The sequence below is a fragment of the Scyliorhinus canicula genome, chromosome 3 (assembly GCF_902713615.1).
Source record: "Scyliorhinus canicula chromosome 3, sScyCan1.1, whole genome shotgun sequence".
Taxonomy (NCBI): domain Eukaryota; kingdom Metazoa; phylum Chordata; class Chondrichthyes; order Carcharhiniformes; family Scyliorhinidae; genus Scyliorhinus; species Scyliorhinus canicula.
This window is the reverse complement of record NC_052148.1, coordinates 227,340,372-227,484,550: the sequence shown is the minus strand read 5'-3', so window position 1 is coordinate 227,484,550 and position 144,179 is coordinate 227,340,372. Positions and strand designations below refer to the sequence as shown.

The following is a 144,179-nucleotide window of genomic DNA, read 5'->3' as shown; positions in this document are numbered from 1 at the left end:
AGTTCCCTTTCTCTAGGATACTTGCGTCCAGTAGGTCTTCCAGTAGTGTCTGTCGTGGCGGTTGTGGGTACGTCCTTGTCTCCTTTCGTAGGAAGTTTTTGAGCTGCAGGTACCATAGCTCGTTCCCCCCAGCTAGCTGAAATTTCTCTGTCAGTTCGTCCAGTGTTGCGATCCTGTCCCTGACTGTCAGTGTCCCCCCGTCCTGTCTCCACCTTTTGAAGGTGGCGTCAGTCAGTGCTGGTTTGAACCTATGGTTGTTGCAGATGGGAGCCTTGTCCGACATTTTGTTCAGGCCAAATTGCTGCCGCAGTTGGTTCCAGGATTGGAGGGTGGCTGTCACCACTGGGCTGCTGGAGTGTTTTTTGGGTGGGGATGGGAGTGCTGCCGTGGCGAGGGCCCGGAGGGAGGTCCCCATGCAGGAGGCCTCCTCCGCACGCACCCACTCGGCTTCTGGCTCTTACATGAAAAGTTAAGCTGGACCTACGGTGAGGTCATGTGAGGGCAATCACATGAAAGATGGCTCCCGCTAGGGTCTTTGTTTTTTGATCCATTTTGCCCGTTTTCCAGGGTATTTTACTGTCCAAACCCAGTTGGCTGATCTAGGGAACATTTACTCGACGGAGTTATGTCACAAGTTGAGACGACAAAGGCTACTGGGAAGAAAACCCAGTCTGACAAAGGAATCTGAAGGAGAGAAGATGGCAGAGATGGCCACGCCATTACAGTAGACACGCTAGCTGTGATGATGGCGTAGGAACTAGAAAGATTTGAGAAGCAGATGAACAGGCAGTTTGAGCAGCAAGGTAAAGGGATGGAAAACTCCTTTAGAGGAGGCTATGGGCCCAATCTGAGAGCAGCTGGGTAAGACCTTGAAGGCTGCAAAAGAGCAAGGCAAGATGTTGAAGGGCGTGGAGGCTTTGTTGCAGCATGACGGGCAGTTTGTCTTGTTGGAAGCGGAGTTGCTGCTCATGGGGGAGAGTAACAAGAGTCTGAGGGCAAACGAAAATCTGGAGAAAAGGTTAAGGCGGCTGAATCTCAGGATGAGAGTAGAGAGCTCGAAGCCAACCGAGTACTTCTTGGAGATGTTTTCTTGGCTGGGAGGATGGGGTGAGGGGTGGGGGGGGGGGTGATGTTCGCCCCTCCGGAGTTGAATGGAGCCTATTGGGCCCTCCAGCAGAAGCCACAGCCAAATGAGCCACAGTGGGAAGTGAGTATCCGCTTTCATAGTTTCCAGAGGAAGGAGCAGGTCCTGGAGTGGGCACATGAGAACCGCAACTTTGACTGGGACAGGCAGGCATTGTGAATCTATCAGGACATTGGGACCAAGCTGGCAAAGAGACGTGCAACCTTTAATAAGGCTTTTATCGGATATTGGGTTCTGTGGGAAGGTGTCTAGAACCATAAAGGAATATGCGATTTCAACAAGAATGGGACGATCTTGCCCTCTACTCTGTGGGAGGCGTTGAATGCAGTGATTAATGGGGTGATCATATTTTACAAGGCACACGTGGATGAGGAGGCGTAGAAGGAGCAACAGAAACGGAAGTTAGTGGATGAAATCCTGGGGACTGCGGGTATGCGTGCGGCCCAACTCCAGAACTATTGGCACGCAGGAAAAAGCTGCAAATGCAGTTTGACCTGCTGTCTAAGGACAGGACAGTGCGCCAGCTGAGGCATTTGCAGGTGATAGTGTACAAGTATGAGGGGAAGGCCAGCTGTCTCTTGGCTCACAAACTAAGGCAACAGGAGGCTGCTTAGGGGGATCATTCAGGTTAGGGATTCAAAGGGTAGGCTGGTCTCTGCCCCAGATAAGGTGAATGGGGTATTTTGAGCATTCTATGAGAGGCTTTATAGGTCGGAGCCACCAGGGGACAGGCAGGGAATGACAGAGTCTTCAAAGCAGTGTTTTTCAAAGTGCAGGTTGTGACCCACAAGTGGGTCACGGGCGGGTGTCAGAAGGATCATGGAGTTAAGGGTCGCAATGTTTCAGCAGCAGATTTCCGGGTCCTTCTTGTTTCCTGTCATAGCATCATGCTGCTCTCCTGCTTAGGGTTCAAGAGATAATATAAGGTAAAATTTTGATTGAACGCTTTTGTTTTGTAAATACCTCCACAGTTTTCCTCATGATCAAGCAAGAATTTTAACTGCTGTGTTTTCATGCAGCAGAGCGAGTTGTCATTATCCTCCATCCCATGGACCAGACCTGCTGTTACTGCCAATCCAGGGCCCACACCTCGTAGTGCGGCAGGTATGTATCACGGGAGGGGGGGGGGGGGGGGTGGTTTGCAGGCAGGGGGGAGACTGCGGTGGGGGGGGAAGGTGGGGGTGGGATGCGGTGTCCGTGGCGAATTCCCCGCCCCCACCCCCAGAGACAATCAGAGCATCCCGTGCACAGTGACCCTGCCGCACACGTCGTGTGGCCTCCTGTGCCTGCCTGGTCCCCATGTCCTACCCACACTCTCCCTCCCCCACATCCACCTTGTCGGTCAAGGGCTGATGTTCATCCTCCTCCTCCAGCACATCACCCCTCTTCTGCGTGTTATTGTGGAGGACGCAGTAGGCTACCACGATGCAGGTGACTCTCTCAGCATCATACTGGAACGCCCCTCCAGAAGTGGCCCAAGTCATAATATACACATCAGTACATAATGGTGCAGACACACACTGATTGACACACTGCAAGACCAATCAACACACACAACACAGCAGCCAATCACCAGTTAGAGCACACTCACTATATAGACAGACGGCACTAGTTTTCCCGCTCATTCGGGATGCAGCCTCTGAGAAGGACAGAGCTCACAGCTTGTAGCACAGATCTTTGCCATGTGCTGATAGTATAGACTGTTTAGGATAGGCATAGGTCTTCAGTTTAATCTAATATAGTGTCGACCCACAGTGAAAGTATGTTCAACAGTTCCTAGCTTAATAAAATAGTGTTGTACTATTTCAAGTGTTGGTAGCCTGTATGTGTTACTGCTAAGGTAAACACAGTCTCCACAGATCCAGAGTACCCAACACATCCAGATATCAGTCCATTTTGGATGACCAGCCACCAGCTTGGGAAAGGACTACAATTAGCTCTGCCTTTGTTGAGCATTTAAATGCTTTACATAGCAGTAGAAAAGCTTTTTTCGATGCAGAGCTTTAAAGCATAATGTACGGCCATCAAATACCGTTTTTCAGCAAGGAGACATAGTATACTATAAGAGAGACAATTTTAATGAATGGAAAGGCCCAGGGAAGATCATAGGCATGGATGGCAATACAACTATTATGCAACATGGCAATCAGTATGTTCGGATACATGCATCAAGGATAGTGGGTACAGGTTACAAATTTCAAATTTAGACAGAGCAGACAGACATGATGAAGAACCAGTGTCATCTGGTATCAGTTACAGAACTATGAGGACCAGTTAACTGATCTAGACAGGGTTTCTGTAGAGGAACACAATACTTCTGATAAATTAGAACAGGCCATTTTACCGAAAGGACAATTGCCAAAAGTGACATACTTGCCTGAAGGGTCTAGTCAATGGACGGATGCAACTGTTATTAGTAGAGCACGGAAGGCGACTGGAAAGTAAAAACACTGGTTGAATGTACAGCATACAAGGTAGGGTGTCAAGACAATGGATTGGGTACACAAAGTTCAAAAATGGAGGGCACAGAAACGCATTGTCAGTTCAGATAGTACATCGGATAGTTAACAGGTTCACAGGAAAAGGTCGAAAACTACTGAAAGGTCATCCCACAGAAGAAGGGAAAGATAAAGCAGTAGCAGTACAGAACGAGATACCAGGTGGGAGAGGGGACGTAGTTTATAAAGGTCTCGGAACATGGGTAAGACTACGAATGCTACTAGGAGTAGAAGCCCACATAGAACATAGAACAGTACAGCACAAAACAGGCCCTTCGGCCCTCGATGTTATGCCGCGCATTGTCCGAACCAAGATCAAGCTATCCCACGCCCTGTCATTCTGGTGTGCTCCATGTGCCTATCCAATAACCGCTTGAACGTTCCTAAAGTGTCCGACTCCACTACCACAGCAAGCAGTCCATTCCACACCCTAACCACTCTCTGAGTAAAGAACCTACCTCGGACATCCCTCCTATATCTCCCACCCTGAACCTTATAGTTTTGCCCCCTTGAAACAGCTACATCCACCCGAGGAAATAGTCTCTGAACGTCCACTCTATCTATCCCCCTCATCATCTTATAAACATCTATTAAGTCGCCTCTCATCCTCCTCCGCTCCAAAGAGAAAAGCTCTAGCTCCCTCAACCTTTCCTCATAAGACCTATCCTCCAAACCAGGCAGCATCACATGCACATAAGTGATGGAACCATCAATTCACCAGACACGTGTTTCCAATATGAATCTAGGCTTTAATCGACTTACTTCAGAGCCAGCCTGTTACTCGTTGATGAACTCTTAGTGAACTCAGGCTGACTCTGGACAAGGGTATTTATACAGCAGCACTAGAGGGAGGAGGCGTGGGCGGAGCCAAGGGTGGAGCCCAGTACAAGTTCCTGAGTACTCCCAGCGCTACTCCCCCTAGTGGTTGGATAACGCTACTGTGCTTACAAAGACAGTGTGAATTATCATATCATATATATTACATTCACCACATTCAGCCCCTGCAAAAAAAATCAAGTCCGGCGGGGGTGGTGGCCTACAACGTCAGTCTCTCCGGTGGTCGAATTGTCCACTGTGATCTGCGGAGCACCGGGGTTGCAGCCTCTTGCGGTGGCTGGATGGGTGTTGTGTGCTGGGGTACGATGGCGGACTCCAGGGAGGGTTGTATCCGAGCTTCATACTCTCCTGGTTCGACCGGGGACTGGGGGCGCAGGGGACTGGCCGGCGCGGGGGCGCGGAACTGGTGAAGCGAGCTTGTGGGCTCGGGCGCGCAAGGGGGCGGCAGCATAGGGTGTAGGGTGAGAGGTCCTTCTATGGGGGTAGAGGGGGCGCTGGATCCGGCGGGTGCCAGATCCCGGAGGGATACCGTGTCCTGACGGCCGTCAGGGAACTCGACGAATGCGTACTGGGGGTTGGAGTGGAGCAGGCGCACCTTTTCAACAAGGTCGGTTTTGTGCGCCCTGACATGTTTCCTCAGAAGTACCCGGCGTCCTCAGCCATGCCGGAAGTGAGACCCCCGTGGTAGTGCCCCTGGAAAAAATGAAGAGCCTCTCATGAGGGGTTTGATTGGTCGCCGCGCACAAAAGGGACCTAATAGCGTGGAGCGCGTCTGGGAGGACTTCCTGCCACTGGGAGACTTGGAGCTTTCTAGACCGGAGGGTCAGTAGGACGGTCTTCCAGACCGTCGCGTTCTCCCTCTCCACCTGACCGTTCCCCCTGGGGTTGTAGCTGGTAGTCCTGCTCGAGGCAATGCCCTTGTCGAGCAGGTACTGATGCAGCTCGTCGCTCATGAAGGATGAACCCGGACTTCCAGTTGCGGCTATGCGGAGCTACGCTGCACGTTCGGCAGCTCCCGCTTTAATAGGACTTGTGGGCTCTTTTAAGGGCCCCAAACGGCGCTGATTCGACCATTCCCGGTGGATAAAGGGGTCTGGAGCAAAAACCCCCGGGATTTATGGTTCGGACTCGCAGTGGGGCGAGGAGAAAAACGGCAGCAGCTCCCCTGGAAAAGCGGGGGAAGGTGGACAAAATGGCGGCCGGTGGAGCCCCTGAGGAGTTGAGGCAGCGGGCTGAGGAGCAGCAGGCGGCCCTTCTGCGCTATTTCACGGAGCTGAAAGGGGAGTTGTTGGAATCCCTGAAGGTGACGACGAGTAAGCTGCTAGAGACGCAGACAACCCAGGGTGCAGCAATACTTGAGTTGCAGCAGCAGGCCTCTGAGCGCGAGGAGGAAGTTTCGGTCCTCGTGGGGAAGGTGGAGATACACGAGGCACTTCATAAAAAGTAGCAAGATCGTGTCGAGGAGATGGAGCTTCGGTCACGGAGGAAGAACCTGCGGATCCTGGGCCCTGAGGAGGGGCTGGAGGGGTCGGACCTGCTGGCCTATGTGGCCGTGATGTTGAACTCGCTGGTGGGGGCAGGATCCTTCAATCTGCCCCTGGAGCTGGAGGGGGCCCATAGAGTGCTGGCCAGGCGGCCTAAGGCGAATGAACCCCCGCGGGCGGTGCTGGTGTGGTTCCATCGGTTCAGTGACCGGGAGTGTGTTCTCCGATGGGCCAAGAAGGTGAAGAGTAGTAAGTGGGAGAATTCGGTAGTGCGTATCTACCAGGACTGGAGTGCAGAGGTGGCCAAGCGGAGAGCCGGGTTTAACCGGACGAAGGCGGTGCTCCATGGAAAGCAGGTGAAGTTCGGCATGTTGCCGCCTGTGCGCTTGTGGGTCACCTACAAGGACCGGCATCACTACTTTGAGTCCCCGGAGGAAGCGTGGGCCTTTGTGCAGGCTGAAAAGCTGGACTCGAACTAGAGATTGGGGGCTGTGGGAGTTTTTCTATTCTATTCATGTATCATTGTTTATGCTGTAGCGGGTTATTCTGTTTGTTTTTGTTTTTTCTCTCGCTTTCGGACGATGTGGGTTATGGTTCTGTGTTCTAAGGGGGGGGGGTACTGGGGTTTGTGGTTGATCTGTGTCTTTGTTTATACGGAGTTGGTGATTGGGCTGGGACTGCGGTATGGGAGCTGTGTTGGTGGGCTGGGGCAGTGTGAAAGCGCGGGCTTTTCTCTGGTTTCCCGCGCTGCGGGACGAGGGGGTGTAGCTGGTGGCGAGGGGCGTGGTTATTAGACCGGGTTTCCCGTGCTGAAGCGGTGCCCAGGAGCTGATGCAGGGGAGGAGGGGGGACCTCATATCGGGAGGGGTCGGAGTTAGAGCGGGAGCTGCTGGCGTCAGCAGAAGTCAGCTGGCTCACGGGAGCACAGTGGAGGGAGAGTCACGGCTAGGAGGGGTCCTAGCCTGGGGGGGATACCGGGTTGCTGCTGGATTGGCCAGGGAGGAGTTCGGGGGGGGTCGGGGTGAGGTTCTATCGCCGTGGGAAACGGGGCGAATGGGTGACGGCCAGGGGCGAGCAGTCGATGGGTTATGGCTAGTCGACGGGGGAGGGGGGCAGGGTGCCCCCTGATCCGGCTGATTACGTGGAACGTGAGGGGGTTGAATGGGCCGGTTAAGCGGGCCCGGGTGTTCTCACATCTGAAGGGGCTGAAGGCGGACGTGGCCATGCTCCAGGAGACACACCTGAAGGTGGCGGACCAGGTCCGTCTGAGGAAGGGGTGGGTGGGGCAGGTTTTCCACTCAGGGCTCAACTTGAAGAACTGGGGGGTGGCAATCCTGGTGGGGAAGAGGGTGGCGTTTGAGGCGTCTGAGGTTGTGGCTGATAGTGGCGGCAGATATGTGATGGTGAGCAGTAAGCTGCAGGGGGAGAGGGTGGTGTTGGTTAATGTGTACGCCCCAAATTGGGATGATGTTGGTTTCATGAGGCGTATGTTGGGCCGCATTCCTGGCCTGGAGGTGGGGGGCTTGATCATGGAGGAGGACTTCAATACGGTGCTGGATCCCCTACTGGATCGTTCTAGTTCAAGGACAGGCAGGAGGCCAGCGGCGGCCAAGGTATTGAGGGGATTTATGGACCAGATGGGAGGAGTGGATCCCTGGAGGTTCGGGAGGCCGAGGGCTCGGGAGTACTCCTTTTTCTCCCATGTGCACAGGGTTTATTCCCGCACTGATTTCTTTGTTTTGAGCAGGGGACTGGTCCCGAGAGTGGAGGAGGCCGAATATTCGGCCATCGCGATTTCGGACCATGCTCCACATTGGGTGGATCTGGAGATGGGGGAGGCGCGGGACCAGTGCCCGCTTTGGCGTCTGGATGTGGGGTTGTTGGCTGATGAGGAGGTGTGTAGGAGGGTTCGTGGATGTCTCAAGAGGTACCTCGAGGTCAATGATACTGGGGAGGTCCAGGTGGGGATGGTGTGGGAGGCTCTGAAGGCAGTGATTAGGGGGGAGCTGATCTCCATCCGAGCCCATAGGGAGAGGGGGGAGAGGAGCGAGAGGGAGAGACTGGTGGAGGAGCTGTTGAGTGTAGATAGGAGGTACGCGGAGGCCCCAGAGGAGGGATTGCTGGGGGAACGGCGTAGCTTGCAGGCCAAGTTTGATTTATTGACCACCAGAAAGGCGGAGACACAGTGGAGGAAGGCGCAGGGAGCGGTCTATGAGTATGGAGAGAAGGCGAGCAGGATGCTGGAGCACCAGCTGCGTAAGCGGGACGCGGCTAGAGAGATTGGTGGAGTGAAGGATAGAGATGGGAATATGGTGCGGCATGGGGCAGAGGTCAATGAGGTCTTTAGGGACTTATATAGGGAACAGTACCGGTCGGAGCCGCCGGCGGTGGGAGGGGGAATGGAAAATTTTTTGGACAGGCTCCGATTTCCAAGGGTGCAGGAGGAGCAGGTGGAGGGACTGGGGACGTCGATCGAGTTGGAGGAGCTGGTCAGTGGGATTGGCCACATGCAGTCGGGGAAGGCGCCGGGACCGGATGGGTTCCCAGTTGAATTTTATAAGAAATATGCGGACCTGCTGGGCCCCCTGTTGGTCAGGACCTTTAACGAGGCATGGGAGGGGGGTGTTCTGCCCACGACGATGTCTCGGGCACTAATCTCCCTGATCCTGAAGCGTGATAAGGACCCCTTGCAGTGCGGTTCATACAGGCCTATTTCACTGCTGAATGTAAACGCCAAGTTGCTGGCGAAGATCTTGGCCACTAGAATAGAGGACTGTGTGCCGGGGGTGATACATGAAGATCAGACGGGTTTTGTGAAGGGGAGGCAGCTGAACACTAACGTGTGAAGGCTGCTAAATGTGATAATGATGCCGGCAGCAGAAGGAGAGGCGGAGATTGTGGTGGCATTGGATGCGGAGAAGGCCTTTGACAGGGTTGAGTGGGGGTACTTGTGGGAGGTGTTGGAGAGGTTCGGGTTTGGGGTGGGGTTTATTAAATGGGTGAGGTTGCTGTACGAGGCCCCGATGGCGAGTGTAGCGACAAATGGGAGGAGGTCCGAGTACTTCAGGCTCCACCGTGGGACGAGGCAGGGGTGCCCCCTGTCCCCCTTGCTTTTTGTGCTGGCAATAGAGCCTCTTGCCATGGCTCTCAGGGAGTCGAGGAGGTGGAGTGGTTTGGTGCGAGGTGAGGAGGAGCACCGAGTGTCGCTGTATGCGGACGACTTGCTGTTGTGTAGCAGACCCGGTGAGGGGAATGCCGGAGGTGATGGAGATTCTTGCTGAGTTCGGGAGTTTCTCAGGATATAAATTGAACCTGGGCAAGAGTGAGGAGTTTTAGGAACCTGGGGGTTCAGCTGGCTAGGAGCTGGGGGACTCTGCACAAGCTCAATTTTACTAGGTTGGTGGAGCAGATGGAGGAGGAATTTAAAAGGTGGGATATGCTGCCGTTGTCGTTGGCGGGTAGAGTACAGTCCGTTAAAATGACGGTGCTCCCGAGGTTTTTGTTTTTGTTTCAGTGCCTCCCCATTTTCGTTCCGAGGGCCTTTTTTAGGAGGGTGAACAGCAGCATTCTGGGATTTGTTTGGGCGCATGGGACTCCGAGGGTAAGGAGGGTCTTTTTGGAGCGGGGCAGGGATAGAGGGGGGCTGGCGCTGCCCAACCTCTCTGGGTACTATTGGGCGGCTAATGTCTCGATGGTACGCAAGTGGGTAATGGAGGGGGAGGGGGCAGCATGGAAAAGGATGGAGATGGCGTCCTGCGGAGGCACGAGCCTGAAGGCACTGGTAACGGCTCCGTTGCCGCTCCCTCCAACAAAGTACACCACGAGCTTGGTGGTGGCGGCCACCCTAAAAATTTGGGGGCAGTGGAGGCGACACAGGGGGGAAGTGGGGGGCTCGGTGGAGGCCCCGCTGCGGGGGAACCACCGGTTTGTCCCAGGGAACATGGATGGCGGGTTCTTGGGGTGGCACAGGACGGGCATTAGGAAGTTGGGAGACCTGTTTATTGAGGGAGGTTCGCGAGCCTTGGTGAACTGGAGGAGAAGTTTGAGCTCCCCCCGGGGAATATGTTCAGGTACCTTCAGGTCAAGGCGTTTGCTAGGCAACCCTTTGGGTTCCCTTTGCTGCCCCCGCGGAGGGTAAGGGATAGGGTGCTTTCGGGGGTATGGGTCGGGGATGGGAAGGTGTCTGACATCTACCAGGTAATGCAGGAGGTGGGGGAGGCGTCGGTAGAGGAGCTGAAGGCTAAGTGGGAGGTAGAGCTGGGGGAGCAGATTGAGGAGGGGACATGGGCGGACGCCCTGGAGAGGGTGAACCCCTCCTCTTCATGTGCGAGGCTTAGTCTCATCCAGTTCAAGGTGCTACACCGGGCCCACATGTCCGGGTCTAGGATGAGTAGATTCTTTGGGGGCGAAGACAGGTGCGTCAGGTGTTCGGGGAGTCCAGCGAACCATGCCCATATGTTCTGGACATGCCCGGCACTGGAGGAGTTCTGGAAGGGGGTGGCGGGGACGGTGTCGAGGGTGGTGGGATCCAGGGTCAAGCCAGGCTGGGGACTCGCGATCTTTGGGGTTGGGGTGGAGCCGGAAGTGACGGAGGCGAAAGAGGCCGATGTCTTGGCCTTTGCGTCCCTAGTAGCCCGGCGGAGGATCTTGCTGCAGTGGAAAGATGCGAGACCTCCGATTAATGTGGAGACCTGGATTAATGACATGGCGGGATTCATTAGGTTGGAGAGGGTCAAGTTCACCCTGAGGGGGTCGGTACAAGAGTTCTTTAGGAGGTGGCAGCCTTTCCTCGACTTTCTGGCTCAACGATAAGGTACTAGGTTAGCAGCAGCAGCAACCGGGGGGGAGGGGGGGAAAAGGCGGCGGGGGGGGGTTTAGGGGGATAGTGTTTAAGTTAATTTGCTTATTGTTAATTTATTCTGTTGTTTATTGGGGTGGGGGGGGGAGGTTTGTTATATGCGTTGTTACGGGTGCCGGGGGGTGTTTATTGTTATTATTGTTTTGTTGATATATATTTTTCAAAAAATTCCAATAAAAATTATTTTTTTTTAAATGAAGGACGAACCCCGGTCGCTGTGTACGTAGCTGGGGAAACCAAACAGGGTGAAGATGCTATGCAGGGCCCTAATGACTGTGTGGGAGGTCATGTCGGGGCACGGGATAGCAAATGGGAAACGGGAGAACTCGTCTACGACGTTTAAAAAGTAAACGTTCTTGTTAGTTGAGGGGAGTGGCCCTTTGAAATCAATCGCGAGGCGTTCAAAGGGCCTAGAAGCCTTGACCAGGTGGGCCCTGTCTGGTCTATAGAAGTGCGGTTTGCACTCCGCACAGATCGGACAGTCCCTGGTGACCGCTTTTACCTCCTCGTTGGAGAAAGACAGGTTTCGGGCCCTGATGTAGTGGGCGAGCTGGGTGACCCCCCGGGTGGCAGAGGTCATTGTGGATGATTTTTAATCGGTTGATCTGCGCGCTGGCGCATGTCCTGCGGGATAGGGCATCCGGAGGCTCGTTGAGCTTCCCGGGTCGATATTTGATATCATAATTGTAGGTGGAGAGGTCGATCCTCCACCTCAGAATTTTGTCGTTTTTAATTTTGCCCCTTTGTGAGTTGTCAAACATGAAGGCAACCGATCTTCGGTCGGTGATGAGGGTGAACCTCCTACCTGTGAGGTAGTGCCTCCAGTAACGAATAGCCTCCACGATGGCTTGTGCTTCTTTCTCGACTGAGGAGTGTCGGAGTTCTGAAGCGGAGAGGGTACGGGAGAAAAATGCGACTGGTCTCCCTGCCTGGTTTAACGTGGCTGCAAGAGCTACCTCTGAGGCGTCGCTCTCTACCTGAAATGGAGTGGATTCATCCACCGCCCGCATGACCTCTTTGGCGATGTCCTCCTTGATGCCGTCGAAGGCCTGGCGTGCCTCGGCTGACAGGGGAAATCGTGAGGCCCTAAAGAGTGGGTGGGCTTTGTCCGCATATTGAGGGACCCACTGAGCGTAGTAGGAGAAGAAGCCCAAGCACCGTTTGAGGGCCTTGGGGCAAAGAGGGAGGGGGAGTTCTAAGAGGAGGCGCATACGGTCCGGGTCTGGGCCCAGGACTCCGTTTTCCACGACATAACCGAGGATGGCTAGTCTGGTTGTGCGGAAAACGCATTTCTCCTTGTTGTACGTGAGATTCAGTTTCTGTGCCGTCTGGAGAAAACGGTGGAGGTTGGCGTCGTGGTCCTGCTGGTCATAGCCGCAGATGGTGACATTGTCCAAGTACGGAAACGTGGCCCGCAGCCCGTACTGGTCCACCATTCGGTCCATTGCTCGTTGGAACACCGAGACCCCATTAGTGACGCCGAAAGGGACCCGGAGGAAATGGAAGAGGCAGCCATCGGCCTTGAATGCCGTGTAGTGGCGGTGCTCCGGGCGGATTGGGAGCTGGTGGTATGCAGACTTCAGATCCACCGTGGAAAAGAGCCGGTACTGGGCGATCTGGTTTACCATGTCTGCAATCATAGAACATAGAACAGTACAGCACAGAACAGGCCCTTCGGCCCTCGATGTTGTGCCGAGCAATGATCACCCTACTCAAACCCACGTATCCACCATATACCCGTAACCCAACAACCGTGGGAGGAAACCGGAGCACCCGGAGGAAACCCACGCACACACGGGGAGGACGTGCAGACTCCGCACAGACAGTGACCCAGCCGGGAATTGAACCTGGGACCCTGGAGCTGTGAGGATCCCCAATCCTGGGGAGGGGATACGCGTCGAGGAGCGTAAATCTATTTATGGTCTGACTGCAGTCGACCACCATACGGAATTTTTCCCCGGTCTTAACGACCACCACCTGAGCTCTCCAGGGACTATTGCTGGCCTCTATAACCCCCTCACTGAGTAGCCTTCGGATCTCTGCTCTGATAAATACCCTATCATGCAGGCTATACCGCCTGCTACGAGTGGCTACGGGTTTACAGTCCTTTGTGAGATTGGCGAAGAGAGGAGGGGGGGTAATTCGCAGCGTAGCAAGGCTGCAGATTGTGAGTGGGGGCAGGGGCCCTCCGAAACTGAGGGTGAGGCTCTTGAGGTTACATTGGAAGTCTAGGCCTAATAAGAGTGGCGCGCAGAGTTCGGGCAAAATGTAGTGGAGTGTCGCGGCGGTGCGCCCCTGGATCTGGACCGAGTGGGAGCCTGAAGCGAGCGAGATAGTTTGCTGCACGGGGAAAACAGGAAGCGAACAGCGTCTTACCAGGTCTGGATGTATGAAGCTCTCAGTGCTCTCGGAGTCGAAGAGGCATGGCGTTCTGTACCCGTTGATATGGACCTCTGCCATCGAGTTTCGTAGATTCTTTGGTCCAGGGTGACCGCGCTGAGTTGCGGGTAGTCGGCGGCTCGATCAGCTGTGCTGGAGTGGCCCCGTGATGACTGCCCTCTGAGTTCATAGTCGTATTCTTCCGCTGAGTTGTCTGAGCGCGGAGTTGCCGATCGGCCCGTGGATCGCACGTGGCGGGCGGCGAGGAAGATGGCGTCCAAGATGGCGGCGCCCATGAGTCGCACGTGGCCGGCCGCGTGGTGGAGGTTTTCCAAGATGGCGGCCCCCATGGGTCACACGTGGCTCGAGGGGGCAGAGTCGAGGCATAGGCCACAGCGTTTCGAGCCCCGCGGGCCTGCGAGTCAGGGGAGTGATTACTTTGAGTCGTTGGGGAGTTGGAAGCTGGTATTTAGCGAGGCAGACTCTTGCGTAACGGCCTTTTCGCCCGCAGATGCTGCAGGTCGCGTTGCGGGCCGGGCAGTGCTGCCGCGGGTGCTGGTTCTGGCCGCAGAAATGGCAGGCTGGAGCAGCATAGTGGCTGGCTGGGGCGGCATCGTGGCTGGGCAGCCGCGTGGCACAGGCCTGGGGGAGTCGCTGGTCGGGGGCCCATGATTGGGTCGCGGAGTCCGCGGGGAACGAGTTAAGGCTGCGGAAGGAGACCTCCATCGTGGTAGCAGCTGCCACAGTCGTTTCTAAGTCCTGGGCCCCCTTTTCCAGCAATCGTTGGCGCACATAGTTAGACCTGAGGCCCGCTACAAAAACATCGCGTACAGCAAGTTCCCTGTGTTCAGCAGCGGTAACCGCTTGATAATTACAGTCATTGGACAAATTATTCAGTTCCCTTAGAAATTCGGCGAGTAATTCTGTAGGCCGCTGGCGGTGAGTCGTGAACACATGGCGAGCGTAAACTTCATTAATAGGCCTTACATAAATTTTATCGAGAACCGCTAGCGCTGCAGTATATGAACTGGCCGAGTTTAGTTGCGTAGAGATTCTGTGGCTCACCCTCGCGTGCAGTAGAACTTCTGATCCTCTGTCGTTTCGGCTGTGCTCGCTTCTGCTAGGTACGCCTTGAAGCACCGGATCCAGTGGGAGAAGATTTCTTTAGCCTCTGCATCCTGTGGGTCGAGTTCCAGGCGTCTAGGCTTGAGGGCCGATTCCATGATCGATCTTTACTGTTCTTAAGTCGATTAAATTGATGGAACCATCAATTCACCAGACACGTGTTTACGATATGAATCTAGGCTTTAATCGACTTACTTCCGAGCCAGCCTGTTACCCGTTGATGAACACTTAGTGAACTCAGGCTGACTCTGGACAAGGGTATTTATACAGCAGCACTAGGGGGAGGAGTCGTGGGCGGGGCCAAGGGTGGAGCCCAGTACAAGTTCCTAAGTACTCCCAGAGCTACTCCCCCTAGTGGTTGGATAACGCTACTGCGCTTACAAAGACAGTGTGAATTATCATATCATATATATTACATTCACCACAGTGAGATTTTGGTGGTTTCCAATAAATTAGATGAAAAGGTTATCAAAGATGCCAAACAGCAAGAACTGTATAGTTGGAGTGAATTTGTGGCATAAACGGAAGTACCGGATAGGGGACAAAGAGCACTATCCCACAGATATATTTGCACGGAAAAAGTTCTTCAGGATGGAACTTATAAGGCAACGGCCGGGCTTGTGGCAAGGGGATTTGAAGAAAACGTAGAAGATCAGGATTTAAGGGTAGATTCACCTAAGGTAGGAAAGGTTATTTTAAAGATCTTCTTGGCTCTATGAAATGCAAAACTATAGATATAAAAGCTGCCCTCTTTGCAGGGGCATCAGCTTCACAGAGACATCTTATCTCCGTCCTCCTAAAGAGGTATTCTGGAAGTTGAACAAATGTGTATATGGATTAAATGATGCGTCTAGAGTCTGGGATTTTTCGGTAAGGTCAGTTTTGTTAAAGTTAGGCTGTTGCCAGTTGAAAGCAGATCTGGCAATGTTTTACTGGCACTAGAAAGGAAATCTTTCTGGTATCTTCATGATGCATGTCGATGATTTTTTGTGGGGTGGGACTAGTGATTTAGAAGCTATTGTAATCTCTGGGTTGAGGAAAGAATTCAGGGTTGGAAGTCAGGCTTCTGGTGCATTTAAATATATTGGACTGGAAATCGGACAGACAAAGTTAGGGACAACTTTAAGTCAGCAATCTTATTTGGAAAGCACAGCCCAATAGCAATTAGTCGTGGCCGGGTTTCACAAAAAGACGCAGTGGTTTCAAAGATGGAAAAAGAGCAACTGCAAAGTTTAATTGGGCAACTGAATTGGTTAGGTGGACAGACTGGACCGGATGTTAGTTTAATGTCTTAAGAGTTGGGTACAAAAATGAATGATCCTAAAGTGGAAGACATAATAAGAGCAAATAAAGCGTTGGTCAAACTAAAAATGCAGGAGTGTGTTTTGAGGTTCCCGGTTTTAGGTGATCTTAGGCACTTGAAACTCAGTTTATAGTGATGCGTCCTATGCAAATTTATGTGATGGGGTTTCAAGCGCAGGTGGTTTTATAATTTTCCTTTTGGGGAACAATGGTAAGTGTTGCCCTCTTGTGTGGGAAACAAAGAAAATAAGGAGAGTGGTCAAAAGCACTTTGACTGCTGAGACGTTAAGTCTTGTAGAGACTGTGGATATGGCCTTTTATATATCTAAGATATTGACAGACATTTTGGGATTAGGGGAGTTGGGTAACATACCCATTCAGTGGCACATTGACAATAAATCCCTTTGGGAAAATGTGCACTCTACAAAATGAGTCAATAAGAAAAGGTTAAGGATAGACATTGCAGGTTTGAAGCAGATGTTCGACAAAGGGGAGATAGCAAAGTTAAATGGGTTGACAGTAGCAATCAATTGTCTGATTGCTTTAAAAAAAAGAGGGGCTAGTTCACAGAAACTTTTCGATAATGTTAATGTTTCTGTGACTGTTTGTATTTTTTCCTTAAGAAAAAAATGGAATGAAAAAAGGGGAGGAAACTGCATGTATTTTTGAGTTTCTTGGAGTTCGTTTTCACCAAATTAATTTTTTATCCTAGGAAGGGGAGACTGTTAAGAAATGGGTTAAGAAACATTCCAATTAGATGTCGCGTTGATGCTAAGTATCCAATAATTGATATGTAAAGAGGCTGCAGGTGGTCTTTGAGGCATGTGATGTGGTGATAGCGTTTTGGTACAGAGTATGTTCAAGGAAAAATAAAGGTGTTTGGGAAAAGGAGCGGAACTCTTGACTCTTTGCTCAATAACAGCCAAAGGCTAATACTGCACAGCAAGATGGCTGCCTTGCAGGCCGTGTTAATGGCATTCCTTGCCTGGACACCACCACAGTCCTGTGGGGGGTGGGGGGGGGGGGGGGGTCATCCCGGCCACATGACCCGTTCGCCCATCACCCCCCCACCACAGCCAGTGTCCAGCCCGGCAGCCCACGGTCGCACCTCCCATGTCCTACCTCCTCTCTCTCCCTCATCAGCCACGACGCCGGTTCCACAATCTTTAAAGCACACATGAACCACGCCGTCGGGAATTCAACCCATCGGAGGCAGAGAATTGCAGTGGCCCCGGAGAATACTAGGTCGGGCCCATTGATGATATGCCAACGGTGTTTACTGTACATGCATTCCAAGGCGCAAGTGAATTGCGATTTGACATGAAGTCGATGCCCGCCGCGTTTTAGGCGTCAAAACGACGCTCTACCCAATCACATTTCCCGATTTCCACATTGGTCTACAGAGAATCCCGCCCAGGATGTTCCAATTGACGTCGCGCCGCTTCGTTGTTAAAAAGCCGCCACCAGCAGAGACACAGGTCAATGCGGGAAGCTGGCCGGCAGCCGCACAGCGCCGAGATTCCAGGACCGGGATATCGAGGCGCTCCTGGACGCCATGGAGCAGAGGAGGAAGGCCCTGTACCCCAGACACGGCTGCAGGGTCGCAGCCAACACCGGCCGGTGGGTGGCAGAAGCTGTCAGCACCGTAGCCATAACAGCCAGGACAGGCAGCGAGTGCCACAAGAAAGTCAATGACCTAGTCAGGGCAGCCAGGGTGAGTACCCCCCCCTCACTGTGCCCATGGCATCAACTCCCCCAAACCCCCACACATGTGACACCATCCCCGCCCCCCCCCCCCCCCCCGCATGATTGGCAGTACAGCCCTAGCTGAGATCCACATGGCTGCACCCACCCATGAAAGCTGCATTAGCAGGATGGCCTGTGAACCTATGCCAACATACACCCAACCGCTGGGCTGCAAGTGTGTGTCCGCCTAACACTGTTGACCCCCCCCCCCCCCCCCGTCCCCAAGCACGCCAATAACAACCGGAAGTGTGCCAGGATCGGAGGGGGTCCACCTGAATTGCGCCCCCTCACCGTTCATGAACAGAAGGCCCTGGTCCTCGCAGGCGGACCTGAGGACCGGGAGATTGCGGATGCAGAGATCGGGGGCGCACCACCAAATGAGACCCTCTACTGCCTTCTCCGCCCTTCCTCCCCCTTCTCCTCCCACCCCTCTCCCCCTCCTCCTCCCATCCCCCCAACCCCCCTCCTCCCACCCACCCCTCCTCCCATCCCCCCCTACTCCCACCACCCCCTCAGCCCCGTCTCCGTGTCAAACCATGCATGCTGTATTATGTATTGCAGGACCACACAGCGATCCGCCCGTCCCTGCGGATGCAGACCGTCCCCAGGCCGTGCGAAGGCGATCACAAGCCAGGGACCCACCGGGCCATCAGGCGTTCGCCGCCCCCATCCAGTGCCGGGGCGACCACAAGCCAGGGATCGACCCGGGCCATCAGGCGTACGCCGCCCCCGTCCAGTGCCAGTGCGGCAACGCTGTAGGGACTCATCCAGCGATGGGGAGGGCAGCCACACCAACAGCCCCCCATCCCAGTCGACTCAAGACACCATGACATGGGGACCCACACCGATGACAACGGCACATAGGACACACAAACGCCAGACACCGAGACACAGGGGATGGACGGATAAGACACCCAGACACATGGGTTGGAAGGACAGGACACCCAGACACAAGACACGGACGGACAGGACACCCAGACACAGGGGACAGATGGACAGGACACCCAGACACAAGAGACAGATGGACAGTACACCCAGACACAGGGGGCGGATGGACAGGACACCCAAACACGGGGGACGGACGGACAGGGCACACACCCCAGGGAACTCCGGACTTTGGGTCCAATGAGGAACAACGACGAAAACAACAAAAACAGAAACAACAAGCACGACAAGAAGAACAAGAATGACAACAACAAGAACGACAAAGTACTTGTGCACCGATGCCTGGGAGATGCCGGACAGGTCCCCACTCTGCAACTGGAACGACCCCGTCGCGTAGAAGTTCAGGGCCCCCGTCACCTTGACGGCCACAGGGAGAGGGTGTCCACCCCCAGTCCCACGCGGTGCTAGGAGTGCCATCACGTGGCAGATATGGGCGCCGGTTTCCCGGCTCATCCAGAGTCTCCTCCTGCATGCCCTGTCCGTGAGGTCTGGGTAGGATATGCGGCGCCGGTACACACGGGGCCTCATCAGGTGCCTCCGTTGCCGTGGCACCGCCTCCTCCTCCTCCTTCTCGTCCTGTTGGGCGGGCGGCTCTCCAGCCTGGTCAGCTGCCACCTGCCCTTCTGTGGCACGCTCCCCTTCGGCAGCCTCTGCCGCGTCCCTGGCACGTCCCTGCTCCAACTCCCATAGGGCTTCGTGCAGGGCAGCGGCCTCCGCCACAGCGGCCAACATCGCTGGGTGATGGCCAAACATAATGGTCTGCAGTGGGTGGGGGTAGACGACATATCATCATTGTACATAACCCCCTCCGCAGCCAGGTGCCATGGGCTGTATGGTTGCCACTGGCACCTAGCCATGCAAACCCCTCCCCCCAACCCCGGCACTCTCCCTCCTACCCCTGAGTCCCCTTCCCCAGCACTCCCACCCCGCAGACCCTCCTTCCCCGGCAATACCCCGCCCCCCCAGCACTCTCAGCCATCCCCTACCAGCAGACCCCCTTCCCAGCACACCCCACCCCACCCCGCCCAGAACCCCTCCCCGGCACTCTGCCCCCCCACCACCGCCACCAACCCGACACCACCCCGCACCTTCGGCCCTGGGGGGCATCCGCCCCGACAACTGCAACCCCCCCAGCCACAGCCGTGCCGTCTCTACATCTGTGGCAGCCCCCCACGACGGACCCTACCTCCTCCTTCATCGGTGTCAGCCAGCACGTCTGGTTAACGCCATTTAAAAGGATGTTTGATTTTGGCCCACAAGGGCCGGAGTTTCGCAGCAGGCCCAGGGACCAGCACGTGACACCAATTCTGTGAGCCGCGGGGCGCAATTCCCATTGGCAAGGTTTTTCCCGGGTCAGAGTATCAAAGTCCTGGCGTCGGAGCGGCGGGGCGGGAATCGCGCGCCCTCTGGCGATTCTCCGACCCGGCGAAGGATGGGAGAATCCCGGCCACCATGACCTTCCCAGGGTTGGGTTGGGAAACAAATGCTGGCCTTTCTAGAAATTTCCACATCACACAAAGGAATCATGACCCCCTGACACCAGCAAAAAGAAATCAGTGTTATGGGCCATGGTTTAGAGAACCCCAAAGTGTATCATGGAGATCACCTGAGCCACGACTTTTACTAGATTGTGATATGGGAGCACACGGCCCACTTTTCAGGTATGGTGCAGCAGAAATTGTAAAGTAATTTTGAAAGCAAAACAATGTTTATTCTATGAACTCAGTTAATCTTTTTAAAACATACAGTGAACATCTTGGCAACCATCAATTCAAATACAACCCCCAAAGAATACAACACTAAGTAATCCTTAAACTTTCCGTTTAACATCCATACGACAGAAATCCTTTTTACAGAAGCACATCAGGTTTAAATTCTCTACTGAGAGCAGTTATCACTCTGAATTCACCAAATGATCTTGAGACAGTCTTTAGTTTGCAGAGAGATCAAAATTACACCTTCTTCGGCTAGCTTCAGCTCCAACACTAAAAAGAAACCAAAAAACAGACACACCCAAGCTTTTCCTCAAAGCAAAACTAAAAAGCAGAGCCAGAGCTCAGCTCCACCAACACTCTGACAGCATTGCAGCCACTTGAGCAGACAAACATTTCTTAAAGGAACATTCCCATGACAGCAGCAATAAAGCAATATTGTAACATCTAATGTCTAATTATTGAAGTTTGCATATCAATATATAATAATGCATTATATAAATACAAAAATCTATGTTGTAAAAATTTTATTTTATATTGTGAAGAAACTCAAGCTTGCCTTGGAGGTCAAGAACTACAATTCCCGATTAACCGGTGGCCTCCTGTACGTTCTCCAGCCAGGAACTGGTTGCACATGAGCGGTTTGGTTATTTCACATTCTTCAATCCAAGACAGGCACATGTGCCTGGAAAAAAAGGTTCTGAGAACCCAGGTCAGGTGGCCAGGTGCAGAGCACTATGGTAAAGGAAAGGGAGGGGGACAACAAAAGGTTCCAAGCAGGGAGAGAGACATAGCAAAGGTCCCAAGAAGTGGCTCAGAGGCAGGGACAAGAGACAAGTCCCACCTGAGTTAAGGAGAAACAGTCTCTAATTACGAAAAGATTAAGAGAAGCAGACTTTAGTGAAACGGGCTTAGGAAAACCCCTAATAATTGAAGAGGGCTCAAGAGGGGCCCTGAAGATCCAAGTAAGCAGCCAAATATCAGGAACTCCATGCTGTCGGCTTTGGGTCTAAGGTGATTCTTTGGAGTAAATGGGCGGGATACTCCCAGCCCCGCGCCGGGCCGGAGAATCCCCGCAACTGCGCCATGGCGCTCTCACGCTGGCACGCGATTCCCCACAGAGCGGAGAATCGGCGCAATTGTGGCGGGCGCATTTGGCACGGCGCCGGTCGCAGGGCGTTCTACGCGGCCGGGCCGCCGCTCTAAAAAGGCAGAGTCCCGCCGGCGCCCTCCACTCCTGGTCGCAGCTGACAGGAAATCTGCACGCAGGGTCGGGCTGCTGCCTGTGGGGGGTGGGGGGCCTCCGATGGGGCCTGGCCTGCAATCGGGAGTCCACCGATCGGCGGGCTGGCCTCTCGCTCCCCGGGCCTATTTTGTTACACGCCGGCTCCATAACCCCCGCGCCATGTTGCGTCAGGGCCGGTGCGTTGACAGAGGCCACCGCGCATGCGTGGGTTGGCGCCAGCGCCACTGCGCATGACCTCGTTGACGCCGGCGCCACTGCGCATGCGCGGATCCCACACAGTTCGCACCGGGATGGGAGGCTGGAGCGGCGTGGAACCGCTCCAGCGCTATGCTGGCCGCCTATAGGGGCCAGAATCAGTACTCCCAATGGCCCGTTCACTCCGTCGTGAAACACGAAGGCATTTCTGACAGCGTGGACACTCTGCCGCCGAATGGGAGAATCCTGCCCATAGTGTTCTGCTTAGCACGAATGAAAATCTTAAGTTATGCTTGTAACTTGGTGCTTGAGAGTACTTGGGAAAATGAATCTCAGAAGGCGGGATTGAAACGGTGTAATGTGGGCCATTTTTGAAGGCATTCAAGTTGGAGTGGCTTGTGGGGAAAATTTCTTGTGGAGAAAAGATGTGCAATGTCGCCCATTGTTGGAAGGCATTCAAGTTGGAGCGGCTTGTGGGGAAAATCTCATGGGGGAAAGGTCTTTGAAGGTGAAGATAGGAAACCCGAGTGAGAGAGACAAAGTTTCAATGAGATTGTTTGACTCACAGTGTGACTAACATCTGAGTGCTTTGGTGAGAAATCCATTTTAGACCCATAGATAGAACATAGAACAGTACAGGCCCTTCGGCCCTCGATGTTGTGCCGAGCAATGTTCACCCTACTTAAACCCACGTAACCCGTATACCCGTAACCCAACAATCCCCCCATTAACCTTACACTACGGGCAATTTAGCATGGCCAATCCACCTAACCCGCACATCTTTGGACTGTGGGAGGAAACCGGAGCACCCGGAGGAAACCCACGCACACACGGGGAGGACGTGCAGACTCCACACAGACAGTGACCCAGCCGGGAATCGAACCTGGGACCCTGGAGCTGTGAAGCATTGATGCTAACCACCATGCTACTGTGAGGCCCCAAATCTGTCATTTACCAGGCAATGTGGTCTGTTCGAACACAGTTGGCTTGTTAATTTCCTTGTACCTCATATTTACCCTGAATGTTAGAATACAAGATTACTTTATCTTTCAGACCTTGTATAGTAAAGTTGTTGTTTGTTTAAAACCGGTGGAGTCTGTGGCATTATTCAATTAGTACACTGGAACACTTTATCAGAAAACGTGGAGGAACTTAAATAATTTGAATTTCTCTATTTCTCACCTTCTCTGCTCTAAAGAACAATTCCAGCTTCTCCATATTATTGAAGTCTCTCATTCCTGGTAACATCCTGACGAACCTGTCCTATCCCAGGCTTTGCTAACTGTCTGCCTATCGAAAATTCATTTCGGAAACGATTAAAACCTGCAACAAGAGGGGTGTAGGCTCTTTTTTTGAATTGTATACTAAAAATTAGCCAAATTGCCTTTCCTATATTTGTCTTCTCACCACAGAACGTTTCCTGGGTTTGGACAAAACACGCTTCCAACTAAACTTCAGCACTAGCACGCGTACTGACTCCTCCCGGCAGACCGGGGTACCGTTGGTACCCTGGCGCGCGAGTCACCGCTGAGCGACTGTTCCCAACTCCTCCCGGCAAATGCGCAGGCGCATCAGTGCCGAGCCAGTATTCCCGACTCCTCCCATCAGTGCCGAGCCAGTATTCCCGACCCCTCCCGGCAGCGCAGGCGCGTCAGTGCTGAGCCAGTGTTCCCAACTCCTCCCGGCAGCGCAGGCGCGTCAGTGCCGAGCCAGTGTTCCCCACTCCTCTCGGCAAATGCGCAGGCGCATCTGTGCTGAGCCAGTGTTCACAACTCCTCCCGGCAAATGCGCAGGCGCGTCAGTGCCAGCCAGTGTTCCCAACTCCTCCCGGCACTGTGGTGCCGGTTGATGCGCAGGCGTACCGGTGCACTGTGGTGCCGGTTCGAGATTGGTGCGCAGGCGCGCTTACACTGCCGAGTGTCAAGATGGAGATTGTGACGGGAAAACCAACCCAGAAAAGGTAAATAAGACAAAAGGGTTCCAGGTCTGAATCCCCAGAGAAGTATGCAGAGTGAACTGTTTCCAGGAAACCTTAAGATGATTAAGTATTACTGTGTTTAAATGTCATTTTTGTTTGGCATCAGGGGGATGGGGGTGTGGGTGGGGATGGGGGATGGGGGTGTGGGTGGGGATGGGGATGGGGGTGTGGGTGGGGATGGGGATGGGGGTGTGGGTGGGGATGGGGATGGGGGTGTGGGTGGGGATGGGGGTGTGGGTGGGGATGGGGGTGTGGATGGGGATGGGGGTGTGGGTGGGGGTGTGGATGGGGATGGGGGTGGGGATGTGGGGGTGTGGGTGGGGATGGGGGAGGGGGGATGGGGGTGTGGGTGGGGATGGGGGTGTGGGTGGGGATGGGGGATGGGGGTGTGGGTGGGGATGGGGGATGGGGGTGTGGGTGGGGATGGGGGATGGGGGTGTGGGTGGGGATGGGGGATGGGGGTGGGGATGGGGGGTGGGGATGGGGGATGGGGGTGGGTATGGGGGATGGGGGTGGGGATGTGGGGATGGGGTTGGGGATGTGGGGATGGGGGTGGGGATGTGGGGATGGGGGTGGGGATGTGGGGATGGGGGTGGGGATGTGGGGATGGGGGTGGGGATGTGGGGATGGGGGATGGGGGTGTGGATGGGGGGTGGGGATGGGGGATGGGGGGTGGGGATGGGGGATGGGGGATGGGGGTGGGGATGGGGGTGGGGGTGGGGGATGGGGGTGTGGGTGGGGGTGGGGGATGGGGGTGTGGGTTGGGATGGGGGTGTGGGTTGGAGAGGGGGATGGGGGTGTGGGTTGGAGAGGGGGATGGGGTTGGGATGGGGGTGTGGGTTGGAGAGGGGGATGGGGTTGGAGAGGGGGATGGGGTTGGGTTGGGGGGGTGTGGGTTGGAGTGGGGGATGGGGGTGTGGGTTGGAGTGGGGGATGGGGGTGTGGGTTTGAGTGGGGGGTGGGAGTGAGGGTATGGGTTGGAGTGGGGGGTGTGGGTTGGAGTGGGGGGTGTGGGTTGGAGTGGGGGATGGATGGGGGTGTGGGTTGGAGTGAGGGATGGAGCAGGACCAGGAGGAAGGGAGAGGGGGTCGGCTTGGCTTGTGGTGGGGAAGAGGGTTTTATCAGCGAAAAACTATTGGAGTACAGATGCCCCAACACTGCTACTCTGACCGGAAGGAAGGCGCAAAGTACAGAAATGTTGCCTTAGAAGAACTTGCATTTATATAGCACCTTACATGTTTCAAGAATAACAGTGCCTCATGGGCAGTATAATTACTTTCGAAAACAAACTGCTGGAAAAACTCAGCAGATCTGGCAGCATCTGTGACGAGAAACAGAGTTAACTTTTTAGGACTTGGTACTTGGTGGCTGTGCCTGAGCAACCAAGGCCCTATGCTCTGTAATCCCAACCCTAAACCCCTCTGCCTTGTTATGTCTCTTTCCTTAAGACACTCCTTAAAACCTACAAATTTGGCTAAGCTTTTGATCATTGTACTAACATGTACTAACATAAGGGGCTGTTTAGCTCACAGGGCTAATCGCTGGCTTTGAAAGCAGACCAAGGCAAGCCAGCAGCACGGTTCGATTCCCGTAGCAGCCTCCCCGAACAGGCGCCGGAATGTGGCGACTAGGGGCTTTTCACAGTAACTTCATTTGAAGCCTACTCGTGACAATAAGCGATTTTCATTTTCATTTCATGTCCTTGTTGTCATTTTGCTTTAAGATACTTTGTGACGTTTGTTGAAACATTTTGTTGCTTTAAAGGTGATATATAAGTACAAGTTTTGTTATTATACTACCTCTCATAGGAACCATAGGCCCATCGAGCATGCATGTCATTTAATACTATCATGACTGATTGGACACTTCAAAGTCTTTACACCCACTATCTCCATTACCCTTTACATTATTGAGAAATCTATCAATCTCTGCTTTGAACATATAAAATGACAACTTTCAGGAGTAACAAATTCCAAAGACTCAGAGCCCTCTGTGTAAAGAAATTTCTGCTCATCTCAGTTCTAAGTGGCATCTCCCACATTTTACAAATTGTGCCCCCTCATTCTAGACTCCCTAAACAAGGGACATATCTAAAACTACCTTGTCTGTTTTTTAGGTATTTTGTAGGTTTCAATGAGATCACCTCTCATTTTTTGACACTCTGGAGAATACAGACCCAATTTTCCCAATCGTTCTTCATAGAATAGTCTTGCCATCCCCAGAACATGTCTGGTGAACATTTGCTGCAATCCCTCTGCGGTAATCTACTTTCTGGGTCTTCTGATAATGGCCATGAGCTGTGGAGGCTTTGGTTTCAGCCCTTTTTGCCTGGTTAATGGCCCTTTTATTGACGATTGTGAAAAATAAGTGGTGGGAGTTGAATTCCCCTCCGAAGTGGAATGTCGTTGGGTTACCGCGCCTGTCAGAGATCGAATAAGGCAGTGGCTCCAGAGGTGGAGGATCTGCATGGCACAGTAACAGAAAGCATGGTGGAGTCACCATCCACCCCACTGCCTGTGGAGTAGTTGATGTTGATTAAGGGGGAGCTTTGGCAACATTGGCTAAAGGTGGAAGAGCACTGGTCCAAGGCGATTACGGGAGCAGCGAGCAGTTGCCCCTCTTTGCCGGACTTTAGAGTGGGTTGAAAAGCGCCTGGAATCGCAAGGTGCGACGATCCATGAGGTTGAAAGGATGGTAACGGATCACAGTGATCGGATTGTGGAGTTGGAGACCGTGGTGGCGATATTGGGAATGGCTTGTAAGGAATTGAAGCCAAAGGTGGGCAATCATGAGAATCGTTCCAGATGGCAGAGTTTACGAATCGTAGGCCTACCGGACGGAAGGGGCGGAGGGAACGAGTGCCACAGTCTACGTTTCAAATATGTTTGCGAAGCTGGTTGATGAGTGGTCTGCGAGAGAACCGCAGAGGTGGGCCGGACACACTGATCGCTAAGGCAGAGGCCGGGAGCTGGGGAGCCACCGCAGGCGGTGATAGTCCAAATGCATAAGTTCCAGGAGAAGATTCTGAGATTGGCGAGGACAATGAGAGACTACAAGTGGTAGGATCAGCTGATCTGAATATATCAGGATATTGGGGCCAACATGGCCAAGCGGTGGGCGGGTTTTAACCGGGTCAAAGCTTTTTCAGAACAAGGTCCAGTTTGGGGTGTTGTATCCATCCAAACTCTGGGTGACTTTTAAGGGGAAGGAACGCTATTTTACCACACCTGAGGAGGCAAATTACTTTATTAAGGAGCATGGTTTGGAGGGATAATGGTGGGAATGTTCTTGTTTTTTTGATATGTTTGTACAGTGTTTGTTGTTTTGCACATGTTGGCCTTGTTTGGTATTTTATTATGGTCGATGGGGAGGTGGTTTTGAGTTCTGAGTGTCTTTCTCCTGTTGGTGGGGAAGGGTGAGGGTTCAGGGAGAGGGCCTCGACAGGGTCTTTCCAAAGGATAGTGGTGGGAAGGCATTTTGGGGAAGGGGCAGTTTGGGCGATATCGATGGAAGCCTTTGGGTTGATCTCTGGGTGGGAATTGCTATGGTAGCCGGGATACTGGTGAACAGAAGCAGTGAGGGAGCAGACTGCAAGTAGCCAGATAGTGGGAGGATGCGATTAAGTAGTCTGGAGGGGGGGGGGGGGGGAGGGGGGGGATTGACTGTTCTAAATTATCCCTTCTAGGATGTAGGAAGTGTTTCCCACTTTGACTACATAGGAGTAACTTTATTCTAGTCCCCTCAGGATAGTTAAAATTGTTTAATACTGTTATCCGTGTTCTTGTGTAACTCTCAACCGTCTCCAAACTGAGAATTATCTACTTTCTCTTCAGCATTTCCCTCTGCTACACCCTGGTCCCCTTTTCCATCATTTGTGGGGTCTGTTCTCCTTCCGCAAGCACTGTTCCACGGGTGTTGTAGTAGCTACAACATCTGCCATTTGTCCCTTTTGCACACATTAAACTATAATAACAGAATTGTTTTCGAGACAAAATAAGTGGGGGGGAAAATTAACACGTGCTATTCGTTAGTGATTGTATAATAGCCAATATTATTGAGCAGTTCCATAATTGGTATAATTCACTATTTACCTGGATGATGTTGAACTTATATTTATCTTGTTCAATCACACTATGTATTCTTCACTAATAAAATCTTTCTTTGTCCAGTGTTAAAATTGCAGCTGGAGCTGTTGTCTGTGTTGAAAGTGAAATAAAGGGTGATGTAACAATAGGTAAGTAATGTTCCAATATATGATTCGTGATTTTAGGGATAATTTAATGCTTGCTTCTGGTAATTTCAGTCTTAATAAGTCAGAAGCTGTCAATGAATGGGACATATTGGCACAAAAGGCCAATCTTTTTTTAGAGATCATTGGACCAAAAAAAGAACCCAGTATGAAATAAAACTATCAGCGTATTGAACTAATATATCAGTAACAGTATATAAATATGAATGCATAGTGCTTAATTCCTGTGCACATTAACTAATTTGCTATGATGCTATGGACTAGATCCTGTTCTAAAAATAAGTGAGGCTAATACCATCCACCATCATGAAAGTGAAAGACAGACAGCAACTTCCAGTGACTGCACGTACAGATAAATGTGAACGTCAGAATGTGTTGTCCGTGTTGCCTTGCTCCTCCAGAGGCTGTGTGATAACCATATTTATTGCTGCAAAAGAACAAAAAATTGAATCATCAAATAGTTTCAAATTTGCAAAGTGGGAAATTATTGCTTGAAATAATTAAATTAACGGATAATTTTAATTAAATGATTTTGAATTAGAGGTCTGGTTTGTCCTCAACTGGAGTTTTCTGTCTAATTCTGGGCACCACACTTTAGGAAGGATGTGAAGATTTTAAAGAGGATGCAGAGAAGATTTACGAGAAACATTCCAGGGATGAGGGATTTCCAGGGATGAGGGATTTTGCTTATGTGGGTAGATTGTAAAAGCTGGAGTTGTTCTCCTTGGAGAAAAGGTGTTCAAAATCATAAGGGTTCTAGGCAAAATAAAAACTGTTTCCATTGGCTGGAATTGCCAGAGGACATTAATGTAAGATAATTAACAAAATAAATAACGGCAATATTTGGTAAATTTTCAGGACTATGGGGAAAGGGCTGGGAAAGTGGGGCTAGTTGAACTGCTTTTGTTGAGAGCCAGCATGGACACACTAAGCCAAATGGCCTCCTTCTGTGCTGTGAGAATTCTATCATTCTGACTCATTATAAGTTAGCATTTATAATATGAATTAATCAAATCACTCTCAGTTGTATTCTATAGATTTATATGTTTGAAGCAAGACTAAACAAAATTCAAAATCACTTTTCATATATAACTTATTTACATTTGTGTACTAAAATCTAGTTTATCATTTTTCACATTATCAATGATTTAGATGTGGGAACCAAATGTAGCATTTCACAGTTTGCTGATGACACAAAATTTGGTGGGAATGTGAGTTGTAAGTAGGATGCAAAGAGGTTCCAGGAACATTTAGACACACTAAGTGAATGGCCAAGAAGGAATATAACGTTGAAAAATGTCCAAGGAGGACTGGGCGTTCTTGATCTTAAGTCAGTGAAAGCTAACATACAGGTTCAGCAAGCAATTCAGAAGGCAAATGGTTTGTTGGCCTTTATTGCGAAGGGGATTTGAGTCCAGGAATAAGGAAGTCTTGCTACAGTTGTATAGAGCTTTGGTCAGACCACACCTGGAATGCAGTTTTGGACTCCTTACCTAAGGAAGGATATACTGGCCACAAAGGGAGTCCAATGATGGTTCACCAGACCAATCTCTGGGATCTCGGATGGCGGATTTGTCCTATGAGGACAGATTGAGGAGACTGGGCCTTTATTCTCTAGCATTTAAAAAAATGAGCCATGACCTCATTGAGATGTACAAAATTCGTATGGGGTAGATATTGGAAGAATGCATTCCATGGTTGAGGGGGGGGGATCCAGAACTAGGGGGATAGCGTCTCAGAATAAGAGGTAGGCCATTTAGGATTGAGTTGAGAAACAATTTCTTCAGTCGGAGGGTGGTAAGTGTTTGGAATTCTCTACCCCAGAGGGCTATGGAGGCTCAGTCATTGAGAGGGTTCAAAGCGGAGGTGGGATAGATTTCTAGATACTGGTGACATTAAGGGAATAGCGTGCGAAGATGACATTGAGTTAGATTGTCAGCCATGATCTAGTTAAATAACAGCAGGCCCGAGAGGCCGATTGGCCTACTCCAGCCCCAATGTTCCTATGGTCCTAAAGGCTTCAAGCACTCACAAATATCTGGGCTAGTCCATCATATTTCTGCCCCCAGTTGAAGGTGTAGCCACCATTGGTGCAATGATTAAAATTGGTGATACTCAAGAAGCCGGAATTAGAGGAGTGCAGATATTTCAGGGTGTGAGGTGAGAATAGGTTGCATAGATAGAGAGGGTTGAGGTCTTGGAAGGAGGTGACCAAAGAGATGATGGGTGAATGGAACTTGGTGTGGATAAGAACAACGGAAGCAGAATTTTGGATGACTTGTGTATGCAGAGGAAAATGGGGAAAGCCAGTAAGAGTTTCTTGGAATAATCAAGTCTAGCCATAGCAAAGGCACAGATGAGGTTTCCAGCAGCAGAGGCAGGGCAGAATGGGGCAATGTTAGGGAGGTGTTGCATGGCTCTGTAGACTGATGTAAAACTTCAGGTCAGATATGTCACCAGTTGTGAACAATTTGGTTTAGCCTTTGACATTTGCTTGGGAGAGGGATGGAGTTGGTGCCTACGGTTTTGCCTAAGGCTACAAACAGAGTTTGTAGCGGGGACCAAATGCAATGAGTTTGATCACTGCATTATATAATTGAAAGAAATTTCTGCTCAGTCAGTACTGGATGTTGGGCAAGCCGTTTGATAATTTAGAGACAGTGGAAGAGTCGAGAGAGATAGCGGTGATCTGGAGCTGAGTATCATCAAAGTAAACAGACGGTGTTTTTGGATAACATCGCCAAGGGCAACATGTAGATCAGAAGTAGGAGGATGTCAAGGATAGAACCTTGAGGACAACAGAGATATTGGTGCAAAGTGGGAAGAGAAGCTATTTCAGGTGATTCTTTAGCTGAGATTAGAAAGATTAGAGTGAAATGAGGCAAGGACAATCCACCCAGCTGATGTAGGTGGCAAGGCTTTGGAGGAGAATGGCATGGTCAACTGTGCCAGAAGCTGCAACCAGGATGTGGCAGAATAGTTTACCTCTGTCACAGTTGCAAAGTATGTTATTTGTGACTTTGACAGCCATTTCAGTACAATGGCAGGGATAGAAATTTGACTGGCTAGATGGCTTCAGACGGAGTTCAAAGTAGGCTAAACATGAATTTGGGAGGCATGCTCAACTACTCTGGAAAACAAAGGGAAGTCATTTTCAAGAGCTGGTTTTTAGGGATTTTTTTGAGGAAGGGTTTGTGTCAGCAGATTTGAAAGAGAGGGCGAGAACAGTTAACTGTCAGCTAACCAGGAATCTCAGAAGGGTAGTTGGATAGTAGTCAGCAGTTTCGTGGGAAAAGGGTCGAGGGACACAAGGTGTTTTGATGGGCAAGTTGAACTTGGGGAAACTGGAGAATAAATAGAGAACAATGAAAGTTCAGTGCTCGGACATAAGGAGGTTACAAAAGGACATTAATAGGTTAGGTGAGTGGGCAAAGATTTGGCAAATGGAGTATAATGTGGAAAATGTGAAATTGTCCATTTTGACAGAAAGAATAATAGAGAAGTGTATTATCTAAATAAGAGAGATTGCAGAGATCTGAGATGCAGAAGGAGCTGAATATCATAGTTCATGAATTGCAAAAGGTTAGTAAGCAGGTATCATAGAATCCCTACAGTACAGAAGGAGGCCTTTTGGTCCATCGAGTCTGTACCGACCCTCTGAAAGAGAATTCTACATAGGCCCACTCCCCCATCCCATCCCTGTAACCCCACCTAACCTGTACATTTTGGACACTAAGGGGCAATTTAGCATAGCCAACCCACTTAACCTGCCCATCTTTAGACTGTGGAGGAAACCGCAACACCCTGAGGAAACACACAAAACACAAGGAGAATGTGCAAACTCCACACAGTCACCCAAGGCCAGTATAGAACCTGAGTCCCTGGAACTGTGAGGCAGCATTGCTAACCACTGTGCCACAAGTACAGCAAATAACTAGGAAAACCAATAGGATGTTACAATTTCCCAGGGGAATTTAATCCAAAAGTAGGAAGGTTATGCTTCAGTTATACAGGGCATTGGTGAGGCCACATCTGGAGTACCGTGTACGGTATCGGTTTCCTTGTTTAAGGCAAGGTACACATGCATTGGAAGCAGTTCAGAGAAGGTTTACTGGACTAATACCTGGAACAGGTAAGTTGTCTCATGAGGAAAGGCTGAACAGACTAGGTTTGTATCCGCTGGAATGTAGAAGAGTAAGAAGTGACATGATTTAAATATGAAAGATCCTGAGGGGTCTTGACAAGAATGCAAAAAGATTGTCGGATTCTCCTCTTGTCGGAGAATCTAGAACTAGGTGATAATTGCTTATAAGGCAGAGATGAGGAGAAATGTTTTCTGAGGGTCATGAGTCTTTAGAAATATTTTCCTTAAAAGTGGATGGAAGCAGAGACTTTGGATACTTTTAAGGCAGAGGTAGATAGATTCTTGAAGAGAAGGAGGGTGAAAAGTTATCGGGGTAAGTGAAAATGTGGTGTTGAGGTTAAAATCAGATCAACCAAGATCTTATTGAATGTTGGAACAGGCAGGAGATGGGCTGAGTGGCCTACTACTCCGAATTTGTATGCTGGTGCGTTCACAGAGGGTCACTAGTCTGTGGAATTCTCTTCCCAGAAATTAGAGAGACTGGATCATTGAATTTATTCAAGACAAAATTAGACAGACTTTTGATAGACAAGGAACACGAGCATCATTGTGGTGGGAGGGTGGAGCACAGATGGTAAAGTGGAGTTGAGATCACAACCAGATCAGCCATTGAATGGCGGAGCAGGTTCAAAGGGCTGAATGGTATTAAATCCTGCTCTTAAATCCTATATTCCTAGAACAGAAACTAAAACACAAAAGGTGTACGTATAGTTGTTGGGCTGCTAACTCCCGTACCAGCCTCCCCGGACAGGCGCCGGAATGTGGCGACTAGGGGCTTTTCACAGTAACTTCATTGAAGCCTACTCGTGACAATAAGCGATTTTCATTTCATTTTCATTTCAACTGAAAGAAAAAACTAAAATAAGACAAAAAACAAAATGTAGCACAGATTATGGTCTGAAATTGTTGAACTCAATTTTGAGTCCGGACAGTTTTAAAGTATCTGATGATCAGGAGCAGTTCCCCAAGCTTAATTTGAGCTTAACTCGAACAGTGCAGTAGACCAAGCACAGAAGTGGCAGCGTGAGAGCCACAGGGAGCGCAGTGGGCTGGCAGGCTCTCATATTAATCCAGACCTCTGTATTACTAATGCTATAACCACTATGCTACCATTTCTGACTGCACCTACATTGGCATCTGGTTTTCCAAAGTCTCGATTTTAAAATATTCACCCTTGTCTTCAAACCCCTCTGTGGCTATGGCCTCGCCCTTCCCTATGTAGCCTCCAGCCCTACAACTCTCCATAAGTCCTGTGTTCCTCCACCTCTGGCCTCTTGTACATCCTCTATTTCTTTTGTCTCAAAATTGGCTGCCATACCTTCTAGTCGTCCAGGTGCTAAGCTCCGGAATTCCCTTCTTAAACCTCTCTGCACTCTGTGTCCTCTATTTAATATGCTGCCTTCAGTTTCCAGCTTTGTTCAAGCTTTTGATTCTTCTCAGTTGCACCTTACTTGCTTAGTGTCAATTTATGTCTGATTCCACTCCTGTACTTTGGGAAGTTTTACTTCATTTAGGGCAGTATAAGATTGCAACTTGTTATATATAACAGGAAGAAATGTTTGACATTTATGAGGAGATCATTCTGGATCAATATGGTCCCAGTCCAACAAGGAAGGAAACCAAGTTGGACCTAGTACCTGGAAATAAAGTAGGGCAGGGGGATTGTAGTCCATTAGATCATCACTGAGCTAACTGACTGCAACATTATTCTATTTAAAGGAATTATGGAAAACAACCAGAAACTATCAAAGCTAAAATGTACAACTGGCCTTTGCAGAATAAAATAGTAATGGAGCAATGGAGAGCATTCAGAGAAGAGGGAGTTTGGACACAAACTTGACGTAATCCATTCAGCAGAAAGGTAGAGCATTCAAAACTAATGTGTCCTTGGTGACAAAGAAAAGAAATGCTGTAATAAAGCAGAAAAGGAAGTTTCTGACAAATAGAAAGATTCAGTTGATTATCAGGAATATTATAGAGAGTATAAGAAATAATTGTGAAAGCTTAATATGTGAAGCAAGGAAAGGTATGTGACTGTTAACGGGTAACATTAATTTGAACCCTAAAACAATTTGTAAACCTGTTGGACCAGATTTTGCTGTGCTCATAATCCATAGATAGGCTCCATAGAATCCCTACAGTGCAGAAGGAGGCCATTCAGCCCTTTGAATCTGCACCAACCCTCTGAAAGAGCACCCCACAGGCCAACTCTCCCCTTCTCTCCCCAAAACCCCACCTAACCTGCACATCTTTGGACTGTGGGAGGAAACCGGAGCACCCGGAGGAAACCAAAGCAGACACTGGAGAACGTACACACTCCAAACAGTCACCCAAGGCTGGAATTGATTATGGATCTGCAGCGCTGTGAGCCAGCAGTGCTAATCACTACCGTGCCATAATGGTGAGGCTATCGGTGTTCTCCGTTATCACTATGTAAAACTGGCAGCAACTTCTGGTGCACCTAAAGTTAGAAATCTGGACGTTGTTGGTGTTGCTCTACTCTTCATGGTCTTCAAAGTTATTTTCTTCGCCAATGTAATTGGCTTGTCAATAAGATCACTGTCATGGTGCGAACTTAAGCTAATTACCGATCACAAGTCATGTTCAGTCAGGCGTAACCGAGTTTTTTTTATTGCATAGTTATTACTAGGAACAACCTCTTTGGCCCTGAAAAATTAGTTTTAGTGTGGAAATGGGTATAACTTCTCAGTTCTGATATCATTGCAGTTTTTTTTTGCCCCTTGCCTCTATCCTTTTTAAGAAGCTGAAGACCAGATTAACCTCAGTGCTTTGTTTTGTGGCTTTATAATTGTTCATTAGTACTTGGAATGAATTGTACATCTACATTCCTGATGTATTGTGTATCTGTATTTCTATATACCCCTCCTCCTCTCCCTCATTTGGACACATTTTCCATGCGTTGTATAACTTAAAGGATAGTCAGCTAAATAAATCTGCATATCACTGCAGTATGTGTCTTTAGGTGCATTGGTGGGAGCCACCTTTAGAAAATGAGGGAGACATGAATTTGGTCACTGGCTATACAAATTAAATGTTATGGCACTATTTTCCTTTACCAAATCTATCTATTGAAGTTAATTTGCCAATTGCATGCCCATTTTGCAAGATAATTAATGTTGTCTTTGATTACAAGGATGCCACTCTCACCTCCCGTCTAGAAGTCCATTGTTGTTATGGTGCATATCCCAAGCCATTTCATTGTTTATTTAAAAAACCAAACAGTAGACCAAATAGATCTTTCAGATCAAACTAATGTATGTGCAAATTCAGGGAAACAAACAACTTCTAACAGAAAGCAAAAAAGTGCGAGTGCTGGAAATTAGAAATTAACCAAAAACGCTTCATCACTTCATCCCACCTGCTGAGACACCAACGAGGCCACAAATAACCACAGTGATTGGATTTTGCTGTTACTCACATTCAGGACTGAACTATGTTCATTTGGGTCTCTTTCTGCTGATCACAATTCCAGCTCATTTACAGGGGCTAATAGTCTGGCTAAAGGTCAAATAAATTAGATTTGTGTGAAATACACAGTGTGTTGAATTTTTTTCCAGCAGCATCCAAACATTAATTCCTTGTTCTGCTCAAAGACCTCCTGAATTGTTCCATCAAACAACTTACTATAATATCAACAACTTACATAGCATCTATAGTGTAATAAAACATCCCCAGGTGCTTCACAGGAACATTGTGAAACAAAATATGATACAGAGCCACACAAGGAGATATTGGGTCAGGTGACCAAAAGGTTTGTCAAAGCAGTTTCCAGGGGGACCTTAAAGGGAGCAAGCAAGACTGAGAACTAGAGAGATATAGGGAAGAAATTCCAGAGCTTCGGACCAAGATGACTGAAGGCACCTCCACCAATGACAAAGTATTTAAAATCTGGGATTCTCAAAAGGTAAGAACTGGATGAGAGCAGATATCATGCAGGGTTATGGGGCTGAGGAGATTACAGAGGTTTGGAGGAGCAAGGCCATGGATGGAGTTGAAAGCAAGGATGGGAGTTTTAAATCAAGATGTTTCTTGACCAGCAACAGTATAAGTCCACAAACAAGGGGTGATAAGGGAACGGGATTTGATGAGAGTTAAGGCATAGGTAACAGAATTTTGGTTGTCTTCAAGTTACAGAGAGTACAATGTGGGAGGTCAGCCAGAAATGCACTGGAATATTCACGTTTGAAGGTGGAAAAGTATGAATGAGGGTTTCAGCAGCAAATGAGTTGAGATCGGCGATGTACACAGTGGTAGAAATAGGCGGCTGTCGTGATAGTGTGAATTTGTGATTGAAGCTCACTTCCAGGTCAAACATGATGACAAGATTATGTACAGACTAGTTTAATCTCGGGCTGTTCTCATGGAGAGAGATGAAGTCAGTAGTTAGGGACCGAATTTGGAACAAGAACCAAAAACATCAGGCATCAGTTTTCCCAATATTTAATTGGAAGAAATTTCTGCTCATCCAGTTCTGGATGTTGGATGAAAAGTCTGCTAATTTAGCAACAATGGAGGAGTCGCGAAAGGTATTGATGAGGTAGAGTAGAGTGTTGTGAAAATTAATGTGCTTTCAGATAATGATTAGATCAAGTAAATTAGAGCAGCACTTCAAATCTTCTGCTATGGTTCTGTTAACTGCTTCAATACTTTAACCTTTGAGCATAAATTAATTGGTAAATCCAGTTTATTTTTTCATAGAATGGCATACTTAGCTGCAGCAGTTAATGCAGAGTGATTTAGTTTTTAGCAATTCTATGTTCTCATACACCACATTATTGTGACTAATGTATTTGCATCTGTATACTGTTGCTGTGCTGAGTACGGGTGAAAACTGTTAATGCAGTTCTTTTTTTATATTTAGGACCGAGAACAGTAGTGCACCCAAAAGCTCGCATTATTGCAGAAGCAGGACCAATCATCATTGGTGAAGGAAACTTGATTGAAGAACAAGCCCTCATTACAAACAGGTAGGCAGATGAATAAATGTGTAATGAGTATTCCTAAATAAAGATATTTGAGGTGTAACAGAAAATAATTATGATAATTTTGTTCTTTTAGTACTTTTTTCTAATAAATATTTTTATTCTCCTCTTTCACATTTTCTCCCAAAGTTACACCCACCAACAATAATCAGCAGCCAATCCCCATAACAATAACAACGATCCCATCCTACCACCAACCCCCAAACATTAGCCCGCTTGTTTACATAAACAAATGACAAAAAGGAATCAGGGATTATCCATAGTCACCCTGAATACACTAAGCCCCCCAAACTAATGTTCGATGTTATCCAGTTCTTGAAAGTGCATAATGAATGATGCACATGACTTGTAGAACCCCTCCGTACTTCCCCTCAGTTCAAACTTAACCTTCTCCAGACTCAAGAATTCCAACAGGTCCCCCCGTCACGCCAGGGCACAGGGTGGAGAGGCTGCTCTCCATCCCAACAGGATCCGCCTTTGGGCGATCAACAAGACGAAGGCTACGATATCTGCCTCTGCATCCGTTTCCAACCCTGGCTGGTCAGACACCCCGAATATGGCCTCCCGGGGACCCGGGTCCAGTTTCACATGCACCACCTTGGAAATGACCCTAAAAACCTCTTTCCAGTACTCCTCTAGCTTTGGACAGGACCAAAACATATGAACGTGATTAGCGCCCCCCCCCCCCCCTCGCAACGCTCACACACATCTTCTACTCCTTCAAAGAATCGACTCATCCTCACCCTCGTGAGGTATGCTCAGTATACCACCTTCAGCTGTATCAGCCCCAACCTCGCATATGAGATGGAGGCATTTACTCTCCGGAGCACCTCACACCAGGCCCCCTCCTCTATGACCTAGATTAGAACATAGAACAGTACAGCACAGAACAGGCCCTTCGGCCCTCGATGTTGTGCCGAGCATTGTCCGAAACCAAGATCAAACTATCCCACTAACTGTCATTCTGGTGTGCTCCATGTGCCTATCCAATAACCGCTTGAAAGTTCCTAAAGTGTCCGACTCCGCTATCACAGCAGGCAGTCCATTCCCCACCCTAACCACTCTGAGTAAAGAACCTACCTCGGACATCTCTCCTATATCTCCCACCCTGAACCTTATAGTTATGCCGCCTTATAACAGCTACATCCACCCGAGGAAATAGTCTCTGAACGTCCACGCAATCTATCCCCCTCATCATCTTATAAACCTCTATTAAGTCACCTCTCATCCTCATCCGCTCCAAAGAGAAAAGCTCCCTCAACCTTTCCTCATAAGACCTATCCTGCAAACCAGACAGCATCCTGGTAAATCTCCTTTGCACCCTTTCCAATGCTTCCACATCCTTCCTGTAGTGAGGTGACCAGAACTGCACACAATACTCCAAATGTGGTCTCACCGGGGTCGTGTACAGTTGCAGCATAACCCAACAATAACCCAAACAAACAAACAATCCCCCCCTTACAAAAATAAGAGAAACAACAAAAAAAACGCATAAATAAACAGATTATAGCTATATCACAAATTCCCCCATGCTACCTGCCCCCTATTAAACGATAATACAATAGAAAACACAAAATACCCCCCCCCCCCCCCCCCCCCCCCGGGCTGCTGCTGCTGCTGACCATCTCCTAAAGCTCCACTAGAAAGTCTAGGAACAGTTGCCTCCACTTGAAGAACCCTTGCACAGATCCTCTTAAGGCAAATTTTAACTTCTCTAATTAATAAACCCTGCCATGTCACTGATCCAGGCTTCCACACATGGGGGGCTCGCATCCTTCCACTGCAACAGAATCCTCCGCCGGGCTACCAGGGACACAAAGGCCAGAATGCTGGCCTCTTTCACCTCCTGCACTCCCGGCTCGTCCGATACCCCAAATATTGCGAGCCCCCAGCTCGGCTTAACCCGGGTGTTCACCACCTTCGACACCGTCCTCGCAACGCCCCTCCAGAATTCATCCAGTGCTGGGCACGCCCAGAACATGTAGGAGTGATTTGCCGGGCACCCCGAACACCTCACACACCTGTCCTCTAACCCAAAAAACCGACTCAGCCTTGCCCCAGTCATGTGCGCCCTGTGCAGAACCTTAAATTGTATCAGGCTTCTGCTCTGGGTTTATATTCTCTTTCAAGTAGTTATTTAGTTTTTATGACCTTATTGTAAATTAACTTATTTCACTTCGATTGTAAAAAGTATCTTTGATCTAAACATTCTAATACAACTAAGTATTCATTTTGGGCATGGCCTCACCTCTCCGATCTGATTACATTGTCCTTTGTGACGTTCAAAGTTCCTTTGTGATATTCAAAATGCTTTGGTTTCAAGAAGTGTTACTTTTAATTCCTGTCATTTCAATAGTTTTATTTTCCAATTGTCCCCTGCTCATGACTGCCTTTGATTTTGACTTTAAATTATGTTTCTCATAACAGGTTGTCTCCAATTTTCTTTAATTTACTTAGTGTTAGTAGAATTACACACCTAGAATTGACACCAAATTCAACTGAACATTATCCTTTCCTTTCCAGTTGTTTACTAAGAGAGTTAATTTCAATGAAGGTGTGAACCATTGCTTTTAGCTGTATCCTAAAATACACTTGGTTATGACTTGAAAGACCTGCCTGTTTTAAACATTCGTCATTTAATTCAATTGAAACTCTCATCCATGCTTTTCCTGATGCTTCCTAGGATAGTTACTTTCAATGAACGTGTGAACCGTTGTTTTTAGTCTAATACAAGAATCCTGTGTTTGTTTGCTAAGCCTGCTTGAGAGAAATAATCTGCATTTTATAATCCTGCTCTTTACAGCTGCTATTAACCCTTCGTGGGATCTTTCCCTGTATCCTCTCATGTTTCTCTTAGACCAGATATTGCCAGACTTCCATGTTTCAAATGACACATTTTTCCGTATTTTCAACAACAGTACCTAAAACTCCTTTCCGCCCTTTTCAGAGGAAGCTCATCTATCCCCTTTCCCTGGCCCCCTGGGTGTACTATGAACAGCTCGCTCTTCCCCAAGTTGAGCTTTTCATAGAATTTACAGTGCAGAAGGAGGCCATTTGGCCCATCGAGTCTGCACCGGCTCTTGGAAAGAGCACCCGACCCAAGCCCATACCTCCACCCTATCCCCATAACCCAACCTCACACAAAGGGCAATTTGGACCCTAAGGGCAATTTGGCATGGCCAATCCACCTAACCTGCACATCTTTGGACTGTGGGAGGAAACCGGAGCACCCGGAGGAAACCCACGCACACACAGGGAGAACGTGCAGACTCCACACAGACAGTGACCCAAGCCGGGAATCGAACCTGGGACCCTGGAGCTGTGAAGCATTTGTGCTAACCACTATGCTACCGTGCTGCCCAGCTTATACCCGGAGAAGTCGCAAACTCCCTGAGGATCCGCATCACCTCCGGAATCCCCCCCACCGGGTCCGCCACATACAATAACAGATCGTCGGCATACAGCGATACCCGGTGCCCCCCCCCCCCAACCCCCGCACCAACCCCCTCCAGTTCCTGGACTCCCTCAAAGCCATCGCCAAAGGCTCAATTGGCAACGCAAATAGCAGGGGGAATAGGGGGCACCCTTGCCTCGTCCCCTGGTACAGCCGAAAGTATTCCGACCTCCTCCGATTCATGGCCACACTCGCCATCGGGGCTTCGTATAGTAACCTCACCCAACTGACGAACCCCTCCCCGAACCTCCTCAATACCTCCCACAGGTACCCTCACTCCACCCTATCAAAGGCCTTCTAGCATCCATAGCCGCCACTATCTCCGCCTCCCACTCCACTGCCGGCATCATGATTACATTTAGGAGCCTCCGCACGTTGGTGTTTAGCTGCCTTCCTTTCACGAAACCCGTCTGGTCCTTGTGGATGACCCGTGGGACACAGTCCTCAATTCTAGTAGCCAACACCTTCGCTAACAGTTTCGCATCCACATTGAGGAGCGAGATTGGCCTATACAACCCACACTGTAGGGGGTCCTTGTCCTGCTTCGAGATCAGCGCCCTAGACATCGTCGGGGGTAGGGCACCCCCCCCCCCCCCCCCCCCCCCCCTCGCCTCAATGAGGGCCCAGTAGGTCCATATACTTCCTGTAAAATTCCACCGGGAACCCATCTGGCCCAGGTGCCTTCTCCGCCTGCATACTCCCCAGTCCCTTAGCCAGTTCCTCCAGCCCTACCGGTGCCCGAAGCCCCGCCACCTGCCCCTCCTCTACGCTCTGGAACCTCAGCCGGTCCAGAAACCGGCGCATCCCCCCCATCTCCGTCGGGGGCTCCGACCTATACAGCCCCTCATGAAAGTCTCTAAATACCCCGTTTATTCCCACCGCACTCCTCGCCGTGTTCCCCCCTTTATCTCTAACTCCCCCGATCTCCCTCGCTGCCTCCCGCTTCCGAAGCTGGTGCGCCAACATCCGGCTAGCCTTCTCCCCGTATTCATACACCGCCCCTTGCGCCTTCCTCCACTGTACCTCCGCCTTCTTGGTAGTCAACAGGTCGAACTCGGCCTGGAGGCTTCATCGCTCCTTGGGCAGTCATACCTCGGGGACCTCTGCGTACCTCCTGATACCCTTACCATCTCCCCCACCAACCTCTCCCTCTCACTCCTCTCCTTTCCCTCCATGTGGGAACCCCGCGGCTCTTAAACTCAAGCCCCCTGTTAATAAACGCTAACACACTATAGGCCTTCTTCACGGCTCTATCCACTTGAGTGGCAACCTTCAGAGATCTGTAGACGTGAACCCCAAGATCTCTCTGTTCCTCCACATTACTCAGAACACTGCCGTTGACCGTGTAATCCGCATTCAAATTTTTTCTACCAAAATGAATCACCTCGCACTTATCAGGGTAAAACTCCATCTGCCATTTTTGCGGCCCAGCTCTGCATCCTAAAGCCTACCTGTTGCAGTCTACAACAGCCCTCCACCTCATCCACTACTCCACCAATCTTGGTGTCATCAGCAAATTTACTGACCCACCCTTCAGGCCCCTCCTCCAAGTCATTGATAAAAATTACAAATAGCAGAGGACCCAGCACTGATCCCTGTGATACACCGCTGGTAACTGGTCTCCAGTCTGAAAATTTTCCATCCACCACCACCCTTCTATGTGATAGCCAGTTACTTATCCAATTGGCCAAATTTCCCTCTATCCCACACCACCTTACTTTCTTCATGAGCCGACCATGGGGAACTTTATCGAATGCCTTACTAAAATCCATGTATACAACATCAACTGCTCTACCTTCATCTACACACTTAGTTACCTTCTCAAAGAATTCAATCAAATTTGTGAGGCAAGACTTACCCTCCACTAAATTGGATTGAGGATTGGCTGACTAACAGAAAGCAGAGGGTCGGGATAAATGGGTCTTTCTCTGGCTGGTGAACTGTAACTAGCAGGGTGCCGCAGGGATCTCAAATGTTTACAATCTGTATAAATGATCTGCAAGCAGGGACAGGGTGCAACATAGCAAAATTCGCAGATGATACTAAAATAGGTGGGAAAGTAGACAGTGAAGAGGATGTAAAGATATCACAGACGGAAATAGATAGGCTAGGAGATTGGGCCAAAATTTGGCAGATAAATAGATAAATGAGGTTATCCATTTTGGCTGGAAAAAATAGTCAGGCAAATTATCTAATGGAAAGCAGATTCAAAATGCTCCTGTGCACAGGGATCTGGGTGTTTTTGTTCATGAATCGCAGAAAGTCGGTATGCAGGTACAGCATGTAATTAAATGGCAAATGGAATGTTAGCGTTTATTGCAAAGGATTGGAGTAGAAAAGTAGAGAGGTGTTGTTGCAATTGTATAGAATGTTGGTGAGACCACATCTGGAGTATTGTGTCCAGTTTTGGTCTCCTTATTTGAGGAAGGATGTGGCGGCATTGGAGACAGTTCAGAGGAAGCTCACCAGATTGATTCTAGGGATGAAAGGGTTGACTTTTGAGAGAGATTAAACAGTTTGGGCTTATACTTGCTGGAGTTTAGAAGGATGAGAGGGATCTGATAGAGTAATTGACCTCTCCCAACTCTTCCTCCAACTTTGCTTTGATCCCTTCCAGTGGTGCCTTATCCTCTTCCAAAATAGCTCCGTACACCGCTGACACTACCCCCTTCTCCAGTCCCCTTGTCGTCAGCACCTCCTCCAGTAATTTGGAGGCCGGTTCCTCCGGGAAGCTCTGTATCTCCTTTCTGGCAAAATCTCAAACCTGCATGTATCTAAACATTTCTCCCTGCTCCAGCCCATATTTTGCTTCCAGCTCCTTTAATCCTGCAAACCGACCCCTAAGAAACAAATCTTTTAGCTTCCTAATCCCCTTCTCTTCCCATTTCCGGAAATTTCTATCCCACCTCCCTGGCTCAAATCTGTGGTTCCCCCGAATTGGCATTTCCCTTGACCCTGCCCCCAACCCGAAGTGTTGGTGAAACTGCCTCCAGATTTTCAATGAAGCTATTGTTACCGGACTCCCTGAGTATTTCCCCGGAGCTATCGGGGTTTTTAGTGCTTATATATTACTTGGAACAAACAAATTATTGAAATTCCACTTGTCTGACATGCAATACTGGATTAGTAGTGATAATACTGGCAAGTCCTGAGGATCAGATGGCCTGCATCTAGGACCTTAAAGAATTCGAGTCATAGAATTTTACGGAACAGAAAGTGGCCGATCGGCCTAACATGTCTGTGCCAGCCATCCAGCACCTATCCATTCTAATCCTGTTTTCTCATACTTGGTCCGTAGCCTTGTATGCGATGGGGTCTCAAGTCCCCATCTAAATGCATCTTAAATGTTGGGAGGGTTCCTCCCTCAACCACCTTTTCAGGCAGTGTGTTTCAGATTCCCACCACCCTCTGGGTGAGAAGAATTTTCCTCAAATCCCCACTAAATTGCCTGCCCTTTACCTTAAATCTATACTTCCCTGGTTATTGACCCCCCCCCCCTTAAAAAAAATCCAATTAAGGGGCAATTTAGTGTGACCAATCCACCGACTGCACATCTTTGGGTTGTGGGGGTGAGACTCACACAGGCACAGGGAGAATGTGCAAACTCCACACGGATAGTGACCTTGGGCCGGAATCGACCTGGGTCCTCAGCGCCGTGCGGCAGCAGTGCTAACCAATGCTCCACCTTGCCGCCCCTAAACATTCCTTCTTATATACTCTTATGTCCCCCATAATTTTTGTACATCTCAAATCAGGTGCCCCCCTCAGCCTTCTCTGTCCTAAGGAAAACAACACCACCCTAACCAGCCTCTCTTCATATCTGAAACGCTTCAGCCGAGGCACCATCCTGGTTAATCTCTTCTGCACCCTCTGTAGTGCAGTCACATCCTTCCTATAGTGTGGTGACCAGAACGGCACACAGTACTCTAGCTGTGGTCTACGAGCGTTTTTTACAGTTCTAACATAACCTCCCTGCTCTTGCCTTTATTAGCTGAGGCATAGAATGTAAGTATCCCATATGCCTTATTAATACCTATCTACCTGTCCTGCTGCCTTCAGGGATCAATGGACATGCACCCCAGGATCCCTCTGGTCCTCTGTATTTCCTAGCATCCTGCCATTCATTGTGTATTCCCTTGCCTTGTTAGTACCCCCCCCCCCCCCCCAAATTCCATCACCTCAAACTTTTCAGGGTTAAATTCCATTTGCTATCGTTCTGCCCATCTGACCAGCCCATCTGGTCAATGTTCAAGTCATCCGAAAACTTATGATCATACATCCTACTTTCACATCTAGATCATTAATGTGCACAACAAACAGCAAGGAACCCAACATCAATTCCGGCGGTACACCACTGAACATAGGCTTCCTGTAAACGACCTTCAAACATCACCTCCTGCCACTGAGCCAATTTTGGATTGCAGAGATTGGTTGCAGAGTTAGTGGCTGCATTTGTTACAATCTTCCAAAATCTTAGTGGATTGGAAAATAGCTACTGCAACACCTTTATTCAAGAAAATGGGAGACAGAAAGCAGGGAACTACAGGCCAGTTAGCCTAACATCTGACATGGGAAATTGCTAGAATCAATTATTAAGGAAGTTGAACAGGATACGTAGAAAATCATAATTTCATCAGACAATATGGGTTTGTGAAGGGGAAATAGTGTTTAACTAATTTATTAGAGGTTTTTCAGAAAATACTAGCCAAGGTGGTTAAAGTGGAATCTGCAGAAACGGTGTACTTGGATTTCCAGAAGAAATTTGATAAGGTGCCACATCAAAGGGTACAACACAAAATAAGGGGGTAACGTATTTGCATGGATAAAGGATTGGTTAGCTACCAGCAAGCAGAGAGTATGGGTAAATGGTCTTTTTCGGGTTTACAAGCTGTAAAAGTGGAGTACCACAGGGATAAACGCTGAGGCCCCATCTGTTTCCAATCTATATCAGTGATTTGGTATATCAGTGATTTGGATGAAGGGACCGAATGTATGGTAGCTTAATTTGCTGATGCCACCATGATAGTTAGGAATGTAAGTTGTTAAGAGGAGGTAGAGGGTCTGCATAGGGATAGGGCAGGTTAAGTAAGTAGGCAAAAAATTGGCAGGTGGAGTATAATGTGAGAAAATGTGAGCTTGTCCACTTTAGCAGGAAGAAAGAAAAAATGTATGCTAATTATATGGAGAGCGATTGTAGCACTTTGTGTGCAAGAGAGATCTGGGTGTCCTGGTCCATGAATTACGAAACGTTAGCATGCAGGCACAGTAAGTGATTAGGAAGGGAAATGGAATGTTGGCATTTATTGCAAGGTAAATGGAATGTATAGGGACTCTTTTTTTTTTTGCAGCTTTACCGGGCCATGTTCAGACATCTGGAATACTGTCTACCATTTTTGGTCTCCTTATTTTAAAAAAGTGTATAATTGAAGGTTCACTTGACCGATACCCCTGGAATGAGGGGCTTATCTTCTGAAGAAAGGTTGAAAAGGTTAGGCTGATATTAATTAGAGTATAGAAGAATGAAAGGTGATCTTATTGAACATCCTGAAGGATTTGATAAAGATACAGGAGGATGTTTCCATTTGTTGGAGAGACTAGAACTAGCGACACAGTTTAATAATAAGAGGTCTATTGTTTAAGATGGAAATGAGAAGAAATATATATATTTTTTTAATTAATTTGTGGGATGTGGCATCCCAGATCAACCATGGTCTTACTGAATAGTGGAGCAGGCTCAACTTGCCTAACTCCTGCTCCTTAGTCCTATATTCCTATGAGCAGAAATTTCCTCAAAATATTGGGAAGACTGAAACCATATTTTTGGTCCCTGCCACAAATTCCACAGATCATTGGCAACCTTATTGTCCTGTTTGACACTCGAGATGAATTTCCAACCATGACCCCACTTCAGAATCAACACTGCCTACTCAAAATAAAAGCAGAAATTGAATCATTTGCGTCTTCCTTCAGGCTCAGATGATGTCAGGAGGCTGAGTTGGGTTAAGCTGCCACCGGCTCCCAGTATCTCCTGCCCACTGCACATTCCCTTCTGTGACGTTGCTCTTGCTCTCCCTGCCTCAGCTCATCTGCTGTTGAAATACTCATCCCTGCCATTATTAACTATAGATTCAACTGTTCCAGTGCTCTTCAACCAACCTCTCATCTTCCATTCTACTTAAACTTGAGCTCACCAAAAACTTGGTTGCCACTGTCCTTACTTGTGCCAAGTCCCATTCACTCATCCTCCCTGTTTATGCTGACCTACATTGGCTCAGGGTCCAGCAATACCCACGCAGGCCTTTGGGACCAGGTACTGGGGAAGGAAAGGGCCTGCACAACCACTAAATTTTAGAGGAAACATTTGTTCGGGGACTGTTAAGTTGCTTAATAGTAGGGGTTACTTTGTGGCAGGCTTTACAGGGGGGGTCCCCACCGTTATTCAATGACACTTGTCACATTTTTGGGCCTGGGGTGCTTCCCACCGGTTTAGCCACTCCCCACTGGGGAGCTGAACTCTGAGATCGGGCGGCCATTTTGTAAGGGTGCCTCTATCTTTAGATTATGGGACCCCACACCTATGGGAAATGTCACCCCCCCCACACACATGGACACTGCCCTACACCCCCGAAGTGAGGATACCCCGCTATGGGGTCCCTGGGGTTCCTACCTCTTCAGGCCCCCCAAACCCTGTTATAGCACCCCCTCCCTTCTAGAATCCCCACCATCCTCCACCCAACCTCTCGGAGGCCCCTACTTATCTGCCCTGCACTCCCTCACCCTTCAAACTCCCCTTCCACCCTCATTTCATTGGCATGCCCCCCCCCCCCCTCGCTCCTTGACCTTTGGCAGTACCATCCTGGCACTTGGACACCCTTGCACTGCCATCCTGGCACGCAGGCAGTGCTCCTACTGGCTTGGCAATGCCAAGGTGCCAGCAGGGCCAGGGGGCCACTCTGCATTTACCTTGGCCACCCAGGAGTGTCCGATGGCCCAGGAGACACACCCCACCCCCCCTCCCGGGTGCTATTCTGCCTGGTCCACTTTTATGTGGACCAACACTGAACAGGGCCCAGCTGCAGCCTTCCTGGGGAGACTTAAGAATCGAGGGAGGCCAGTTGATCCTGGGCAGGTAGGTCTTAAGTAGGTTTAAGACCTACTTCCGTGAGCGTCATTTGGTCCCGCCCATTTGGGGCGGGGTACTAACTCTGACATCTTGCGGGATTCCAGAGAATCTCGTGATGTGTGGAGCCTGTCGGGAGGCTCGCTGGAAACCTCCCCCGACATTCTCCGGCAGCGTTGTGCTCTCCATTGAGTGCACCCCGACTGGAGAATCGCGCCCAATATCACCACCTTGCTTTCAAATTTGATGCTTCAATGAATTAGTACAAAATTTTGCCCGTTCATTGCCTTTTTTTAAATGAGAATCCTATTATGGTCCGTCCTATCTAAAATCTAGTTAGTTGTCCCTTGGGCCTTATGCTCATATATGCTCACTTTCTGCTTGGTGTTTAACAGTGAAATAGAACAGTACAGCACAGAACAGGCCCTTCGGCCCTCAATGTTGTGCCGAGCCATGATCACCCTACTCAAACCCACGTATCCACCCTATACCCGTAACCCAACAACCCCCCCCTTAACCTTACCAAAATGTTACCAACAAAGTGTGATAAGAAGTAAGCATGATTTGGATTTATGTGCCACACTTTTAATAGAATATAAAATGTTATGCGGTACATAAATTAAATATTGTGGTACTCCTATCTTGTCATGTATTGCTCAACTCACCATCACCTTTGTTTTTGTTGATTCGCCAGCTTTTCCTCAGCCATTACATTCTAAATCCATGTTGGCATTTTCAAAATTTTCCATAGTTTTGCAGCACCAGTATCTCTGCAACTTCCTTCACCTTTGCCCTCTGATTCTCACTTCTTGTGCTTGCACCACTTTCAGCTGTTTTGTGCATCCCAAACACCCCCACTTGTGTCTGCAACTTAAACCCTAACTTTTAAACAGAACTTTCAAACGCTCTTCCTATCTCTGATATGATGCCTCAGCATCTGCTCATGTAACTTTTTCATTTAATTTTCCTCTTTGCCACCCCGCATAAGTGCCTGGAACAGTTTCTGTGTTGAAGATGCATGAATGAAATGAAAATTGGAATTTTCTTTTGAGCAATACATTACATACATCACATACTTTCTAGTTTTATAAAAATGATTATTTGTTGTATCTTCCAGCTATCCAGAAAATCTCATGCCTCAAAAAGAAGACATTGAACCTAAAGTTATGACTATTGGAACAAACAATGTATTTGAAGTTGGATGTCGTATCCTTTCTTGAAAATAATTATCAATGGAATTTGCTATTGGAATATCAAGTATCAATATTCCAGAAAGTCAGCTGTAAAGGATAGAACTGGAGACAATCTTTACACTCTTTTATAATAATTTGTTCAGAGTCATACTTTACAATCATATGTATTCTAACCCAACCACCATCATTTCAGTTTGTGTCACTTTATAGGGCCAAAAGTGAATCTCCATATAATGCCAACCACCTGCACTCATTTACTATCTTGCACAGGCATGATGGGCCAAATGACCTCCTTCTGTGCTATATATTTTTATGATGAAATTAACATAACAGTTGGTAATCTTAAAGAATTAAATTTCCCCATTGGATTTTATCTTCAGTGTCAAACCATAATAATCTTGGAACAGAAGGAAAATCCGGAATTGTTCCTGATGTGATATCTATTTCCATACATACTGTAGTTGTATTAGTTTAAGATATTTGTCTACTGTAATCTAGTGAAATATAGCCTACTTTATTTAATATCGATGTTACTTCCAGCAAGTTCACAAAGTTATTTTTGCTTTTAGCTCGGTTATTGTCATGTTGCTTCTATACACTAGTCAAATACTGGCCATAATTCTAAACCCTGTTGTGGCGGGACCCACCTCGGGGGATGCAGGGGGCCAGCCAAAAGTCTATTCACTATGGGTGGGACTGAGTGTTCCCAGTGGTGGATGGGACTGGAAAATCCCACCCGCTGAGTGCATCCCGTTCATTAGGATTGAATTAAAATCATACAACTATCTCCAGTACTGTCGGCTGCAGGGGTAAGCACCACAGCTGCCACACATTCAACGACAACTTCAGCCCCTTCACAAACGCTGTCTGATCTTCCCCTACTACCTCCAGAAGGCAAGGCTCCAACCTTAATGCCAATAACTTGGCATCTCCATTTAACAGAGAGATCAGGCGGTACAACCCACACTCTGTGGGGTCCTTATCCTTTTTCAGGACCAGCGCGATGGACACCTGCCCCATCGTCTCTGCCCCGTGCCAAAGAGTCCCTAAATATGCCCAGCAACAACGGACCCAACTGATCCGAAAACCTCTTCTAAAATTCCACTGGGAACCCATCTGGCCCTGGTGTCTTCCCTGCTTGCATGTGCTTCAACACTATCTGAATCTCCTCCAGGTCCAGTGGCACCTCCAGCAATTCTTCCCCCACCTTGGGAAACACCGAACCTTTGCAGGAACTCTGACATCCCTTGTTTGTCCTCCGGAGGCTCCGACCTATACAACCTCTCATAAAAGGCCCTTAACACTCCAATCACTTTCTTTAGGGCAGAGACCAACCTACCCTCCAAATCCCTAACCTGAACAATCTCCCCCTCAGCTTCCTGCACCTTAATTGTTGAATAAAGAGGTGGCTGGCCTTCTCCCTATGCTCATACCCTGAGGAACTAAAGATTCAACAGAACATTTGTACTCCATACTCTATGAAGTCCAAGATCTCAAATGTTTTTCGAACTATTCCCTCAATATATCCTGCCATCTTCAAAGATCTGTACACAATGTGCCCCCAGATCACTTTGTTCCTGTATTAAAACTGTACCATTAAGCCTATGGTGCCTCCTTATCCCTTCTACCAAAAGACATTACCTCACACTTCTCTATATTAATTCTACCTGCCACTTGTCTGCCCATTCTGCTAGCCTATTTATGTCCTGTTGCAATTGATTAGTGTCATTCTCACTGGTTGCCACTCCAAGTTCAGTATCATTGGCAAATTTTGAAATGTTACCATATTCTAATATTCCAAGTCTCATATATTTAAGCAGTGGTCTTAGGACTGACCAATTTAGTTGGCGCAAACCTTCCCATTCCATGAGCCTGAATATTTTTAACCAGACTTTTATGTGGTACTTAGACATTTTTCAAATCCATACAGACACATCCACGACATTCCCCTTGAGTGAAAAAAACTTTGAAATGTGGCCCCACCAAAGGTTGGACAAGTCTGATTGAGATAAAGAGATTAAAAGTAATCTATGCTTGTTAATGATACAAATCTAGATTGGGAATGTAAACTATGAGGAGGGCATAAAGAGACTGCACTCGCTGAAAGTAACCAAGCAGGTACAGCAGGCAGTAGAGAGGGCAGGTGGTATGTTGGCTTTCATAGGGAGAGGATTTGAGTATCGGAATAGTGATGTTTTACTGCAATTGTATAGGGCATTGGTGAGGCCATACTTGGAGTATTGTGTGCAATTTTGGTGTCCTTATCTGAGGATGGATGTTCTTGCTATAGAGGGAGTGCAGTGATGATTTACCAGGCTGATTCCTGGGATAGCGGGACTGTCATGAGGAGAGACTAAATCGGTTAGGATTATATTCATTGGACTTTAGAAGAGCGAGGGAGGATCTCATAGAAACGTACAAAATTTGGATTAGACAGTCTAGATTCAGAAAGAATGTTCCCAATGGTGGAGGAGTTAAGAACCAGGGGCCATAGTTTGAGGAGAAGGCACTGAGGTGAGTAGAAATGTCTTCATCCAGAGAGTGGTGAATCTGTGCAACTTCAAGAAGGAGTTGGATATAGCTCTTGGGGCTAAAGGGATCAAGGGATAGGAGGCTAGATCAAGATATTGAACTTGATGATCAGGCATGATGATAATGAATGGCAGATCAGGTTCGAAGGGCCGAATGGCCTCATCCTTCTATTTTCTATGTATGCTTCTATGTAGCCACGGAGCTCACTCCCCTCCCCAGGTCCCCCCTCACCCCCACCCGGAGGCCCAAATACACTCTCCTCCTCTCCCTTCCAACTTGGCTGGACCTTTAACTTACTCGGCTATGGCAGCTGGTGCTGCAAAAAAGTGTGTGTGGCTTCCTTACATCCAACTCTGCAGCCCTTGCTAGGGCCCGGGAACACGCTGTGCTGCCCAAATGTTGCCCAGCCGGAGGCTGAGGGTCAGGCAAGGTAGAATGGAAAAAAAATCATAGACAAAAATAGGGGCAGACTGGCCGTCCAACTCTGATTGCCACTCTGCAGAAGATCAAACTAATTGTCTCCGAACCAAACTAGTTCTTTATACAGATCCTTTGATGAAACCTGCTTTTCTTCTTAAATTGCCCTAAACTTTAAACACATTCTGTCACATTTCGCTCATAGAATTTTAATAACATCTAAACAAGGTTAGCTTGTACACGAGAGTAAACTCATAATGCAGGACTTCTGTGTTAAGTTAGTTTCTCTCATTTTTCACCAGATGATCTATGCCTTCTACCAAATAATTTCAAATGCACCCTTGCAATTACACTTTAGCCTTCTACATGAACTAATCCAGTATTTGCAGGAAAAAAAATGTACCCTTTATACTAAAATAGAGATGGTTATATTGCTTTGATGCTTTGATTTTAAAATACAGCTAACTGGAAATAATATAATGCTGAAAATTTCGTACCAGCCTAATCCATGGGTTGGATTCTCCGGTTGCTGACGGCGAAATCCCATTCGGCGACCAGCCGGACAATTAAAATTCCCAACGGAATCGGGGGCGGCGCCACCTTCGCGATGCTCCGCCCCTCCAAAGCACCTTGCTCGGAGAGTACGCTACGCCATGTATCAACAGCCTCAGGACTTTGCCTGAGGCCCACCCCCGATGCTCTGCCCCCGACCGGCCGAGTTCCCGACGGCGTCGGTCGCATGTGGACTCACCAGAGTCCAGTGGTCTCAGTCCAGCACCGCCGCTGTCGGGGGAGGGCTGATCCGCGGGCAGTTGGGGACATTATTCGGGGCTGGGGTCACTGTTGGGATGGTGGGGGGGTGGGGGGTGGTCTGGGGCTCGCGAGCGGCCAAAGGGGGGACGTTGCGCGGACCCGGCAATTCTCTGGGCGTATCGGCAGCTAGACTGGTGCTCTACGCTGCCTTCCTGCTAGCCCCCAGCAAAACTGGGAATCAGTGGCCGTTTTGCGCCAGTTTTCCTGGTGTAAAATGCCACCGTTCCCATGCCGGCGTGAGGACATAGCCCCAGAATTGGAGAATCCTGCCCCATATATTTTGGATGAGATACTTTGGATGGAAGGTATCCAGAGACCTATTTAATTCATAAATTCCCAATAAATTAGGTTTTGTTTCTCTTGGCCAAATATTTTTTGATTTTCTTTGATTTCTGACTTCATTAATTATTTCAATACGTGAGTACATTAATTTTTCATTTGCTCATACATTAACCAATTATATTTTTAAATAGTAAGGACAAGGTTATTACTTTTTGTTTAAACCATAAGTCTGGATAACTCCTATTTAGGAATTCCTGTGCGGAACTACATGACTCTAGTGGTAATACCTCATTACAATTTCAGATATTTAGTAAATTTGGACTTCCTGGTAGCTCACTGTGATAACAGTACAGATTAGGAGAGTTTTAATTTTTATAGCTGGTCTGTATCAAGTCAGTTCATTTCAACTACGGCAGCAGGTAGGTACTAGAATTTCACCTGTGTCCAAGAGCTGATGGAAGTTAAGGAGAGTTGTGAGAAAAATTTGTAAGATACTGCGGACTTTTCCTCAGGATGTTTAGTCATCTGAGGAAGGGAAAGATCAAAATGATAAAGTCAGCGAAAGATTTGTTTTCTTTAACTGTTCTTACCAGGCTTTGAAGCTTTGAAGATTGGCGATAACAATGTAATTGAATCTAAAGGTAAGTAGCGCTTTTTTAAAAGGCTCTTTTTTTAAAAAAAACTGAAACTGTCTGATCAAAAGGTTTATAGTAAGATTTATCAGTGGTCACAAAAATATCTTTATAAGTTCATAAGATATAGGAGCAGAATTAGACCATTTGACCCATCGATCAAGGCTGATCTCATCCTAGTCTTAACTCCACCGCCCTGCTATTTTTAATTTCTGATCATTTTGAAGTATCATGAAAACAAAACACAATTGCACTTTGAATACATGAATTAGTGTTCAAATTCTCAATTATGCTCAAAGATCTTTACATGTAAATAAGTGATCAGTGGAAATCTGGATTGATGGGAATCAAACAGTCCTGTTGTTGATGCTCGTCAATTGATTAGTCCATTGATCGGCCCCATCAGAACACCTCACTCATACTTGCATATACATATACTCAGCTGCTGGAGGCAGAACCAAGGGGATTAAAATGCTCTTTCAGTGCAAATGCTCCCATCTCTCGTGTCCCATTGAAATTCTCTGAACATTGATTTAAATCAGGCAGCTGAATGTAAGATGAAGTCTGAACCTCAAGCAGAATTTTAAAAAATCTTCACAGAAACAGAATCTTGAAAGTTGAATGATTAGGGAGCACTGTAATGTTTTGAGTTTAGAAACTATGAAATGTAAGAGAAAGTTATGGAGTGTAGATAAATAAAAAATCATGAGACAAATGTCTTTGCTGAAAAGTATAACTGAGATCACCTCTGGAATGGACTTGCCATTTATAAAACTGTGACAGATCTAAAAGTCTAAAAAATACACCATCAGGATATATGGGTAGGACAGTGATCCAAATAAGAATTCCTGTTGTATATTAAATAAAGTATGTGCCACTAACAGCACTGTAGGTGTACCTACATGGACTGCAGGTGATTCATCAACACATTCTCGAGGGATGAGCAATAGATGCTGACCTAGCCAGCAATGCCAACATGCCATGAACAAATTAAAAGAGGCACAAATTTAGCTTAAAGAATATGATGTAATAATCATTTTGAGAACCTGACTATAAGATGAGTGTTAAAGGTTGTCAGATATTCGAGACTGATATTTATAAAGGATAGAAAAATTATGAAGAAATATGGATATTGAATAGAGTTACAAAGGGATGTAAAGAAAGTATTGAGATTCAAAAAGAAATATCAGAAGAAATTTGGAACCATTGAAGAGCTACAATGGAAGTTTCCATAAATATATAAAAAGAGTAGTGTGGATAAAAGAATGCCCATTAAGCTAGATAGGTGAGACTATAAATGGGGTCAATGGGAATCAGGGGGAAAACTCTCCACTGGTTTGAGTCATACCTCGCATAAAGTAAGATGGTTGTGGTTGTTGGAGGTCGGTCATCTCAGTCCCAGGACATCACTGCAGGAGTTCCTCAGGGTAGTGTTCTAGGCCCACCTATCTTAGCTGATTCATCAATGACCTTCCTTCCAATGCAAGGTCAGATGTCGGGATGTTCGCTGATGATTGCACAATGTTCAGCACCATTCGCAACTCCTCACACACTGAAGCAATCCTCGTGCAAATGCAACAAGACCTGGGCAGTATCCCTCAGGATCTTACAAATTTCAATCAAGTCACCTCTTACTTTTCTAAACTCCAACGGATACAAACTTAGCCAGCCCAACTTTTTCCCCATAAGACAACCCGCCCATTCCTGGTATTAGTCTCGTAAATCTTCTCTGAACTGCAAACACATTTACATTCTTCCTTAAAAAGGGAGATCAATACTGTACATAGTACTCCAGGTGTGGTCAGACTGAAGCATAACCTCCTTTTCTATTCACAATAATAAGAACAGTCCATTAGCTAATGATTCCTAATCATTTGCTGTACCTGTATACTAGCCTTTTGCCTTTCACGCACTGTAGGCACCCAGATCCCTCTGAATCTCAGCTCTGAAGTCTCAGTATTAGCACTGTTGGTTCACAGTGCCAGGAACCCGGGTTCGATTCCCAGCTTAGGTCACTATCTATGCGAAGTTTGCACATTTTCCCCGTGTCTCATGGGTTTCCCCAGGGTGCTCTGGTTTCCTCCCACAAATCCTGAAAGACGTGCTTGTTAGGTGAATTGAACATTCTGAATTCTGCCTCAGTGTACCTGAACAGGCGCCGGAGTGTGGCGACTAGGGGATTTTCATAGTAACTTCATTGCAGTGTTAATGTAAGTCTACTTGTGACACTAATAAAGATTATTATTAATGTGCATCTTCTTTATTCTTCCTGCTAAATGGACAATTTCACATTAACCTTAACCTATCAATTTCCCTTTGTAGCCTCCTTATGTTCTCTTCACAACTTACTTTCCTACCTATGTTTGCATCGCTGCCAAATTTAACAACTTTGGTCCATTCATCCAAGTAATTTATATAAATTGTAAAAAGTTGAGGCTCCAGCCAGCCCAAGTGGCATACCGCTTGTCACATCCTGGCAACCAGTAAAATACCTATTTATGTGCCTACTCTGTTTTCTGTAGCTAACCAATCTTCTACCCATGAGAATATGTGACTCCCTAAACCGTTAACCATGAACTTTTATTTTCCGCAATAATCTTTGATGTGGCGCCTTATCAAATACCTTCTGGAAATGCACATACAGTACATCCATCAGTCCAGCCTTTTATCCACAGCACATTACTACTTCAAAAACGCCAATAAATTGGTTAAACATGATTTCCCTTTCAAAAATCATGTTAACTCTTGTCAGATTATCTTGAATTTTTCTACGTGCCGTGCCATAACATTTTAATAATAGCTTCTAATATTTTCCCAATGACAGATGTTAAGCTAACTAGCCTGTAAGCTTTCTGTCTCCCTTTTTAAATAAAAGAGCTATATTTACTGTTTTCCAATCTAAGTAAACCTTCCCCAAATCTAGGAAATTTTCGAAAATTAAAACTAGTGCATCACCTCATTAGTCACTTCTTTTTAATTTGGAGCAAGCTGTAAGTTAATAACTGACTGTAAGGTCTCAACCTCAAAAGGAATTTTTCACCTACCACTTCTCTTTCAAGGTGTGAAACTGCTCCTCTCATTTGCCGGTATTTAACACACATGGGGCGGAATTCTCCGCTCCCGTGGAAAATAGAAAAGGCCGTTGTGAACTCGGCCGAGTTTCACAACGGCCTCGGAGGCCACTCATCTCACCTGATTCATCCCCACCCGGGGGGCTAGGAGCGGCGCTCCGTTATTCTCGGCCGCCGGGCCTTGTCGCTGGCGTCAAGGCCCGGCGCGCCGAGAATGACGCGGCCGGCGCGCCTAATGACGTCAGCCGCGCATGCGCGGTTGCCGTCTTCCCCTCCGCCGCCCTGCAAGACGTGGCGACTTTGCATCTTTATTCGTTTTGGCACAATTTTAAAAGCCATACCTCAAGAAATCATCTTGATGCTGCTTCCCAAATTACGTTTATTTGTAGGTTGTTAACCAGAGGCCCTGGAGCTCTGTACAGAGCTAACACTAACACTAGTCCTGCCCTGAACTCTCTTGAACAGCCTTCTCCAGCAGATCCTGTATAGTAGGTGCACTGCCTATTTGAATCTCTGGCCATCTCTTATCTTCAAAAAAACATCCAGCTTCATAATCCTCTTGCCAGTAGCTGGAAAATAGAAGCAACTCTGCTTCGTGATTTAGCGGCAAAAGCACGTACATGGAGGGATCTTGACGTCAAGTATACGTACAAGGCACGTGACCTCTGCTGCCGTTTCTGGCCTGAAGACTGCACACAGCCTAATTTATTTTTATTTAAAAGATGGCTGCATCCGCCATTCTCAATGTAAAAGCCTGTACCAGCCATTGGGCGCTTTTCACACGTTCAGGACCAGCACCGGAGCGGCGCAACTGTCACTCCATGACCCTCCAGGAACTGCCTGTGGGTCACAACTCACATTTTGAAAAATACTGCTGTAGAAGATACTGGTCTATAAAAACTGTCCCAAAAACATTCTATTAACTCATCTGTGCTATCTTTGCTCATCTGAGTTTTGCAGTCTATATGTAGATTACCATTACCCTTCATTATTGCTGTTCTTTCTGACAAACTCCCTTTATCTCTTCCTTTATACTCTGTTTAGTTACAATTAGGGGGCCAGTACCACAAATGACTTCTTGGGATTTCTCATCTCAACCCAACCACTTCAACATCCTGGTTTCTTGAACTTTGGTCTTCACTCTCTAATGTGCTAGTACCATAATTAATTAACCAAACCAACCCTCCACCCTATACTAACTTTCTGTCCTTCCTAAATTCCAGGTACATTTCAATATTCAGGTCCCAATCTATGTCATCCTGTAGCCATGTCTCTGTAATGGCTATCGGCTTTTACTGATTTATTTTTATTCGTGCTGTCAGTTCATGTTGGTTTGAATGCTACTTGCATTCAGATACAGTGCCTAAAGGGTAACACAGTAGCACAGTGGTTAGCATTGTTGCTTCACAGCGCCAAGATACCGAGATGATTCCCATTTAGGTCACTGTCTGTGTGGAGTCTGCACGTTCTCCCCGTGTCTGCGTGGGTTTCCTTTCCTCCCACAAGTCCCAAAAGACATACTTGCTAGGTGAATTGGGCATTCTGAATTCTCTCTCTGTGTACCTGAACAGGTGCCGGAATGTGGCAACGAGGGGATTTTCACAGTAACTATTTTGCAGTGTTGATGTGACAATAATGAAGATTATTATTATTATTTAGTTTGCTCCTTTTATCATTTTTGTAACATCTGCTGATTTATTCTTAGATTTATGTTCTCTGCCCTTTCCTGTCACAGCCTATCATTCCTCATATTAATACCTTTCTCTCTTGCCTTTGGTGTACAACAACTTCCCAAATTGGTCCCAAATTTGAATGGATTATCACAAATCCATCCCCAAATTTGTACCACTTTAAATATTGCAACAATCTCTTACCCTAGGTTCATGAATAGTATAAAAATGTTTTGATGGAGGTGATCTTGGTTGTCACATCATCAGGTTTTGTTCTAATGAACCAGTTCTTTAGGAATAGCACTTCCAAGGAATGTGGAGACACATTCAGAAAATAAGGCATTAGCCTGAAGAGTGAGAACCAAAATGCCCCCACTGGCGTCTAATTAGCATTGCACAGATTGTCGTCATGACACTAAAGCAAAATACTGTGGCTGCTTGAAATTTGAAATAAAAACAAAGTGCTGGAAAAACTGCATCTAGCGGCATCTGTGGAGAGAAAAAAGTTGCACAGTGGTTGTCATCATGGTCTGCTTGTTCTGCATGCCTCCAGTGGCCATATTGAATATGGCATTCAGCATGATTTTCCCCACAAGTGTTCATATACATTGGAGGTATCACTTGAGAGCTCTCGAAAATCAAGCTCAAACAATCCCAATTTCTTACTTGAGATATTAATATTAAGTGACAACTCCATTTTCATTTTTAACAGTGTATCTATCGTCCATCATAAATGGATGTTGCCCCGATTATATTTTTCCTGCGTAAATTAACATGAATTACATTGTAAATTTTGAGATTTCATTTCAGTGGTTTTGCTTTAACCACCACTTATTATTTGTTTAAGACATTTGTAACTTGTGTATTTTTCTGTCTCAGCATTTATAGGTCGAAATGTGATGCTAACCAGTGGCTGCATTATTGGAGCATGTTGTCAAGTAAACTCCTGTGAAGTTGTTCCTGAGAACACCGTAATCTACGGAATAGATTGTATGCGAAGAGTGCAGTCAGAACGGCCACAGGTAAAGTCTGAGGGCTGAGGAATGGCAATCTAATGAGAGATTTGTAATAGTTTACAACAACAGTGTGAATTTATGCAGTGTCTTCAACATGAAATGAAAATTGCTTATTGTCACAAGTAGGCTTCAACATGGTCGAACTTTATAAGGCACTTTATAGGAGCATACTCAAAACAAAATTTGACACCAAACCACATAAGCAACATTAGGACAGATGGCCAAAAGCATAGTCAAAATATTAGGTTTTACAGAGCATCTTAAAGGAAGAGAGAGCAAAAGAGATATGGAATCGATGAGGAAGAAAATTCCACAGCTCGAGGCCCAGGCAGTTGAAAGAATAGCAGCCAAAAGTGGAGTGCTGGAAATGAAGATGCAGGAGGGGAGTGTTGCAAGAGTGCAGGAATCTTGGAGGGTTGTATGGCTGGAAGAATTTAAAGAGATAAGGAATGGACAGTCATGAGGGGATTTAGATGCAAGATGCGCAATTTTTTTTGTTTTGTTTTGTTGTGGGGATGTGAGTAACAGTGGCAGGGCTGTACATATTGCTCACCTGATTATCCTGAGGATATTAAATTCACCGTGATGTGAGATTAGAGTAATTTCTAGACCAGACGGGCTAAGGGTAGCAAGCTCTCTTCCCAGAAGGACATGTAAACTAAATTGGATTGTTACAATAATTTAACAGCTTTCGATATTACTTACTGTTGCTACTCACAAATTACCGTTGTATATATTGAATTCAGTTTCACAATTTGCCACAGAGGACTTTGAATTCTTTAAAATGGAAGACAGTCTTGGGTTTTTGCACAGCAAATTCCTGTCAAACAAAGATCCAAGAAAAATGCAGGGCATCCAGGTGCTGTGTGAACAAGACAAGCAGGCAACTGGGTATTTCCTAACTCAGATTGAAGAATAGTCAATGAATAGTGCAGGGCGGCACGGTGGTGCAGTGTTTAGCACTATTTCCTCATGCCACTGAGGTCCCGGGTTCAATCCTGGCCCTGGGTCACTGTCCATGTAGAATTTGCACATTATCCTGTGTCTGCGTGGGTCTCACCCCCACAACCCAAAGATGTGCAGGCTAGGTGGATTGGCTGTGCTAAATTGCCCCTTAATTGGAAAAAAAAATGTAAATAAACAGTGAAAAGTCTAAAACAAAAAGTGTCAGTCATAAAATGCAATTCAGCATGAGCTCAAATACAGAAAATAGATGTGAATCGTAATTGGTGTTGAAGATTAGCTATGATATTAGTTAATAGCAATGCATTTTCACATTTCCCATCTTTTTTGGAATCAAACAGATTTTACAGGCACAGGAACTGGGATCACTTGAGGCATTACCACACTTTCCTTTAATGGTTTCTTGAGCAGAAGAGCAGTGAGTTTATCCCCCAGATTAGTCTACATTTTCTCAATTCCATTGTCAGTCACTTTCTGTGACTTTACACCATCTTTCAGGCACAAAACTACATGGCCTCCTGCTTGCATTCTTCTGAAACACTTGCTCAACTCAGAAATTTATTGACACTGATGAAAAGTTTGATATAGTTGTAGAAGGTTTCCACACTGTTTGGTATGTTAGGTAGTTAAAATGGAAGCTGAAATTATGCAAGAGCAAAATTCACTATAGTGAATCCACACCAATGTTCGACTACTTCAAGATAACTGTAACTTTACACTTGTCTCATGCTGTATATAGGTTCATAGTGACGTGTGGAAAAGTTCTTTTACTCAATTCCACCAACACCAAAAAGAAATGAGCATTCACAACCAGTTTAATGAGTTTTGTTCTTATTGAAATTAAATTTTTCTACTTATCCACATGATGGGATGCAATGGTCTGAAACGTAGCTGTTATCCTGTATTTGAAAACCTATTCAGTAATATTTTTTAATTAACAGCCACAAACCCTGCAACTGGACTTTCTGATGAAGATCTTGCCTAATTATCATCACCTGAAGAAAACAGTGAAAGGAAGCTCCACTCCTATTAAAAGCTGAATAGAACCAGATTCTGGCTGTGTGGAGGAATTAATGTGTTTATTTGGTTAAAAACATATTTACTTAAAGGCAGTAATATGTGCTACAATAAATTAACCAATGTATGTAAAAGCATTTATTGAAGTGAGTAATATATCCTTTGCAATAAAATGGAGATGAAAATTAGGTATAATAATTAAGTAACTTTTCAACTCCGCCATTGAATCACCTTCATGTCCTCATTTGTTTTTCCATATTTCTCAGTTAATCCCATTCTAAAAAAATGAATCTTTTGTCTGTAATTGTCTGATAAATCATCGACATAGATTATTTCTGAAGGTCTGAATGACGACACTTCAAATTAAAATATTGCCCGATGGTAGGCTAGATTTTCCTCTGAATTAAATGCTACCTATTTTGAAGTGGATTAGGGGCATGAGAAAGTTTTAATTTCCAAAAATGAGTGGATTTGTGTTGGGTGGAATCTAAATATGTTAAAAATCTGGAAGTCACCTCCAACCCACCAAACTTCTAATTTTAATTGAGGCAAGATGTTGGTTGGTTATTTAAATACAACATAGTGTGTCTCAGATTTAAACATTATTTGAAATAGTCAGCCAGGTTTTGGGAAACCTGGCAACTTAAAAAGGAGATTATGACTCCTGGACCAAGAAGTATCTTTCTGTTTACCTGATGGATAAGCCTACTTCATTTAGCACATCCTCTTAATCCAGCCACCCTGGGATTTCACAACCCTGACCAACCCTTCCTGTCTGCCCCTGACCTTTCTGATATTCCCACAGCTCCGACCCCTAATCATCCTTGCATTCCCACTTCAGACCCCCACCCTTCCCTCAACCCTTGGTTATGACCTCCTCCTACTTCCCCAAAATCAGAAAACTGCACACCATCCCCACCCCACATCTGAAATCAGATCAGGGGTATAACATTTGTTTTAAGGGTTACTGCTGATAAATCATAACTAAAACAGCTGCACTTGGGATTTGTTGTCCCAAAAATCTGTTGGTTCCTGTTCAGACCTGTTGGGAGCCCAGACCTTTAAAGCTTTTGACGGTGAGTCGATCTGATCAATGACACTTGCATTCCAAACCTATTATGTCCAAACAAGTCACAATCCGCACCTACTGCATGATGACATGATTGGATGTATTTGTGCCTGTGATAAGATGTCCAATGCATTTTCAGTAACCACCAACATAGAGCAGGGCTCCCCACCCCTTCACTCACTTCTTCGCTGCAATGCTCAAAGAAGCCACCAAAAACATGCCTCCATACATCAACATTGGATTCTCTGCACATATACTCTTCAATCTCTCCAGAGTGCAGGCCTCCACCAACGTAACAGAGGCATTAATCAAAAAGCTTCTGTATGCAGATGACTGTGCCCAGGTGCTCACAACAATCAAGACATTGAGACTAAGAAATAAGACTTAATAAATGTGACTTTCCAGTGGAAAATCTAATTGACAAGCAGTGGGAGTAGAGAATCCTGCTGTCAGTGAACTGCATACTGCCGTGAAACATACGGCTGGAGGACAGAGAATCTAGCCTAGACATTTAAAAAAAATGAAACAGGCAGTTGAAATGGTCATCAGTCAAAGAGCAGTTAGGTTAGTCAGGTTATGTGCCAACCCATGACCCCAGCACCTTTTCCCTTCCATCCAACATGCAAACTCACCCAGTATCAACAATGAGAAGGCATCAGGAGCCATTCTGAGGAAATCGAATAATGGTCTAATATCAATTATAGCTTTCACTATATTAGAAGAGACTCTCAAGTGAGAAAGCCCATTCAACACTTTAAAGGCCCCACTAGTACTTAATCCCTTATCAAAACAAAAACATTTATATTCATGACCCTATATCGAAGACAAATAATCATTTAATGATCCTCTTTGAACTGTCAATCAACTGTTAACTTACAGTGGTTAGCCGCCACTCTGCTCGGATGGCTGTGGGCCGTGGAAAGCTGCCAACCATTAATATTGATATAATTATTGTCTTACCAGCGGCTGACATGGAGTTTGGATGTGGGATTGTTGGCGGATTTGGGATTTCTGTGAAGCTGATTGATGAGTATGTGGGGTTTATCAAAAGTGGGGAGATTTTGCCCTCGGTACATCGGGAGACCCTGAAGGCGGTGGTGAGAGGGGAGATAATCTTGCATAAGGTGCATGTGGATAGGGAGGCAAGGGAGGACCGGCAAAGGTTAGTGGATAAGTTCTTGGGGTAGATGGTAGGTATTCGAGTGACCCTACTCCAGAACCCCTGGCTAGTCAGAGGAAGTTGCAGATGTAGTTTGACCTATTATCCACTGATAAGCCAGTTGTGGCACTCGAGGGGGCTAATATACGAATATGGGGAGAAGGCCAGTCATCTTGTCTGGCCAGTTGAGGTGTTGAGCTGGCAGGCGGCTTCCTGAGAGATTCTTCAGATTTGGGATTCGGGTGGTGGACTGGTGTCTGCGGTGGATAAAGTCAATGGGGAATTTGAGACGTCCATAAGAATCTTTATAGGTCGGAATCACCTGGGGAGGAGTTGGATATGGTAGAGTTTCTAGAGGGGTTGAAGTGTCCCAAGGTGGAGATAGAGGATCAGGAAGTGTTGGTGGAGCAGTTGGGGTGGGAGATCTGGGCAGCTATTGGGCGACTTGCAAGGCGCCGAGGCCAGATGGGTTCTCGGTGGAATTTTATTAAAAGTTTGCTGATCAACTGGTGGTTATTGGTGGAGATATTTGAGGAGCGCTGGGGTTTCTTCTGGAGACAATGATGCAAGCATCCACCTTGCTTCTGTTAAAAAAGGATAAGAATCCGGTGGAGTGTGGGTCATACCACCCGATTTCCTTACTAAACGTGGATTTTGGCCAAGGTTCTAGAGCTGAGGTTGGAGAAGTGTCTCCCTCAGACAGGGTTTGTGAAGGGTAGGCATTTATCATCTAATGTGCGGCGGCTTTTAAATGTGGCGTTGCCCCGCCAGAAGATAGGGAGTGTTATGGGTCAGGGTTTAGAGAACCCCAAAGTGTATCATGGAGTTCACCTGACCCACAACTTGTAATAGATTGTGGTATGGGGAGCACACGGCCCACTCTACAGGTGTGGTACAGCAGAAAAGGACAGGTATTTTTTTAAAGCAAAACAATGTTTATTCTATGAACTCGAGTTAACCTTTTTAAAACAAACAGTGAATATCTTAGTAACCATTAATTCAAAGATAACCTTCAAAGAATACAACACTAAGTAACCCTGTAAGCTGTCCTTTTAACGTCCAAAAGACTTAACAAACCTTCAAACAGAAGCACATTAGGTTTACATTCAATACTGAGACCTTTTACAATTATGAGTTCACCAAAGGATCCATAGATAGTCTTTGGATGGCAGAGATCAACTACAGCTTCACCCAAGCTTTTTCTCAAACTGAAACTAAAAAGTAGAGCTCAGCTCCATCCACACTCTGACATCACTCCAGTAACATGAGCAGCTCCACTTCTTAAAGGTACATTTCTTAAAGTGACATTATCATGACAGGGAGCGGGAAATTATTATGGAGTTGGATGCCGAGAAGACTTTTGATAGGGTAGAATGGGGATATTTGTTTGCGGTGCTGGAACGGTTTGGGATAGGGATAGTTCTCATTTTTGGTATTTGGGGTGCAGGTAGTTCAGGATTGGGCCTGGCTTTGTCAGTTTAATTTTACAGACTTGCGGAGGTGAGATAGTCTCCCTCTGTCCTTGGCTGGCAGAATTATTTAAACGATAAAATATTAAAGCATGCCGCTGTTCAGAGAGACTTGGGTGTGCTAGTGCATGAGTCACAGAAGGTTGGTTTACAAGTGCAACAGGTGATTAAGAAGGCAAATGGAATTTTGTCCTTCATTGCTAGAGGGATGGAGTTTAAGACTAGGGAGGTTATGTTGCAATTGTATAAGGTGTTAGTGCGGCCACACCTGGAGTATTGTGTTCAGTTTTGGTCTCCTTACTTGAGAAAGGACGTACTGGCGCTGGAGGGTGTGCAGAGGAGATTCACTAGGTTAATCCCAGAGCTGAAGGGGTTGGATTATGAGGAGAGGTTGAGTAGACTGGGACTGTACTCGTTGGAATTTAGAAGGATGAGGGGGGATCTTATAGAAACATTTAAAATTATGAAGGGAATAGATAGGATAGATGCGGGCAGGTTGTTTCCACTGGCGGGTGACAGCAGAACTAGGGGACATAGCCTCAAAATAAGGGAAAGTAGATTTAGGACTGAGTTTAGGAGGAACTTCTTCACCCAAAGGGTTGTGAATCTATGGAATTCCTTGCCCAGTGAAGCAGTTGAGGCTCCTTCATTACATGTTTTTAAGATAAAGATAGATAGTTTTTTGAAGAATAAAGGGATTAAGGGTTATGGTGTTCGGGCCGGAAAGTGGAGCTGAGTCCACAAAAGATCAGCCATGATCTAATTGAATGGCGGAGCAGGCTCGAGGGGCCAGATGGCCTACTCCTGCTCCTAGTTCTTATGTTCTTAATTCAGTCAGTGAAGAACGTTTTACCACGGTTTCTGTTTGCTGGTTTTTCTGCTGAAATCCTTCTTTGGGGGAGTTGAGATATAGATGTTATCCTTTATTTGGGCAGGAAAGTAGCTAGGATTCGGAAGATGGTCTTCAAGGGGAACTGGCAGGGGGCTTGGCATTGCTGGGGGCTAGGATGAGTAGGATAAGACCTGGAGAACAGGTCGAGGAGGCAAAGCATGAGAATCGTTGGCCTGCCCGAGGGGGTGGAGGGCACCGAGGCCGAACTGAGTACTTCGCAAAAATGTTTGCTGAGTTTTTTAATTTAGAGTACCCAATTAATTTTTTTCCAATTAAGGGGAAATTTAGCGTGGCCAATCCACCTACCCTGCACACCTTTAGGTTGTGGGGTCGAAATCCACGCAAACACGGGGAAAATGTGACCCAGAGCTGGGATCGAACCTGGGACCTCAGCGCCGTGAGATGTTTGCTGAGTTGATGGGGGAGGGGGGTACAACCTTCCCGCCACGAGTTGGTCAGGGCACATTGGTGAAGTCAGCATTGTACGGCAGCAGAGTGAGGTTTGGAATGGTCCACCAGCGAAGCTGAGAGTGACTCACAATTCGAAGGATGGTGGAGGCGTTCGTTAAGGCTGAAGGACTGGGACTGAGATGAGAGTTGGGATTTGAACTTGGTTGGTGGGGACTGAGATTGTATTTTGTTATTGAGGGTCTTCTGTTTAATTAGGGTTTTGTTTCTGTCTCTTGAATGGTGGGATTTACATGTATTTTGGGTTTTAATTTTTCTTTTTATGGCTGTGGTTCTGTATTGTTTCTTAGTTAAGGGAGGTGGGATTTGGCCACGTGGGGCTGGGTTACTGAGGAGGGGGTGGGGAAGGAGGAGGGCTCTGTCAGGGGTCACCGCACTAGCAAACATAGGTTGGCTGGGTAACAATGGGGGGATGGGCCACGGTGGTTGGAACCTGGTCGAGCAGGTTTCGATGGTCCTCGGAGGTGTGGAACAGTGGGGGGGGGAGAAGAGGATCAATACTTGGTGAGGTATTTGCAAGAGGAAGTTGATGGGGGGAGTCTGGGAAGGGGGAGGGAATTGACGGTAAAAGGATGGGGGGGGAACCTGGCCGGATGGGCAAGGCCAAGGCCCGGGGTAATGGTGATAGTCGATAGGAGGGGCCGGGGGGGGGGCTTCTGAAAGATGTCTGGTCGGAATGGTGACGTGGAACGTGAGGGGGTTTAAGAGACCGGTGAAGAGAGTGAGAGTTTTTGCATACTTGAAGAGTTTAAAAGCTGATGCTCTGATGCTGCTCCCTCGATCCACCAAGGACAGTGCTTTCTCTGTCCCAAGAACCTCCTTGTGCGCCTCCAACTCGCAGAGCTGAGACAATCGGACAGATCAACATCATCACAAACATCCATCATCGTCAGAACAGACTGCACCGTCCGGGCGGGAAGCTTCCCAAAAGCAGCTCGCCACTAATGAGGAGGTCCCACACCAACTTCTTCCAGCCGCCAAAAAGCAATGCGGATGTCAGCATTTTGTCTCAACTGCCATGGGAATGTCACTTTAAGAAATGTTTGTCTGCTCAAGGGGCTGCAGTGATGTCAGAATTTGGGTGGAGCTGAGCACTGGCTCTGCTTTTTAGTTTCACTTTGAGGAAAAGCTTAGTGTTGGAGCTGCAGCCAGCCAAAGAAGGTGTAATTTTGATCTCTCTGCTACCTAAAGACTATCTTTACATCATTTGGTGAATTCAGAGCAATAACTGCTCTCAGTAGAGAATTTAAACCTGATGTGCTTCATCAAAAAGGGTTTTTGTCTTATGGATGTTAAAAGGAAAGTTTAAGTATTACTTAGTGTTGTATTCTTTGGAGGTTGTATTTGAATTGATGGTTGCTAAGGTGTTCACTGTATGTTTTAAAAAGGTTAACTGAGTTCATAGAATAAACACTGTTTTGCTTTAAAAATTACTTTTAGATTTCTGCTGTACCACACCTGTAGAGTGGGCCGTGTGCTCCCCATACCACAGTCTATTAAAAGTCGTGGGTCAGGTGATCTCCATGATATACTTTGGAGTTCTCTAAACCCTGGCCCATAACACAGCTCAATAGCGCTGAAATATTGACCAACGATTCTTGGAACATAGTAAAAATTAAGTATGCCCATTAAAAAAATGTACAAACGGGTTAAAAAGCAGGTTTAAAGAGCAGAGCCAGAGCTCGCAAAAATGCAGCCACTCCCACACTCACATCATGTGACCCCCCCCCCCCATCCGTTGTTTCAAATCAGCTGCAACTTGCTGTAAGAGAGTGCTGGGGGAAAAACTCAACAGGTCTGGTAGCTTCTGTAGAGAGGGAAGCAGAATAACGGTGCAAGTCCCGATATGACTCTTCTTGGGAATGGACAGCTAACGTCTGAAATAAAAGCAGTGCGGCTGATCAATGAAGAGTGTAGGAGGGCGTGCCAGGAGCAATACCAGGCATACTGAAAAATTAGGTGTCAACCGAGTCAAGTTGCAACACAGGACTACTTGCGTGCCAAACAACATAAACAGCAGGTGATAGACAAAGCTAAGCAATCCCACAACCAATGGATCAGATATAAGTTCTGTGGTCCTGCCACATCCAGTTGTGAAAGGCAGTGGACAATTAAACAACCCACTGCAGGAGGAAGCTCCTTAAATATCCCCATTCTCAATGATGGAGCATAGCACATCTGTGTAAAAGACAAGGCTGAAGCATTTGCAATAATCTTCAGCCGGAAGTGCAGAGTGGATGATCCATCTTGGTCTCCTCCAGAGGTCCTCCGCATTACAGATGTCAGTCTTCAGCCAATTTGATTCACCCTAGATGTATCAAGAAACTGATGAAGGCACTGGATACTGCAAAGGCTATGGGTCCTGACATTCCAGCAATAGTACTAAAGACTTGTGCTCCAGAATGTGCCGTACCCCTAGCCAAGCTATTCCAGTACGGCTACAACACTGGCATCTACCTAGCATTGTGGAAAATTGGCCAGTTATGTCTTATACATAGAAAGCAGGACAAATCCAACCCGGCCAATTACCACCCTATCAGTGTTCTCTCGATCATCAGTAAAGTGATGGAAGGAGTCATCAACAGTACTATCAAACGGCACTTACGTAGCAATAACATGCTTACTGACACTCAGTTTGGATTCTGCATGGATCACTCAGCTCCTGACCTCATTACAGCCTTGGTTCAAACGTGGACAAAAGAGCTGAACTCCAGAGGTGAGGTGAGTGACTGTCCTTGACATCGAGGCAGCATTTGATTGAGTATAACATCAAGGGGCTTCGGGAAACTGGAGTCAATGGGCATCAGGGGGAAAACTTTCCACTGGTTGGAGTCATACCTAGCACAAAGGAATATGGTTGTGGTTGATAAAGGTCAGTCATCTCAGTCCCAGAAGATCATTGCAGGAGTTCCTCAGAGTTGTGTCCTGGCCCAATTATCTTCAGCTGCTTCATCAATGACCTTCTTTCTAACATAAGGTCAGATGGAAGGATGTTCGTTGATGATTGCACAATGTTCACCATCATTCCCAACTCCTCAGACACCATAGAAGTCCAGGTGCAAACGCAGAAAGACCTGGACAATATCCAGGTGTGGGCTGACAAGTGGCAAGTAACTGTCGCGCCACACAAGTGTCAGACAATGGCCATCTCCAATAAGAGAGAATGAAACCATCGCCCCTTGACATTCAATGACATTACCATCACTGAATCCCCCACTATAAATACCCTGGGGGTTACCCTTGACCAGAAACCTAACTGGACTAGCCATATAAATACTGTGGCTACCAGAGCAGGTCAGAGGGTAGGAATCCTGTGGTGAGTAACTCACCTCCTGATTCCTCAAAGCCTGCCCACAACCAACAAGGCACAAGTCAAGAGTGTGATGGAATACTCCTCACTTGCTTGGATGAGTGCAGCTCCAACAATACTCAAGAAGCTCAACACCACTCAGGACAAAGTAGCCTGCTTGATGGCCACCCGTTCCACATTCACTCCCTCCACCACCAATGAACAGTGGAAGTCTTGTGTACCATCTGCAAGGGAGACTGCAGGAACTCACCAAGGTTCCTTAGGCAGCACCTTTGAATCCACGATCATTACCATCTAGAAGGACAAGGGCAGCAGGTACATGGGAACATCATCACCTGGAAGTTCTCCTTCAAGTCACTCACCATCCTGACCTGGAACTACATTGTCGTTCCTTCATTGTGTCAAAATCCTGGAACTTCCTCTCTAACAGTACAGTAGGATTGCCTGCACCTCAAGGTCTACAGTGGTTCAAGGAGACAGTTCAGCACCATCTTCTGGAGGGCAATTAGGGATGGGTAACAATTGCTGCCCCAGCCAGCAAAGCCCACATCCCATAAAAATGATTTTTTTAAAATACTGCTGATGCCAGAAATTGAAAAATAAAACCAGAAAACGCCGGATAAACGCAGCAGGTCCACCAGCATTTGTGGAAAGAGAAACAAAGTTAACGTTTCGAGTCCGTGTGGCCTTTGTCTTATCTGAAAGATAGCTCCTCCCAGCCCCCCGGCCGGCAGGAGGAGCTGTCTCCCCAGCCCTTCAGCAGCTGGTTAAAGACAACGACGCAGGCGCAGTGCAAAACTGAACAGATGCGCAGGCGCAGAAGGACTGGCCTGCCCGGGCGGGGCGGCGCAGTCTCCAAGACGTAAACAATCGATAGCGAGCGGCAATTGGTCGACGTGATCGGTGATCAGAGGGTTGCCCCGGAGACGGAGTCCCAGGCTGTCGGTGTGCAGGTACAGGCACAGGTTACAAGTTTCCAGTCGCTTTATCTTGCCCAAGGCCGGGTCTGCAGTGTTCATTGGGCTCCCCATTGTTGCTGCCGGAGTTTTAACGACCCCTCTCCCAATCAAGGCGGGCGGGTGGCTGGCACAGTGCTGTCCAAGGCATCACAGGCCTGGGATGGTGGTTTACACGGAATGAAATGGGAATAGGGCAGAAACAATGAGCTTTCAGTGGTGGAAAGCGCTTGTGGTGATTGAGCGAGGCACTGGGGGAATGGTTGCGTGCGGGATGTAGTTATTCAGTCAGTCAGTCTGATTGTTGTGACTCGGAATGTGCAGCTGCACTCTGGCCTTTTTCAACCAAATAGGAAGACACGTGAAGAAAGAACGCAGATAACCTTTTGCACACTCCGTGTAAATAATGGCACCGTGCTACTTGGTTATGTGATCATATATTAAACCAGTAGTGAAGATTTGCCATCTAATTTCCATGTTCTGCTGGCGGATAGGAGCAACAAAGAAGTTAAGTCTCTTGTCATTTTATTTCCTGCCTTATTGAGTCATATATGGGTCACGTAAGGTGAGAAATTCATTTTGCAGCAGCGTATAGGCACCTAAATTCTCGTAGCTTCATTCTTTACTGGTGTTGTGGATTTTATTTTGGCTCCTGATATTTAGGAATGTAGTAGGAGAAAAGACCACAACACATTAGTTCAATAAAAGCAAAATACTGTGGTTGCTGGAATTTGGATGGGAGTTCAGGAGAGACTTAAATTATAATTAAAGATTAAGACTGCTGTTAATAGTGACATCAAGACCTGGTAGCAGCACTCTCCAAAAACAAGGGGTGGGAAGGGGTGGGGGTGGGATATATTGAAATGGAGGACAGAGTTTATAATCTGAGGTCGCTAAACTCAGTGTTAAGTCCAGAAGGCTGTAAAGTGCCTAATTGGAAGCTGAGGTGCAGTGCCTTCTGTTTGCGTGGGCTTCGTTGTAGCAGGCCAAGGACAGAAATGTGAGCATGAGATGGTGAATTGGAATAGCAAGTGACAAGAAGTCCTGCTTGTGGATTGAACAAAGGTGGTCTGCCAAGTGGTCACCTGGTCTGCATTTAGTCACCCAATGTGAGCAGTAAATGCAGTAGACTAAATTGAAAGAATTGCAGTTGAATTGCTGCTTCTCCTGGAAGGAGTGCTCCGGGCCTTAGATGGGGAAGAGGTAAAGGGGCAGGTGTTACACCTGTGACTGCGTGGGAAGGTGTAACACTTCGTGCAAGTTTAAGGTATCTTTATCGTGGTTTTCTTACTGTTAGATATTTGATTTTTTTTGAGTTTGTGAACTGAAGGTAGTGATTGAGAACACAACTCTTTGTTTAACTGCCAAAGGATTTTGTATTTGGCCTGCTTAATAGTTTTATTTTAAAGATGGTCCTACTATATGCAGTGTGAAATTTTGTCAAATATAAGTACATAATATCAGAAGTAGGATCAAGAGACCATACACCCTATTGAGCCTGCTTTGTCGTTCAATACCATCTGGATTTCTGAAAAATATTTGCTTGACTGCACAGCACGGTAGCATAGTGGTTAGCACTATGGCTTCACAGTGCCAGGGTCGCAGGTTTGATTCCCGGCTTGGGTCACTGTCTGTGTGGAGTCTGCACGTTCTCCCCGTGTCTGCGTGAGTTTCCTCCGGGTGATCCGGTTTCCTCCCACAAGTCCCAAAAGACATGCTGTTAGGTAATTTGGACATTCTGAATTTTCCCGCTGTGTACCCGAATAGGCGCCAGAATGTGGCAACTCGGGGCTTTTCACTATAACTTAATTGCAGTGTTAATGTAAGCCTACTTGTGACAATAAAGATTATTATTATTAACTACTCTATTTAAATTATTTCGAGGGATCACAGTGTAGACGAGGGTAACGCAATAGCTGTCACATGTCTAGATTTTTTAAGAGCCTTCAATAAAGTAACACATAATGGACTAATGAATAAGGCCAGATTGTGCAGGGTCACACAATCAGTAGCAGAATGGTTAATTGGTTGCAAGACAGAGAGTAGGAGTATGGGGTAGCCAATCTGATTGGCAGAAGATGGGAAATGGAGGCTTGATCTACTCTTATTGATGATATGAACAATTTAGGCTTGAGAAACAACAATACAATTAACGAATTTGTGGATGACACCAAATTGGTAGAGATGGTCAACGCTGAGGAGAACGGCCACATCTTACAGTAAAACATTAATAAATTTGCAGAATTAATTTATAATTGCCAAACAAATTTCAACTTGGATAAGTGAGATATTCATTTAGTTAGGTTTTAGGGGTCACCTATCAATTGGAAAATAATTTAATTGGAGTAGAGGAGCAAAATGATCTTTAAGTACAAATACACAAATCGTTAAAAGTTCTGATGCAGGTCAGTAAGGTCATAAAAGTAAACTAAGCGCTGTTTATTCCTCGAGGAATAACTTTATTTTTCAATTCTATGCTAAACTTGTATCAAAACTTGGTTAGCCCCCCAGATGGAATATGGTTTTGGCCACCAATTGTGAACAATATATGGAGATACTGGAAAGGCTAAATATAATAACAGAACGTCACCTTACTATGGAAAGGAGGTGATTGTACTGGAGGCGGGAGAGAGGAGATTCACCAGGATGTTGCCCAGGATGGAGCATCTGAGCTACAAGGGAACTTGCCATTATTAGTCTTCAAATGCCAATTAAGTTTTAAGGGTTTTAAACTTCCATTTGCCAGTATTTCTCTGCATATAGCACACATGGTCTTTGCATCCTGATTGTATTGGCACAATTAACAAAGCCATACCTCTAGAAATCATCTTTATATACTGCTTTGTTCCCGATTTCATTTTCTCCTTAATGGGTTATTTACCAGAAGCCCTGGAGTTCAGTATACAGCTCACACCAGCACGGCTTTGTCCTGCAGTGGACTCTCCTGAGCAGCTTTCTCAGCAGATTCAGTCGTGAGATCCTGGCCTATTTGTGCCTTTGACCCTCTTATTACAAGATGATCCATCTTCTGTTCGTCATAGTCCTGTTGCTTGCTTGCTGGTAGCTACAAAATGGAGGAATCTCTCCTACGTGATTTCACGCTCGAAGTACGGATGTAGAGGGCCGATGATATCAGTGTACGTGCTGGGCGCATGACCTCTTTGCCGCCGCTTCTGGCAGGAAGACTCCATCGTTTATTTTTAAAGGTCAGTCACGGCCGGAATTCTCAAGTTGAAAGCAGGTCGTGGGCATTCGCTGTTTCTCCCATGATCAGGAACCCGCCTGTGACCCATCGGTTTTGACCCGCAGTTTGAAAAACCCTGCTTCAGACAATTTTGAATTCACGTTCAGGAGCGAAAATACCCTAGAGCATGCGCATTCTTCATGATTCTTGCCTGCCTTCAGTATTAAGGAAATATTCACTTCCCTGAATGTCTGTGGCAGCAGACCTGCTTCACATGAGTAACTATACATGCCAATCACCGGTCCATTAGCAAGTATTTAATTCCCTGTAAAATTCACATTTGGTTCCAGTGAGATTGGTCCGTGTGGGGGGACCTGCACAGCTGCTGCTCCTGGACAGAGAATGACATTGATACGTGGAACAAATCATACATAGATGGGCAGATCATTTCTGTGACCAGGTTCTGGACATGATAACACATGTTCTATGCTCTGTTTCTGTTGAGGAACCTGCGAGGCGTGAGACCGTGTGTTTGTGTTTTTTGTGAAAGTGAGTTGATGTCGCTTTGTACAAATATGGAACAGTGATGTTTTCCTTGTTTTTTAATGGTTCATGTGATATATGGAATGTTACATAGTTGATTTTAAATCTTTGTTATTGTTGACCGTTTAATAAACAAAAGATTCTCAGTTCAGGCCTGGGGCCTTGCCATCTTGGAGCTCCTTCACGGGCCACTTCCCTTCAGATATAGGAGCATTCAGGACCACCAACCTTTGGGCCTCGGAAATTGCCGAGCGTTTACGAGAAGAAATGCTCCATAGATGTCAATGCATCCCCAGGCTGCTCTGTTTTATACAAAAAGGCATGTAAAAACAAACCCTAAAGTGCTGTGTTTGATATCCTCTGTTTGATAACCTCTGTTGTAGTCTAGCCCACAGGGAATAAAGAGAATTACAGCACAGAAACAGGCCCTTCGGCCCTCCCAGCCTGCGCCGATCCAGATCCTTTATCTAAACCTGTCTCCTATTTTCCAAAGTCTACTTCCCTCTGTTCCCACCCATTCATATACCTGTCTAGATGCGTCTTAAATGATGCTATCGTGCCTGCCTCTACCACCTCCACTGGTAAAGCGTTCCAGGCACCCACCACCCTCTGCCTAAAAAACTTTCCACGCACATCTCCCTTAAACTTTCCCCCTCTCACCTTGAAATCGTGACCCCTTGTAACTGACACCCCCACTCTTGGGAAAAGCTTGTTGCTATCCACCCTGTCCATACCTCTCATAATTTTGTAGACCTCAATCAGGTCCCCCCTCAACCTCCGTCTTTCCAAAGAAAACAATCCTAATCTACTCAACCTTTCTTCATAGCTAGCACCCTCCATACCAGGCAACATCCTGGTGAACCTCCTCTGCACCCTCTCCAAGGCATCCACATCCTTCTGGTAATGTGGCGACCAGAACTGCACGCAGTATTCCAAATGTGGCCGAACCAAAGTCCTATACAACTGTAACATGACCTGCCAACTCTTGTACTCAATACCCCGTCCGATTAAGGCAAGCATGCTGTATGCCTTCTTGACCACTCTATCAACCTGCGTTGCCACCTTCAGGGTACAATGGACCTGAACTCCCAGATCTCTCTGCACATCAATTTTCCCCAAAACCCTTCCATTGACCATATAGTCCGCTCTTGAATTTGATCTTCCAAAATGCATCACCTCGCATTTGCCTGGATTGAACTCCATCTGCCATTTCTCTGCCCAACTCTCCAATCTATCTATATTTTGTTGTATTCTCTGACAGTCCTCCTCGCTATCTGCAACTCCACCAATCTTAGTATCATCTGCAAACTTGCTAATCAGACCACCTATACCTTCCTCCAGGTCATTTATGTATATCACAAACAACAGTGGTCCGAGCACGGACCCCTGTGGAACACCACTAGTCACCCATCTCCATTTTGAGACACTCCCTTCCACCACTACTCTCTGTCTCCTGTTGCCCAGCCAGTTCTTTATCCATCTAGCTAGTACACCCTGAACCCCATACGACTTCACTTTTTCCATCAACCTGCCATGGGAAACCTTATCAAATGCCTTACTAAAGTCCATGTATACGACATTTACAGCCCTTCCCTCATCAATTAACTTTGTCACTTCCTCAAAGAATTCTATTAGGTTTGTAAGACATGACCTTCCCTGCACAAAACCATGCTGCCTATCACTGATAAGTCTATTTTCTTCCAGATGTGAATAGATCCTATCCCTCAGTATCCTCTCCAACAATTTGCCTACCACTGACGTCAAGCTCACAGGTCTATAATTCCCTGGATTATCCCTGCTACCCTTCTTAAACAAAGGGACAACATTAGCAATTCTCCAGTCCTCCGGGACCTCACCCGTGCTCAAGGATACTGCAAAGATATCTGTTAAGGCCCCAGCTATTTTGACCCTCGCTTCCCTCAGTAACCTGGGATAGATCCCATCCGGTCCTGGGGACTTGTCCGCCTTAATGTCTTTCAGAATACCCAAAACTTCCCCCTTCCGTATGACCGAGAGTATTTAAACATCCATCCCTAGTCTCAACATCCATCTTGTCCCTCTCCTTTGTGAATAGCGATGCAAAGTACTCATTAAGAATCTCACCCATTTCCTTTGAGTCCACGCATAAATTCCCTCTTTTGTCTTTAAGTGGGCCAATCCTTTCTCTAGTTACCCTCTTGCTCCTTACATACGAATAAAATGCTTTGGGATTTTCCTTAACCCTGTTAGCCAAAGATATTTCATGACCCCTTTTAGCCCTCTTTATTGCGCGTTTGAGATTCATCCTACTTTCCCGATATTCCTCCAAAGTTTCATCAGTTTTGAGTTGCCTCGATCCTATGTATGCTTCCTTTTTCATCTTAGCTAGTCTCACAATTTCACCCGTCATCCATGGTTCCCTAATCTTGCCATTTCTATCTTTCATTTTCACAGGAACGTGTCTGTCCTGCACTCAAATCAACCTTTCCTTAAAAGACTTCCACATTTCAAATGTGGATTTACCCTTAAACAGCTGCTTCCAATCCACATTCCCTAGCTCCTGCCGAATTTTGTTATACTCTGCCTTTCCCCAATTTAGTACTCTTCCTTTCGGACCCCTCTTGTCCTTGTCCATGAGTATTCTAAAACTTACGGAATTGTGATCACTATTCCCAAAGTAATCACCGACTGAAACATCAACCACCTGGCCGGGATCATTCCCCAATACCAGGTCCAGTATGGCCCCTTCCCGAGTTGGACTATTTACATACTGCTCTAAAAAACTCTCCTGGATGCTCCTTACAAACTCTGCTCCATCTACGCCTCCAACACTACACGAATCCCATTCAATGTTGGGAAAGTTAAAATCTCCCATCACAACCACCCTATTGTTCCTACATTTTTCTATAATCTGTCTGCATATTTGTACCTCTACTTCATGCTCGCTTTTGGGAGGCCTGTAGTAAAGTCCCAACAATGTTACTGCCCCCTTCCTATTTCTCAGCTCCACCCATATTGCCTCAGTGCTCGAATCCTCCATCGTGCCCTCCTTAATCACAGCTATGATATCATCTCTGACGAGTAATGCAACTCCTCCACCCCTTCTACCTCCCTCTCTATCCCTCCTGAAGCATCTATACCCTGGGATATTCAGTTGCCAGTCCTGCCTTCCCTCAACCAAGTCTCAGTAATACCAATAGCATCATATTCCCAGGGGAGCAAGAGGAGGAGGAGGGAGTGAGAGACCACTATACTGCCGATTAGAATTGGGGAGGCCACCAAGTGCAGGATTGCGCTTGGCATGAAGAAATAGTCAATTCTAGAATGACATTGATGAGCAGAAAAAAGTTAATTCTTCATCCTTATGATAGTGTTCTCCATACATCCCAGTACTCCACCTCCTCACAAACTGATGCTAGTTCCCTTGCCTGTTGGGTGGGGGGAGGGGGAGGGGGAGGGGGGGGGGGGGGGGGGGGAATTGGGTTGGGGTTTTCGTTACGTGAGGGGGGGTGGGTCCTCGTTACTTGGAGTTTTTCCGTGGATAAAGGTGATAATTGAAGTACCCACCTATAAAGGAATTAGCTGATGCCAAATCAGCAAAATCCATGAAGGCTTTAGTAAAAAGATCGGGGAATCATTTGGTGGTGGACCATGCACATTCATATTCGAGACATGTTCCCTCTATAAAAGTCCCTTGACAATCTCATATCTACCCCCTTTGTTTTTAACACAATTCGCTACTTCGAAAGGCACATTTTTGTTAATTGATACTGTTATGCCACGACACCTGTCCCAGTTAGGGCACCTTAAGTGCGTGCGCCTTGTCATCTAAATGAGTTTCTTGCAACAGAACTTTGTCAACTTTCTCCTTTTTTAAAGAAGGGCAAGATCTTTTTTCTCTTTATAAGATGATGTACTCCCCAGGAACAAATTTTTAATATGGCTGCTGCCATTGCTCAATCAGCCAGAGAAAATATGGGATAAGGTTTTGACGACACTTTCGGACATGCACCAAAACATACTCTCCCATCTCCAGTCATACCATACGACTGGAGGCACCATATACATAATATAACATCTTGGATCAGATACCTGCCTGTACCTTTGCAGCATCCAGTTAACAATTCTTTAACCCCAAAACAAAAAAAACATAACATTTGCAATTACATTAATTCTCAGGGGACATTCCTCAGCACATGTGAGGACCTGGAGGGCTATCCCTACAATCTTTCCTTCATTACACACAGGATACTTCTCAGAGAAGAGGAGAAAATATATGCCTGAGAATGAAAATGGAATCCAAATGCAACTCCTGCATTTTGACCCCACCCTTGAAGACTTAAAGCACGCGCCAACCTTCCGGCAGTGGCACTACTCACATTTATCACAATTAAAGTAAGGAGACCATAAATCTTAGATTACCATCATAAACGTATGGATAAGAAGACGGGTACCTGTCGCACAACTGCACTACCATACCACTGACACCACACGCCTCTTAGCTAGAATCAGCACATTGAAGAATGTTTCCATTCAAGATAAATGGAAGTCTCTGAGATTCTTAAGTATTCTTAACATTCAATGTGATCTGCAAACTGTTACCTCAAGATATTGCCTTCTATGGTGTTCACAAAAGCCAAGGTCTGAGCCAGATTGTTGAATATCTTTATGGAATTGTCAGATACCACCCTCCTGTATCGCAGGATAAAGCAGGATGTAATTCACTTGAACAGCCTTGAGTAATTTTCTAATTTCATTGAAGTCTCTACGCTGCTGTTGCATTGCTGCCGAGATACCTTGGAAGAAAAAGACCCTTTTCCCTGTTTTTAAAAAAAAATTCCAATTAAGCGGCAATTTTGTGTGGCCAATCTACCTACCCTGTACATCTTTGGGTTTTGGGGGTGAAATCCACGCAGACACTGGGAGAATGCGCAAACTCCACTCGGACAGTGACCCGGAGCCGGAATCGAACCCAGGTTCTCGGTGCTGTGAGACAGCAGTGCTAACCACTGAGCCACCTCGTCACCTCCCTTTTCCCCTTATAGAACCAGATCCCACCACGCTTTGCCACTTCCAATACTCTTTGGCAGTCTCTGAAGTTATGAAAATGAATAATTACGGCTGGGGTTGCTGACTCCTCAAAGACAGGATTCAATCTGCCATTTTCAATTTAATGTGCACAGCTTTCCTATCTAGCTTAAGAAAATGTGGCAGCCAGCTCGCAAAGAATTTAATAGGCAGCATACCCGTCACTCCCAGAAAACCAACAACACGGTCATTTTTCCTCAGGTTCTCCAGATTCTCCAGGAATTCTGATGTACCATGTAGCTGGTTTTTCCAAGAATTGCAAGCCTACCTCAGTTGCATTTTCAAGTCAGGATTCTCTCCTCTGTTTAATCAAGCCTCTTATTAGTGTTCTGCAGCTCAGTATCATGAGCACTAATAGTCTGTGCTAACAAGCGAGTTTGTCATCCATAACTGGGGAGGCGGTGGCATAGTGGTATTGTCACCGGACTAGTAATCCTCAGAGACCCAGGATAATGATCTGGGGACTCGAGTTCGAATCTCACGGCAGGTGGTGGAATTTAAACTCCATAAAATATCTAGAATTAAAAGTCTAATTATGGGCAGCGCAGTGGGTTAGCACTGTGGCCTCATGGCGCCGAGGTCCCAAGTTCAATTCCGGCTCTGGGTCACTGTCCGTGTGGAGTTTGCACATTCTCCCTGTGTTTGCGTGGGTTTCACCCCCACAACCCAAAAATGTTCAGGGTTGGTGGATTGGCCACACTAAATTGCCCCTTAATTGGAAAAAATGAATTGGGTACACTAAATTTTTTTTAAAAGTCTAATGATGACCATTAAACCATTGTCGATTGTTATAAAGACCCATCTGTTATAAAGACCCATCTGATTCACTAATGTCCTTTAGGGAAGGAAATCTGCCGTCCTTAACTGGTCTGGCCGACATGTGACTCCAGACCCACAGCAATCTGGCCTACATGTGACTCCTGACCCACAGCAATGTGGTTAACTCTTAAATGCCCTCTGAAATGGCCCAGCAAGCCATTCAGTTGTATTCAACCGCTACAAAAACACCTCGGCAATCAGAGTTCGAGAGTAAGGTGAAGCCAAAAAAGAGGCCTTCCGGTGAACATCAGTTTGCTAATGCAAGGGTAAATCAGGCTGTATATAAAAGGTTGAGGCAGTGAAATAGGAAATGAGAAAAGTGAGCATTTTGAGCAGAGATTAGTGGCCAACATAAAGGAATCAAGTGGTTGGCACTGCTGCCTCACAGTTAGCATTGTTACCTCACAGTGCCAGGGACCCGGGTTCAATTTCAGCTTAGGTGTCTGTGGAATGTGCATGTTCTCCCAGTGTCTGCATGGCTTTCCACCGGATGCTCTGGTTTCCTCTCAGTCCAAAGATGTGCAGGTTAGGTGATTTGGCCATGCTACATTGCCCCTCATTGTCCAAAATGTGCAAGTTATCGGGGTGGGCCCAAGGAGATGCTCTTTCAGAGAGTCGGTGCACTCGATGGGTTGAATGGCCTCCTGCGCTGTAGAAAGTCTTCTTTTTAAAAAAAAAAGCCACCTATAGGCTTATTAATAGTAAAACGGCTGTGGTGTGGTTGGACTGATTCAGGACCAATATGAAGACCTATAAGTGGAGTCAGATTGCTCAGTCTTCCAGTTCTTCCTGGATACTGGAGCTATGCCAGAAGGATTTGTAGGATTACAAACTTTCCAACCTTGTTCTAAAAAGGGGTCGATAAACCTGGCAAATACAAGCCAGTCAGTTTAATGTTGGTGGTGAAGCTTTAGAAGCAAAAATCAGAGGAAAAAATAGTCACTTAGGCAGGAATGGACTGGTATATGTGAGAAAATCTGTTTGAATCATTTATTTGAGTTTTTTTGATGAAGTAACAATGTGGTTGAATGAAGACATGTAGTTAATGTCATGCAGTACTGAAGGAGATTTGCGCAGTCAGAGGTGCTGTCTTTTGGATTTGCCTTCTTAGGTGGAAATCAAAGGTTACATGGCACTATTTTGAAGGAGTGGCCAATATTTATCCCTCAATCAACATCACAACAAATTCCCTGGTCATTGCTGTTTACGGAGTTTGTATGCAAATTGGTTGCCACATTTTCTACATTACGATAGTGACTACTATACTATAAAAGTGTTTTGGGATGTTGTGTGATTGTGAAATACGCTCTTTACCTGCAAGACATTTTATATGGACTTTCTGTGTTAGGAAAATTGAAACTCATGGGTTAAAAAGGGGAGTCTCAGACAGAAATAAAACTGGCTGAGGGATAAAAACAGTTGTGGTGAATGTTTTACAGACTGAAGGAAAGCATCATTTGGCCACTTTTTGACATACATTAATGACTGACTTGCTGTGGGATGCAATTTTGAAATTTGCAAATGAGGAAGATAGCAGGGCTTCAAGAAAGCATCGATAAGAGTGGTAAAATGTTTGGACTTCTGTTCATTTATTTAGTACCAAAACATTCCAACGTCTTTCACAGGAGGGTTGTAAAAGAAAAAATTATATATATTTTTCAAGGAAAGTAAGGAGATTCGGGCTGATGACCAAAAAGTTTGTCAAAGAAGTAGCTTTCAAACACTGAATTAAAGGAAGAAAAAGTGGAAGAAAGGAAGACCAGAAATGTTTAAAGTGAAGTTGAAGGCAGATGTTGTACTCCAATGGACATCCCGGGATCAGCACAATATGATTTCCCATGACCTCCCTGGATATGAACTTTCTCTTTAAGGGGGTAGGGTGTCCCCTCTACAAGGAGATTGATCTGAAGAATTGAATTGTAATCCCAGTGCCTATTAATAGGACTTGTACACTTGAAACAAATAATTTAAATGTTTATTTTTCCCATTTATCTCCAATTAGATAATTGTTTCTTTGAGAGGTTATAAATGTTTTAAAAATGAAGACACTAGAGTGCAAATTAATCCTAATAGTCCTTAATTGGGGGGTGGGGAATAAGATGTCATGATAATTGAACAACCAAAACCTCATTTATATAGTATCCTTAACATAGTAAAACCTTCCAAGACTCTTCAGAGTTTTATTTTTTTAAATATTTTTATTGAAGTATTTGTAAAATTTTATAACAAAAACAGAAAAAGAACAGTAAACATTAACATGGTGAAAACGACGAATGAATGCCACCTCCGGGAGAACCCTAGCATTGATCCTCTTAAGGCAAACTTTTTATTTTCTCGAGGCTGAGAAACCCAGCCATGTCACTGACCCAGGTCTCTACACTCGGGGGTTTCGAGTCCCTCCACATTAACAAGATCCGTCTCCGGGCTACCGGGAGGCAAAGGCCAGAACGTCGGCCTCTTTCACTCCCTGAACTCCCAGGTCTTCTGACACACCAAAGATCGCCACCTCTGGACTCTGCACCACCTGCGTACCTAGCACCTTGGACATTGCCTTGGCAAACCCCTGCCAGAACCCTCCAAGTTTCGGGCATGCCCAAAATATATGAATATGGTTTGCTGGGTTTCCCGCACACCTCGCACATTCTACCCCGAAAAACTTGCTCATCCTCACCGCTGTCATGTGTGCCCGCTGGACCACCTTAAACTGGATTAAACTGAGCCTGGCACATAATGAGGAGGAATTGACCCTACTTAGGGCTTCCGCCCACAGACCCGGCTCTAACTCTCCTCTTAACTCCTCCTCCCATTTGCCTTTAAGCCCCTCCACCGGGGTTTCCTCCGCTTCCAACAGGTCCCGATAGATATCCGACACCTTCCCCTCCCCCACCCAGTACCGGAAACCACTATATCCTGTATCCCACGTGGCGGCAGGAGCGGGAAGGCCACCACCTGTTTCCTCAGGAAAGCCCGTGCTTGTAGATACCTAAAGCCGTTCCCTGGCGGCAGTTTAAATTTGTCCTCCAGCGCCTGCAGGCTGGGAAAGCTCCCATCTATAAACAAGTCACCCATTCTTTTGATACCCGCCCTCTGCCAGCTCTGAAACCCGGCATTCATCCTGCCCGGTAGGAACCTGTGGTTATTACATATCGGGGTCCAGACCGATGCTCCTTCCACCCCCTTGTGTCTCCTTCACTGCCCCCAGATCTTCAGTGCCACCACCACCACTGGACTTGTGGAGTAACAAGCCAATGAGAATGGCAGAGGTGCCGTTACCAGTATTCCCAAACTGGTGCCTTTACATGCCGCCTCCAACTACTCCCATGCTGAACCTTCCCCCACCACCCACTTCCTGATCATGGCTATGTTGGCCGCCCAGTAGTAGTTGCAAAAGTTCGGCAGCGCCAGCCCACCCCCGGACTGCATTCCATCAGCACTCTTTACTTGCGGGTTTTACTCGACCACACAAATTCACCTGCTTGAAAAAGGCCTCGGGGATGAAGATTGGAAGGCACTGGAATACAAATAGCAACCTGGGGAGGACGGTCATTTTCACGGTCTGTACCCTCCCCGCCAGTGACAGCGGGAGCATGTCCCATCTTTTAAAGTATCCTTCCATTTGTTTCACCAGCCGGGTCAGATTAACCTTATGCAACGAATCCCACTTCCGGGCCACCTGTATTCCCAGGTAACGAAAGCTCTTCGCTACCCTCCTCATTCACAGCTCACTCAGTCTCTTCTCCTTCCCTTTAGCCTGGATCACAAACAACCCACTCTTCCCCACGTTCAATTCATACCCTGAAAAACTGCCAAATTCCCTCAAGATCCGCATGACCTCCCCCATCCCTTCCAGTGAGTCCGAAGTATACAGGAGGAGATCATCCGCGTAGTACGAGACCCGGTGTTCCACCCCAACCCTGACCAGCCCCTGCCAGTTCCTTGAAGCTCTCAACGCCATGGCCAGCAGCTCAATGGCTAGAGCAAATAATAACTGGGAGAGGGGACACCCTTGGCCTCGTTCCCTGGTGCAGTTTTGAAATATCCTGACCTAAGCCGGTTCGTACGCACGCTTGCCACAGACGCCTGGTACAGCAGTCGCACCCACCGGATAAAGCCCTCACCAAGTTCACCCTATCTAGCGCCTCCCACAGGTACTTCCACTCCACCCGATCGAAAGCTTTCTCTGCATCCATCGCTGCCACAGCCTCTGCTTCCTCTCTTTCCAAGGGCATCATAACAATATTTAAAAGCCTCCGCATATTGGCATTAAGTTGCCTGCCGTTAACGAATCCAGTCTGGTCTTCCCCTATCACCCCCGGGACACAATCCTCTATCCGTGGAGCCAAGATCTTAGCCAATAGCTTGGCATCCACATTTAGTAACGAGATTGGCCTGTAAGACCCCCACTGTTCAGGGTCCTTCTCCCATTTAAGAATGGGTGAGATCGAGGCCTGTGACATTATAGGGGGGAGGATTCTCTTCTCTCTCGCCTCATTGAAGGTCCTCATCAGCAGTGGGCTCAATATCTCTCTTTTTTTAAATATTCCACCGAGAAGCCATACGGCCCCGGACCTTTGCCCGACTGCATGCCCTCTAGCCCCTTAATAATTTCTTCTATCTCGATCGGGGCCCCCAGCTCCTCCACTAGGCCCTCCTCCACCCTCGGGAACTTCAACTGGTCCAGGAATTGCCTCATCCCTTCCGCACCCGCCGGGGGTTCCGACTCGTATAGTTTGCTGTAGAATTCCTTAAAAACTTCATTCACCCCCTCTGGGTCCAAGACCAAGTTACCCTCCTTATTTTTTACTCCCCCAATCTCCCTGGCCGCCTCTCTTTCTAAGCTGGTGTGCCAGCATCCTGCTCGCCTTCTCCCCATACTCATACACTGCCCCCTTAGCCTTCCTCAGCTGTTCAACTGCTTTCCTTGTGGTCAACAATTCAAACTCCGCCTGAAGCTTGCGCCGCTCCCTCAGGAGTCCCGCATCTTGGGCCTCCGCATACTTCCTATCCACCCGATGTACCTCCTCCACCAAATTCCCCCTCTCCGCCCTTTCCCTCTTTTTTCTGAGACCGGATCGATATTAGTTCCCGTCTGACAACTGCCTTCAGGACTTCCCGTGTCTTTTGTTTCCAGGTAGTTCTGGATACTCTTATTTACCTACCTGCAGACCACCACGTCCGCTAACAACCCCACATCCAGTCTCCACAGTGGACGCGGCCCTCTCTCCTCCCTAAGCCGCAAATCCACCCAGTGCAGGGCATGGTCCGAGACTGTAATCGCTGAATATTCCGTCCCCGCCACCTTCGGGATCAACCTCCTGCCCAGAACAAAAAAATCAATACGGGAATAAACTTTGTGGACATGGGAGAAAAAGGAAAACCCTTTTACCCTCGGCTGTGTAAACCTCCAGGGGTCTACACCCCCCATCTGCTCCATAAAGCACTTCAACTCCTTTTCCCCCACCGGCCTCTTCCCTGTCCTGGATTTTGAGCGGTCCAATTCAGGTTCAGTAACCGTATTGAAGTTTCCAACCCCCCCCCCCCCCCCCCCCCACCCACCATGACCAAGTTGTGTGACTCAAGGTCCGGGATTTTACCCAGCACGCGCCTCATAAAATCCACGTCGTCCCAGTTCGGAGCATAGACAAAGAACAAAGAAAAGTACAGCACTGGAACAGGCCCTTCGGCCCTCCAAGCCCGTGCCGACCATGTTGCCCGACTAAACTACAATCTTCTACGCTTCCTGGGTCCGTATCCCTCTATTTCCATCCTATTCATGTATTTGTCAAGATGCCCCTTAAATGTCACTATCGTCCCTGCTTCCACCACCTCCTCCGGCAGTGAGTTCCAAGCACCCACTACCCCCTGTGTAAAAAAAAAAAACCTTGTCTCGTACATCTACTCTAAACTTTGCCCCTCACACCCTAAACCTATGCCCCCCGTAATTGACCCCTCTACCCTGGGGAAAAGCCTCTTACTATCCACTCTGTCTATGCCGCTCATAATTTTGTAGACCTCTATCAAGTCGCCCCTCAACCTCAGTCGTTCCAGTGAGAACAAACCAAGTTTATTCAACCGCTCCTCATAGCTAATGCCCTCCATACCAGGCAACATCCTGGTAAATCACGAGCACCACTCAGACCCCCTCCAGCTTCCCACTCGCCATTATATACCTATCCCCTTTATCAGCCACAATTCTCCCAGCCTCAAATGCCACTCGCTTACTGATCAAAATTGCCACCCCCTGGTCTTCGAGTCCAGCCCTGAGTGGAACACCTGATTAGCCCAACCCTTCCTTAATCTCATCTGGTCTGCGACCTTTAGATGCGTCTCCTGAAGCATTGCCACGTCTGCCTTTTGTCCATTTAAATGCGCGAACACGCGTGCTCTCTTCACTGGCCCATTCAGACCTCTCGTGTTCCACGTTATCAGGGTGGGGGGGTGGTGGGGGGGTGGTGGGGGGGGGGTGGGGTGGTGGGGGGGGGGGGGGGGTGGGGTGGTGGGGGGGGGGGGGGGGGGTGGGGGGGGGGGGGGGGGGCTACCACCCACCCACCCACCCCGCCAACTAGCCATCACTTTTCTTAGGCCAGCCCCAAGCCCGCACCCCCTTAAACAGCAGTCCCCCCTGACCTTCGTTTTATTCCCTGAAGAAAATTTCTCTCTTGCCAGCAAAGCAGCCCCCCCCCCCCCCCCCATAGGAGCAGAAACCAAATCTCCCAAATCAAACACGAACTCAACACTAACTCACCCCCCCCACCACGCTTCCGAGAGTCAGCTGATCCATGCTGACCCTGATGACCCCTGCCCCTGGCGCCGATCAGACAATCACCTTATTGTTCGAACCCCTCTCCCCACAAAAAAACCCTATTTACAGGATCACATTCCCCAGTAAGTAAACATCAGCTCTCCAGAAATCGTTTACATAACCATAAAGCAGGACAGATACATTCAATTAAAACAAAAGCCAGTCCTCCGAAGGGTAATGCTACCTCAGCCCCCCCCCCCCATGTGTCCACTACCTACTAAACAAAGCACCCTCCAACCATCCCTCTAGCCCACTCTCTCGCCCAAGACTGAATACAATCTTGTTTAAAACAGAACACAATTACAAACCACCGCCACCTCCCATCTTCAAAGCTTAAGTGTCTTTTAACTCGAGTCCAACTTCTTCTCTTCATAGGGTTTTATAAAAGAAAACTGTACGCTGAACCACATGAGGTTCATATTGGATTAAATGTTTAAATTTTGATCAAAGGGGTAGTTTTTGAAGATCATCTTAAAGAATGAAGAAGAGGAGTTTCGGAGAGGAGTCCTAGGGCCTAGGCAGTTGAAGACACGGCTACTAATGATGGAGCAATTTAAATTGGGGCAGATCAAGGTGCGGGATTTCTCGGATTGGAGATTTCACAGACAGAGGGCAAGGCCATAGAAACAAGGATCAGAATTTTAAGGATGTTGCTTGACTCTGGGTTGGTAGAGATCAGTTAGTAAAGACTTGGGCTGCAGAGTTTTGGATGACCTCAAGTTTATTATGTGGGAGCCAAGCCAGGAGAATGGTGGAACATATAAGTCTAGGCTAAAAAAGGCATGAGTGCGGGTTTCAGCATGAGATGAGCTGAGGCACAGGAGAAGCTTAACAATGTTACAGAGGTGGAAATAGGAGACCTCCGCACTGATGTGTGAGAAACATACCTCAGCCAAGGTGGTACCAAGTTGTGAGGTCTGATTTCGTCTTGGGCAGTTGGCCAGAAGAGGGATGCAGTCAGTAGCTAGGGAAAGCAGTTTGGAATGGGGACCCAAGATGCCTTCAGTCGTCCTGATAGTTAATTGGAGGAAATGTCTGCTCATCCAGTACTGGATATTTGACCAGCAGCCTGATAATTTAACAACAGTGGAGGAGTCACCTGATGATGCTGAGATAGAGCTTGGTATTGTCAGCGTGTATGAAGCTGTGTGCGTCTTTTTCTCTCTGCCAGTTTTACTCAACTACCCTAAAACATGGATCCGCATTGGCATTTGTTCTGGTCACCTGGTGCCTTGCCTAAGTTATTCATTTTTATTATTGATGAAAGATGGGGGCTGTTAGTCAACAAGTAAAGATTGAAGTGCAAGGAATATCTCGGTGACACTTTGGCTATACATCAGCTGTGAGAATGCTAGTCATTACCTTTCCCTGAGAAACTGTGATTGAGATGTAATTTGGGACAAACTGGGAATTGAACTGAACGGCACCTTGTTGTTTCTCACTTGACAAGCTTGCTATCAAAGCTAACATTAAGATTTTAGTGTTCTTTAAATTGAAATGTTTACTTTAGGGTTGTTTATAAACAGATATTAAAATAAACTCTATTCCGTTCTTTCTATTATAGATATGGATCCAGCATTGTTGAGAGAAACAGAACTGTTTAAGAAGCGTGCCCTTTCTACTCCTGCTGTAGAAAAACGAAAAGTCGCTACATCTTCAGGTTCTTCTAGTTCCAAAAAGAAGAAGCTAAAACCAGACCAGGGAAGTTCCTCAAAGCAAAATTCAGGTAAATTGCATTATGTGCAAATACATATTTATTTTGAGAAGCATGATAGGTTGGTAAAAAGCATCATTGAAGTGTTTAGTGAAAAGGGCTTTAAGACGTATAAAATGGCCAAATACTGAATAGCAATGCCAAAAATGAAGTTCATTTATTTCACTGTTTGTTTTTGCAGTAATTATGCAGGTATTTATGCTCAATTTTATTATTCGGAAACTACCCAGGGATGGTTATACCTTTGTCAAGATGGAACCACCAGAGGTGGCAGCACAATGGTGTGGAAGCACAGTAATATACAGTTATGAGAGAGCTTGGGAAACCCCAATGTTCCCTCCAGACTCCATAAAGTCTCAAGCTATTAGGTTTAAAATGGATACGGAAACCTCTTGCTCATGACCACCTACTGCCTTCCCTCAGCTGATTAACAAGTAATACTTGTGAAACACCACTTGAAAGAAGCACTGAGATTAATTAGCAAGAGGCACAGAATGTATGCTAGGTGTCCTTCCATTAGAATGTCAAATATGCAGATGTTTGTCCATGATTGCACCAGTGCTATTTGCAACTCCTCAGATAATGAAGCAGTCTGTACTTCTGTGCAGGAGGACCTGAGCTGAGACTTCAGCTGAGATGTGGCAAATGAAATTTATGCCACACAAAGCACAATTAAAAACCATTTCCAAAAAGAGAATATCTAATCCCGACTCCATGACATATCGCCATTGCTGAATCCCTTGTCAAGGGAGAGATTTAAGGTGATTGGTGAAAGAAACAATAGTGACATGAGGGGAAAATGTTTTTACACAGCAAGGGACCATGGAATGGAATGCACTCCCTGAATAAGTGGTGACGGCTGATTTAGTCATTGACTTTCTAAAGTTGGTAAGTACCTGAAGGACAGTTACTAATGACCACAAAATTAACTGGATGAACCACATTAATGCTGTAACTCACTTCCTGACTCCCAATGCCATCTCTGGGCACAAGTCAGAAGTATGATTTTGGGTTTTTTTTGTTATTGGTTCATGGTATGTGGATGTCTCTGGCTGAGCCAGCATTTATTGCCCATCCCTAATTTCCCTTGAGAAGTTGATGGTATGCTGCCCTCTTGAAATGCTGCAGTCCATATGTTGTTAGAAAGAGAGTTCCAGGATTTTGACCCAGTAACAGTGAAGGAATATATTGTACCTTTAAAACCTCTGAAACGTGCAACCAGTTTACTTACTCAAAAGTTTTACCCAGGTGTCTTTATTTGTGATATGAACAAAGGACAAAACAGGTTCTCAGTTTAATGCAATTTTATTCACAATTCTGCTACTCGAGAAAATAGGACTCCGACTCTCAGCTGAGATTCAGGTTACCCACACTTAGTAATGGAGGCTGGCAGGCTACGATCACTCGATGTTGATGTCTTCTCTGGGTTTGAAACCCAGGGCTCTTCTTGCGATTGTTGTGCCTGGGCAACTCTCGGCTTCTCTCTCCAGATCTGTTCAATGCTGCTTTCTTATACTGGGAAGTGTGCATTGAGTCATATGTATACGCCCATGACCGGTCATTGACCTAGCCAGACCCCGTTGGCTGATGGGAAATACAGGATACTCCTGTTTATCGATAGTGGTTCAATCAAGACCATTGTCCTCTGAAACTCCCTTTGTCTGACCAGCCATCAGCTTATTAAGGAGTCTGATGGCTTCTTTTGTCCATCCTTTGTCCTGCTGCAAAGTTGATCACCTGTGTCTGGATGTGTGTTACATAGTCATAGACTTGGAGTGGGTATCAAAGTCTATATCGCAATAGCAGTTTATGCTTTGACTTGAGTGCTTTTGCAGCCAGTATAGATTCCAGCCAGGGTTTCATGAGGCAGCCTCTGTTCCTCTGTAAAGGTTGCAGGTTTGGAAGGTGCTCTCAAAGGAGCGAGAGCAGCAGGCGATTTTAATGAGAACGAATTGTGAAAGTCCATTTTAAAAAGTCATTTTCAGTGCTTGGGGCTGTGCTAACTCTTCAGATTCAGAGCATATAAATATAGGCAGCTCAGTGCAACTTACAGATGCTGGGAGTTAGGTGACTCAGTGGACTGTGTAACGAGAGGAAGGAGATGCTGCTTTGTTTTTTCTAACATTTGCACCCTGTAGGAATTAGCTCTTACTTTTGTATGGGGGGAAGAAGCTGTATGGGGGGGGGAGGGGGGGGGGGGGGAGGGGGGGAAAGAAGAAGCTAACTCTATTTCTAAAGTTTGAAGTAGTATATGAATAGGGGTAAGGATAATAAAATATATAAAAAGAAGATAATTAACGAGTTAATAAAAACAATAAAGTTAGCAGGATAGGTGATGTGTCATGGCTGGAGCATATGGGGGCTCCTGGATGCCAGTGTGATCCAGGTAAACACATCGACATTAAGTATTTGTAGCTTAAGCTCCTTCAGCTCAGAGTTATCGAGCTGGAGGCGGAGCTTCAGACACAGCAATGCATCAGGTAGGAGCAAAGTTACCTGGACACTTTGTCTCTGGAGGTGGTCACACCCCTTTTAAAAAGGGCGACCTGATTGAGGTGTATGAAACTGAGGGGCATGGACAAGGTGTATAGGCAGCAGCTGTTCCCTATAGGTTGAAGGGTCAGTTACGAGGGGACATGAGTTCAAGGTCAGGGGCAGAAGGTTTAGGGGGGATTTGAGGAAAAACTGCCTGGGAGGATGGTAGAGATGGGTTACCTCCCATCCTTTTAAAGTGATGATCTGGATCAGCACTTGGCATGTCATAACATTCAAGGCTATGGGCCACGTGCTGGCAAATAGGATTAGATAGGCAGGTCAGATATTTTCATGCATCGGTGCAGACTCAATTGGCCAAAGGGTCTCTTTTGCACTGTATTATTCTGTGATTCTGTGAAAAGTCACTGGTCAGGGACAGAAGGGTGTGATTGCGAATGAGGCAGGTGAGGCAATCCAGAAGGCATGAGTGTCAGCCTTTGCAATTGTCTGACAGATTTGAGGTTCTTTCTGCTTGGATGAAAATGGGGGCTGCAGGGTGGATGCCTTGACTGGACATGGCACCATAGTACAGGAAGCCATTCAAGTGGAGGGAGCAAAAGGGAATGTTGTAGTAGTAAGGGACAATATAGTGAAGGGAATTGGCACTGTTCTCTGCAGCAGAGAATGAGAGCACAGAGGCTGTGTTAACCTGTCCCATGCCAAAGTTTGGAACGTCTGTTCAGGGCTGGAGAGGAACTTGCAGTTGGACGGAGAGCATCTAGTCATTGTGGTCCGTGTAAGTACCAAAGACAGGCCGGAAAAAAAGGTTCTGCATGGTCAATATGAGAAGCTAGACACTAAATTAAGAAGCAGAACCTCCAAGGTGGCAATCTCAGGATTAATAACTTGAACCATGAGCAAATTGGCATAGCGCAAAAGATTAGAGAGATGAATGTGTGATTCGAAGACCGGTATGGGAGAAGTGGTTTCCGGTTTGTGGGGCACTGGCATCAGCACTAGGGAAAGGAGGCTGTACCATTGGAATAGTTTACACCTGAACTGTTCTGAACTGTGCTGGGACCAGTGTTCTAGCAAGCTGCATAACAAGGGGCATAGCGAGGATTTTAAACTAAATAGTGGGGGCAAGGGATCCATTTTGGGAAGATGTGGTAAATCAAGAGTAGAGAGAAGGCAAGAGAGAAGGGTACTAATATGGGAAATGATAAATAGACCGTGACAGGAAGGGATAGAAAGTACAAACCTAAGAGTTAATCAGCAGATGAGGCTGGAGATTAAAAGAATAACAAGAACAAAACTGAAGGCTCTGTATCTGAATGCATGACATTTGAAACCGAACAGATGAACGGTGCAGTTAGAAATTAATAAGTATGATCTTATAGTCATTGCAGAGACATGGCTGCAGGATGACATGCATTGGAACATGAATTTTGAAAGATACGTGACATTAGGAAGGTAGGAAAAGTTTGGGGGTGACTTAATTAATGGTGGTATTAGCATAACGTGGGATAATCTAGGTTCTGAAAACCAGGAGAAGTTGTTTGGTTAGAGATTGGAAATTATAAAGGCAAGAAGTCACTTTTTGGAGTGCTGAATAGGCCCACTAAAAGTACCCATACAGTAGGATGGAGTATAATGGCATAAATAATGGGGGCTTATCAAAAAGGTGTGACAATAATCATGGCGGATTTCAATGGTCAAAGCTGTTATAGAGCACTCGGAGAACTTCAAGGCCATCAGGCAGTCAACGTGGTTTGTGAGAGGGAAATCATGTTTAACCAATTTATTGAGCATTCTTTGAAGAAGTAACGTGTTGTGGATAACGAGCAACCAGTGGATATACATTTGATGAGGTGCCACCCCAATTGGTTATTGTAGAAGATAAAAGTAATATATTGGCATTAATAGAAGATTGGCTTGCTTACAGGAAACAGTAGGCACGATGGGTCACTTTTTGGTTGGCAGGGTGCAATGAGTGGTGTGCCAGAGGGATCAGTGCAGGGACATCAACTTTTTGCAATTTATATGAATAATTTTGATTAATGGACCAACGGTCTGGTTGCTAAATTTGCTGATGATACAAAGAAAAGTAAGTTGTGAAGCGGGCGTAAGGAAGTAACAAAGGGGTATAGATAGGTTAAGTGAGTGGGCAAAAGATCTGGCAAATGGAATATAATGTGGGCAAATGTGAAATTGTCCATATTGGCAAGAAGGATAAAAACTAAGTAGAGTATACAAGTACATTCCTATTAGCCTTGATGAGTTGCTGCAGTGCATCTTGTAGCCAGTACACAATGCTGCTACTGTGTGTTGGTGGTGAAGGGAGTAAATGTTTTAAGGTGGTGGAAGGGGTTCAATTAAGCCAGCTGCTTTGTCCTGGATGGTAATGAACTTCTTGTTGTTGGAGCTGCGCTCATCCAGGCCAGTGGAGAGTATTCCATTGTAATCCTGACTTGTGCTTTATAGGTGGTGGTCAGGCCTTGGGAATTGGGAGGTGGATTGCTTTCTGCAAAATTCCCAGCCTTTGTGCTGCTCTTGTAGTATTGTGGCTGCTCCAGTTCAGTTTCTGGTCAATGGTACCTAGGGTGGCAAAGTGGCACAATGGTTGGCACTGCTGCCTTAGTGCCAGGGACCCGGGTTCGATTCCAGCTTGGGGTCATTGACTGTGGGGTTTGCACGTTCTCCCCATGTCTGCGTGGGTTTCCTCCCACGGTCCATATACGCGCAGTTTACATGGATTGGCTGTGCTAAATTGTCCTTGGTTTCCAAGGGTGTGCAGCTTGTTATGGAGTTACGGGGATAGGAGGAGTGGGCATGGATAGAATGCTCATTTGAAGGGTCGGTGCAGACTACGATGGGCCGAATGGTCTCCTTCTGCACTGCAGGCATTCTATAGTTCTATGGTAACCTCCCAGGATTATGACAGTTGGGGATTCAGCGATGGTAATGCCTGGAGTTTCATTGCCTAGCGCTTATATGGTGCAAATGTTACCTGTCACTTATCAGCCCAAGCCTGAATGCCATCCAAGGTCTTGCTGCATGTGAATGCAGGTTGCTTTAGTATCTGAGGGGTCATGAATTATACTGAATTTGTATAATCATCAGCGAACATCCCCACTCCTGATCTTATAATGGAGAGAAGGAAGCAGCTGATGATGTTTGGGCCTAGCACAGTACTCTGAGGATTTCCTGCATTGATTTCCCAGGACAGAGATGATTATGGAATACTCTCCATTTACCTGGTCCCCAGCATTATAGATATCCGCTTCAACCAATTTGATTAATTCCACGTGATATTAAGGAATGGTTGAAAGCACTGGATAGTGCAACAGCTATGGGTCCTGACAATATTCCGGCGATAGTGCTGAAGACTTATGCTCCATAACTTGCTGTGCCCCTAGCCAAACTGTTCGAATACAGCTACAACATTGACATTACCCAGCAATGTGGAAAATTGCTTAGCTGTGTCCTGTACACAAAAAGCAGGACCTATTCAACTCAGCCAATTACCATCCCATCTGTCAATCCTCAATCATCAGTAAAGTGGTAAAAAGGGCCATCAACAGTGCCATCGAGTGGTACTTGCTTAGCAACAGCCTGATTAGTTAGGGTTCTGCTCGGCTCAGTCAGCTCTTGACTTCATTGCAGCCTTGTTTCAAATACATTGCAGCCTTAGTTCAAACATGGACAAAAGAGCTAAACACTAGAGGTGAGGCGAGAGCGACTGTGGTTGACGTCAAGGCAGCATTTGACTGTGTGTAGTGTCAAGAAATTTACAGTCAGTGGGAATCGGGGTGAAACTCTGCTGGTTGGAGTCGTATCTAGCACAAAAGAAGATGGTTAAGGCAGCACGGTAGCCTAATTGGATAACACTGTGGCTTCACAGCGCCAGAGTCCCAGGTTCGATTCCCCGCTGGGTCACTGTCTGCGGAGCCTGCACGTTCTCCCCGTGTCTGCGTGGGTTTCCTCCGGGTGCTCCGGTTTCCTCCCACAGTCCAAAGACGTGCAGGTTAGATGGATTGGCCATGATAAATTGCCCTTAGTGACCAAAAAGGTTAGGAGGGGTTATTGGGTTATGTGGATAGGGTGGAAGTGAGGGTTTAAGTGGGTCGGTGCAGACTCAATGGGCCGAATGGCCTCCTGCACTGTATGTTCTATGGTTGTGGTCGTTAAAGGCCACAGGACATCGCAGCAGAAGTTCCTTAGGGTAGTGTCCAAGGCCCTATCATCTTCAGCTGCTTCATCAATGACCTTCCTTTAATCATGAGGTCAGAAGTGGGGATGTTCACTGATAATTGTGTAATGTTCACCATTCACAATTCCTCAGATAATGAAGCAGTCTGTGTCCAATGCAGCAAGATCTGGACAATGTCCAGGCTTGGGCAGACAAGTGGCAAGTCACATTCACACCACACAAGTGCCTTGACACCATCCAGGACAAAGCAGCCAACTTGTTTGGCACCCCATTCACAAACACTCACTCCCTCCACCACCAACGCACAGTGGCAGCATATGTACCATCTGCAGGATGCACTGAAGGAACTCACCAAAACTTCTTGGACAGCTCCTTCACAACCTATGACTGCTAGCATCTAGAAGGACAAGGACAGCAGTTGCCTGGGAGTGCCACCACATGAGAGTTCCCCCTCCAGCCATGCATCCCATTCTGACTTGGAGCTATATCCCCATTCCTTCATTGTTGCTGAATCAAAATCCTGGAGCATACCAGCACCCACAATAGCATTGTGGGTGTACCTACATATTATGGACTGCAGCAATTCAATAAGGCAGCATACCCCCATCTTTTTGAGAGCGATTTTGGATGGAGCAATAACAGCTGGCATAGCCAGCGATGCCTATATCCCCATTAAATTTTTTAAAGACCATGCGATCCATTTCCCCTTACTCAGCCTAATTCCAATTTAACTACTGACCACCCAGCTTCCTTCCCTGGTTCCAATATTATTGATGCTTTTCTCTCCTTGGCACTGTCCTCCTCCCCTTCAAATCTGGCATCATCATCCTCTCCTCAAAAACATCAACTCTTAATCCCTCTGACTTTGCAAACTACTTCCCCATATTAAATTTCCTTTTCAAAAAATAGTACAGCACAGGAACAGGCCCTTCGGCACTCCAAGCCTCTGAGGGTCATGATACCACCCTTGGCCAAAGCCCTCAGCACTTAGTGCCGTAACCCTCTATACCCATCCTATCCATGTATTTGTCAAGATGCCTTTTGAATGCCATTAATGTATCTGCTTCCACAACCTGCCCTGGCAATGCGTTCCAGGCACTCACCACCCTCTGTATGAAAAAACCTGCCTTCCACATCTCCTCTAAACTTTGTCCCACGGACCTTAAACCTATGCCCCCTGGTGACTGCCCTCTCCACCCTGGGAAAGAGTGTCTGCCCATCCACTCTTATCCATGCCCTTCATAATCTTGGCGACCTCTATCAGATCACCCCTCAACCTTCGTCATTCTATTGAAAACAGTCCGAGTCTATTCAGCCTCTCCACATAGCGAACACACTCCAGGCCAGGCAACGTCTTGGTAAACCTCCTCTGCACTCTCTCCAAAGCCTCCACATCCTTCTGGTAGTGTGGCGACCAGAATTGTGTGCAATATTCCAAGTGTGGCCTTACCAAGGTTCTATACAACTGTCGCATGACTTGTCTGTTTTTATACTCTATGCCCTGTCCAATGACTGTATGCTTTCTTGACTACCTTGTCCACTTGTATTGCCACTTTCAAAGATCTGTGGACCTGCATGCACAGATCTCTCCGATTTTCTGTATTCCTAAGAGTTTTGCCATTTATGGTATATTTCCCCTCTGTTAGACCTACAAAATGCATGAGCTCACGTTTGTCTGGATCAAACTCCATTTGTCATTTCTCTGCCAAAGTCTCCAACCTAAGTCCTACTGTATCCTCTGACAATCCTCAATACTATCAGCCACTCCACAAATCCTGGTGACAACAGAGGCCCCAGAACAGATCCCTGTGGAACACCACTAGTCACAATCTTCCATTCAGAAAAACACCCTTCTACTGCTACCCTTTGCCTTCTGTGACCAAGCTAGTTCTGTATCCATCTTGCAACCTCGCCTCTGATCCCGTTTAACTTCACCTTTTGTACCAATCTGCCATGAGGCACCTTGTCAAAGGCTTTACTGAAGTCCATGTAAATAACATCCACTGCCCTCATCAATCATCTTTGTTACCGCCTCAAAAAACTCGATCAAGTTAGTGAGGCACGACCTACCCTTCACAAAACCATACTGTCTATCGCTAATGAGTCCATTTGTTTCCAGATGGGTATAAATCCTGTCCCTGAGAAATCTTTCCAATAATTTACCTACTGCCTATGTGAGGCTCACCGGCCTATAGTTTCTAGGATTCTCCCTGCTCCTTTTCTTAAACAGCGGTACCACGTTAACTATTCTCCAGTCCTCTGGGATCTCACCTGTAGTCAATGGGGTTACAAAAATGTCAGTTAAGGCCCCAGCAATTTCCTCCCTTGCTTCCCTCAGTATTCTGGGGTAAATCCCATTCACCTGCCTTACCTGCTATACTTCTGGCATTGAGTCAGATACACACCAAACCACTGCGTTTGAACAGACAGGGTGATGTTTTTCTCGTATTTTTGTTCTCTATTTACCCGTCAGCTATTACCCCTTCTAAGATAACACTCTGGTTCCCACCTCCTGCCATACTAGTTTTAATCCTCCCGAGTGACTCTAGCAAACCTCCTCTCAAAAGACCAGGAATGTGCTGCTCCCTCGCAAAATTCACATCTTTCTTCCCTCGAACACCACATTTGAATCCGGTTTCTGCCCTTCGTAACAAAGCTGTTCTTATCAAAATCACAAATTACCTTAACAGAGGTAATTCACCCTTCTCAACCTGTCTGCAGCCTTTCATCCCCTCCTTCGTCAATGCCTCTCCTCTGCCGATGAGCTGGGTAGAACAACGCTTGCCCGATTCCACACTCATCGATCCATTTGTAGTCAGAGAATTACCTACAATGGCCCTCTTCTTTCCCTTGCACTGTTACCTCTGGTGCTGACACAAGTATCTGTCTTTGGCACCCATCCTATTTCTCATCTACATGTTGACTCTTGGAAATATCATCTGAAAATACTTACACTGATGACACCTAACTCTAATTTACCACCACTTCTAACTTCTTCACTATTTTCTAAATTATGCTGGGACTGACATCTAGGACTGGGCGAACAGTAATTTCCTGCAATTAAATATTGTGAAGATTTATGACAATGTCCTTGGTCCTTGACACAAACTTTATTCATTCTAGCTCATCCTTCTCTCTGGCAACAGCCTGAGACTGAACCAAATTGTCTATTGCCTTGGTGTCTTATTGATCTTGATGAGCATTTGCCAACATATCTATGCCCATCACAAAGTATGCCTATTTTTGCCTCTGAAACATTGCTGAGTTTCTTTGTCCCAATTCAGCTCATCTGCTGCTGAAACTCTAATGGATGTTTTTGTAGCCCCTGGGTATAACTTTCCTATCTACCTTTCTGGCTGACCTCCCATCTTTCATAATCTGTAAAGTTGAAGTCATCCAAAACTCTGCTGCCTAGTCCAAGTTGCACCAAGCTCTATTCATCCTTTACCCACTGACCTAGTTTGGGCCCTGGTTAAGCAAAGTCTTGAATTTAATATTCTTATCTTTTTTTCCATATTCTTCCATTGCTTCTTTGTAACCTCCTGCAGCTGTGTGAAATATTTGTGCAAATCCATTTCTGGTCTTTTACAAATTACTCCACTGTTGACAGGCATGCCTTTGGCTGTCAAAGCCTTACGACTGGGAATTCCCTCCTAAACCTCCAAATTATCTACCTTTCCTCTTTTAAGGTGTTCCTTAAAACTTACCTACTTGACCAAGTTCTGCCCTAATATTCCATTGTGTTGCTTGTTATCAGATCTTTTATAACTCCTGTAAAGCACCTTGCATGTTTTACATTGAAGTTATTTATTTCAATCTGTTATTCTCCCATATGGATCTCCACTGACATCCAACAGAATCTTTGCCATTGAAAACAATCTTTTTGTACTACTGTAGTTTCGACCTGTTCTTTCTAGGCACACCCAGGAAGTTAATCTTGAGTATTTGGGCCAACTCATGGGCATGGTGGCGCAGTGGTTAGCACCGCTGCCTCATGGCACTGAGGACCTGGGTTCGATCTTGGCCCCGGGTCACTGTCCGTGTGGAGTTTGCACATTCTTCCCATGTTTACGTGGGTCTCATTCTCACAACCCAAAGATGTGCAGTCTGGGTGGATTGGCCACTCTAAATTGCCCTTTAATTGCAAAAAAATAATTAGGTACTCTAAAAAAATTTTTTTAAAGAATCTGGGAGAACTCTGGTGTCTGCCTTTCCCTTCAGAACTCCTATCTTTAGGATTGCCCAATATTAGTAAAGATCTAGATATTCACACAGGTCCTCTATGGTTGCCTGAATCTCCTGTCTACATTTCAAGATGGTTAGTCCCAATTCAAAATGCTGTTATCTTTGAATCTCTTTAATTGTCAGTAATGGTGGATCTTTAGGATAATCTTTCACAGTATGTAGACTTGAGATAAGCACCTAATTAATACTCTGATAATAAACTGACCCTGTCGATTACATTCACTGTGCCTACGAACTAGCTATATCACATTGACTGCTCAGGCTAGACCTGTGCCAGACAATTAAAAGGTTTTATAGTATGCTGTACTTCTTTTAAAAATAAATTTAGATTACCCAATTCATTTTTTCCAATTAAGGGACAATTTAGCGAGGGCAGCACGGTGGTTAGCACAGTTGCTAACTCTAGGGTCTAGGTTCAATTCCCGGCTTGGGTAACTGTGCGGAGTCTGCACGTTCTCCCCGTGTCTGCGTGGGTTTCCTCCGGGTGCTCTGGTTCCCTCCCACAGTCCAAAGATGTTCAGGTTAGGTGGATTGGCCATGATAAATTGCCCTTGGTGTCCAAAAATGTTAGGTGGGTTACAGGGATAGGGTGGAAGCGTAGGCTTAAGTAGGGTGCTCTTTCAAAGAGCCGGTGCAGACTTGATGGGCTGAATGGCCTCCTTCTGCACTGTATATTCTATGATCTATAATCCACCTAGCCTGCACATCTTTGGGTTGTGGTGGCAATACCCACGCAAACACAGGGAGAATGTGCAAACGCCACACGAACAGTGACCCAGAACCGGGATCGAACCTGGGACCTCGGCACCCTGAGGCAGCAGTGCTAACCACTGTGCCATCGTGCTGCCCTATGCTGTACTTTTTATATGGTTAATTTTGATGCATTCCTAAATGCAAATTTTTTAAGTGCCACATTGTAACTACATGCAATCAGTATGTAAGTACATTGATGCATCATTGCCTTTTTTGGCACCACTGCTATATTCTCCCACCCTATGCACACTTGTAGCATTATCTATTTCTTATTCCCTGAATCTTTCCCACTTATAATTAACTGCATCGAATATTAATGGATCTTAATCTCGGTGTAGGTATTAATAGCAGAGAAACCTTAGTACTCCCGTTTTAAACTATGAGACTTTGGAATCAGCTCACTATAAAAATGTCTTTACCACTTTGTGTCTGGAGACTTTTAATTCCATTCACCTTTTCTAGTAAGACTGTGAACCAAGTTAATATGCTGATTATTTTATCCAGTACTTACAGACTAATACTAAGACTCGAGACTTTTTCATTCCTTTTGACATCAAATGGCAATACATTTTCAATAAACTTATTTTATTTTGTTTTATAGATAGATAATGAATCATTTTCTATACCATTTCAACTTTATGTCTTTTTGTGGTATTCAACACAGTTCTTGTAGCATGGGGTTCATTTTGCAGGCCGTCTACACTTTTGTTCTTTGCACAAACGCAACAAGGAAGCAGCTCATGGAGAAATGCTAATAAAACCAGGCTAATTATGGTGAGAACGAACAGCAATAAAATGGTAAAGAAAGCAATCTTCCAGCTGTCATGAAACAGCTGCATCTGCTGAACTTGGAATTCAGTGTCTTGATCGGTAGATGTAGGATTGTTGATCAGGTACCAAGTTTGACTAAAGTTACACGCTGCCATGTTTGAAATTGGATAATCCGAGCTCTTCTACAGTTCAGGAATGTAGACCTATTAAAAGATAAAAATATAGTGGGATTACCTGTAGTGACAGTTATTGCTTATTGTATACTGTAACTTTAGGTCATTGCCAATCCCTCACTCCTTCATGAGCATTAAACCGGATGGCCAACACTAGTTCAGTGAGGGATGTAGAAGAACATATCAGGCACAGACCTGATGATGAGGTGCTAACCCAATAAATTACTACGTGAATGCTAAATAGCTGTCGCAGCATGATTTTGAGAGCTAAGAAATCATCAACGTTCTGCAGTTTAGTTGCATCCAATCTCAAACGGTGTTGGATAATTAAACAACTAATGGGAGTGGCAGCCTCGTGGAAGACTCCTTCCTCAAGTACAGCAGAGCCTAACGTGTGAATTCAAAAGATTATGCTGAAGTATTCACAACAATCTTCAGCTGGATGTGCTGATGGGTTATCTTTCTTGGCTTCCTCCTAAAGTCTTTACCAGCACAGATGGCAGTCTTCAGTCAATTCGGTTTGTCTCATCTATTATCAAGAAAATGGCTGAGTGCACGGTAAAGCAAAGACTACAGATACCAACAGCAAATCCAACTGAAACCTGTGCTCCTGAACTTGCTTTACTAATAGCCAAGCTCTTCCAGTACAACAATATTGTCATCTAGCTAGTGATGTGAAAGATTGTTCAGTTTATGTCCTGTCAAGTTGAAATGGAACAAATGCAACCCAGCCAATTACCTGTCCTGTCAACTGACTTTTAATTGTCAGCAAAGTGATGGAATTGGCAACAGTGCAAACAAGTAGTATTCTCACTGATAACCTGCCCACCATTGCTCAGTCCCTCCAGTCCTACTCTGTTCCAGACCTCTGCAGTCTTGATCAAAGTATGAACTAAATAACTGAATTCCTGAGGTGGGACAAGAATGACTGCGTAGAATAGCAATTCAGGGTAGCCCCGAGACTGGAAAAGTGTGACAGTTGTTCCACAGGGATGAGTGCTGGGATCACTTGTCCAAAATTTATTTGATTTGGATTATTGCATTGGAAGCAGAAAAGATAGAATTGATGGGAATAACTGAATAAAGTAGGGTAAAGTACAACATTATTAAGCTTGCAAGCTGGGAGAATAGACCAATACATTTCAGTGTATGTTTTGATAGGAACAACAAGGATACACCTTCATCTTGGAAATTTAGTCACATACACAAACAAACAAAGTAGGAGCAAGACTAGACCACTCAGCCCCTCGAGTCTGCTCTATCGTTCAATGAGAACATGGCTGATCTAATTGTGGCCTCAACATGGGGCAGCATGGTAGCATAGTGGTTAGCATTGTGGCCTCACAGCGCCAGGGTCCCAGGTTCGATTCCCGGCTGGGTCACTGTCTGTGCGGAGTCTGCATGTTCTCCCCATGTCTGCGTTTGTTTCCTCCGGGTGCTCCGGTTTCCTCCCACTAGTCCCGAAAGGCGTGCTGTTAGGTAATTTGGACATTCTGAACTCTCCCTCTGTATCCGAACAGGCGGCGGAATAGAACAGGCCCTTCGGCCCTCAATGTTGTGCCGAGCAATGATCACCCTACCCAAATCCACGTATCCACACTATACCCGTAACCCAACAACCCCCCCCCCCCCCCCCCCCCTTAACCTTACTTTTTTTAGGACACTACAGGCAATTTAGCATGGCCAATCCACCTAACCCATGTGGCGACTAGGGGCTTTTCACAGTAACTTTATTGCAGTGTAAGCCTACTTGTGACAATAAAGATGATTATTATTAAACTCCACATTTTGCCTACCCCAATAACTTTTGACTCTCTTGTTAATCAAAAATCTGTTTGAAAAATATTAATTGACTCTGCTACCACTGCTTTTCGGGGATGAGAGTTCCAAAGATTCACAACCCTCTGAGGGAAAAAATAATTCTCCTCATCTCCATCTTAAATGGGAGATCCCTTATTTTTAAAACGTGTCCCCCAGTTCTACTCTCCCACCAGGGGAAACACCCTTTCAGCTTCCATCCTGTCAAATCACCTCAGAATCTTAAGTGTTTCAATAAGGTTACCACTCATTCTTCTAAACTCCAATTGGCTCAGCCTGCCCTTCCTTTCCTCAGGAAATAACTCCCATCTTGGGTATTAGTGAAATGACCTTTCTCTGAATTGCTTCTAATGTTTTTATATTCTTTCTTAAATAAAGAGACCAAAACTGTCCAAAGTATCCTTCAATGTGATCCCAGCAATGTCCTGTACAGGTGTAGCAAAACATCCTTACTTTTAGATATTCCTTCTCTTTGCAATAAATGACAACATTCTATTTGCTTTCCTAATCACTTGCTCTACTTGCACATTAACCTTTCTTGATTCATGCACCAGAGCACTCAAATCCCTCTGTACCTCAAAAGTTCTGCAATCCGTCTCCATTTAAATAATACTGTATGCTGCTTTTCTTTACTTCCTGCCAAAGTGGACAAGTTCATATTTTCCCACATTATTCTCCATCCATCAAATTTTGACCACTCGTTTTATGTCCCTTTGCAGAAACCTTGTACGCTGTTCACAACTCACTTTCCTGCATGTCTTTGTGTCATCAGCAAATTTAGCAATTGGTGCCTTCATCCAAGTCATTGTAAATAATTGAGACCCCGTCAGTAATCCCTGTGGCACTCCACTCATTACATCTTGTCAACCTGACACAGAATATTTATCCCTACTCTTTATTTTTTCTCAGCTAACTGATCATCTATCCATGCTAATATGTTACCCCTCCACCATGAACTGTAATTTTCCTAGTAAACTTTGTGGAAACTTGCCAGATGCCTTCTGGAAATCTAAGTACACCGGATCCACAGGTTTCCCTTTCGATTACCGCAAGTCTGTGTCCTCTGGTTGCTGCCATTTCCTGCCATAGGAAAAAATATCATCTTTGCCCAATCAAAATCGTTCATGATTTTCAGTATCCCATTTAAACGTCTGCTTAACCGCCTCTGCTGTAAAGAGTAGAAACCCAGCTTATCTGGACCCCCATAATTGTATCCTTGGTGCCATTCTAATCTGCTCTGTGTCTTCCTCAAGGCTTTAATATTCTTACCAAAATATGGTCTTCACAATTACTCAAGCTGGGACTTGACCAGTGATTTTATAAATGCTTAGTGTAAATTCTAGGCGTTGTTTATTTCCTACACTTGTCTTTAGAGCAAGAGCTTACTTAGTTGCAAGACATCAAGCCATAAATATTTCTTTAACGTTTGGTTTTTAAAGTTGATCACATATCTACAAATTTTCATCATGCACTAAGAAAAAGTAAGCATGTTCTGCAGGTGTGTTTTTGCAAACCTATGTTAGACCATAGGAAATGGAAGCATGAATAGGCCATTCTAAGCCTGTTCCTGATATTCAGTAAGATCATAGTTGATCTTCCACCTTAGCTAAACCTCCAAGCCACCTTAGCTAAACCTCCATGCCTGTTCCTGCTATTCAGTAGGATCATAGTTGATCTTCCACCTTAGCTAAACCTCCAAGCCACCTTAGCTAAACCTCCATGCACTATCTCCCTATCCCTTAAATTTGGTATCCAAAAATGTGCCGATCTCTGACTTTGGTATACTCAACAAATATCCTTGCACAAATGCAATTGCCTTTATTTTAAGACATTATTGCCTTTATTTATAAACACATGATATTCAAGATATTTAACTAATTTATTTTAAATAGATTAACACCTCAATTAAACTAGCAAAAATTACATGAGAATGTGTTAAATTTTCGGATGCTAATCCTTGCAGTGTAATTTCGCATTCAATCATTTTGTGACTGCAAATCCCAGTCTGCAGCCTTTGTTCATCCTTCCATTTCAGCAGCCTTGCAGATTATGCTGCAGGACCCAATCGGCAGTATTTCACACAGTCTGTTTGTCATTTTTAAAGGCTACAAGCCAGCCCTTTAATTCCTGATTGTTGCTCTCAATAGGAATTCAAAAGTGAATATCATTCATTTGTTCACTTATTTATGATGCTGTCAATCACTGATGCTAAAAATCAATGCTTCATCTTGGAATTACCAATCATATAAGTAAATGGAAGGGCGCCACAGGCCTTTTTAAAAATTTTAGGTATTGAGGGAGATTTCATACTGACACAGGAGCTTCAACAAATGATTCCTTAAATACCTTTCTCTTTGTCAAATGCCATACTTTCTATCTACTGGCTTCTCAATAAATCCTGAATTTGAAAAGAAAACACGTACCTTTCTGGCAGGAGGAGCAGTAAGATGTTCTTCTGGCAGGAAATACTGTAATGAGCACTGTAAACCTTTCAGCCTATTGCTGAAGACAGGAAGGTGGAACTTGTCTGCTATAGGCCAGCGATAACATATATTCATTGGTATTGATGTTTTTGCACCTTGAATAAGTTTTTTTTTAATTATATCTTTATTCTGGTTAGTAAGCTTTATCTTCTACCCATTTCTGCTGCTTTTGCGTTGTATGTTCCTTCCATGTCTCAACTTGCATTCCTATTCTTTGCTTTTCTGTCTGTATTCTGTTTGCCTTTTTCACCTCTTGTATTTCTCTCTTTCTGGCATGTCCTGCCCTCTCGTGCATCACTGCCTTCTGATTAATTTTCACTTGCTTCTCCCCCTTCCCAACAGTGGTAGGCATTGAGACTGTTCTGCCATTCAGTTAGGTTACGGTGGATCTGTATCTTAACTCCATCTACCCATCTTGTCCGTAAATCGTATGGCCCTTTTCCTTGAGCATTGGAAAAGGCCCTTTAGTCCTCTCGTGTCTGTTCTGTTCTGCCATTCAGTTAGGTTACGGTGGATCTGTATCTTAACTCCATCTACCCATCTTGTTCGTAAATCGTATGGCCCTTTTCCTTGAGCATTGGAAAAGGCCCTTTAGTCCTCTCGTGTCTGTTCAACCAATCAGTGAGATAACAAAATATGAGCAGTAGTAAGCCATTTGGCCCTTCGAGCCTGCTCTGCCATTCGATATGGTCATGGATGATCATCCAACTTGTTCCCACTTTCCCGCCCCCCTATATCCCTTGATCTCTTTAGTCCTGTGACGAATGTTGGAATTTTTTATATAGTTGTATTATATGACTTGCAGTAAAATTATTAAGTGCCTAGGTTAAGGTGTATATAAATATATAACTGTTGCAGTAATATTTTTTAAATCCTGGTTTAACATACAGGCAGATTTTGTGTCTGCAGGAGATGCAATTAAGTCCCTGGGGTTCAGATAATTGAGAGGTTGTGATTAACCTCAGAAAGATGGTCATAAACCCAGTTAGTGGGATAGAGATTGTAATTAATGGGAGGAGCCAGGTCTGCAGCAAGCAGTTTAGTTTTGCTGGGAGATTGGACCTGAGCAGCAGATTTTGCAAAAGGCTGTCAGGTTAAGCAGTAGTCTGACCCCGACAACAATCTGCAGGTTGTTTCCTGACAGGATCTCTCTCTTTTCATGCACGGTAGCATGGTGGTTAGCATAAATGCTTCACAGCTCCAGGGTCCCAGGTTCGGTTCCCGGCTGGGTCACTGTCTGTGCGGAGTCTGCACGTCCTCCCCGTGTGTGCGTGGGTTTCCTCCGGGTGCTCCGGTTTCCTCCCACAGTCCAAAGATGTGCGGGTTAGGTGGATTGGCCATGCTAAATTGCCCTTAGTGTCCTTAAAAGTAAGGTTAAAGGGGGGGGGGGGTTGTTGGGTTACGGGTATAGGGTGGATACGTGGGTTTGAGTAGGGTGATCATTGCTCGGCACAACATCGAGGGACGAAGGGCCTGTTCTGTGCTGTACTGTTCTATGTTCTATATATGTTCTATTTCTAACAAATCTCTGTTCAAGTGTACATCAAGTAGCCTTGGGTGGGATTCTTTGGAAACCAGCAGGGCGGGCAACTCTGGCGCGAAGGAGTGGCGTGAACCACTCCAGCGCTGGGCCGTCACGGTCTAGGTTTGCGCCGCACCGCTCTGGCTGGCGCGGAAGGGGCTTGACGCCACGCCAACTGGCGTCGAAGGGCCTCCGCCGGCCGGCGTCATCGCAGCGCATGCTCGGGGGGGTTAATCTCCGCACCGGCCATCGCGGACTGTTACAGCAGCCGGCGCGGAGGAATAGAGTGCCCCCACGGCACAGGCCCGCCTGCAGATGGGTGCGCTCCGATCGCGGGCCAGGCCACCATGGTGGCACCCCCTGGGGCCAGATCCCCTGAGGACCTCGGAAGCCACCCACGGAGCCAGGTCCTGCCCGCAAGTACCTGTCGTAACGTATGCCGGCGGGACCGGACAAAAAGGGGCGGACACTTGGCCCAACACGGGCTAGAGAATCGTTGGGGGGGTGATGCCAGCAGCCACCGACCAGCGCGGCGCGATTTCCGCCCCCACGACATCCCCGGCACCAAAACCCGGCGGGGGGTCGGAGAATCCCGCCCCTTGCGTTTGCTAACAGTATTTGCCAGTGGCTTTTGGCCTGTGATGGATTTTGCTTGATTGGAGATACGGAAGGTATGAGTTAGAAGAAAAATGTTTCCTTTTATTGTTAAAAATTGCTTAACCGTTAATTGTAAACTATTTTCAATTATGTTACGGTAGCTTAATACTGTGTTGATAATGAAGTTTGTTTTAATATAAAAGATACCCATGGGTCAGTGGAATCACTCCTGGAGCAAAGTATCCTTTCCTCATAGTTTTAAAATTAAAGAATGTATTTGGGGTTGTTGTCTGGTATCCTGACAAATGTTATCTTATCCGGGATCTTCACAAGCCCAAAGAATTATATCTAGCACCTTCTTGAAAACACAACGTTTTGGCCTCGACTGCTTCAGCTGGTAGCAAATTCCACAGGCTTACCCCTCACTGGGTGAATAAATTTCTCCGTATCTCAGTCTTTAGACAATGATCCTTGGTTTTGGACACCCCACCGTTGAGAACATCCTTCCTGCATCTACCCTGTCTAGTCCTGTTAGAATTTTAGATTTCTATGGGATTCCCCCATACTCTTCTGACCTCCAGTGAATTTAATCCTAATATCAGTCCCTCCATCCCAGGAATCAGTCCAATAAACTTTCCAAGCACTCCCTCTATAGCAAAAGCACCCTTCCTCAGACAAGGAAACCGAAACGGCACACAATATTCCAGGTGTGGCCTCCAAGGTCTTGTATAATTGCATCAAGACATCCCTGATCCTGTACTCTAATCCTCTTGCTATGAAAGCCAACATACCATTTGCCTCCTTTACCCCCTGCTGCACGTGCATGCTTACCTTCAACAACTTGCTTATGAGGACACCAATTAATTCCTTCTTAATTCCCTCTCCTAATCAAATAATCAGTCTTCCTGTTTTTACTACCAGGAAGTGGATAACCTCACATGATGATACTGCATCTGCCATGTACTTGCCCACTCACTCAGCTTGTCCACATCGCACTGAGGGATCTCTGCATCCTCCTCACAGCTCACCCTTCCACTCAGCTTTGTATTATCTGCAAATTTGGAGATATAAGATTTAGTCCCCTCATTAAAATCATTAATATATATTGTGAATAGCTGGGGTCATAGCACCAATGCCTGTGGTACCCCACCAGTCACTTCCTGCCATCCGGAAAGAGATCAGTTTATTTCTACATTTGTTTCCTGTGTGTCTTCTATCCATCTCCATACACTCCCCCCCCCCCCCCCCCCCCCCATCCTATGCGCATCAATTTTACAAGCTAATCTCTTACTGAAGACTTTGTCAAAAGCCTCCTCAAAGTCCAAATAAACTACATCCACTGGCTCCCTCTCATCAACTTTACTACTTACATCTTTGAAGAATTCCAGTAAATTTGACAACCATGCTTTGCCTTTCGATAATCCATGCTGACTGCTGCTGTTTTCCAATTGCTCTGCTATAAAATCTTTGATAACGGACTCCAGAATTTTCCCCACTACCGACTGGTCTAATTCTCTGTTTTCTCTTTACCTCCCTTTTTAAATAGCAGGGTTTCATTAGATACCTTCCAATCTGTAGAAACTTTTTGTGTCAGTAGAATCTTGGAAGATGACCACCAATGCATCCATTACTTCTACAGCCGCTTACTTAAGTACTCTGGGATATAAATTATAAATCAAGCCCTAGGGATTTATATGCCTTTAATCCCATCAATTTTCCCAGCATCATTTCTCTACTAATACAGATCTTCTTAGTTCCTCCTTCTTTAAACCCTACATCCCCAACATTTCTGGTATGTTACTTGTGTCCTCTTTTGTGAAGACAGAACCAAAGTATGTATTTAGTTGGTCAGACATTCTTTTGTTCCCCATTATAAATTCCCCTGTTTCTGACTGAAAGCATTTGTCTTCACAAATCTTTTTCGCTTCACGTACCTACAGTAACTTTGACGGTCAGTTTTTTATGTTCTCCGCAAGCTTACTCGTACTCTCTTTTCCCCTTAAACAATCCCTTTATCCTTCTTTGCTGAATTCTAAACTGCTCCCAAACCTCAGGTTTGTTTTTTTTCTGGCCAATTTGTATGCCTTTTCATTGGATCTAATACTTTCTCTAATTTCCCTTGTAAGCCATGGTTTGGCCACCTTTCCCGTATCAATTTTGTTGTTTTTCAACCATGCGCTCATTGAATGTTTGCCATTGCCTATCCACCATATCCCTTTAAGTAACGTTTCCCGATCCATGGCCAACTTGCGCCACACACCCTGATAATTTTCTTTATTAAGATTCAGGACCCTGGGCTGGATTCTCTGATCCTGAGGCTCATGCCCTTAGGAGCAGTGATTCTGACTCCTACAGGAGGCCAGCACGGCACTGGAGTGACCCACGCCGCTCCAGCTGCCGATACTAGCGTCAGATGGGCGCCGCAGGTCTGCGCGTGCGCAGTGCGACCGCCGCAAAGGCACGCATGTGCAGTGTGACCGGCGCCAATGCGTGGTGGCTCCCCTCTCAGCGCCAGCCCCGATGCAACATGGCGGAGGGCTACAGGGGCATGCACGGAACAAAAGAGGCCCCCAGCCCGAGAGGCCGGCCCGCCTATCGGTAGGCCCCGATCGCGGGCCAGGCCACAGGGGCAGCACCCCCCCCCCCCCCCCCCCCCCCGTCCCGGATGGATGCCTACCAAGGTCCTGCCGGGCAAGACCACATGTGGACAGTGCTTCCTAAATTTTTTGAGCCACGCTCAGTACTCCAGGTGTGTTTTAAGTGTTTTGGTCAGCTGAGATACTAATTCTACCCATCTATATTCTCGTCTTTTGGCTAGGAAGTCCAGAATTCCATTATTGGTCTTTTAATTTATTTAGAATCATAAAATCCCTACAGTGCAGAAGGAAACCATTTGGCCATTGAGTCTGCACTGACCCTTTGAAAGGGCACTCTGCCTAAGGCCCACTCCACTGTCTAACCCCTGTACCCAACCTGCACATCCCTGGACACGAAAGGGCAATTTATCATGGCCAATGTACCTAACCCCCACACCTTTGGTCTGTGGGAAGAAACCCACACAGATACCGGAAGAATGTACAAACTCCACAATGCCGGAATTGAACCTGCGATTTTCTACACGTTTTCATGACAAATGTCTAAGTACCTGGACCCCCTGCAATGGCAGCAGTGTGTACCAAATGCAAGATGCAATGGGGCAATTTACTGTGGCTCCTTCAACAACACCTTTCAAATCTGTGACGTCCCAACACCTAGAAGGACAAGAGTGGCAGACTCAGTTGGAGCGCCACTAACAGCAAGTTCCTCTCCAAGCCACACACATACTGACTCGGAGCAATGTCACCGTTCCTTCACTGTTACCGATTCCCTTCCTAACAATACTTGGGTATACCTACTGGACTGCAGCGATTCATGTAGCTAACTTGCCACCACTGTCTCGGGTAATTCGGAATGGACAACAAATGTCGGCCGTGCCAGTGATACTCAGATGGCATGAAATAATTTTTTTTTTTAAATGTAGGAATCCTCCAGGAAAACTACCAAACTTCAAAAAAAAATCCCAACAGCTCAGCAGGAATTTTTTGTTTTGGTTCGAAATCGGCAACATAGAAGCATGCTGGAGTTGTTTTGTATCTTCCTGAAAAAGTGTTTTATAATTTACCCTCCTCTTTTACAGAAAATGGATCTTTCGCCTATAGAGCGCTTCCAGGGAGTGCTGGGTACAAGTTTGGAGTGCTTGCTAAAATAGTTAACTACATGAAGGTAACTTACTTTCATATCTTTCTACTGGGACCAGTAATCAACTTTCATAATTTAGTCAAAATAGGCAATTAATACTTTGAAGTTTCCACATTTTTGTAGAGGTAGTGGGAACAAAAATTAATTGTCAGCTGCCAAGTTCCTGTGTCTATCTCTGAGTAAAGTCTTCTCCAGATTAGTTGCAAATGAACCTTCTGAATCCTAACTGCCTCAACTTTGGTACTTCTGACACCTCATTACTTTTGCAACTACCAATTTGCAGAACCACACCCTTGCATCTAACTTTGATGTCCCTGTCCCCAGCAAAATATTCACTCTGATCAATCTCCCGGGATAAAAATGAAATGAAAATCCCTTATTGTCACAAGTAGGCTTCAAATGAAGTTACTGTGAAAAGCCCCTAGTCACCACCTTCCGGCGCATGTCCGGGGAGGTTGGTGCAGGAGGCTGGTTGGATGGCTTGCATCTCAACTCACTCACTTCTAAGGGGCACAGACTTGATCTGTTGTGCACTGGATATGAAGTCCTGGCACACTACATGCTTTTTAACAAAACTGCTGATCATTGTAGAGAGCCAAAGATAATCCCTGCCTTTTCTTTGCTATCAATTTATCATCTTAAACTTCTCTTCTCCCCCCCCCCCCCCCCCCCCCCCCCCCATCCCTACCTTGAACAAACAAATGAAGTTCATGGACAAATTTATTTAAGACCATTCATGTGCTCTGCCTCTGTTAATTCCCCCCCCCCATCTGTGAACCATGCTGATGGCATTGTAAATGGGTCCTTCATGGGAAACCTTCTTTTGCTTTAAAAGGTGTTATTGGTGACCATTTTGTCAAAAAGAAATTGCCTCATAATTCTTATAGATCATAGAATTTACCCTGCAGAAGGAGGCCATTGGGCCCATCGAGTCTGCACCGGCCCTTGCAAAGAGCACCCTACTCAAGCCCACGTATCTACCCAATCCATGTAACCCCCACCGCTGTCGGACGGTGTTCATTGCCTGGCACTCTGTAACACAGATGTTCACCTGCCACTTCAGCCCAAGTAAAATAAAGTTCCAAAGTGTCATGTTGGACTCAAAACATTAACTCTGCTTCTTTCTCCACAGATGCCGTCAGACCTGCTGAGTTTTTCCAGCATTTTCTGTTTTTATTTCAGATTTCCAGCACCTGCAGTGTTTTGCTTTTGTCACTTGTCAGCCCAAATCTGGATATTGTCTCGAGGCTGCAGGGGCCTGGAATGGGCCACTTTATTATTGGAGGACTTGTGAATGGCGGCCAACATCAAAAGATTATAAGTAGACAGTCCCCTTGCAACACAACGTAATTGATCAAGTAACCAAAAATATTTTGGCAGAGGAACTCTAACGAACTGTTCTTCCGTCCTTACAAGCTACTTCCCTTCTCAAAAGTTGCCAAATGTATTGTGACCTCCCAAATATATACCTATAACTTCAATCATATTTTTGGTCCCTGTCATAGGTTTAAAATGGCCAAAATCATAAAAACATCCTGTGTGACTCTGATGCACTCTCCCTTGTTGACCTCTGCATGGTCAGTCGCACCAACCATTCGCCTCCAATGCCTTTCCTTTGTCCAGTTCAGTGGAATTACCCTTGATTGGTTACGCTCTTATCTATTGAACTGTAGCTAGACAATCTTGTTATGGGCCAGGGTTTAGAGAGCCCCAAAGTGTATCATGGAGTTCACCTGATCCACAACTTTGAACAGATTGTGGTTATGGGGAAACACACGGGCCTACTCTGCAGTACTTTTAAATTAAAATAATGTTATTTATGAAATCAGGTAACACTTTATAAACCCACAGTAAACATCTTAACAACTATCAACACCAATAAATCCCCCGAAGAATACAGTACTTTCTAAGTAACTCTTAATCTTTCCTTGTAACATCTATAAGACAAAAAGACGCCTCTTTAGAGAAACACATCAGGTTTAAATTCTCTTCTGAGAGCAGTTATCACTCTGAATTCACCAAATAATCTAAAGATTGTCTTTTGATGGCAGAGATCAAAATTACACCTTCTTTGGCTGGCTGCAGCTCCAACACTAAAACAAAACTAAAAAACACAGACACACCCAGGGGTCCTCAAAGTGAAAATAAAAAGCCGAGCCAGAGCTCAGCTCCACCCACACTCTGACATCACTGCAGCCACTTGAGCAGACAAACATTTCTTAGTGACATTCTCATGACAATCTCCAGCCCTGGCTTCTGTTTGCACCCAGCAGCATTGGATTCCCACAAGGCTCTAGTTTCTATCCTCTTTGTTGTGTCAGTTTATGTACACACCTATCTCTGTTCTTCTTTTACACACTGTTTTACAACCCTTTCTGCTACCCTGACTTGTTTTGACTTTGCTTACTTACACACCCCCTCCCTTTGCCTCCCTACCTACACTGATGACTGTGACTTCAGTTAACAAGCCCCTGTTCTCTGGAATTTCCTCCCAAACCTCTTTGCTTCTTTATCTCCCTGTCGTCTTCTTAAAGCCCATCTCATTTAATAACGTTTGGTTATTCCTTCTCATATCCTTTTTTGTCTATATGTCTGTTTATATTTGGTCAAACATCTGCAAATCATCCTGAAATGCTTTTTTCTATAAAAAAAGGTGGTACATTAGTAGCGCAACAATTAATTATTTTCAGCAGAATTAACTTGGTAAACAACATTTGTTGAGAAATGTTTAATCTTTTCCCATTCATGCAATCAAAAATGTGTGGTGGCACAGTGGTTAACACTGCTGTCTCACAGGACCAGGGACTCTGGTTCAATTCCAGCCTTGGGTGACTCTCTGTTTGCTCGTTCTCCCTTGTCTGCGTGGGTTTCCTCTGGGTACTCCAGTTTCCCCCCACAGGCCAAAGATGTGCAGGTTAGATGGATTGGCCGTGCTAAATTGTCCTGTGTCTAGAGATGTGTAGGTTAGGTTAAAGGGTTATTGGGGTAAGACGGGGAAGTGGGCTTGGGTGCAGTACACTTTCAGAGGGTTTCTGCAGACTTGGTGGGCCAAATGGCCTCCTTCTGCATTGTAGGGATTCTATGACTGCTTTCCAACTCGTGAGGGAGAGGGGAGAATAAAGAGCTGTGTTGCCTTTAACTATTTGTGTAATCTAGCAACGCACTGGTGCAACATGTGGAGTGGGGGTGAGGGTGGCGGGGGACATTTACTGTACTGTTAACAGCAATCTTGTTAACTGTGACACACCACAAGAATTTCCATTTATGTACCTTTTTCTCTTTAGCAATTCTCTTTTCAAGCAATTTTATTTGCCCATTTTATATTCATTATTTTTCAAAGTTTGAAACAGTTTACTCTTGTTCCTAAATTGCAGTTACTTTAATGAGTACAACAAGGGTGATGGGGACTAGAGGAACGTTTATTTTGTTGTGAAGTTTCAGAAGGCATAGTGAGTTACAGAGTAATAATTCTGTTCTTCTCAAACAAGAGAAAAAACTTGCTTTGTGCAGCACGTGGGACAAAACCATGAAAAAAAAATGATCCTCAATGAGGATGGATTAAAATAAACAGTGTATTAAATAGTATTTCCTGAAAATATACACTAGTAGCTTGTTACCAAACAGGAAATTCTACAATTAAACTAATTAGCTTGATATTACTTGCTTTAGCATCCTATGCAAGAATAAATGTCTCAAAGCTAATAATTCTCTGGAAAAGAATGATATAATCTTTCTTACGGAATCGTTGTGACAAAATCAGTCAACCGAAGTCAGGAAGTTATTGAACACTGGGGGGTCCCTACCGTCCCAACGGTAAATAGTAATTTTCAAGAAAGGCAATTTATTGATATTTTAATTTGAGCTCAATTTGTCATCAATTATCTAATCAATCAGGATTGCCTGTAACCAATATGAGAAGGAATGTTGAGTTTGATCAGAGTTTAACATGGGATATAACACACTAGTTACACAGCAAAGGCATACGACTATGACAAGTATCAAGTCCAGGTCGGGCAGGCTGGCATGTGCGAACAGCTGGTCTTTGCCTCAGTGCATCATGTCTTCATGGCTTCTCAAAATATCGAAGCGTTTTAGATCAAAGTCAGCCTATTTCCACCCGTGGGTGTTTCTCTTCACTGTCTGCTGCAATGGCTTCCCCCAAAAATCTATCCTTCATTTTCTTTTTGGAGTAGCCTTTAGTGTTATATTGGCAGGACTTAATTGTCCTGTGAAAGCTGTTCTTTAATAGCATGTCAAGTTCTTTGTCAAAACTATAGAATTAAAGCCCTCCCATATTTTAATCCATCTTCTGTGAATGTTTAGAGCCTTTGTATGTACATTCTATCCTTTACATCATCTTCCCGTATCTCAGCCTGTGCCATTCCCCATGATCGGTTCCACAACTCCCTCGAAACATCTCGTATCCATCCTTTTTTGTTTTTGCCTGTTATGTTATTTATGCTTGAGGATAAGCCCTGCTGATAAAATGTTAATAAGCTGTTCATCCAGTTCTAATTTCTTAACAGACTGTTGAACCATGGAATGATTCCTAAAGTAACTTCTATTTTGCATCCAGATGCTAACTTTGCATTGCAGCAAGCATCATAATTAAACAGTTATCTAAAAATCCCTAACACAAGCTTTCAAGAATGTTATGAATTTAATTAATTGTGCCCCTTAGATTGTATGAGTAACTCCTCTTAATAAACCTCTCATCATGTTTGAAAGAATCAAGTGTGGGCACCTCCGTACCTTATCTCTTTAAAGCATAACAAAGAAATATACAAATGAGGAGGATTGAGACTAGACAAATTGTTGAAGAAAGATAAATTCATTGAGAAATAGTGCAGATTGCATCGGGAACAAAAGGATGATTCTCTGGACTGGATCGCTCTCGCGCTCTCTGGCTCTCGCGCTCCCCGGCTCTTCGCGCTCCCCGGCTCTTCGCGCTCCCCGGCTCTTCGCGCTCCCCGGCTCTTCGCGCTCTCGGTCAGCGTTTGATTTGCAGCAGCTTTACCCTTTTAGCTAGAGCTTTGAGAAAGTGATGGGTTGCCTTCTTGAACCTTTGCAGTTTATGTGGTAAGGTGCTTCACATTGATGTTAAGTCAGGAGTTCGAGAATTTTCCCCAGTTGTGAAAACAAAATGGCTATATATGTCCAAGTTAGGATAGTGTGCAGTTTGGTGGGGAACTTGATAATGTTCTTATGCACCTGTTGCCATTGACCTTCTATGCATCTGTTGCCACTGACCTTGTAGGTGGTGGTAGAATTCATGGGTTTTGAGATGCTGGCAAGAAGAAGCTTTGGTGTCTTGTTGCAGTACATTGTGTTAGTAGTATATAGAATTCTGGTGATTGAGGAAGTGGACATTTAAGCTGGTGGTTGAGGTGCTAATCCTGTGGACCTCCTATCCAAGGTGGTGTCAAGTTTCCTGGATGTTGTGCAGTTGTACGCATCCAGGAAAGTGGAAAGCATTAATCGCAATCAAATATGTGTTTTGTAGATCGTAGAGGAATCGTGTGGTGCAATTGTGGTGTCCCTACCACTGAACCAGAATCTCCATATTTCGAGACCTTCCTCAGGAACTGATGGTCAAGGAAGGTGCATTCATAACTCTGCAGTTTGAGTATCAATCTGCAAATCCTTCTGATACACACCAATAGAAAATGATGAGAGTGGAAGAGATACCTGGTCTGTGATGTGATGGAAAGAATGTTGGAGCTCCTATCATCACTATTTTTAACTCCAGACTACAACATGTGTGTAAAAGTGCAGTCACATCAGCTCTGACTTCAAGTGAACTGTAACACAACACCACCAGGTAGTAAGGAAGGAAACTCTGCAATAGAACGATACAGCGCAGTACAGGCCCTTCGGCCCTCGATGTTGCACCGACATGGAAAAAACTAAAGGCCATCTAACCTACACTATGCCCTTATCATCCATATGCTTATCCAATAAACTTTTAAATGCCCTCAATGTTGGCGAGTTCACTACTGTTGCAGGTAGGGCATTCCACGGCCTCACCACTCTTTGCGTAAAAAACCCACCTCTGACCTCTGTCCTATATCTATTACCCCTCAATTTAAGGCTATGTCCCCTCGTGCTAGCCACCTCCATCCGCGGGAGAAGGCTCTCGCTGTCCACCCTATCTAACCCTCTGAGCATTTTGTATGCCTCTATTAAGTCACCTCTTAACCTTCTTCTCTCTAACGAAAACAACCTCAAGTCCATCAGCCTTTCCTCATAAGATTTTCCCTCCATACCAGGCAACATCCTGGTAAATCTCCTCTGCACCCGTTCCAAAGCTTCCACGTGCTTCCTATAATGAGGCGACCAGAACTGTACACAATACTCCAAATGCGGCCATACTAGAGTTTTGTACAACTGCAACATGACTTCATGGCTCCGGAACTCAATCCTTCTACCAATAAAGGCCATCACACCATAGGCCTTCTTCACAACCCTATCAACCTGCAACATCCTTCCGCACTGTCTACAACTCCACCGACTTTAGTGTCGTCTGCAAATTTACTCACCCATCCTTCTGCGCCCTCCTCTAGGTCATTTATAAAAATGACAAACAGCAACGGCCCCAAAACAGATCCTTGTGGTACGCCACTCGTAACTGAACTCCATTCTGAACATTTCCCATCAACCACCACTCTGTCTTCTTTCAACTAGCCAATTTCTGATCCACATCTCTAAATCACCCTCAATCCCCAGCCTCCGTATTTTCTGTAAAAGCCGACCGTGGGGAACCTTATCAAACGCTTTACTGAAATCCATATACACCACATCAACTGCTCCACCCTCGTCCACCTGTTCAGTCACCTTCTCAAAGAACTCGATAAGGTTTGTGAGGCATGACCTACCCTTCACAAAACCATGCTGACTATCCCTAATCATATTATTCCTATCTAGATGATTATAAAGCGTATCTTTTATAATCCTCTCCAAGACTTTACCCACCACAGACGTTAGGCTCACCGGCCTATAGTTACCGGGGTTATCTCTACTCTCCTTCTTGAACAAAGGGACCACTTTGCTATCCTCCAGTCCTCTGGCACTATTCCTGTAGCCAATGATGACATAAAAATCAAAGCCAAAGGCTCAGCAATCTCTTCCCTGGCTTCCCAGAGAATCCTAGGATAAATCCCATCAGGCCCCGGGGACTTATCTATTTTCACCTTGTCCAGAATTGCCAACACTTCTTCCCTACGCACCTCAATGCCATCTATTCTAATAGCCTGGGTCTCAGCATTCTCCTCCACAATATTATCTTTTTCCTGAGTGAATACTGACGAAAAGTATTCATTTAGTATCTCGCTTATCTCCTCAGCCTCCACACACAACTTCCCACCACTGTCCTTGACTGGCCCTACTCTTACCCTAGTCATTCTTTTATTCCTGACATACCTATAGAAAGCTTTTGGGTTTTTCTTGATCCTACCTGCCAAAGACTTCTCATGTCCCCTCCTTGCTCGTCTTAGCTCTCTCTTTAGATCCAAATCATCAAGCAAATTCACTATTTCTGTTCTTTTTGATGGAGGCAGGTCATTGATGAAAAAACCTGAAGGTAATTGGACCTTGGATGCTATTGTGAGACTCCTGTATGATGTTGTGAAACTTTACCACAACCATCTTTTAGGACGCCAGATACATCAGATTCTTCCCAAGCTTCATTTACTTCCGTTTATCTGGGACTCCTTTGCGCCATACTTCGCCAAATACCATCTTGATGTCAACGACAATTGCCCTTTCCTCACCTCTGGAATTCAGCTCTATATTTGGACGTAGACTGTAGGTCTGTAGCCAAATGGTCTTGATGGAACTGAAGTGAGTTTCGATCAGCAGGATAGGATTATAGAATAGAATAGCACAGCACAGAAGGAGGCTGATTGGTCCATCAAGTCTGTACTGGAATATTACTAGGTAAACTTCAATCTTTCTGTTATTTTGCTGGTGATTTAGAGATGATGGATAGTCAGTAATTGCCTTGCTTGGATTTATTCTTTTTGTGGACAGCAAATAATATGTTAGTGTTGCAGTAACACTGCACAGTAGCTAGTTATAGAATACACACCTTTTTGCACCACACCAGATATTTTCATGGCTTTATGGACTTTACTGTGGCCAGGGCATTCGGTTGTTTTTCATACCTTGTGGAATGAATTAAAATGGATGAAAACTGGAATCTGTGATGGTGGGGACCTCCCATCAGCTGAGGTTTGTGTTAAGGGATGTAGAACGAAGGGACCATTGTGCCAAGATTAAATGTGAGATATTTAGAACCCATAGCAAGTGGGAACTTCTTTCCACATAGTTGAGGCTTCAAAGTTCACTTCCAGGATTAGTGGTTAAGGTTAAGGTAGAAACTATGTCAGCAGTCAAACTGAGTTTGGATAGATGGGCGAAGGGTTATTAGTCATAAGTAGATGTGGCCAGGAGTATTTTCTCAATGAAGGCTAAGTGTTGTCACAGATTTGTTGGGCCATGTGGTCTGTTTTCATGTTGCAGCTTCTATCCACTTGTACCTAGTTTAACCTTTACGTTTTTATGCAGACTCGCCACCAGCGCGGAGATACCCATCCACTGACACTGGATGAAATTCTTGATGAGACGAAACTCCTGGATATCGGTATGAGACAGAAACAATGGTTGATGACTGAGGTGAGATATTTATATAGTTATTATTTGACGAAATACTTAAGAATGGATGGAGGAATGGGAACCCTACCACTTAACCCAAATGTACAGTTGAACATAGTGCGCAGAAAGAAAAAAAATCTTGAATTTATATTGTGTCTTTCATGGCCTAAAGCATTTTACAGTTAATTCAGTACCGTGTTATAATGTAGAAAAATCCGTCAGCCAATTTGTGCATGATTAAATCGTGCACAAATATCAGCAGATCAATAATCAGTTAATTTATTTTAGTGATGCTGATTGAAGAATATATATTAGCTAAGACATTTCGAGAACGCCCTTGCTTCAAATCAGGCAATGGGAACCTTTACATTCAATTCAGAAGGCAGACAGAGTCTGAAGTTTTTTTTTATTTGTTCATGGGACATGGATGTTACAGGCTGGGCCAGCATTTATTGCCCATCCCTAATTGCTCTTGAGGTGCAAGTTAAGAGTCCACCACGTTGCTATGGATCTGAAGTCACATGTGGGCCAGGCCAGGTAAGGACTGCAGATTTCCTTCCCATTAATTGGTGACATTAGTGAACCAGATGGGTTTTTACGACAATTGACAATGGTTTCATAGTCATTATTAGACTTTTAATTCCAGATTTTTATTGAATTCAAATTTCACCATCTACATTGACTGAATTTGAACCTGGGTCGCCAGAGCATTACTCTGGGTCTCTGGTCCAGTGACGGTGCCACTATACCACCGCCTCCCCCTTTTCATCCAAACGACAGCACCTCCCTCAGAACTGCATTGAAATGACAGCTGCGATATGTACTCTAGTCCCTGAAGTGAGTTTGAAAATGGGGGTAGGCCTTTCTATTCTTCCACTCAGTTAGATCATGACTGAACTGTATCTTAATATCATTGACCAGCCTTGGTTCTGTACCCCTCGATCCATTTGCCTAAATAAACATCAAGTGGGCTGGATGCGAGGTTCCGGGGTGGCAGCAGGCGGAGATGGAATATTTTAAGGATTTGTTTGTTGGAGGGAAGTTTGCAGGCTTGGAGAAGCTGGAGGAGACTTACAGTTGCCGAAGGGGAATTGGTTCACGTATCTGCAGGTTAGGGACTTTGAGGAAGAAGGTGGCTTTGTTTACAGCACTGCCACTCCCGAAGCTGCAGGACAAACTGCTGTGCAAGAAGGAAATAGGAGAGGGCAAGGTCTCGGGTGCATGTGGGGAGCTGTTAAAGAGAGTGAGTGCCAAGTGGAGGAGGTCAGGCGTAAGTGGGAGGAAGAGCTGGGTGGGGCTTTGGGGCTGGAGTGTGGAGTGAGGCTTCACAGAGGGTTAATGCATCCTCGTTGTGCGCAACACTCGAGTCTCATCCAGTTCAAAGTGGTACACAAGGCCCACATGACAGTTTCCAGGATGAGTCGGCTCTTTCCAGGGGCGGAGGATAGGTATGGGCGGTGTGTGGGGAGGCCGGCAAACCACGTCCACATGTTTTGGGCATGTCCAAGGCTAGGGGGATTTTGGGCAGGCTTTGCAGAGAGAATGCCGAAGATTTGGGGGGGTAACAGTAACTCCGAATGGCAATATTTGAATTGTTGGAGGATCTGGGGATGCAGGTGTGAAGAGATTGGCCTTTGCATCTCTGATAGCCTGATTCTGTTGTGTTGGCGGGACTCAGAGCCGCCAAGTGTAGAGGTGGGGGTGAGCAATTTGGCAGTGTTCCTGCACTTCGAGAAGAACAAGTTCGCCATCAGAGGTGCAGAGGAGGGGTTCACCTCTAGGCGGATGCTGTTCATCGACTTTTTAAGGAGTATTGAGTCTTCAGCGGGGTGGGAAGGTTTCAGTTCCTGTTTGGGATGGGGGTTTGGGTTAAAAGTTTAAAAAGGGGGGGGTCAGACGCTGGGGTGGCAGCGGTAGAGTTGGAGGGGGAGATTTTTGGACAGTATGTAAGGATGCATGGCTGTTTACTGTTGCCACAATTGTTTCTTGTTTTCCTGTTTGTTATGTATTTATTTGAAAATGCCTCCACCAAAATATATATTTTTTTAATCAAGTAGTCTCAGAAAATGATGGAAATCCTCAGCAGATTTGACAGCATCTGTGAAGAGAGAAATAAGAGTTAGCATTTCAGGTCAATGCCATTCATAAGAACATCGACTCTGTTTCTCTCCTGCAAATGCTGCCAGACCCACTTGATATTCCTAACATTTATTGTTTTATTTCAGATTCCAGTTTCTTCAGTATTCTTTCTTTATCTATTGACCTCTTTTCAGCTTTTTGTAATAGTTTTTGGGTGTATGGTTCTGAATTTCCTCTACCCTTTGATGAACAAGTGCATCATGCCATCTCCCTTGAATGATCTAGCTCTAGTTTTAATATTATTCCTACTTCTTCTGGACTTCCCACCAGAGGAAAGATATTGGAGAAAAACTACCAAATCCTTTAGTCACCTTAAATATTTCAATTAGCTTACCCCTTAAAATTCTAGGGCTGGATTTTTTGGAATAGGAGGGAGGAGAGAGAAGAGGGAAGAAATGTACTGCTAGCGCTCCCAGAATAAAAGTTGGTCAGAAATGGCACAACTTTGAAGAAGGCCTCCCCAGAATGATATATCCTGCGAGTCTGTTTACATGCTGAGGGTTGGACGTCTGCCCCTCAATGAAAGAAAGTCCTGCTCTCTTGAGCTGCTATCTAATTTAATTACAGTCTTGCATGCATAGCACTACCAAAACTCAGTAGTGGGTGCAGCTGGGACTGTAAGCAGCCCAGTGAAGAAGTGTCATGGATGCCGCATACAGGTAAGCCTTGGGATCATTTGGGTGGAGAGTGATCGAGCAGCCTAGGGAGGGAGTTGGGGGCACAGGTTTGAGTCCAGGCATGGAGGAACAAAGGTGGAGAGGGGAGATGATCTTAGGATGGCTGCCTCTGCGCACAGGATGTACCACCTTCCTTCCTGCCTTTTCACCAACTTCAGTGATAAAATTGTATTCCCTCTCACCTTCAACAGGCCAACATATTACGGCACTGGAGGTGGATTGAGAACTTTAAGTGAGCAGTAATAGGTCTAAAGGTGGGTGGGGCTAGTGTATCTCCCCCCCCCCCCCCCCCCCCCCCCAAACTTCCCAACCATAGTATTGGGATTAGATCGCGGGTGGACGGGACAGCACTGTGAAACAACAGTGCTAACCACAGTGCTGCTGTGCCACCCACAGAGGTAGCCATTAACAATACCATGCAACATGGGTCAGGAAGGGATGTTACACGGTCAGAAGTTTTGTCCTCCCCTTTGTCAAAGGGAGCAGGAGATGCGTTTTGAATTGAGTGACAAGGGAGCCAAGGGTTATGGAGGTACTGGCAGGAAAGTGGAGTTGAGGCGAGTCAAATCAGCCCTTATCTTATCAAATGGCAGAGCAGGCACAAGGGGCCAAATGATATACTCCTACTAATTCTTGTGTTCTTGTTCTTGTCTCGTGGGCTAGATTAGCTCAGAGAAGGAACGAGGGAAGATGGGAGAGGAAGTCAAAACGTAATCCATCAGAGTCAACATGGTTTTACGAAGGGTAAATAGTGCTCGACTAATTTGCTAGAGTTCTTCAAAGATGTAACAAGAAAAGTGGATAATGTGGGACCTGTAGATGTAGCATATCTGGACTTCCAGAAGGCATTTCACAAGGTGCTGCACCAAAGTTTAATACACAAGATAAGATGCCACGGTGTTTGGGGTAATCTATTAGCTTGGATGGAGGATTGCGTAACCAATAGAAAGCAGAGAGTGGGGATAAATGGTATTTTTCTGGTTGGCAAACTGTAACTAGTGATGTGCCAGAGGGTTTGGTCCATGGGCCCCAACTATTTACAATCTATATTAATGAACTGGATACAGAGATAGAATATACTATAACCAAATTTGCAGATGACACTAATATAGATGGGAAAGCAAGTTGCAATGAGGAAATCCGAAATTTACAAATTAACATGGATAAGTTAAATCAGTGGGCCAACATTAACATGGATAAGTGTGGGGTTATCCATTTTGGTCAGAGGAATAAAAAGCAAATTATCTAAATGGAAAAACATCAAAATGCTTTGTGCAGAGGGATCTGTATAGGGCATTGATGAGACTGCATCTGGAGTACCGTGCACAGTTTAGTCCCCTTAGGGAAAGGCTGTAAATGCATTAGAGGTGGTTGAGAGAAGGTTCACTAGATTGAATCCAGGGATGAAGGACTTGTCTTATGAAGGGAATTGAGCAGTTTAGGCTTAACTCGCTAGAGTTTAGAAGAAAGAGAAGAGATCTAATTGTTATATAAGATGCTAAAGGCGCTTGACAAGGTAGATGTAGAGCGGATGTTGCCCCTTGTTGGACTTGGAAGAGGCCATAGTTTTCGGCTACGGGATGCCAGTTTTAAAACCGGAATGAGGAGGAATTGCATCACTCAAAGAGTCGTGAATCTGTGCAATAACCCACCCAGAGTGCAGTGACGCCAGACCACAAAACAAATTTAAGTAGGAAATAGCCAGGCTTTAATTAGCACTGGGTTGGAGAGTGGGCAGGAAGGTGGAGATGAGATCAGCTATGATTGTATTTAATGGCGAAGCTGGCTCAGGACTGAATTGCCTACTCTAGCTCCAAGTTCTTAAGTAACCTGGAGAATGTTACAAGTTCAGGATTGGAGAGGGGAAAGCCAAAGGGGAAGTTGGCGTGTTGGGCAGGGAGGCGATAGCTGCAGTTGAACGGATGTCACATTCTTAGTGTTGTGGAAGACCATATAACAAACCTGTTGGAAGTGAAATTTGGAGGGATAAAGAGGAGGGGTTTAAGCAAAAGGAAAAAGGATTGTAGTGAAGAGAATAATCAGGTTATCGTTTCATTCCAGAATTATCCTAGAACAATGAACAGCTTTGTCAGAGGGCCGTACCCAGTGGTGATGCTATAAGTGGCCCAGCGAGACCTGTTAAATTGCTAAACCAGTTGTCAGACTAAGTGAGAGTGAATAGTGGATAATAGTTTTATGGGAACATCATCAAAGATGTTGGTGCAATTGACCTGACTGGTAGCTGCAGGAAGAGTATCGTGAATAGAGGGCCAAAGGCTGGACAGTTGGTAATTTGAAAATGCTGTTGGAGGTGATTTAGGGGAAAGATTCTTTCAGTATCAGATGCAAAGGAAATCTGGAGAGGAAGCGGGAATATGAATGGAAAGGGATAGAAAGATGTGGCCAGCAATGGCATTTGCTCTGACACAATGTGAGTATAGAGGCCATGTTTAGATGACAAAGGTAAAATGTCCTTCCCCACTCTTAATGCTAGATTAAGTGAATGGACAAAATTGTGGCAAATGGACTTCAATATAGTCAAATGGGGGGGGGGGGGGGGGGGGGGGGGTCATTATGACTAAATAAATAATCTTTATTGTCACAGGTGGCTTACATTAATATTGCAATGAAGTTACTGTGAAAAGCTCCTAGTCGCCACATTCCAGCGCCTGTTCGGGTACACAGGGAGAATTCAGAATTTTCAGCTGGTACGGAAATGAACCTGCGCTGCGCTGCTGGCCTTGTCTGCATCATAAACCAGCTGTCTAGCCCACTGAGCTAAATCAGCCCTTAACACTACAATGACGTTACTGTGAAAAGCTCCTAGTCGTCACATTCCAGCACCTGTTCAGGTACACGGAGAATTCAGCATTCTCAGCTGGTACGGGAATTGAACCCGCGCTGCTGGCCTTGTTCTGCATCACAGCTGTCTAACACACTGAGCTAAACCAGCCTTAATTTGGACCTAAAAAAGATAGTACAAATACTTCCTAAATAGTGAAAAGTGAAGGTCTGGAGAGACTTGGGGGACCATGTAAACATTAAAATGTCATGAGCCTGTACTGGAAATAATCAAAAGGCTTGGCCTTTTAGCTAGAGGATTTGAATACATAGATGTAGAAGTCATGCTACAGCTTTACAGATCACTGGTTGGATTGCACCTGAAGTATTGTGTTAAGTTCTGGGTATCTATCGCACCTTAGGATATAGAATCCCTACAGTGCAGAATGAGGCCATTCAGCCCACAGAGTCTGCACCGACCCTCTGAAAGAGCCCCACCCTATCCCATGACCCAGTAACCTCACCTAACCTTTTGGATACTAAGGGGCGATTTAAGATGCCCAATAAACCTAACCTTCACATCTTTGGACTGTGGGAGGAAACCAGAACACCCAGAGGAAACCTTAAGAGTGAATGCAGCATTGATTTACAATAGTGATATCTAAATTTGAATTAGAAGAGGTTACACAAATTAGGGTTGTATTCCCTGGGATTTGGAAGATTAAGGAGTGATTGATGTTTTCAAAATATTAAAGGGAATGGATGGGCGATAGAAATTAATTTTGCTGGTTGGGGAGTCTTGGACTGGAGCTGACTTTTCACAATTGATATTACAAAATATTTCTACATGTGAAGGGTGGTGGAAGTTTGAATCTTCCTTTAACAAATTACATTTGACACTGGATCATTGTTAATTTCAAATCGATAGGTATCCGTTAACTAAAGGTATTCTGGGATATGAAACATACCTAGATACACCGAAGATAGGAGCAGGAGACGGCCTTTTGGCCCTTCAAGCCTGCTCCGCCATTTATCACGATCGTGACTGATCATCCAACTCTATATCCTAATCCTGCTTTCTCCCCAAGCAAAAGCAGATATCTGGAATCAGGCACAGATCAACCATGACTCGGTGGAACAAGCTTAAGGGATGAAATGGTCTAAACCTATCCCTATGTTAGAGTCATCTTGGCAGGTGCCCCCACCAGTCGTCATTTTTTTTCACCTCCCACCAACTGCTGCCTACTAAGAAAGAAGAGGGAGAGAAACCACAAAAATTGGATATACTAAAAAAACAAAGAACAAAGAAAAGTACAGGAACAGGCCCTTCGGCCCTCCAAGCCTGTGCCGACCATGCTGCCCGTCAAAACTAAAATCTTCTACACTTCCGGGTCCGTATCCTTCTATTCCCATCCTATTCATGTATTTGTCAAGATGCCCCTTAAATGTCACTATCGTCCCTGCTTCCACCACCCACTACCCACTGTGTAAAAAAAAAAAACATGCCTCGTACATCTCCTCTAAACCTTGCCCCTCGCACCATAAACCTATGCCCCCTAGTAATTAACCTCTCTACCCTGGGAAAAACTTCTATCAACTCTGTCTATGCCCCTCATAATTTTGTAGACCTCTATCAGGTCGCCCCTCCACCTCCTTTGTTCCAGTGAGAACAAACCAAGTTTATTCAATCTCCCCTCATAGCTAATGCCCTCCATCCTGGTAAATCTCTTCTGCACTCTCTCTAAAGCCTCCACATCCTTCTGGTAGTGTGGCGACCAGAATTGAACACTACTCCCAAGTGTGGCCTAACTAAGGTTCTATACAGCTGCAACATGACTTGCCAATTTCTATACTCAATGCCCTGGCCAATGAAGGCAAGCATGCCGTATGCCTTCTTGACTACCTTCTCCACCTGTGTGGCCCCTTTCAGTGACCTGTGGATCTGTACACCTAGATCTCTATGACTGTCAATACTCTTGAGGGTTCTACCATTCACTGTATATTCCCTATTCCCTACCTGCATTGGACCTTCCAAAATGCATTACCTCACATTTGTCCGGATTGAACTCCATCTGGCATCTCTCCGCCCAAGTCTCCAAACAATCTAAATCCTGCTGTATCCTCTGACAGTCCTCATCGCTATCCGTAATTCCACCAACCTTTGTGGCGTCTGCAAACTTACTAATCAGACCAGTTACATTTTCCACCAAATCATTTGTATATACTACGAACAACAGCAAAGGTCCCAGCACTGATCCCTGCGGAACACCACTAGTCACAGCCCTCCAATCAGAAAAGCACCCTTCCATTCATACTCTCTGCCTTCTATGACCTAGTCAGTTCTGTATCCATCTTGCCAGCTCACCCCTGATCCCGTGTGACTTCACCTTTTGTACCAGTCTGCCCTGAGGGACCTTGCCAAAGCAAGAAAAAAAGTAAATAAAACAATGCATATAAACAATCAAAATCAGAAAGGCAGAGATCATTTTCCAGGAACCCGAAAACATCAGACACCTAAAAATCAGAAGGAAGCCATTGAACAATTTGAGATGAATAGTGAATTAGATGGTGAAAAGCACGTGATTAGCTTTGGTTGAGAAGGAAGAGCCAATAGTGGGGCAACCCTTCTGTACATCTAAGCTTCTCTATTATAATGCAGCAGCCTGATGGTTATGGTGCTCAATTAACAGTGCCATGGACATCCATTAATGTATATATGTATTTATAAATAAAGTGGTTTAATAAATATCAAGTCCCTTATTTGGACATCACCAGTTTGACACAATCTTGCTTGTAGCTTGGCACATTTACCACTTTGAGCTCTTAACTCCAGGTTCCCAACCCTTTTACGAGTACATCACTAAAGCCCTGAGAAAATTGCTTTTTCCTGGCTTTCCAAAGTAGCAGATTCATTGGTAGGAATTTGTGTTTCCCTGAAAATGTTTCAATGGCATCTTTTTATTTTTCCTCAGGCATTGCTAAGCAACCCAAAAATCGATGTGACAGATGGAAAATATGCCTTTAAACCCAAGTACAATTTGAGAGATAAAAAGGCTCTTCTGAGGCTTTTGGACAAGCATGATCAGCGAGGTTTGGGAGGAATCCTCTTAGACGATATAGAGGAAGGACTACCAAATGCACAGAAAGCGATAAAGGTATATTTTTAAACATTGCCTCCATACCAAATCAACTACCCCCCCCCCCCCCCCCCCCCCCCCACACCCCCAGACTGTGAATGTTCCCTCTGCCATCCATCACCCTGAGATGAACCCACCTGTGGACATTACTAACCCTGCTTTCAGGTTTCTCATTTTCCCACCCGGTCTAACTGTCCTTGCATCTCTACCGCCACACTCTGGGTGCCAGGTCTTTTCCCCTTCTGTGCTCCCAACTGCATCCTCTACCCTCCCTTGGATTCCTTTTCCACTCTTCTATGCCCCGACCCCACTGCTCCACCCTCCCCTGATCCCCAACGTATTCCAGTCCAGCAAGCTCCCAATCGCTTGCTCCCTTCCCATGAGTTCAACAAGGAAAACTGTTTTATAAAAAATAATAAAAAAGTTTTATGCCAATGAGTATTCATGGCATAAAAATGTAGTAACCCGCCACAGGGCAGCACGTGCCCTGGCAGTGACATAAACACACCTCTGACTTATTCTCTGCATCTGAACTCACCGTTGGGAAATCAAAATTTTGTATCCTGCCTAATTCAGCAAGCCACGTTTTCTATTCTTGGCGGCTCCATAAAATTTCAGCCCCAAAATTCAGAAATGAATAGAAGTAATAAATTCTAGAGTAGGACTTTGTTTAAAAAAAAATAAGAAGAGTACAAGTTTAATTTTATTTCCCATCCTAATCGCTCTGTCCTCCGCCTTCAACCTGTGAGGATTAGTATTTTTATTAGGTACTTGACGGTCTTCCAACTGCAACATTGGGTTCAACAATTTCAGGTCTTTACCACTGTCCCATTTGTTTTTGTCATTTTATGTTTGAACGGCAGTTGTTGGTAATGATTCTGCTTTGTCATTCACACCTCCAGATACACCCAATTTGTCTGTTTACGTGTACAGTCACCATCTCCTTTTCCCTTGTAAGCATCATCCCTTTTGTCGGTTAATTTTTGCCTCCATCCACCCTGTCACAGACCTTCGCTTTCTGTCTCCTTTGTACGTGCATAAAACCTTGAAGTCTGCTGATCTGTAGAATCAATCACTGGTAATGTTCTGCTGCAATTGAACATGGAACTGGAGTCTACCACTTCAAGATCCATTTCAGCAGCTCCTCTGGATAGTTCAATATCATCTATATAACCAGCACTACAAGAAGATTTGAAGCAAACATAGGCCATATTAACATCTATGTTTTCAACATATTTTGTGCTTTCTATGAAAAGGTATCATGAAAGTTAAAAATGAATGAAATTTGGGTTATGTACCTTCCTAGGTGTTGGGGGACCAAATTATTTTTGTGACGCGACCAGATAAGAAGAAGATCCTCTTCTATAATGACAAAAGCTGCCAGTTCACCATGGATGAAGGTAAGTAGAACTTTTCATAAGAACTAGCAGCAGGAGTAGGCAATTCAGCCCCTCGAGCCTGTTCACCCATGCAATACAATCATGGCTGATCTCATCTTGGCCTCATCCCCTTCTCTCCCCCCCCCCCCCCCCCCGACTGTCTTTCCCCCCCAGACTTTCTTTCCCCCCCCCCCCCATCCTCCCAGACTCTCTCTCCCCCACCCTCCTCCCAGACTCCTCCCCTCCACTTCCTCTTGTAAACTCTCCCCCCCCCCCCCCCCCAAATCTCGGTTCCTTCCCCCAACTTTTCACCCCGGCTTGGCTCACCAAAACCTATTCTACCAGGCTCTAATGGCTGCAGCCCCTCCCTCCACCTCACTCCCGATCAGTGGCCGGCTTAAACCGGCCAGCGTGGAGGCCCTCGCCTGGGTCTCCTTCCCCCTTGCCCGGTTACAGGAAAACCAAGAAATCCCCTTTTGCATACAACCCCCGCATATACACCCAAGCCCCAAAGAACCATCATTGCAAATGAGAGTCCCAACTCTTCCCCTATCCAAATATACAGGACGACTCATTTAGTACGTACACCAACACGCAGTGAAAAAATAAAGTTACATGAGGCCACATCGGTACACGACCCGCTCTCAGTCCATTTCTCAATTCTGCCATAGTCCTTCTGCCCTTGGAATTTCATGTTTAAATACTCCCAAATCAGGTTTTGTTCCCCACCGTAGATACAAAATAGCTTTACCAAAGTCACAAATGACATCCTATATGATTGTCAAAGATAAATTATCCCTCTCCTTATCTTAATCTGTCTGCAACCTTTGACGTGGACCTATAACCACTACACCATCTAGCTGGGACTGCATTCACTAGGTTCCATTCTTATCTATTCAGTTACAGCCAAGAAATTGCATGCAATAGCTTATTTACCTGCCCCCACACCTTTATCTCAGGTGTGTGTCTTCCCTTTACCCTTCCTGATTCTTACTACATCCTTCCCCTTGGCAACATGATTCAAAACATAGGGTTGGATTTAATAGCTGTAGTAATTAGCCCAAACACCAGCTAAAGAGCAGGTGACAACCCAGCCACAGCCGTTCCTAATTGTTCCAATGCAATCAAAAACCCGTCGGGCATCTGCTTCATCAATGCCGGAAGATGTCCTGCCTTCGAGAGCCACTGGCCAATCGGAAACTACTAGGACCGATGGCTGCTGCTGGTACTGCACAGGGGAGGGATCAGGAACAAGTCTGAAGGCCCCAGAACACAGGTAAATGGGATCAGCTTGCTGGACAAGTAAAGCAGGCCCTGGCAAATTTACTGACCAGGCCTTCTTCCTATGGAAGAAACCCTTGACACCTACATACCTCTCCATTAGCCACCGGAGGCCTGAGCAGGATGGACCCTCGCTCTGAGATATATCACATTAAATGCTACCATGGCATTAGTTTCCGCATCCGAGTTGAAGACATCCAGCTCTACCTCACCTCCACCTCTCATGAACCCTCCACTGTCTTTAAGCTGTCAGACCACTTGTTAGACATTCACTACTGGGTCAGCAGAAATTTACTCCAAATATGGGGAAAATAAAAGCCATTGCCTTCAGCCCCGATGAGAAATTTGTTCTCTTACTGCTGACTCCATCTCACTCCCTGACAATTGTCTGAGGTTGGACATGACAGTTCAGAACATTGGTGGTCTATTTGACCCTGGAGTTAGCCTCTGACCCATATCTGTGCCATTTCTAAAACCACCTATTTCTACCTCCTTAATATTGACCAACTCCTCTTTGCCTTCGCTTACCTACTGTTCAAACTTCATCCATGTCTTTGTTACCTCTCGACTTGTCTATTCCAGTGCACACTTGACAATCCTCGCCACGTCTTACCCCCCCGACCCCGTAAACTTGAGGTAATTCAAAACCCTGCCCTGACACACAGTCCTTCTTACCCAGCCCCCTTGTGCTCCCTAACAACATATGTTGAGCAGCGTCTTGATTTTTAAATTCTAATTTTTTTAATTTTCCATGGCCTCACTACTCCCGACTTCTTTGGCCTCCTATGTCTTTCCAATTTTAATTACTCTACCACTGGTAGTCATGCCTTCAAATATCGGTGCTCTTAAGCTCTGGAAATTCCTCCCTAAACCTCTATCACTTTCTCTTTTGTGATTCCTTTTAAGACTTACCGCATTGACCAAGCTTTTGATCATTTGACCTTCTGTAGCTTAGTCAAATTTTGTTAACGCTTGTCAAGAACCTTGACACATTTTAATACTTTAAAAGTGCTACGTAAATGCACTTGTTTGGAACTATCTCTTTAGAAATGCAAACAGTGTGTGAACACAGCAGGATATTTACATTCAGCTAAAAGATGTTGCCTCAACACTGATAATTCTGGACAGAATCGATGTTCAAACAAGGAAGTCATCACCATCCCCAAAGAGACAACAAGAAATTAGATCTCTATCATTCTTTGACTGATCTTTCACTGTAAGGTTCTGATTAATGGAGCTCAGCTTGTACAAGTTGATAACCTTCCACTATCATAGGCCATTCATCCCATAAGATGCAGAGTACCCAAAAATTCTGGTTAGACTTAACAAGGGTCATAATGTTGTTAGCCACAGCATCTCGATTACGATGTAAATTTGTCTTCCGAAAGTCCTTGGGCGGGGATTCTCCGACCCACCATCGGGTTGGAGAGTTGCCGGGGGCAAATCCCATCCCCGCCGGGTGCCGAATTCTCCGGCACCGGGGATTTGGCAGGGGCGGAAATCGCGCCGCGCCAGTCAGCGGCCACTAGCAGCGGCCCCCCTGGCAATTCTCTGGGCCGAGTGGCTGCCTGTTTTTGGCCTGTCCCGCCGGCGTAAATTACAACAGGTACTTCCTGGCGGGACCTGGCTACGCATGTGGCCTTCAGGGTCCTCGGGGGGCGGGGGGTGGGATCTGGCCCTGGGGGGGTGCCTCACGGTGGCCTGGCCATCGATCGGAGCCCACCGATCCACGTGCCACGTGGGCACTCTATTCCTCTGCATCGGCTGCTGTGGACCTCCGTGATGGCCGATGCGGAGATGAACCCCCCTGCGAATGCGCTGGCACTACACCGGAACGTGCTGGCACTCCCACGCATTGAGCCAATTCGCACCGGCCGGCGAGGCCCTTCGGCACCGGTTGACGTGGTGCCAAGCCATTTCCGTGCCAGCCGGCGTGGCGCAAACCACTCCAGCGCCGGCCTAGCCCCTGAAGGTGTGGAGGGTTCCGCACCTTTGGGGCGGCCCGACGCCGGAGTGGTTCATGCCACTTCTTCGCACCGGAGTTGCCCGCCCTGCCGATTCCCACAGAATCCTGCCCCTTGTGTGGCCGGTGACTATGTATGGCTGTGAAAGCTGGATCATCAAGAAGAGTGATGAGGCTCAGATAAGAGCATTTGAAAAGTAAGGATACAGATGGCTATTACTTGTGCCATGGATGGCCAAGTGGACAAATGAGTGGGTGCTCAAGTAAGCTGGTGTTGAGAGGAACAAGTTTGAGGCAGTCACACAAAGAAACGGGGACTCAAAGCTTCATCAGCAAAAGCCCCAGGAATAGCCATCACAAAAGATTCCCCGAGTCAGGGGCTTGGTGACCAGTTATACATCCTTTGAGAATAGCTTGGCCAGCTGCTTTACTTAGGGTAACGTTTGAGTTCTATTCGTGAGTTGAGTAACAGTTATCACTTATTGAGTTAAAGTCTGTGTGACACTTATTGAGTATTAGTCTGTGTGACAATGATTAACTGCGTAAGAGTCTCTGTGACACATTTGATCCGAATATAGTAAACTTGATTCAAAAATATCTTTGTAAGTAGTTTGTGTGAGGCATCAGTTTTGACCCTCATCCAGGAGGGGCAACAATGTTACTCAGGTAACAATCCAGGCATTATTACCTTTTTGATGATGTGTTTTCATTTAGACAGACTAATTCCAAGCATAAATTATATTCACAGTTTTATTTAAAAACCTCTAATTATAACAATGAAGTATTTATTCTGATGCAGAATTTCAAAAGCTTTGGAGAAGTATTCCAGTGGATTCTATGGATGAAGAGAAGATTGAGGAGTATTTGAAAAGACAGGGGATTTCTTCAATGCAGGAGACGGGACCAAAGAAGGTGGTAAGTACATTTCCATTTAAACCTTCTCACTACTAAATGACCTCAACTGACCCCTCTGTCCCCAGAGCCCCTCTGTTTCTGAACACTTTGGGATTGAAATTAGAAATATTATTTTATAATAAATCATAAGCTTGTTTTACAAGGACAGGTTTCATTGTGTGTCAGTAATGAGTGACCAAGCTCACCATCTATAACCACATTGCCTGTGCTGTTGTTAAATATATTGGTGTTTGTCGTGCTTGCTCACTACTTGTCTGTGCTCAGAAATGTAGAGCGATCTGTGTTCCCTAGCCTTAAATAGCCAATATTAATCTCTTAAGGTGACAAATGCGCTCTCCAGCTGTTTGCTGACAGGAAAAGAAATCCAGTTTGTCAGATGTTGTTTCTAAAATATGTATATTTATCTGTAGGCATGTATTCAGAAGAGGAAAAAGCCAGCTTCCCAGAGAAGGAAATTCAAGACACATAATGACCATCTTGCAGGAATACTTGAGGACTATACTGAAGGAGTATCTGGCAAAGAGTAACCATGCTGAACCTGGAAGTAGAAAGATAATTGAATAATTATTGGAGGTTGACTAAGTCAGCAAATCATGCTGTGATTGGTACACAGCACTGGAATACTGAGCACAACCTTTTAACTATTTCCTTTAATTCAGTTACTTAAATCTAATCCATTCATATAGTGGCTAATTAGAGAATTGTGTAGAACCAGAATTACAAATTCGGTCATAGGAATGAGGCAACATAGTGTGTTTGTTTTGGTAGATTTTTGCTCAGTAAAATGTGATGTCTGCTTTATAGGTTCACAACTCTTTTTTGAAATCTAAAGTGGTTTCAGGGACTATTGTATAATAAAAAGTGAACAGAATCCATGAGAACTGCTTAATCTTTGATACCCTATTTTCACCATCATATCTTGGAGTCAGCCAGTGCCTCATGCAGCACTACAGCGTGGTCAAGAAATTCTCCTCCCACTCCCCTCTGTAACTATGCAGCAGTTCAATAGATCCCTGTTATTACATATAGGTGGTGAAGCAGGAGTGTTTCTCAGGAGTCCCCAACCTAAAATCATATGGATCCTCCTTTGGTTGATGGATAAATGTTCTTCCACAATATTGTCAAACTTTAGAAAGCAAGTATTTGAACTCCGCCAAAATTAAACATCGTCTCCTCAGTTTGACAACCTACTATTTTCCAAACCTTACCCCTCACCTTTCCACTCAAGCAAATTTTACACTTTTCAAAATGCATCTTTTTATTCTGTTAATTAAAATCCAACATTATTCAACACCTAATACATTCGGTCAGGGATTTCCTAATTGTGGCTGATGAGTTCAGGAAAATTGGTCCTATTTCTCTTCTATTTCTTACTCATTGGCTCGTCCTGGTAAAATTTTATGGACCTGAAGGTTTGGAAAGGGCTGTTCATTTTTGGCTATTTTGCCTCACTGATGGTGAAACCCCAAATCAGAACAGCAGGATGTGCTGGTATCAGTGCTCATTTGCAAATTATTTGGAAAATTAATTTTAATTGATAAAAATGAATTTAAATTTCATGTGGTCGACTTCTGAGCCCATACAGATAATGCTAATCAAGTGTCATGGACTTCTGTTTGGGCTTATTGTCATCAAGTGCTGTTTCCTTAATCGTCATTCTTCTTTCTTCATACCTGACTGGAGGCTGCTGGAGCGCAAGATGAGATAAATTGCCTCACCTCTCTCAGCACCCCCTCACACTAATACATGTGGGCCCTAGTATTAAATAGGACTTCCGGTGACAGTGATGTGCGGAGAGAACGGACATCAGGTGGCTCTCCTCCAGACCAGAACCAAATAGGCACTTTTAGGCAAATTTTGCCTGAAAAGTCAATGGTAAATTAACCTCAACAGTGAGAAGAAAGGATCAACACCAAAATGCCAGCAAATGGGAGTTCAAGGGGTCGAAGGGACAGCAGAAGCGGTGAAAAGAGCCACAAGCAGCAGGCGGACGAGCCGGCAGACCCAGGAGGCGAGAGGGTCCTGGCCACCCAAGAGAGAGGGAGACGACCCAAGCATCAGCCTCCTCCACCCACCACCTGGAGACAGATAGAAGACTTTCCTCATGAAGGAGCTGACCGCCATGAAAGAGGTGATCAGGAGGTGGCAGTGACCAAGGCGATGGTCACCATAAAAAAGATGATCGGGTTGGGGAAGACGGAGAAGCACAGGAAAGGACAATCCCCGACCTAGAGAAAGCCTCAATGAACCAGAGCAACAGGATTGTTGCACTGAAAGCAGAAGTTAAAAGGTTGGTGGCAGACCAAGGGGAAAAGCCGAGGATAAAGAAAACCGGTCCCGACAAAGGAACATTCGGATTGCGGGCCTGCCAGAAGGTATTGAGGGCAGAGGCCTGATGGGCTACGTCACCCAAATGATGGGCAACCTAGTCGGGAGAGACAGCTTCCCCAACCCCCAGAGCTCGACAGAGCACACGGGTCGCTCAGACCGAAACCCAAGGCGGGAGAGCAGTCATTGCGAAGCTGCACCGATACCAGGATTGTGAGGGGATCCTAAGGTGGGCAAGGCAGACTAAAGTGAGTACTTGGGAAGGGCACAAAATCCAAATTTCAGATTTAAATGAGCTTTGCACAAACCACATTTCCAATTATTTGTTCATACCTCTTCTGATATGAAAACCACCAAGCAGAAATATGATTACCAATATTACATTTTCATACCTCGTAAAATAATGGAATAGATAGTGTGAGTAAATATGAGCATTAATCTACAATAAGTAAGATTCAAAATAAAAATAGAAAATCTTGGAAATACTCAGGTCAGACAGCATCTGCCAAGAGTTACAGTTAATGACTTTTCATCAAAACTGGAAAAAGTTGGAGATATAACGGGTTTAAGGAAGGGAAAAGGGGTGGGGAGAAGAAAGAATAAGAGAAAAGACCTGTGATGGGATGGGAGAGATTAAATGACAGAAAAGAATGATCGTGCAAGGTAAATTGAATAATATTTAAGAAACAGAAGGAGGTATAAATTGCAAGACAAGAATCCATATCAGAATTGATGTCCAAAGAAAAAAGCAGTGAATATAATCTAAAATTATTAAACTCAATATTTAAAAGGCTGAAACATGCCCTGATCGAAAATTGAGGTACTTCAAAAGGTTATGGTAAACAAGGAGGTTACCAGGATACAGCTTGAGATAAAAACAGATAAAGTCAAGGTACTAGAAAGGCTGGCTATACTTAAGGTAGATTAATCAGCCGGTCCAGATGGGATGCATCCTAGGTTGCTGAGGGAAGTAAGAGTAGAAATTGTTGAGGTACTAGTTGTTGGGGCAGCACGGTAGCATAGTGGTTAGCATCAATGCTTCACAGCTCCAGGGTCCCAGGTTCGGTTCCCGGCTGGGTCACTGTGCGGAGTCTGCACGTCCTCCCCGTGTGTGCGTGGGTTTCCTCCGGGTGCTCCGGTTTCCTCCCACAGTCCAAAGATGTGCGGGTTAGGTGGATTGGCCATGATAAATTGCCCGTAGTGTCCTAAAAAAAAGTAAGGTTAAGGGGGAGTTGTTGGGTTACGGGTATAGGGTTGATACGTGAGTTTGAGTAGGGTGATCATTGCTCGGCACAACATCGAGGGCCGAAGGGCCTGTTCTGTGCTGTACTGTTCTATGTTCTATGTACTAGCCATAATCTCCCAATTGTCCTTGTCTCATGCAGTCTCTGGCTCTGCGATTGCATCTCCATTATTGATGGGACTGTCCATTCCAGAAACCCGTCATGATGGCAGGTAGTCCCCGGGGTTAGCCCGACTGTCCACCCCGTTGGGAGTTCCTACGGAGCATGTGTGTGGTACGCACCAGGAAGTGTTCCAGGAGCCTTTTCACTAAAGTGCCCACTGAGGTGCCTGTCTCTGGGAAGGTGGAGGGTGTGGGAGACAGCTGTGATGGGAAATTACGGGCCTTAGTGGCCCTTCTGGTACTGGGGGGCTACTGCAAGGTGCCTGGGTAGGATCCCATGAGTGGCTAGGCTGCATGGGAAGAGTGAGGGCACAGACATTAAGGCTTGTGAGTGACTCGATCCCCGAGATGCTGAGATTGAACACCACCTCCGCCCCAAGTTTAACTTATCTGGGTCCCCAGTGTCCCTTCCGCTGCAACTGGCACCCTGGATAGTAATGGCAACCTGTGTGCTCACCTCTGACATCCCCTTCGGCAGGGAGGTTGCCAGGTTCTCATTTTTATACAGCTATTGTTACTCGTGCCGGCATGACATGAAGCCAGCAATCAATGAATATTCAGGAAGTCCTGGAGGGAGGACTCGCTAATGATATTATAATGTATGAAAATGAGGTTCCCTGCCTTCCAAGGCAGACTTCTCATCACTCCACTGGCGAAGGGCTTGACAATTGGAAATCGGAGAGACTCGTGTTTCTGTTTTCACCACATTTTCCGCCCACGTCGCTGTTCTCACTGCTAATCGACCCCAAAATAACTCTTCTCCCACCAGGTGTCCCTGCTGGACTTCTAGCTGATGATCTGTGGTTTATTTTAATTAACTTGTTCAAAGCCCCAGAATTAAACTTGCAGATGTTCAAAATGAGAAGAAAGAATATCCAAAATTCTATATCCTTCCAATTTCCCCAAAAGTCGGTTCATCGCAATACATATTTATTTCTATAGTCTGTAACTGCAGAATTAAAAATGAAACTTTTTATCTTAAAAACATTCATATCACTGAAAAGATTTCAGGCCAAGCCATATCCAACAACCTGCTCTGAAAACTCTGTATTTTGACAACTTGTTATAAATTCCACCGCATGAAGTGGCACAATCCACAACTTTCTAAAACAATCAACAACATTCTAAATACAACAACCCACAACACACTTAAAAACAAAGTCAATTTGCCCTATCTCCTAATGTAAACTGATCATTTAAAACATTCCAGAAGCTAGATCCTGAAATGTTTTGTTATTTCTAAACAATAAAATATACACGCACAAATGCCCACATCAGCTCCTGAACTGAGCTGCCTGCCGAGAGAGGAAGGCCCCTTTAATTATTTTCTATACAAAAGAGAAAGACATCAGGGACTTTGCCTCCGGCACACCTTTCTGGCAATTTATTAGATAGATAGAGAAATACAGCACAGAACAGGCCCTTCGGCCCACAATGTTGTGCCGAACTTTTGTCCTAGGTTAATCATAGAATTTTGGACACTAAGGGCAATTTTTCATGGCCAATCCACCCAACCTGCACATCTTTGGACTGTGGGAGGAAACCGGAGTACCCGGAGAAAACCCACGCACACACGGGGAGGATTTGCAGACTCCACACAGACAGTGACCCAAGTCGAAATCGAACTTGGGACTCTGGAGCTGTGAAGCAATTGTGCTATCCACAATGCTACCGTGCTGCCCTTAAGAAGAAGTTAATCTACACTCCATTATTCTACCGTAATCCATGTACCTATCCAATAGCCGCTTGAAGGTCCCTAACGTTTCCGACTAAACTACTTCCACAGGCAGTGCATTCCATGCCCCCACTACTCTCTGGGTAAAGAACCTACCTCTGACATCCCCTCTATATCTTCCACCATTTATCTAAAATTTATGTCCCCTTGTAATGGTGTGTTCCACCCGGGGAAAAAGTCTCTGACTGTCTACTCTATCTATTCCCCTGATCATCTTATAAACCTCTATCAAGTCACCCCTCATCCTTCTCCGTTCTAATGAGAAAAGGCCTAGCACCCTCAACCTTTCCTCATATGACCTACTCTCCATTCCAGGCAACATCCTGGTAAATCTCCTTTTCACCTTTTCCAAAGCTTCCACATCCTTCCTAAAATGAGGCGACCAGAACTGCACACACTACTCCAAATGTGGCCTGACCAAGGTTTTGTACAGCTGCATCCTCACCTCACGGCTCTTAAATTCAATCCCTCTGCTAATGAACACTAGCACACCATAGGCCTTCTTCACAGCTCTATCCACTTGAGTGGCAACTTTCAAAGATCTAGGAACATAGACCCCAAGATCTCTCTGCTCCTCCACATTGCCAAGAACCCTACCGTTAACCCTGTATTCCGCATTCATATTTGTCCTTCCAAAATGGACAACCTCACACTTGTCAGGGTTAAACTCCATCTGCCACTTCTCAGCCCAGCTCTGCATCCTATCTATGTCTCTTTGAAGCCGACAACAGCCCTCCTCACTATCCACAACTCCACCAATCTTCGTATCATCTGCAAATTTACTGACCCACCCTTCAACTCCCTCATCCAAGTCATTAGTGAAAATCACAAACAGCAGAGGACCCAGAACTGATCCCTGCGGTACGCCACTGATAACTGGGCTCCAGGCTGAATATTTGCCATCCACCACCACTCTGTCTTCTATCGGTTAGCCAACTCTTACGCAACTCTTTTTAAGCAAAATGTCCTTTTACCAAAGCATAAACTTTAGACACCAACATCAATGGCTGCAAACTACGCCATCGGGATGCTCCATTTTGCCTGGGGTTTCCCAATAGGGTGGGGCTGCTCCGCAAAGGGAAACTCCATTGACCAGCCTGCGAAATGGAGAATCCTGACAGCGTGCTGAACCAAAAATCTGGTACGGCGGGACGGTGAAACCTGCCCCTCGGATCTGGATCCATATCTTGGCCAAAACATGATTAGTTCTTTGGGCTATATCCTATTTGTGTTACAAGTTTTGCTTAAATCCATCCATTAGTTTTTGAGACATGAAAGCATTACCTCTGCCCACCTTCAGTGGAGGAGGTAATAAATTGTTATTTTGTGTGGAAGTAGTGATTAGGACCATGGACAATGGGAAGGGAGGAGGTAAAAGAGCAGTTTTTACATATCCTGTACTTGCACCAAAATATACTTTGGGAAGGGGCTTTAGGATAATTGAAGAGTGGGCCAGTATGTTCTAGAAAGAATGTACTCTTTGGAATGCTGAAATGGGAGTGGGGGGGGAAATGTATTTGGCTGTGGTATCACACAGAAGATGGTGGGGGACAATTCGTTGAATGGAAATTGGAGGTATGGGATGAGTTGGAATGTGAGGAGAGCAGGGAAGGGAGCATATCAGGAGAGGAAGGGGAAAGAATAAGAGCAGGCGGTTGACAGAAATGGAAAGGACATTGTTAAGGGCCCTATCAATCACAGTGGAGGAAAATTCTCAGTCGGGCACAAAGGTAGATGTATCAGAACCACTTGTATGGAAGGTGGCATCATCAGAACAGAGAAACTGAGAGAATGATGGAAGGGAGTATCATTAACGTGCTGTGAAAGTCAGTAGGTTTGTAGTAGATAGTGGTCAACAGTCTACGGCCAAAAATGGAGAGAGAAACTGAGGAAGGGAGTTTGAGATGTGAAGCTGAGAAAAAGTAGAAATTGCAAGTAAAATCATTGAAACATACCAATTCAGTGCACAAGCTAAAAATAGTCCTGTTACCATCACCAATGTATCAGAAAAATAGGGAGGAAGAGACCTGAAGAGATATCAAAAAGTAATAATTTGGCTTCCGTGAACTGTTAAATAAGCCAAAAATCAGCAACAGCATCGCCCACATAAGCAGGTCTCATGTCAGAAGTAAATAAATTCATTCAGAGATTCAAATGGGGAAGAATCGTCTTGACAAACCCCCTTCACTTTGAGGAAGTGCTGATTAAAATGGACTGACAAATCCTTTGGCAACACTTCTGAAACTGTCTTCCAATGTGATTTCATTTTAACACTTGTAAATTAACGCAAACCCAGCTGCCAACAAAAACAGCAATAAAACAGCATAGTTATATTAAGTGTATAATAACCTTTCTTTGTAACACAATTTTATTGAGGTATTTTTTGGCATTGTAAACAGTAACAATATACATTAGTGTGCAGATACCAATTACAAAAAACATAGTGCAAATAACAATACCTCTCTCGCAAATAGACCCACCTAGTCTTCCCCCCTACTCTACACTATTCTACCCCCCCCCCCCCCCCCCCCCCCCCCCCCCCCTTATGGCGATTAGTTCCCAGCGATTAAGTCGATGAATGGTTGCCACCTCCGGGCGAACCCCGATAGTGATCCTCGGAAGGCGAACTAGATTTTTTCCAAGCCGAGAAAGCTTGCCATGTCTGACAGCCATACTTCGCTCTTTGGGGGCTTTGAGTCCCTCCAGGCCAACAGTATTCGTCGCCGGGCTATCAGGGAAGCAAAAGCCACAACGTTGGCTTCTATCCCCTCCTGTACTCCCGGGTCTTCCAACACACCAAAAATCGCCACCTCTGGACTCATCGCCACCCTTGTTTTCAGTACCCGGGATATGACATCTGCAAATCCCTGCCAGTATCCCCTGAGTTTTGGACACGCCCAGAACATGTGGACATGGTCCGCTGGTCCAACCCCACATCTAGCGCACTTGTCCTCCAGCCCAAAGAATTTGCTCATCCGGGCCACCGTCATGTGGGCCCGGTGAACTACCTCGAACTGAATCAGGCCGAGCCTGGCACATGTTACGGTTGCATTTACCCTCCTCTGAGCGTCTGCCCATACGCCTCCCTCCAACTCGCCACCAAGCTCCTCTTCCCACTTGAGTTTCAGTTCCTCGGTCCCTGTGTCCTCCGCTCCCATAAGCTCCTTATAAATATCCGAGACTCTCCCCTCTCCTACCTCACCCCTGGAAACTACCCTGTCCTGGATCCCCCTTGGTGGAAGGCGTGGAAAGGACGGGACCTGTCTACGTACAAAATCACGCACCTGCAAGTACCGAAAGTCATTCCCCCTCGCCAGCCCGAACTTCTCCTCCAGCGCCCTCATGTTCGCGAAGCTCCCTCCAGGAACAAGTCGCCAATCCTTCCCACCTCCACCACGCCATCCATCTTCCCCGGAACAAATCGGTGTTTGTCACATATTGGAGACCAGACCGACGCTCCCACTTCCCCCGCATGCTTCCTCCATTTCCCCCAAATCCGCAGAGCCGCCACCACTATAGGGCTGGTGGAGTACCTGGCCGGCGGGAACGGCAGGATAGCCGTGACCACGGCTGCCAATCTAGTGCCCCTGCACGAAGCAGTCTCCACCCGCTCCCAAACCGATCCCGTACCCACCATCCATTTCCTTATCATGGCTATGTTAGCCACCCAGTATAGTTCCTGAGGTTAGGCAACGCCAGTCCGTCCTCGCTACGGTTCCATTCCAGCATCCCCCTCATTACCTGCGGGGACTTCCCCGCCCAAACAAATCCCAGGATGATTTTATTGATTCTTCTAAAGAAGGACCGTGGAATGAAAATAGGGAGACACTGAAAAATAAACAGGAATCTCGGGAGGATCGTCATCTTCACCGTCTGTACTCTCCCCGCTAGTGACAGCGGGAGCACATCCCACCTCCGAAACTCGCTCCTCATTTGCTCCACCAGCCTAGACAAGTTCAACTTGTGCATCTTGCCCCAGTCACGTGCCACATGTATCCCTAAATACCTAAAACTTTCCCCAACCAGCCTAAATAGTAGCTCCCTCAGCACGGTAGCATTGTGGATAGCACAATGGCTTCACAGCTCCAGGGTCCCAGGTTCGATTCCGGCTTGGGTCACTGTCTGTGTGGAGTCTGCACCTCCTCCCCGTGTGTGCGTGGGTTTCCTCCAGGTTCTCCGGTTTCCTCACAGTCCAAAGATGTGCGGGTTAGGTGGATTGGCCATGCTAAATTGCCCTTAGTGTCCAAAATTGCCCTTAGTGTTGGGTGGGGTTACTGGGCTATTGGGATAGGGTGGAGGTGTTGAACTTGGGTAGGGTGCTCTTTCCAAGAGCCGGTGCAGACTCGATGTGCCGAATGGCCTCCTTCTGCACTGTAAATTCTATGATCTATTCTCCTGACCCCTCGCCTGCACCACAAACATCTCACTTTTTGCCATGTTCAACTTGTAGCCCGAAAACCGGCCAAATTCCCCGAGGATTTCCATAATCCCGTCCATCCCTGCCACTGGATCCGATACATAC

General features: G+C 46.0%; 3 protein-coding genes across 5 annotated transcripts; 2 read left to right on the top strand and 1 right to left on the bottom strand.

Moving 5' to 3' along the window:
• The first annotated feature begins 23,240 nt into the window (after positions 1–23,240).
• On the top strand, positions 23,241–61,256 carry dctn6 (dynactin subunit 6). Its single transcript, XM_038792341.1, has 7 exons — positions 23,241–23,431; positions 27,619–27,683; positions 36,725–36,830; positions 48,537–48,625; positions 53,250–53,297; positions 58,909–59,051; positions 60,950–61,256. Exons 1-7 carry the CDS (start codon positions 23,397–23,399, stop codon positions 61,046–61,048), a joined length of 585 nt encoding a protein of 194 aa, XP_038648269.1. The 5' UTR covers positions 23,241–23,396; the 3' UTR covers positions 61,049–61,256.
• Positions 61,257–70,192: 8,936 nt separating this feature from the next.
• Positions 70,193–135,064, top strand: gtf2e2 (general transcription factor IIE, polypeptide 2, beta). 2 transcript variants are annotated; one of them, XM_038792338.1, is made up of 9 exons: positions 70,327–70,345; positions 70,702–70,856; positions 88,328–88,489; positions 111,204–111,289; positions 119,831–119,938; positions 128,487–128,669; positions 129,958–130,051; positions 134,074–134,189; positions 134,600–135,064. In XM_038792338.1, the coding sequence occupies exons 3-9, from the start codon at positions 88,330–88,332 to the stop codon at positions 134,714–134,716; spliced, it is 864 nt and encodes a 287-aa protein (XP_038648266.1). In that variant the 5' UTR covers positions 70,327–70,345; positions 70,702–70,856; positions 88,328–88,329; the 3' UTR covers positions 134,717–135,064. The 2 variants fall into 2 exon arrangements, with proteins under 2 accessions (XP_038648265.1, XP_038648266.1); XM_038792337.1 differs by lacking the exon at positions 70,702–70,856 and having other exon boundaries at positions 70,193–70,345.
• Positions 100,732–105,433, bottom strand: smim18 (small integral membrane protein 18). Of its 2 annotated transcripts, none has more exons than XM_038792339.1 (2): positions 105,349–105,433; positions 100,732–101,137 (listed from the first exon to the last, which is right to left on the bottom strand). In XM_038792339.1, exon 2 carries the CDS (start codon positions 101,087–101,089, stop codon positions 100,784–100,786), a length of 306 nt encoding a protein of 101 aa, XP_038648267.1. In that variant the 5' UTR covers positions 101,090–101,137; positions 105,349–105,433; the 3' UTR covers positions 100,732–100,783. The 2 variants fall into 2 exon arrangements, with proteins under 2 accessions (XP_038648267.1, XP_038648268.1); XM_038792340.1 differs by lacking the exon at positions 105,349–105,433 and adding an exon at positions 103,917–104,032.
• Positions 135,065–144,179: the final 9,115 nt, after the last annotated feature.

Bases quoted from the DNA above. Each gene is read 5' to 3' on its own strand.
- dctn6 (XM_038792341.1), top strand. From the start codon at position 23,397: ATGGAGATTGTGACGGGAAAACCAACCCAGAAAAG. The intron at 36,831-48,536 runs GTAGGCAGATGA...TGTATCTTCCAG, and splicing joins CAAGCCCTCATTACAAACAG to CTATCCAGAAAATCTCATGC. The intron at 48,626-53,249 runs GTATCCTTTCTT...TGTTCTTACCAG, and splicing joins TGTATTTGAAGTTGGATGTC to GCTTTGAAGCTTTGAAGATT.
- gtf2e2 (XM_038792337.1), top strand. From the start codon at position 88,330: ATGGATCCAGCATTGTTGAGAGAAACAGAACTGTTTAAGAAGCGTGCC. The intron at 111,290-119,830 runs GTAACTTACTTT...GTTTTTATGCAG, and splicing joins AAATAGTTAACTACATGAAG to ACTCGCCACCAGCGCGGAGA. The intron at 119,939-128,486 runs GTGAGATATTTA...ATTTTTCCTCAG, and splicing joins AACAATGGTTGATGACTGAG to GCATTGCTAAGCAACCCAAA.
- smim18 (XM_038792339.1), bottom strand. From the start codon at position 101,089: ATGGCAGCGTGTAACTTTAGTCAAACTTGGTACCTGATCAACAATCCT.